The following is a 103,942-nucleotide window of genomic DNA, read 5'->3' as shown; positions in this document are numbered from 1 at the left end:
AAAATATAGGGTCTTGAGGATGAGCGCTGACTGATTCATTGCTTCTACATATTTTGAATATTAATTAATGATAATCGTTAAGTCTAATCAAGTACCATGTTCAAGAAAATCAAAATGAGTTTGTACTAGTTTGTGTGTAATAAGGATATTATGATATTTGAAAGTTTGAGAACTTATAATTCTAGAACTGCTTTACCAGCTTTTATGCTTTTTGATACGTCGTATCAAACATTATTCTGTGAGAAATGTTCGTAGGTTTTATTACTGTCAACGATTTATTATTCATTCTATCGATATGGTAAAATCTTCCCACAAATTAAAAAAATTTCTCAAATAAACATTTCAAACCGGCAAGATATATTATATCAACACATACAAGTTTAATAAGACACTATTTTGTCTTACGCGTTTTTTAGAGCACGACAAGCGTAGCCTCTATTTTCTATTTTAAATTGAAAAGTTGTTTAAACATTACATTGAGACATTTGTGGTAACTATGATTGAGTACTAATCAAAATAGATGAACAATTTGAAATTTCAAATTTTCCTTGAAAATACAATAAATTAGGGGAAGATATGATTGCACACCTCCAGAAATGCGTGACAGAAGAGGTCATAATTAATTTGCTCTCAAAAAAGTGAGGCACCGTTTACAAAAAAGACTATCAGAAATTTTTATTTGGACGCGACGCTAACAATATGCACACAATAACCGAAAATATTATGCTTGCTTATTTTGAAATTCTACGTATTTAAAGTTATAGGTCTGCTTGCGTGTAGGTGAAGATATGGATATAATCACAGCTAAAATTTGAAGGTTATGCTCAGAGATTTTGACTTTCGTTGGTCACTTACTTCTTACCGTTTGCTACCACCATCTACAAAGTATCTATTTCTGTCAAAATCGTTATAATTTTGATAAATTTGGTGACTATTCCACTTTGTTGACAAGATCATTGAAGAAAGCGTTTTTTTTTTGTTTGACACTTAAAACTGTTAAGTCATACTTTAAATAAAAGACAATATTCCAATTATTTACGTCTTCATTTTCATAAATACGCCGTTAGCTAATGAATAATAACAACTATCGAAGCTTACTATTTTTATTGTTTGTTTGGAGGATTTATCCTTTTTTTTTTGTTTGGAAAAAGGAAAAGACCGTCTTCACAGTATAGATTATTTTGTTAAATGCGCTTCTTGGTGTTTTAAATCAGAAAACAAGATGATTATCAGTTATTTGAGAGAAGGTTGTGTGAAAATTTTACACTGCTTAAAGAAGCATCAAAGTTTCAGATAATACTCCGTATTCCACTCGAAAACTTGAAAAAGTATCATCAAGTATTGTCTGAAAAACAGATTTAAAATTGGCTTTTGGGTTTTGGATATGTGAAACACAAGTTGAAATACAATAGGTAAGTTGTTGATTAAGTAGCTAGCGCTCAGAATGAATATGTAATCTTTATATCGTTATAAGTTCAATATAATTGAGCTCGATTTCAAGAATCGACTTCAAAGGTTTCAGTTAAACTGGGAGCGAGAATGAGTGTTTTGATCATGGGCCTCAAGCAACATTCTGCTGGGTTAGCCGAATACTTCTTCGACTGTTGGAAACGAGTTCCACCTTTTATCTTTTATGATTTTTGATAAAAGATAACTTGCAGACTCGACACCCAACCAAAACAGACCCTCCACTCACCATCAGTATTACATCGCTGAATGCTCATATCTCACATTTCATCAAACATTGCCGCACCTAGGTATCTAAGCGTTCATTTATGAGATAACAAGCAATTGCATAGGAATAGATTTATACTATTTCCTTCTACCTCCTGTCGCCAATGAACTAGATTTTCGATGGAATGTACACTCTTTCTGACCCGACACGACACGACTTATTATAATTTTCCGGATCGAGAACGTATTTTTATAAACACATCTATCACTTCAAAATACAATTTCAATTACTATTAACAAAGTGATGCTTTTAAATTATCACTATAACATCCGTATAGAGGATTATGAACTATAACACACGATCTTGTCCAAATACTGGAGAAACTGCACCCAATACTAGGTTAAGCCACTGGGAATAGATAGTTCAACTTTCTGTATTTTTGCATATCCAATATCACTTATTGGTGCGTACTTATTTGTTATTTTTATTATAAGCAGTTTTCGATAAAATATTATTAACGCAGACGTGCGGACGTATCAATAACAAACTTATCGATTAATTGTTCATGAGCTTTAGTCTTCATAAACCCTGTGGTAAGATTTCACACACACACACACAGGTGCAGGGTCGAAGCGGTTGAATTTTCCCGCTTCAGGGCCAGAAACTCTCACAGCAATGGGGGTAGCTGTAGGAGGGATCTCCCCCCCACTTCCGGAGGCATCGCGTTCGGAGACGACCTTTTGCTTTGGAGTCATATCATAGTTTATGGAGAACCTTAATCAACAATCACAAAAGAATGGAGGAAATGTGCCTCATGCTCAGCAAGACGCACTACTACTCAGTGTGAAGAAGAAGAGAACAGATGCGCTAGAACATTTGGAAAAGCTAGTCAATGGACTGCAAGATTTCCTTCAAAATAAGCTAAATGTCCACAAGGAAATCAAAACGACGTCAATGAACCTCTGCAATGCCCTGAGAAGGTTCAAAAATCAGGATCAATAATGGCAGGAAATGCAACAGCGGCATGGCCACGTCACCTTAAAACCAAGCGAGTCACTGCAGACGGCGACGCCAAAACAAGCGAAACTACCACCTGTTGAAGCGATGGACACCGGAGCAGAAGCTGACACTGAGTCAGTTGCTGGTGACCTCAATAAAAATGTCCCCAAAAAGAATAACAAAAGGGTACGGAGTTCACCTGATCCTGTGGACACTCAAGTGACGAAGAAGCTGGTCGCGAAACAAAGTCCGCCGACGAAACTAGCGACGCTCAACGCTGACAAGAATCAGACCAAAACGGCTTGGGAGCTTGTTCAGTCCAAGAAAGACTTGAAGAAGCAGAAGAAAGAACAGCTACGGAAGGAGAAGGCAACGAAGAAGCCCCGGCCGGAGCCTAAGCGCAGAAAACCGCGTCACGGATCAAGCCAGATGCACTAATCATCCGCCCATCTGAGCCGGCGAAGTACGCAGATATTTTGCGTTGAATAAAGAAGGACGTCCCCGAAGAGCAGGTCCGTACCACCGTGGATAAGACAAAACCAGGGCCGGAAATATGCTGATAACGCTCTCTAGGAAAAGTACCGACAAAGGCCAGGCCTTGCAGAAAACTATCGTGGACATCCTACGGGAAGACGCCAAAGTAATTTGTAAAGGCCCACACAACCAGGGAGGAAATCCAAGCCGCCCTGCAGATGGAAATTGGAGAGTACTGCGAGATAACACTGGTGGCAATTAGGATCCGAAAAGCCTACAGAGATACTCAGATTGCTGTTGTGACTCTACCAGCAGCTGCAGCGAAGAAGATCCTGGAAGGAAACGGTAAAATCCGGATCGGCTGGGTAAATTGCCGAATTAGAGCAACGAAGAGACCGATCCAATGCTTCAAGTGCTGGCACTTTGGGCATCATGGATCTCAATGCAAAAGCAAAGTAGATCGTTCTAAGCTTTGCATCAAGTGCGGACAAGAAGGGCACAAGATCGCCGAGTGTAAAAATCCAGCCAAATGTGCATTATGCGCCGAGAATCAAAGCGCAGAGAATGCTGCTCACAATGCCGGCAGTCACAAATGCCCGGTATTCCAAGAGGCGCTTCAGAGGATGACAAGCAAAAGAACATGAAGATACTGCAGCTCAATCTCAATCATTGTGAGGCTGCGCATGACCTGCTCATGCAGACGGTGCGCGAATTAGAGCTTGACTTGATACTGATAGCGGAGTCATATAAACACCTAAGCACCCAACCCTGGGAATCGGACAGCACATCCAAGGCTGTCATCTGGTCATGTGGCAAGCTCCCTTTCCAGAACGCAGTCGACAACAACTTTGTAGCAGCATCAGTAGAGGGCATCCGCTTCTATAGCTGCTATGCACCACCTAGCCTCTCTATTGGTGACTTCACTGATTTCCTGGATCGACTAATCGAAGATGCGAAGCAATACCATCCAGTAGCGATAGCCGGAGACTTCAACTCCTGGGCAGTCGACTGGGGTAACAAACATACCAACGAACGAGGGAAGGCACTGCTGGAGGCTTTTATTACACTAGATGTAGTCTTGCTCAACAGCGGTGACACGCCGACCTACACCAAGGGCGACGCAAGCTCGATTGTAGATCTCACTTTTTTCAGTAGTAGCCTTGCTGAAGGTAACGACAAATGGGAAGTATTGGATACCTACACCGCCAGCGACCATCATGCCATATTCTGGGAAATATCAAGCAACCAGAACTTCAGGAAGCATATCAAGCTATCTAACAACGTTGGTTGGAAAGTAAAGTCTTTTGACCCAGAATTATTGCTAATAGCTCTCGACAGTGATCCGATCAACTTTAGATGTGCGGAAGAACAGACTAAGGACCTGATGAGAAGAGTAACACATGCTTGTGATGCAAGTATGCCTCGTAAACGTGGCATGAACTCAAGATCTTCAGTGCATTGGTGGAACGACCACATCAGCAGCCTTCATAAAGAGTGTCACAGGAAGAGAAGAATCTCTCAGCGCGTCTATCAATGGCCCAACTCAGCGGAGTTAGTCGCAGAGTACAAAAAAGCGCTGAATAAAGCTATCAAAGAGAGCAAAAGAAGATGCTGGAAAGAACTTATATACGAGGTAGACAAAGACGTGTGGGATAGACCTTATAAGGTGGTCATGACCCACTTGAAAAAGCAACAAATGCCATCACCTACGTGTCCTCATCTCCTTCAAAAAATCGTCACTGCGCTGTTTCCACAGCAAAGAAATTTCGATTACCAGTTGGCTCCAAGTGAACTGGACCACATACCATCTGTCACTGAAGAGGAGCTGATGGAGGCCTGTAACCGTGTAGGAAATAATAAAGCGCCGGGATTGGACGGAATCCCTAATATTGCCTTGAAAACCATCTTAAAGGCAGCACCGACATTGTTCCTAGAGGTGTACAACATCTGCCTCAAAGAAAGGACCTTCCCAAAGAAGTGGAAACAGCAACGACTGGTACTGCTTCCGAAAGGAAAAAAGCCTCCGGATGAACCGTCATCTTACCGGCCACTTTGCATGTTAGATACAGCAGGTAAGATTTTAGAGCGTATAATTCATCAACGAATAGAAGAAGTAGTCGATCAACCAGTATGGATTTCGGAAAGGACGATCAACACTGGACGCGATTAATCTGGTTGTTAATATCGCTAAGGAAGCGATCGCAGGAACCAGATGGGAAGGCGGCACAAAGAAGTATTGCCTGGTGGCGACATTAGACATCAAAAACGCCTTCAATTCCGCCAACTGGAACTGCATCATGCAAGCTCTACGAGAGAAAAGCGTTCCAGAATATCTGTGTAGGATAGTAGCCAGCTACTTTACCGATAGAGTTCTCAAATATGACTCGAAGAATGGTCCTAAGGAGTACGATATTACAGGAGGTGTACCTCAGGGCTCTGCTTCTTGTCACATCGGTGCTCACTTATGGAATATCCATTTGGGCAGATGCGCTGGAGCTGCAAGAAAAAGGATGGACCAGTATATCGTCTAAATGATGTAAGAGTAGCCAGCGCCTTCCGCACAATATCGGAGGAAGCAGTCTGTGTCATTTCCGGAACTTTGCCACTCAGAGTTCTAGCTGAGGAAAGAAGGAACCTTTACCAACGAAAGAGGTCAACTACACTAAGTGCCGAGGAACTCAGAGCTGAAGAACGGCAGAACAGCATCACACGATGGCAATCGCAGTGGGATGCCACAACAAAAGGAAGATGGACTCATACCAAAGATCGACGTTAGGCTGAATCGAAGTTATGGCGAGGTCAACTATTATTTGACGCAAATGTTGTCAGGACATGGATGTTTTCGGACATATCTTCACCGCTTCAAGCATGATGATTCACTGGAGTGCCCGTCCTGCCCAGGAATCAATGAAGACGCAGAGCACGTTTTCTTTGACTGCCCACGATTCTATCCACAAGGAGATGAGATGGAGACGATCCTAAAGAAGAGAATCCAGCCAGCGACCATGGTAGAAGAAATGCTGTCCTCAGAAGCTGCCTGGAACGCTATCAATTCGTTTGTCACGGAAGTCCTTACGGAACTGCGTTCCATTGAAAGAAGAAGAGCGAATGACGTCCACTAGAAGACAGAAAATATAAAATCTTAGCTACCAGAAGGAAGAGCAGCAGCTAATTCCTCCCTCTGCGATGTAATGCCCAAAAGGCGGGTCCGAGGGGGATGAGAGGATAGAAGATAAGAGGTTTAGGGTTTAGTGAGTAGGGGCAATAGCGTCGCAGAGTCGAGTCTCACATATCCAGGCGTACCACCTATGCCTGGAATCCGTAAAAAGGATTCCCCCCTCTTTTAAAAAAAACACACACACATCACAATGTATCACAATATGCATACGCATATGTTTTTGAAAAATTCCTAAATGTTGATTCAAATGTTGATGAAACTTTCAAAAATTGTGATCTTTCTGGAGAGATTTGTAAGGTAATTTCCAGTTTTTTATTTTAGTCCATAATACCTGTTCGCTCACTTTTGGTGCTTCACTATCATATTCTTCGAATATGTTGATGATCTTACTAACATTACCTTATGAAATGTGCATTTTATACTTCATTCTGACCATAGCATTATGTTTCCACATCCTAACAATATCAAGACTTCCAATATTTTTTTGACATTACCGATAAATTACTATATTCAATATAAAAATTGAAAACTAGGCAATTTAATTTAATTGCATAAGGAAAGGCTATAAATTGTGTCAAAATATCAAAGTAAGAAACTTGGTATGAAACTTCTACTTCGTAATGTAACTTTCAACAGGAATAAAAAGGTTTCGTAACTTTTTTGTGCTTTAAACATTTTTTCCTCATTTCCCAATCACCACATAGGTAGCCCTTGTCAAAAATCGAAATAAAACAAGTCTCTTAAGCATAGTAATATCAGTAGGTAAACTCACAATGATACTGTCTGATGCAAGCTTAACTTCAGTCGCTGAAGACGATAATTTGGTTATCTTGGTTATACTTTCAGTTGAGATACATCCTTTATCACAGATAATTAGAAACAAAATTAATATATCATAATAAACGCTTTCCATATTACAATAATCATTTATTTTCGCAGTTAACAGTGGATTAAGTAGTTGATATTGCCAATGGTAAAATTGAAGGATATTTAAGAATTACTCCTAATCAAGTTGCTTTTCGAGCTTTCCAAGGAATTCCATATGCTACTCCACCGATAGGCGGCTTAAGATTTCAGGTATATTATCAAAATATTTCAGGACTATAATGTAAATCAATAATTGTATGTGTGAGGAAAATCATAAAGAAGAATATTGACATAAGGAATACTTTTAGCAGAGACAATCAAATTTGGATATTATCTGGGCATGTAGTATTTAAGAATACCATTCGCGACATAATTGAGTCAGTTGTCCACATTACTGATACCATGTTAAATTATCGTGTAAATAGTGATTTGGAATTATCACAACCCACGTTGTGAATCTCTGATTTTTAAATTCTTTTCAGGGCTTTTCCGCTAGAGCTCCTAATTGATTGAACTTGAAAGATTGTCTCTTTGATACATACCGCTACGTTTTTAAGGGTCGTAGATTGTTTGATTGTCACACCACTAAAAGTTTCTCAAATATCCTTGATTAAATGATATCATATTTAATAGAACTAATAATATTTCCGTTTAAGGCTCCAATTGCTGCAGAAAACTGGTCTAGTAATTTTAAGTTATATTGCGTTATGTGCTTCTTATTTAGTTAGGAAACGATATTTGTTAGTTTTTTCAAATTAGCGTATTGATAATGTTGCTAACGTATATCAGTGAAAAGAGAATGTAGTTACCCTGGCATTAATTACAATTTTTGCAAACATCTGAATTGCAGTAATTGATTTTCTGGATATCCCAATTAGGACGTCAAGTAAAGAAAGATGATTCTAGAGAACAAGAAAACACTTAAAGTGCGCTTAGGTGTTTCCCAGTGTTCGGTACTAAACCCAACATTACGGAACATCCTCTACGACAATGTCTTTAGCCTGGAACTCATAAAAGATTCTACAGCCTGACGATTTAGTTCTGATATGAGTGCAAAAATTAAACAAGAGCTTGTAGTGAACGTCAGCGAGAACCTGAAGCGGACCAATATATGAAAGAGAATGGACGCAAACAATCTCCTCACAAAATCCATGCAGCGCTGATAAAAGGAAGCCAAAAAGAGCCAATATTAGCTTCAGGCTGGAAGGAGTTACGATAGTCCCCACATATATCATCAAATACCTAGGAATCCTAGTTAACCGGCTGAACTTCTCAAAACACATTATAAGGATTGTCTTCAACGTGCAGCTGCAAAAGAGTGTTTATTTGTAGTCCTCTCCACAAGATGCTTTTGTACGGGTCACCAGGGTAGAAGAAGTATTTCGGCATTAGAAGAGCCAATACAATACAAGAATCACATCAATAGACCTGATTATTACCGAAAGAAACTACATTCATGAAAACACTGAGAACGAACAAAACATAAGAAAAAGGAGAACCAGAGAAAAACCTCTAAGAACGTAGCAAGAAAGATGGAAAGCGAGACAACGAAAGCACAGTCGACAAAACGCTTAATAGATAATATCAAGTATAGATAGACTGCGAACCCCGTACACAGACTACTTCCTAACCAATTTTTGTCAGGGTAGGTCACAAAAAACTATGTATTGCCAATTAAAAGACACCGTGGAGCACACTATCTTCAATTGTAGGAATTGGAAGCGGAACAGAAATGAACCATGCCAAAAACTAAATCGCCAGACAACACCTGATAATCTTATAGAAAAAATGATTAGGAGCACACGAAATTGCGAAGTAGTCCAAACAATGATAACGAACATCATATCCAGGAAAGAGAAAGACGAATTAAGTCGAGTAAGAGAAAATCACTTACAGGTCCCGAACTCCTAATTGTCACTGATGGAAGGGAGAGATCCACCAATCCACTAAACAAGACATATGACGACATGCCTGGACGGCATTACCAATGCATCATATTAACGGGCGGTTCAAAAGTGCCGATTGACTAGTGCTTGTACTAGCTAGGCCCCATAAAAAAATTAGGACCCTAAGAGAACCTCATTCGAAAATTCCAAGTAAAAAAATTCAATCATGATTAGTTTTTTTCCAATTAGGACGCCAAGTGAAGAAACCCGACCTCAAAATAGTGACTTATTTCCAATTGTGCCCCGTTTGAAGCCTTGAAGGGGAAATCCAATCTTTAAAATTAAAAATTATAGTAATTTACCTCCGATAAGAAAGTTTTTATTTTTCCTTATTGCGATCACAACACTTAAAGTTTTCAATTTATGGATAAATAATTTACAGGATAAACTCAATATACATATCACTGACGTAGGATTTTTATTTATACTTACAGTTTTTATTCAATTACCCAAAGCATAATCATAAGTATTGTAAGTTTACACGCATGCGTGAATTGTATTGGCTTGACCACTTAGAAGGGCATACTTTTGTGATTCATTAAATTTCGAATCGGTATTGCCCAGCTTGGACCAAGATTTCCTAATATACAATCCCAAAGAGGGATTCTAGTTGGTATCACTAAAAAAATTTCTACTCGGGTAGATATATGCTAAAGTTTGACGTAAACGAAACATATTTATAACGATCATTTGGCAGTTAAATTGAGATATTTCATTCATAATTTTCATGAACATTCTACAATAATTGGCTCTCGAAAACGTTGTAGATAATGAAAAAATGCTTTATTTAGGTTAATAAATGAATCTTTATTAAAGTAACAAATTCATCTTAAATTACAATTCTCGATCACTATCTGAACATCAAAAATAATTATTCATATTTTCACTATTAATTATGTCGGTTGAAAAAAATAAAGATAAATCCCTCAGCGCAATAGAATATACAATATTCTTGGTTAGTCCGTCTTTAGCCAACACAAACAAACTGAGTGGTTTTCCCTCGCGAGAACATGCCATACATAGGGAAAAGGCTGATGTTTCCAAATCTAAACCACATACAGACAATGTCTGGCATTGTTCCTTATTGATCGACATAGTGAATGTCAATCTAATTGATGAATTGAGTGCAATTGGCACATCTGTAGGAATCATAGGGATTCGTGGCAGCAACACATTTTCGCCTTGAAGCTTTCCATTCAAAATGATGGCTTCAATAATTCTTCAATGACTAAACGTGTGCCTTCTCATAGCCGTGGTGAGTTTAAGTTACAAAGCAGATTGATCGGAGATCCAACCTTCAATTGTAAATGGTGTGGTGGCATTCCTCATGCCTGGTAAATCCAATGAATTTGAAAACTCAATTGGATAATTTACACTTTCGTTGGTATCGCAAACTGCATCGATAGATTTGTATGACACCAAGTCCCCAACAACAACTGTTGTTATCTTTGAATTCAACCCACTGACGTCCACATTTTTTGCTGCCAAAATCGCTCTTTCTGCCAGCCACTTATGGTTTTGTATTTTGCTAATTGATGATTGTGCAAAAGTCCGTCTTTTATGTATCCAGTATTTTCATGAACAGCAACTTTCCCATCCTCAATATCTAACAGTTGTTTAGAGAAAGCTTCGGCGGATGGATGCGGGAGCTCACAACACGTGTTTATTTATATGAGGTCATATGACAGTTAGAATTGTCTTTATTAATTATTGATGAATTGTGAATAAATAATTATTGCACTGAAAAATTCGTTCATTAGCGATTCATGTCTATCATGAAGGATAAAATATGAATTACGGGTATGAATCTGCCAAAGTTTTGACAACTGAAAAACACTACATTGTTAGAAACAGCATATATTGCCCAAAACCGATTTAAATAACCTTAGTGTAATTTATGCATATCATTTAGTTTTGAAAAAACAAATTCTATACAAATTTAACGCCATTAACAACCAACTAACCTCACCTACCTATAAATTTTAACTTCACTTATAACGACCTAGCCTATAAAATGTATTGTCATTTATATTGGAACTAATAAATATCAGAGAAATTTACGATGAAATTAAAATTAACATGAGAGTTGCGCTGAAAAATTAATACATATAACAGTCACTGCTACGATCGATTCACAAATAAAACCAAAAAAAATGGTTGAAAACTGTATAGTGAGTAAGACAGGAGACCGGCTTCTTTCTCATTCCTACTCCGTGAAGTTTTCTCGATGAGAAGTGAAAACGGTAGACTTCCGGAAAGGAAAACCCTTAGACTACCCTTAACATTTAGGAGGATGAAAAATAGATGTTCGATTTTCAGATCTACCCAATAAGCACACAAAATTTCATGAGAATTGGTCAAGCCGTTTCGGAGGAATTTAATTACAAACACCGCGACACGAGAATTTTATATATTAGATAAATATTAAAACATTAATAATAATTAGTGAATTTATATATCTTGCTGGAGCCTATGAATGCCGAGGTACAATAAATTGTTGTTGTAAACATTTTTATCTTACGAGTTTTTTACATATTTATCGATTTGGGTATCAGTCAACTGGACTAACTTTGATAAATTAATTTAAGCCTGATGGCTAGTTGGTTGCGATGGTCCTTCTAACATATGGGTCCACATAAGCATAAAAATTGACTATATGTATGAGCTTATTGTGACAAAAAATGTAAAATGACAGAAGCAGCCTCTTTCAATAATTTTAAAAATGAGCTATCCAGCATGGAAAAAAAGTCTAATCCTAAAGGGTAGTTTCAATAAAGATGTTTTGGTGAATATAGTCAAGAATCAAATAGCAAGAATTTTACCAAAAAATCAATGAATATCTCTTATCTTTTGAAGACCACCTCAAACAATGATCAAGAATAAAGTTCATGAGCTGCAAGATGTGATAAAAAACTGTGATTCTACCCCTGTCAATATAAGCGGAACTTCTTACTTAGCAGTCTTAAAGAATTCTGGTTCAAATATTATTATGATCAAACCCAAAGATTCAGCGCAGACTAACTCTAAAATTCGATCGGATATGTTGCTACACATGAATCCCCTTGACGAAGGTCTCAACTTAGCAAAAACTAAGAATGTACGAGATGGTGGCGTGGTTGTTGGTGTGCACGACTAATAAAGAAATAAAAGTTTAAACAACTTGCAAATGACAAATTATCTGGCAATTATGATATTAAGGAACTGAGCTCACTGAATTCTCGAATAGATCTCTCTGGACTGACAGAGAAGCACGGATCTGATAGCTTAATTAGTTTTCTCGGAGGATTCTATTATTGATATAATAAACATCTGTCCTCTGAAAAAAAAAATAATAAGATCTTTCAAGCAAAGTTATTTGTAGTTTACTGACCAGCTTATGACGCCATTGACTTAAGGATGTGTTGCAAGTGTTGTGGTTTTGCGCATTTCATTAAAAACTGCAATAAACCGCTAAAATGTCTCGAATGCGTTGATGATCACAAAATTAGCGACTGTAATGTATCAGACTAAATTTCATTTAATTGTTTTAATTCTATTTCCAAGCATCTGTCAAATACGAATAATGTAGTGTGGGACTCACAATACCCATGTTTCATAGATAAACCCGAAAAATTTGAATCTGATAAGTTTGATATCAAATAGCAATTACAACCGGATTTGAATGGACGTGTAGACTCCACCGGAGGTTCTGCTTATGACCGGTCACAACTATTCAACATTTCACCTAAAAAAATGGTTCACCATCAACTATCAATATGTTTGTGGCATGGATACCAAACTTTCTGATATTCGAAATGCTCCTATGTTCCTAGACTGTTCCTTTGTGTTCCTTTGATTTGATCGCTTTCATTGAAATATGGTTGAATCCCCCTGTCCTTGAATCTGAACTTTTTACCGACGATTTCGTAATATTCAGATAGATCGTAAATTTGAATAATCCAATACCAAAAATAGTGTTGATGTGTGGTATGCATTGAGAAAACAATACAGTGCCCGCTCTTTCGACATGTCGGATCTAACTAACGTACTTCCTATTGTCGATTTATTGGAATCAGGACTGTTTCGATGGGAGAGGTTTGGTATGTTGTGTTAATTTATTTTCCTCCAAATTTGAGCTCGATGTACACATTCTATAATACTCTCACAAACTTTATTCACTTGTTGAATGATGATGGTAGGTTGGTGACTTCCTTAAACAACTTCACCAACTTCACCAGTGAATCCGAGGTACAGCTTTCGAAGGTCTAATTTCCCCCAACTCTACAGCGATTTGCTCAAAATCAACTGGAATCACTTATTGATTGAGACCAAAATTGACAGAGCTTGCGAATATTTTTACAATCAAATTCAAAATACAGTCTCTGCTAGCGTTCCCAAAACAATTCTCAGATCTTTCAAAAAATACCCTTAATGGGTTAACAACGACATTATTCGTAACCTTAAGGTGAAACATCGTTTGTAACAAAAAGAGAGAAAAGAGTACCAATAATAATGATGACTATATAAAATTTAGTAATATGTGCAATACGTCGGAGCCAGCTAACAAATGATCCTAAGAAGTTTTGATCCTATTTGAATAATAAAATACTAAATAACTACTAGCCTACCTAATAGCATGTTCTATGAAAACGAAACTCTTAACAAACCAGATGACATTATAAATACTTTTCCTGTTTATTTTCAGTCAGGATATATTACTCTATCCTCACCTTATTTTGACCATAGTGATCCAAGTATAAATTTTTTGCCTTGTGTTGCTCCCTATTTTACTGAGACTGGAGTCTTAACCAGCCTCAAAAAATTAAAACATTTATCTGTTCCGATGGGTTACCAGCCTTTCTACTACTGTTCTTGCAAAACCATTATGTCAACTCTCTCGTTAAAATGTCGTAAATTTCCATTGATATAGAAAACTGGACGAATTTTTCCTATTTTTAGAAAAGTTACATTACAATTATTTCCAGCATTTCTAAGGTATTTGAAACTCTGCTTTACGAATCTCTTTTCCGCCACTTGAAACTATCCATATTTAATGGAGAGCATGGTTATTATCTTCGTAGATCTAAGATCTCGAATTTAATGTGCTAAATGCCATATACAGCACACTTGGTTAGCGGTGGTCAGGTTGATATCATCTATACAAATTTTTCCAAAGTTTTTGATCGCTTGGATCAAGGCATTCTTCTGACTAAGCTACCCAACATTGGTTTGATTGATTCATTTACCATTTTTTTCATGTCATCATGGTTTCAGCTCCATAGGAATTAACGCATCTTCTGGAGTGCCCCAGGGCTCAATACTTGGGCCACTGTTATTTTTAATAATTATAAATGACATTGTCTTAAGATTAAATTCTAATGTTCTCCTTTATGCTGATGACGCCACCCAGTCCCACTCTTTATTCCACTTTCCAGCTCCTAGAACTAATGCTCTCAAATTCTCTTCATAATATCGAATGTATCGATATCGCTGTCAAATGCATTATTCGTATTTGGCAGAGTTATTGTGGAATTCTAGAACTGTTATATTCAATTTTTTGTACTGTTGTGTGTATATTAATTCACACTTCATATAAATGTACCATTGTTTAGTTGTACTTTATGGCTTTAACTATTCAATTGTTTTGTGTTATGTATATTTTTCAACATTAAAGCAAACCGAGACTCCAACTTTACCATCTCCCATCTTCTTTATATGAACGATATCAAGCTATACTCAGCAAATAAGCATCAAATCTATCACCTTCTCGATATAACACATCGATTCTCCACCGATATACATATGGTGTTTGGACTGTCTAAGTGCAAGACTCTACATATCGAGAAAGGCATTGTCACGAACGGAAATGTACAGCTTCCCAAAAGAGATATCGTACAGGCGATGGATATCAGAGAAACGTACAAATACCTAGGATTTCAGCAGGCTAAACTGCTGGCAAAAGCTAGTATAGAGGATCAATACACCAAAAGAGTGAAATCACTTATGAAATCCAAAGTGGACGGGCCAGAGGGTATTCAGAGACTGACACGAACAATGATGACGAAGAACAACAACCACCACACGAAGTTATCCACTATTAGAACAACATTACCCCAAAAAGACGGTGGGAGAGGCTTGATTGGCCTTCTTAACCTACTCTCTCGACAGGTAATGAAACTACGTGAATTCTTTTATACTAAATCAGAAACCTCAACTCTACACCTGATTATATCCGACGCGTATAAGGATTATTCACCCCTCAACCTCGCATCGCCAGAATCTGACTTAAATATAGTATTGGACACTGAGAAGCTGGAACAGTGGTCACGGAAGGCACTACACGGTAGACATCATCACGACCACAACCAACCGCATGTTGACAAAGGAGCTTCAAACAGTTGGCTTACCAGCGGCAATCTCTTCCCAGAGACCGAAGGCTCCATGATTGCTATTCAGGATCAAGTTATAAACACGAATAATTACAAGAAAAATATTATTAAGGATCTGACCACTCAATCTGACAAATGCAGAAAGTATCGACAAACATCAGAGACCATCCAACATATAACATCTGCTTATAGTGTGTTAGCTAATACCGACTATCGACATCTGCATAACCAAGTGTCCAACATCATCCACCAGAAACTGGCCAACAAGTTCGGTCTTTTTAATACGTATATACCGTATTACAAGTACCAGCCGCAGAAGGTGCTCGAAAATGACAATTTTAGACTCTACTACGATAGGTCCATTATCACCGATAGACAGGTGACGAATAACAGACCTGACATCGTGGTGGTTGATAGAAGAGTCAATTCAGTCCTTTTTGTCGATGTAGCTATACCCAACACTCCTAAAGTTCTCAACAAACACCAGTAGAAACTGGACAAATACGCGGATCTCGCAATTGAGATTAAGCAGATGTGGCACAGCGAAAATGTGGAAATTGTCCCAGTTATTATGTCAGCAACTGGCGTCGTGCCTAAGACCCTGCACGACATCATCGCCAAACTGGGATTACCAAAAAACACCTTTGCTGACATCCAGCAGGCTGTAATATTGAATACTTGCCATACAGTGCGTAAGTTTATTATATAAACCGAGTCTAATCCTTTTGATACTTTGTATCCGGGATAGGTAAATGATTCCGGCTCCAAGCTGAGTAATGCATAAGTCTTTCGCATAATAATAATAATGAAAACTATTGAACTGAACGTATTATATTATATTATATTATATTCAATCATCATATTAAATCACATTAAATAAAAAATCCATATATATAAATAATATGAATAACTGTCTCATAAAACTTCTTCGTGTGTGTGAATAATTTTTTAATAATTTTTGAAAGATAAAATTTGACGTTTTGACTTTTCTTCAAAATATGAAATGGAAATGAAAGCTAGTTTTCATACAATATGTCCATAGAATCCATAGAATGACCTTCATAGTGAACAAGTGAGGCAAACTACCATATATAAGTGATTTGCTGTCTGTTTTGAGCGAGGCAATCTATTGGTTGGTGATTTTTTTGTATTTGTTGTATATACAAAATTCTCGCTTCTCCAAACTTCATTTTGTGCCCTGTGTTCATCACGTGTCCTAAGAGAGCGCAATAATGTTTAAAAATTTTACAATCACTTCAGTATTCTGTGATGCGTTTTTTTAGAGTGCGCGAGGTCTGGACTGTGTATTTCTTGTCAAGCAGTACTATTAATGCAATTTTTGTTGCAAAGTTATTTCAAAATCATCTATGTTAATTATCATATCAATATTTTGTAAATTTAAACAAAAATTGCTCCATCTCCTTAAGCGCTATCTTGATATACGAATTTGCTAGTTCCGTTAATGTTTTGGTTACACTTCTGGATTCTTTATTACTATTAGGTCAAATTTTTCCTTCGTTAAAGAGCCGATCCTTCTTGTCGATAATCGTCATTTTTTTTTGTTCTCCCTGATTATCTCCTTCATTAATATTCATCTATTTTCTAGATATGGCTTCATTGAAAACAAGAGCAGCTGGATATGATCAAAACTTCAAAAAATTGGTTCTTCAAAATATGAATATAAGAAATGACTCGAAACTAGAGGAGCTTGGACAAATCATTAAAGGATTTTATCTTAGTTCCAATGAAAGTTTTGAAAATAATCTAGGTCTGGTTGTGGCAGTGAGTATTTCCAAAATATAAATTCTTCTTATAATACTGAAGATAATGGTGAATTCGGCATTGAAAAGACTAAAAAAAAGACAGAGACATATAAACTATACCATAGAAAGAGAAAAAATTTTCTTTATACTTAATTGATCAGAAACGAAGATAAAAAAATTTATCATCGCTGTATACGGAAGAATAATCCAAATATATATATAATGCCAAGCTCATTGATTTTAGAGTATAATCGCGCTACTAGTTGTTTTGGATTTTCTTTGATTTACAAACTTTTCAAATTGATCTTTATTGGAAAGACATATAATTGATCCAACTTTAAATTTGATTAATCAACTACAAAATCCCTCACGTAAATTTTGTTTCTTTTATAAATTTTATAATTAATTTTTTTCAATTGGAAATATTGCTAAGCAAGGATTGATTTCTGGAATAATTTTTTTGTTTGAAAATCTAGAATTTCTTCCATCTCAAATATCTTTTTTTTTTTCATTATAATGTATGTCCTAAATTAATTTATCAAAATTATTTTAATCATTTGGGTGGAACAAAGACCTGCAAGGAAAAAGAATGGTTTAATGGAAGCTGTATAAGCGTAGTAGAAATGAATGTCAGAGTAAGAGTAAGATGGATGAAAACTAACAGAATTTAAGACAGAAAACAATACGAAATTGTTATAAAGGAGAGTAATATGCTGATAAGGAAAAGTAAACCTGAGTGGATGGATAATGTTGTTAGAGAAATAGAATAGAAAAGTTCAAATAGAAATATAGAGAAACTATAAATAATTAAACGATAATAAAACATACAAACGAAATGTGAAAGGAAAAAAAATGAAGAAGGCAGGCAGAAGAAGGCCGCCAATATAAACAAAAGTTAAGAAAATCATAAATAAAATGGAGAAACACATGTAAATATGAAATAAACATAGAGCTGATAAAGAGTAGAGGAACTAAACTATTGCTATACACAAGAAAGGTGATCAACACAAGTGCAGTAACTATAGGGGGATTACCCTGTTAAACGTTGCATGTAAGATCAATGCGGCCTTACATGAAGTAGGTCAACAACAGTAAACACAATAAAACAAATAATGGAGCATCAGAGCATCAAATAGACATAGAGATGCTCTTTATCGAGTAGAAAAGTTCAAGTACCTTGGGGTTATGATCAATTGTAGAGGAGAGAGGAGTACTGAGAGAAAAAGAAAAAATCATTCTTATAGATAGAGCAAAGTACCCACAAAGTGAACGAAGATCAATATATATATATATATATATATATATATATATATATATATATATATATATATATATATATATAACGACGATAAGACCAGTAATGATGTACACAGCTGAAACAAAGACACTAAAAAGAAATGAAGGAATGAAGAAAAATAGAGAAGAACAGAAAGACGTAGCTGCAATCCAAGCTCAGCCGGTTTAAGTGTTTGGAGCATGTATGAAGCGAAGAAACAAAATCTATAGAATATGGTGCAATAGGATCCCGGTGGTAGAAAAAGACGCGTCGGACCTAGTACAAAATGGTTAAGAAAAATGGATGATAAGCCGAGCAGAGTAGGAGTCAAAACTGACAAAAAACAGTTTTGGAGGAAAATAAGCAAAAGGTATTAGACGTGGACTAAAGGGACTGATCCATCCCAAAAAGAGGATCTAGAGAGTATGTTTGCATCGCAACACCATAAGGGCTGTTTATTTTATTATTATTATTATTATTATTATTATTATTATTATTATTATTATTATTATTATTTATTTACAATGATACAGAGCCGGTAGGTTAAACGAAAAGTTAATGTCACATATAAAAACGTTAACGCTGGCTTATATAGTACACGAGATGTAATTTATTATTAATTTGTGGACCTCTATCTCTCTGCCTTGCTCATAAATATGCAAGACTGGTTTTCGGTTCATAATTTCTGCAGCATTTATTTGTTTCTCTCCAAAATGAAATAATTCATTTTTTTTTCAATAAATCACTTAACGGTTTTGCGATTAATGCGTAAAATGAATTTCCTAGGATAAACTATAAGTAGAAAGATATGATGGAATTTGCATTGCCAGAATCTTTTCATTATAGGTTAAACGTACGATCCTCTAAGATGTATCCTAGGAAATCGAAATGCTTTTGTAACGCTCAATACTATTTGAGTTTTATCTCCAGTCCATAGTTTTTTGTAGCTTGTAACACCATCTTTAATCTCTCAACTCCTTGGTCCTCATCTTCATTAAATATTATCAAGTCATCCATATAGTAGATCAAGGTATTATTTGTTGTCAGTTTTAAGAAAAGGACTTTTACATTGTGCAAAAGACCCTTTTAAGAATTTATACTATATAAGTCACAAAGAATGTTTTATTGATTGCAATCTTCTTTTACTTCATCATGAAAAAATCTATTCCGTAATTCTATTTATATTAGATATTTTGCGTTTCGTAGCTTATACAGAAGTTCTCGATCAATGGTAGCAGGGATCTATCTCTAATTATAATATATGTTTATTAAGTCTTTTTTGCCATTCATTCATTTGTTCACCCGCTACTTCTCTTTCTGAAACAGCTAATCTTCAAGGTGTTTGATAGATAGGCTCCCCGCTTTTCACTAGCATTTTCATTCTTATATCCGAAATCCTGCACTTCTCTTGTTCATATTCAACCATTATAGTCTTAACTTTCTCTCTAATATTTGAGCCTACAATACGTAATAAATCCACAAGATCACCTTCGGTCACTTTATCAATTCTCATCTGCATCATAAAGTGAATTGGGCTAATTTCAGGAGAGACGGTAGACATAATGGTCGGACCAAGTGAACGAATGGGCTTCTTAAGTGCTCGGGACGATAAGGTCTAAGGAGGGGACAGTGTTATAAGTTACAGATACTATTGAGGTATCTCGCTCCATCTCTTGACGAGATATGAAACTATTATATATCACCATCTGACGTAATAAGCTCGACAATTCTTCATCCTTCCAGCCATACCTTATTAACATTTAACATTTACTACCGAGGAGAATGTTTGGGATGTTTCCAAGCGAAAATTCTAGATGGAAAGATCATCTATATACAGCTGGGTAGTGACGGCACACAGATTTGACAGCGATACAACTGAAAGTGAAAGATATACAAATAATGAACAATAACCTGTAAGTTATGGACTTAATTGTGGAAGGTAATTTAATTTGTTCTGAGTTTTCTGCATAACGATTTTTCAGAATTTACCATGATCTTATTATTTTTAAATCTTTCCACAAAGCAAAAAACAACTATTAATAAAATCCTAGCTTCAACTATTCATTATCGCTACGGTGAAAGATTCAAGACTTGTTTTTGGTGCTTCAACGGTCATACCCTTATTCTCGTTAATTCTAGAATATCTGTATTTTCGTTGATTAGTACAAATTCACAACCTGTTGGCCATTTTGGAACGATTGCGTTTCAACTAACAACTAACTGGAATTCCACTGGTAATACACAAATTTAGTTTGTTGAATCTTCCATAGGAGTGGAGGTAGTTCATCCGAAAATCTAAAGATAGATTGGTTTTATTGTTTTCCACTTGCTCCGTTGCTGTAGGTGTGAAATGTATTCTGTTGACCACCTGAATCCGAAATGTTGCAATGTTTGAATAATTTGTTGATACTTATTCAAACGATTGGCCTAGGGTAAGCGATTGATAGTCTGATAGAACTGACGAAGAGGGTGAATTTAAGCAGGCTTCTGTTTGATAAGTAAGAGTCAGGAAATTTTCAAAATTAAACACATGATTATTGATTACTCTCCTTCTTAAGATGTGATTCAAAATAATTATTGCCTCCCACAGACCTGCATGGTGGGAGGATCTTGCAGGTATTTTCAAATTATTTTCTCAAAAATGTAAAATTTTGTTATTTTTGTTTGAACTTTTTTTATATAGTTTTTCCCTACGACAAATAGAATGTTTCAAGCAATTTATGAAGCACTCGGTAGTCAAATCAGAGACTGCCTCTAAGTGAGTAGTTTTAGTACTAAGACAAACGAAACTGCAAATATGTATTTTCAATTATTAACGGAGAGTGAATAAGTTGCCTCCATTGTAAATGAATCACACGAATCTATTTCATTACACAGAAATCGTTTCGAAGCAGTGACTTTCCCCGTAGGCAGGTCACCCGTGTGAGTGATTGCGGTTCTGTTTTACAACAAATTAAGCAGCCGTTCATTACTCGCTTCACTGTTATGAAAGCTAAATTCATCCATTAATTACATCGCAATGAAGTTAACAATGCATGTAGCCCAGCTTGTAAATGATTTATATGTATATCCGTGATTAGTAAGATATGTAATAGAGTGTTATAATAACAGTATTGGATGTTGCATGCTGTATCCTTCTCCCATTCTGTCATTAACGGTTCTAAAACTTCATTTTGTTTATCAAGTGTATTATGTTTGATCCGCAATAAGAATGATACAACATTTAGCAATTTTGTGAATGAAGAAAATTTTAGAACAATTGTATATTCTACTCTGTTAGTAGACGGTAGAGTGATTTTTGTATAACGTTCTGTTTCTGGAATGCCTTATAATTTTTTAAATTGATACTTAGGCCAGTTATTTTTCTTTTCTTTTCACTTATATCGTAATGATGATGATTTTTCATGGAATAACATTTATGATGGATATAAGCTAAGTAGTGAATCAGAGTAATTCGAATGATAAAGGAGAACTGATCAATATTAGGAATTCTATAGGGGGACTGAACCAATAATTTGCAAGGTTAGAAGCACGAAGATGTAAGAATGGTATGTTATATATATATATATATATATATATATATATATATATATATATATATATATATATATATATATGAAGAAAAATTCACTGCAGAAAACGAGAGCTTCAAAACAAGCATTGAAGAACACAGAGAAAGAAAAAGTAGATAGAGTAACGAATTAGGTATAACGAAACGATAAATTTAAAAGAATTCAAATGTAGATATACTAGGCCGTTTATTTTTTAAGCACCATATGTTCAATGTTAGTGACAAGCAGCATGTCGTGACGTCATGCGATGGAACGGTATGTTTTCATAAAAATTATAGTTTGAAAGAGGAATCGAACCTCCGATTTCAAGTGGGAAAATTTAGCACTTCGACCAATTACACTTTCAATAGTGCAGTGGCAAAATGCCAAAATGTGGCAAACTGCCAAAATGTGGCAATTAATGATGGAAGCAAATTTGTTTTCCCCGCGCCCCTACAAAGTGGTCAAAAGGATTTCGCTTCAGTATAATACTACACCCCTACAATAAATTATTGTTTTAAGAACAGATTATTATGATGAAAATGTGAAATTGATCCCAATACTGAAGATTCGTCGAATATGCTCTGAAAAAAACAGAAATTGTAGCTCCTTAAATGCTAAACAAAATGTAGTAAAAAGCTCAATAACGAATAGGCTCATTGTTCGAGATCTCTAGTCGCCATATCTACTATTTGTAATGCTTCGAAGCTAGGCAACTTGCGGTACCTCCTGTTTCCCCCCCACCTCGACATATCGAGATCATATATACGTTAAAATATCATATTTGACGGGGTGTGGAACCTCAAAAATCGACCCCCTGTCCCTCCTATGGCGAATTTAGAGGGGCTCTCGATCTCTAAAATTTTCTTTTGGCCTCACTGCCCAACATACCAATTTTCATGCTTCTATCATCAATTGCCACTTTTTCTTTAAAATTCACTATTTGCCACGGCATTATAAGGGTTGATATTGGTTCTATGGCGACGTAGGTATATAAGCCACGAAGCCACTATACTATATTATTATAGTAATTATCAATTTAGTTGATGTTGGATGTTATTATTATCGTTTAGCTCAGCTGATACGGATGATTATTCCAAAGAACGCAATATTAAAAAACCAACTAGATTTCTTGATGATGATACTGATAATTTAGATTTATTTTAAAATCACGAAGCGCACTCCAGGTTTCAACGACCAAATAATATTTTTTTTAAAACTTATGTTCACTAAAATGCCTACTTGCTCACTTAGTCCAGTAATAGACACCTTTGATGTTTTGATAATATTTCATATTTCTTACATGTTTCTTTTCAAATCATACTCTAGGAATTGTAATTTTTTTAATGTATTTTGCAATACTTATGTACATAATTATTATCCTATTTAGTTCTGTATGAGGCAGAATTTTTCCTATGTTTGTAAGTATTTTGTTTTGATAATATTTTATATTCTCTCAAATCTTTTTTTAATCATACTCTAAGAATTGTCAATTTTTTTATGTATTTATATATATATATATATATATATATATATATATATATATATATATATAAAGTTTTTTTGTAATACATTTTTCAACTTACTAATTGTTTCTATTCTATTCTAAGATATAACTGACATCCATTAAACATCTAAACATGACGTCATTTAACCTAACAATATAAATTTAAAAGAACGTCATTTGTATACCAAAAGTTCGTCAAAATGTCACGTAGCTTCAAAAGTAACTTCAAATGTGGCATCTTTCAGACGTTAACGTGTTAGCTGGGTACTTTGATTAAACGTTCCAGGCGCCTAACTTGAACGCATTTCTAAGCTGATTTGTTTTTTTTATAGCGCCGCGTTTCCTCACTAATATTTTTAATTTGATTTCATTAATATCGCCAACGGTTTACTTAGGCGTTTTCAGACATTATGAATTCAAGAAAATCGCACAAAACATAGAAATATGCAAATCATAATATGAACATACGATTTATTGGAAGTGATTGCATTGCCATTTATTCGAAATTTGTTTCAATATATTCATGCATTTAATAGTTTGTCGTGATAAAATAGTAATTATAGCACTTTACTTCTCTCCTTTTTATTTCTAGATGCTGAAAAAGTCACACATGGAGAAGAATTATTCTATTATTTCAAGAGAAATTTAAGCGGTTACGATAATTTCGATTTAAGTCAATTTTCTGAAGATGATGTCGCAACTCATAAAAGGATAGTTAAACTATGGACAAACTTTGCAAAATATTTGTAAATAGTGTTTGATTTTCGAATTATATGCAAATGATAAATCATTATGCTCAAAGATAACGTCAAAGATCACAACAAAACATCATCTGGTTATTCAATCTGTCCAAGTGATATGACAACTTAGATATTGTTAATCAAAATATACCTTTCCGAAATATCGTGTCTCCATTTAATATTTTCTAATATAACATGATTTGTTGTCTTCTAATTTACCAAATGATACTTTTATCGTAACTTTTTCTCCTCCACAAAACACTTAATTGGAATCTTAGGAATCGTCATTACGATTTGCATCAATCTTTTGAGTGAAACATTTTTCTATTCTTTTGAATTTGTATTAATATGTTTCTGAAGTCGCTATGTACGTGTTGAGGACACAAATAGATACCCGGACTCACGTGGGCGTACACATATAGAATCTACTATACACAAGCGTTCGTAGATACACACGCACATACACACACTTATACATTTACATTTCTAGCATCAAATATCAAATAGAAAAATGGTATTAAGGCTATTGAGGACTATTGATACGAGGTTGTTGTGAGGAAACACGAGCATTTTGAGAAATAGACGTTCAATACCAAAAAAGCATTATGATGGTCTCAAATATCAAACTAAAAAATAAGTAAGATTGAAGTGGTTACATTATGGTGAAGTTTTATACAGGGTTATACGCTATCCAATAGAGTCTAATCATGTCCAATTATTATAAAGGGGGGTGAATGAAAAAAAACCTCAATTCGATCTTTTAATAGTCCCAGTGGTATAAAATGAAAATATACCAGTATCCATTTTAACTACTAAGCTAAGTTTGATGAACTGGTCTTTTTAGAATTGGAACAAAAACATAATTACTTAACGGAGGATGATTACTTAGCCATTCACTTCTCTTTTATCGAACCCAACACATTTTTAATCAGTCGGAATATATTGTAAGGCAATTATGTAGACTATTTCCTTCGAAAAATTTAAGCCAACCAAAAAGCTGTAATATTTAATGTTTACCTAGCAACGATCAAATTTCAGCGATAATACTGCACTAGTGCAAATTATCGATAATTTGCACTAGTGCCAAATTTTCGTCTAGGATTAATAAACATCATTTGGTTTTAATTTTATATTTTAAGAAAAGGAACAATTATTGTTTATTTTAAATTAAATTTTTCTCAGGAAATAGTCTGCCAAAATGCCCTCTCGTGCATGTCAAATTGTCTCATTAAATTATCGACAATTTGACATGCACTCGGGACATTAATATTGATAATCTGATGTGTCAAATTTATGAATTTTTATGTAAATTATATCTATTAGGTTATTATATCGATTCCCATGTTCATAGTTGTCAATGAATGTCAGTGCACACATACTGTTATATTTTGATAACGCGGACTACCAATAAGATTTATTGCTCTATAACGCTCTTCAAATGAAAGGTTGGATTTTCAAATTTACATATGAATTTTCAAAACTTTATGTACCTGTCCATGTCCTACTTGAAATCATTGCGGCAATCACCCCTACACCAATACTAGTAAATTCTGCATGTTGATTTTTTTCTCAATTAAAGAAGCTTATAGTGTTGTTAGATACATGTAAATAAAATGTAGGAAAACTTTAAGTCATGTCCCACATTAGTCAAATTAGTAGCGGCAGCTATCAACTTTCGACAAAAATATGATGCTTCTTACTTTACTTATTGAAAGTAAATGAATTTTTCTTATAGCTGCATCATTCCAATTTTTGGCAAAATAGCTGTGATAACTTTTTTTGTTTCCGCACGTGTTTCTATTTTAAAGATAGATGAGGTTTTGAGCAACTTCAGAGCATATTTTCATTTGAAAGTAGACCAGCAGAGCAGTATCATTCAAACTTTTACCACCCATAGAGGCATGAGTAGAATGAACCGATTAAAAGTTTCTGTATAAAAACAGCCCCTTCTGAGTTTAACATAGTACTTTACCAGATATTGCTCTGATTGCCCAAATGCCATGCTTATTTTGATGACATTATTTGTCATGGCACCACAATTGACGGGTGTAAACAGAGACTTCTATAACATGTGACAAAATTTGGTCTGTACCTGAATAAAAACAAATGTGCTTTGCACTTAACTCGTGTTTCATTTCTTGTGCATATCGTTGAGCATATTAAAATGCTGCCTCCTGACAAGACCTAAGCTGTGACTGACTGCCTCGCTCAAGAAATGTTGATGAGGTGAGAACTTTTCTAAGACTGATGACATATTATTATCGTTTTATCCCAGTCTACTCAACCATCCTTTCTAGTGGACCCTGAATGTAAATTTGAATTCCAGAAATTTAAACAGGAAATTTGCAGTGATAGAGTCTTAGTCCCGTACAATCCCAACTTGCCAGCTTCTAGGTCTCTAATCAAAGCAGAGTCCAAATATAACCAGCTCGATCGTGAGGCGTTGGCGATTGTTTTTGGTGTCAGCCGCTTCTACAATTATCTCTATGGAGCTTGTTAGAGATGGCCCTGTCAAGGATGTACAGCCACAATCATGATCTACCTGATTTGATTACTCTGTATTCTCCAAATTAGCAAGGAACGTGGCAAAGTGGATTGTCTGTCCAGGGCACCGATTCCACAGAAAGCTACAACAAAGGACATAGTCTATAGTGTGTGCGTTGTTACATTCCCATCAAAAAAAGCCCAGGCTACCTCAGAGACTATATGGCATGACTAAAGTGAGATATCGCCGAGTTCCAGTGGCAAACAGTCTGTTAATACTGCTAAATTATTATCAAAATTGAAATAATTGGAAAGGTTCAAAACAAAATAGTATAATTCCAATTATTTGAGTACAAGACCCAAAATTATCAGAAACCCCCACCTCTCAAATGAGAATGCCTCACGAGAAAGGGAAACAGGGAGAAAAGGGATCCCCCTCTTCTACGAAAAAAGAGAAGAACTTGCCGGAAGTTCGACAACCAGGAGGCAGAGATGACCATCTGAAGCGTGGACTCAACAAGGCGGGTTGCCGATGGTATCTGCGCTATCTTAACAACGGGCTTGCGCCAGAGGAAACTAGAGCCAAAGCAGTTTCAAAGAGGAAAAAGGTTGAGACTACCCGAACTCAAATCCTGAAAAAAAGAAAAGAAGCGGGCAAATATACCGTCTGAAACATTAAGAAAGGCAATCACGCGGCTGTGCCAGGCTCGTAAGAGTTGCTATACTGCCAAGGGCGGTCCCTGAAACTGTTTTCAGCGCGGACGAGCAAACTTAGGTGAAGGAGGCACTAGTAGATGAGATGGTCTCTGGATGGAGCATAAGATCCAATTCAGGGACATCCACTTTCGGCCGGGACTAATTCTGGTCGACTGTGAAACACCTCAGTAGGCTGAGTGGTTACACACACCGCTACTTTAATCCTCCAGGAGTAAAGAAGTGGAAGAAAAAGGCTTCTTCGGCTAATAGAAGCGCAGAATGACGGACTTTATACCTCCCAATGGAAAGTCCTAAATCAGAAGGACGAAAATAATGGTCATCTCATTAGGGTAGGTATAGATGAACAATCCTACCTGACCATCAAGCCAATGGTTACAACATCCACTAGGGGCCATCCATAAATTACGTCACACAAATTTCAGGACTTTTTAACTCCTCCCCCCTCCTTGTCACAGGTTGTCACAATTTCAAAACCCCCTCCACCCTGATGTGACGTCACATATTTTTCAAATTTATATATTTATTCAAAAATAAGCAAAAGAAAACAGTTATTTTTATTTTTTTCTTACTTTTATTATATAATCTTTGATAAAATTAACATAAAGAAATTAAATATTTTAGACAACAGAAAAACAAACGACTAGTTAGGAAGCAACAAACGACTAATTAAATTTTGCGTGATGAATTTTAACATGTGATGTCACAAAGTTTTTGACCCCCCCCCCTGCCCCTTGTCACACTATGTCACATTCCGATGATACCCTCCCCCCCATTAACATGTGACGTAATTTATGGATGACCCCCGTACATGTTTGGGAAAATACCAATTTACGGTTTAAGATACCAAGGAAGATGTGAAGGGCACAAATCACCTCCTCAACGAAATCCTGGGGCACAGAGAATTAACCTCCGAGGCTCCAATGGAAATAGAAAATAGAAAACGGGTAAAAAACTGGAGGGTATCGAATGAACCGTCTCTCTCTTTCTCTCTCTCTCTCTCTCTCTCTCTCTCTGATCACAGAATAATCATGTTTAGACTAGCGGCAGATTCCACTGAGCAGGTATCCGATATAAACCGATTGGGAAATATACAATACCAATCTACATTGTAACTTGATACGCATCTATACCTGAATGGCTAGACACTAACTGAATCTAGAGTAAGATCTGAAAGAAGTAAACGAGGTCATTCTTGATACGTACGAATCAAGTTGCCACATATAAAAAAGCAAAAAATGTAGCGATTTTCCCTAGTGGAATGTCATCTGTCCAAGTTAAAAACCCAAACACGAAACCTCTTAACAGAGCAAAGTGTTCAGGGGATTGGCAGATTTACACCAGAAAACTCACTGCATACAACAATGAAATAAGAAAAGCAAAGCGAAAAAGCTTCAGTAAATTCTGCAAGGAAATTGACTCTTCATCTGCGGCTTCAAGACTTCATAAAGTCTTCACGAAGGGCACTGAGGAAACCGGATGGCAACTTCATGGAGAGTAAGAAGGCTTCAATACAAAAAAGGACAGAATATAGCAAAACTACAAGAGAAACTGCAGCAATTGCAAAACAGGTATGTAGCAGTGAACGAATACGAAAGAACACCTTTCCACCCAGCCCTGCTCCAATAGGAGCCAGAAGGATATCTTGCCACACTTTATCCGCCTCAGTAGAAGCCGCCTAGAGCTGGGTTACAAACCAGAGCCATGGAGAAGGGCCAAAGAAACCTTCGTACCAAAAGTATTCGTTTTTTTACATAAAAAGCAAGCACAAGAGGGTAAACTCTATTACACTCGAGTAGTTCGAGAGGTGCCTGTCGTGTGGAGATACCTGTGGATATTGATATTGAATTTTTGTAGGTACTAGTGTTCGGTAAAGACGTTCCTTTAGCAGCCGATTCCACAAGCTTGCACTCCTCCAAAGAAAGGAGTCCCGATAAATTGACGTTCTGGACGTCTGCACACGAACTCGGTGTTCATGAGCCACGTCTGCTTGCAGAGTAGATCTTGCAAATACTGTTCTAGGTGGGACTATATATGGGACAGCTAGAAAGATCATCTGCCGTGGTAGTATCCTATGAGCATACCTAAGGGTATGCTTAAAATTCGAGCAATACTCCAAATATGAATAAATCTTGAACTTTTAGAGGATTAGAAGCTGTTACGGAGTAGATAGCTTTTTTGTCTTAAAGAGTGTTCCAAGTTTTTGTAAAACTGCCTTAGCTCCCATAATTATAGGGGATTAGAATACACATGCGGGACTCATAGAGTGATTCTTCCTTAACATGGCAAGTTGATAATGATCTTCATGACATTGACCTTTTCCTATCATAAAGGCTGATAACTCTATAAACTATTGGAGTCAAGTTTATGAAATCTAATTCCTCACAAATCGTCCTATTATCATCAAAACCGTCCCTTGGTAGAATTCTACCTGTGACAACCATACAATTCAAGTTTGCCTGAAAAAAATATCAAAACCAAAACTCCTGAGAAACTGTGACTTCACAAAAAACGTTCAAGCAAAGTACAAAGTCCAACAATATGAGAAACCCTCACGGGAAAAATATAAACAATTCATCTTTGACTTACATTCTTCCAAAACTTGAATAAAACACGTCAAATTGCTGGACACACAAGTGGTGCAAAACATAAAATACATGCATCACACTTCTCTAAAATTACCTGCTCACATTAAATCTCCCATAATACCACAGGACGGATTTCAATCACTTCAGAACGATGCAGTACTCTCTCTTGGATACTCCAACCCAAACTGAGAAACTAAACATTTTTTCTATGAGTAAAATATTAGAAAAATATGGAATATATGCTTTGGAAAAGTACATTTCTTCCTTTATAAAAATAGATGCAGATAAATTTTTCAGGTGTTCGTAAGTAGGTATGTCGATGTAAATAGAAATAATTCCTTCCTAAAGAAAGAAATAAGAGGAAGTATTCAATTATTTTCATAGAATATTTAATTACGAAAAAAACGGTCAAGGAATAACGATTTTACCAACAATGCAGAAAATATAAAATATACACTCACCAATAGAAAATTTTATATTACAACTTTAAAAATATAATATAGATTTGACATTCGAAAAAAATATATCAAAAATACTTTTGATATGTTTGGCCTATGATGATATAAGGATATTCTTAACAAACTTGTACAAGCATCGAATTTATTATTCTTCATAATGTTAACATAAAATTTATCCTGTAACTTTAAATAGTTTCAGTTTTATAAGTTATAAGCTTCCGAGATGTAAGGCAATCAATACAAAGATTTTTATAGGTTTCTGAACAAAACTTGTTTGTTTGTATACAGTTGTTTCAATTGAATATCTGGAACCGATGGTGATATGCATACTCAATATTGCCAAAACTCACAATTACACCTTCTGGTCTTTCGAGCCTTCCATGATTCGTTGATTCATACTAGAGTCGAAGGACAGAGAAATTATCAACGTAAGTTTAGTGGTAGAAAAATACGTGTTCAGACAAATAGATGACAAAATAACAGTGATCATTGGAAACCTATCTCTTTTCTACTTATTTTTGTTCACATCAAAACAATGGATTTTATAAATCAGTAAGACACGGTGTTTTCGAGATTTTTATAGTGATTGTTAAATCACCAGAGGCCATATGGTTAAATTTCTACAAATATATCAGTTATAAGTAAATAAATAAGGTATAACGTTTTATATAGGGTGTGACGAAAGCAGGGTACCCGACCTTTAGAATAGATAGAAAACTGAAAAGTACTTTACTCAGTAAAAGTTTCGTAATGCCATCCGTATTCAAGATAAAAGCCTTTAAAAAAATAATTGACATTTGTTACGATTTTGTAGCAGCATTGTAATGAAACTTTATACGAGTAAGTTTTGGAAGCTGATACATTGTTTTTATATCTGTCTCTCAGGGCTCTAATTACACGGTTCATACCAAGTATTGTAGTATTGAACATAGCATTTTTATATTGAATTTATTCATCAAAATTTCGACCTCATGATAAAACGGATAAAAGTTAAAAAAATGACATTAGGAACTTTTCTTTTGTGTAAATTCATTAATCAGTATAATTGATTTTGCCATAAAAACTGTCAGCATAAGTTATTTCTTCATAATTTGCAAATCAACATATTCCAAAGACAGTACACAGTATCGAATTTTAGCAAAAGTACATTTTTGAAGTAAAATTGAATGATGTTCAAGTTCATTTGAAAGTTTGATTAACAAATCTAACCTGAAAAAAGTTCTTTTCAATACTACTTGTTTCAAACCATGTAACTAGCCCTATGTGAAAGTCAGACATAAAAATAAATTCATGGGATGTGTCAACGTCCAAAACCTATTCATAGAAAATTTCATTACAATGTTGCCAGTAGTTTCGACAATATTGTAAAGAAACTTTTTTCTTCAATACGGATGGTGTTACGATTTTTTTTAGTGAGCAGGTCCCAATTATTATTGTTCATTTTTGTGTCTATCCTAGAGGCGGAGGTAAACTTTTCCTGAATCACCCTTCATTACATAATACAACTCTTTAATTATAATAACACTATCTCCACAATCTTAATAAAACAATAATGAATTTCTTTCTTTTTATCAAAAATTATATAACCACATAATATATTAGCATAAAAAATTAATTTGTTTAATAATGCCACATGTATAAACTCACTTTACCATAGTACAAAATATTGATAATTAATAACTTCATTGTGTGATTTAACAGTTCCTTATTGAATAACATTGTTTCATTAAACAACTTTGAATTTTTCCAAATAAATTTTATGAAGCAAATGTTACTACTACTACAACTAGTAAAATTTATATATTAAATATACACAAAAATAATCTAAGCTAAGATTGATAAAATTAATAAGTGTAACGCAGATAAAATGCAAAGTAATATAAATTAATATAACGCGATAAAAAATGTGCAAATTTCTGGTGTTTTAATCTCCTCAGCCTACTTTGATCACAATATAATCAAATTACTGCTGTCAAATTTAAATATTTTAGAATAGAAGTGTGAAAACAGGCAAAAATTACACTTAAAGAAAAACTAAGATATTTTAACGAAATATTTTTTTGTTGCGGAGTGAAGGAAAACTATTTGATTTTGTATAAATGGAATACAGTTTTGAAATTACTGCTGCTAAAATAATTGTAAATCATTATAAGCTTTTATTGAAAGGATACCAGCTCAATAAGATAACTTATGTGGCAAGCAGCTGTTTATATGGAAGTAAAATATAAGGAACTATAGGGTTATTAACTACCAGATTTAATCTGAATAACAATGCTTGAAGCTTCATAAATATTTGAAAATTTACAAAATGGAGCTATTAGACATATGTTTCAAATGAACTTATAGTTAAATAGCCATAAAAAGCAGAGTGTTAACAATAAAATAAAGTTGGTATACACTTTCGGCATAATCGGAAGTCTAAAAGAAATAATATTTCAACTGCAACGAGTTCCTCGAAAAACTAAAACGAAGAAGAAAATTCAGAAAAATTTATCATTAGTTTGCGTTATACCTGTGAACCATCATAGTATATCCTGTATAAAGAAACTTTTAGGAACCTAAATGTATCAATGATCAACAAAAATCGTTAAAAAACAAATATTTACATTTTCTTACATATTCAAAGAGTAGTAATTATAAATATAGTACAATATGACTAACAAGAATATAGCTCTTTAGGAATAAAAATGCTCACCCATGAATTCGAATTCATCCTTACACCAATCAACCACACATTTCCAAGAAATAACAAAAGATGTATTATTTATAATTTCGATCAGAAATGGTATCGACCAAGACCATTTTTGGATATAATCTGATCCACAATAGTTAGTAAATTTATGTTGAAAATTTTATTTATTATGTCACCAACCCGAATTTCTTTATGTTATTTGTTGAATTTTTACTTCCTTATCTGACAATTTTTGCGTTTCGAAATTGATAAGTTTCTAAGTTTTAGACAAGCTGTTTTACATCAGTTACTGATTTCATTTTTTCAGCCAACTGTGCTTTAAAATATAGATTATTGATCTGAATAATGTCTAGACTTAAACTCACTGCAGATGATTGATGTCAGTAGTCATTTCCCAACTCTCCTGTAGATAGATGAGGTCTGAATAATTGTCGATATTCACAAATGAGCTGTACGATTTTCTCATATTCAGCGTGTTTGTGTATAGACTCTTCATACAGTGTTCAGAAATTCAAGACCTTCACACGAAGTTTATTGCTACAGTGGGACAGTTCCTGTTGGGAGAGGCAAATGTTTTAATGGTCGTACATAATTTTTACTGCTTGTTAGAAAGATGACTGTGCTGCTATTGCATTACCTTTTCTATTTTTAGAAGGTTTATCTCTAGGGATTCGTAGTAGTCGAAGATATGGTATCTCACATTTGGTTCTGCTTTCTCTTTCACATATCAACATATCCACGAATTTAGACATTTTTCATCCTTACTTTGATAAAGATAAATGAAGGGTAGTGGAAAGAATATTGTTACCATTTTTTTAAATTTGATAAAATTAAAATCGTACAAAAATTCAAATTGTTGTTCTGCATACGCATTGCGCATAAGGGCACACAAACGTTTAAATAAAAGAAAAATCATTCAATGTATAATATATAAATACTTGGTGACTAAAAGAGTAATTCGTTCTTCCAAATCTGAATCGGATTGCCTTTTTTAGATGGTATTAATAGTACAATATTTAACAATGTCTGTATCTCGCTTTCGTTTCTAATGGAATAGATTTGATAATATTTTACTGTAAATCAAAGAAAATATTTCGACAAATTAGCTCCCATAAGAGATCTACTCAAAATGTTTATATAGAATTAGGAAAATCAGGAAAAACTATATACCCTCTCAGTATTTGACCGTACATGAGCATCTAGTTGCATTTAGAGACAAATGCTTTTTAGGCAATATCCACCCAGTAAACCTACAAAGTATGGGGTGCACTAGTGCACACCCGCAGATCGACGGACAGTATGTAGAGTGGACTGGTGCGGATGGGATCAAAGGAATTTTGAAATATATTGAAGGCATGGGCAGAAATATTACAACTGACAATTATTTTCCAAGCGTTCCATTAGCCTTGGAAGTACTAGAAAAAAAAGTTTGATATCAATGTTACGATTCGTAAATATAAGGTCCAAATGGCGGTAGAATTTATAGCCGGAAAAAGTAGACAAGTAAGTAGTTGTTTATTTGGTTTTCACCAGAAAAAGTGCACTTTGGTTCACATTGCCAAAAAAAAAGCAAAGCTGTACTGACTTTATCAACAATGCATCACGACATTACTATAGATGAAGATACTGGGGAGTACCGGAAGCAAGAGTTAATTACTGATTACAATAAAACTAAATTTAAAGTTGATTTAGTAGATCAGATATGTACTTAATATGACATGAAAATTTTTGGAGGAGGTAGCATACCATCTGATAAGATCTGTCATGTGAAAATGGTTCCAAAAACCCCACATATCACCTCAAATAAAACAACGCGTCTTTCCTACTAAGTAAATTTCAAGAGAAATAGAAAATCGTAACTCAACCACTGGACGTTGCCATTTGTGTAGAAACAAAACCACAAGAAAATCTTGTAGTAACTGTAATCAATGTACGTGTCCGGCACACCTGAAATTAATTTGCATGAACTGCACAGATGGAGAACAACATTCTATTGTGTCAAATTAAGATTGTTAGAAGAACAACAATCTATACTAGTAATATTTCGATGTAGCAACTATTGAGGAATATGCAAGTAAAATGAACAAATAACATAAAAAAATAATTTATATAAGTTATCTAAATTATATCTTATCAAATCAAAATAGTTTTCATTGATAAGGAGTAGATAAATAAAAACCATGAAAGAATACTGTAGAAACTGCGAAATACTGTGGTAAATGTCAATACAAATTTCAACTAAATATACCAATAACAAGAATAATAATAGCAGTCATAAAGAAGCTACATTGGATAAAAGTAGCAGCGTTCTTTGGTGATTCGCACTGCTCAGAACGTTCCAGTAGACTTTGGAAATTTTCATCAAAAGTTCCTGATCCAGCACTAAATGCCAAACCCATTGTAGATTCCTGTGAATAAGAAGAATAAATTTACAAGGAATGAATATACATATAACATTCGTGTAATTTATGCATACCTTTTTGATTTTGAAATAACAAATTCTATAAAAAATCAAGGGCATAACTTATAAAAATTCAACCTCATTATAGTAAGACAAGCGAATCTAACCTCTAATTGGATGAATCTCAATTTTAATAAAGCAAAAGAATGTCATCAAATTCAAAAATACATTGGTCAGTCAGAAGTCACTCACCAATCGGATAGCCTCTCACAAAAGCGTTAGCAAATTATGTTCCGGATAGGTGTTCTTTAGCCACACATTTTTTATGAAGGATATTCTATGATTATCAATCTGCTAAAGTTTTGGCAACTGAGACAAAGTACAAAAAACGTCTATTTTTAGAAACAACATATATTGCCAAAAATGATCAATGCATTAACAAGAAAACTGATTTAAATAATCTTAGTGTAATTTTTGCACATCTTTTAGATTTTGACAAAACAAATTCTATAACGATCTAACCTAATCCAGCCTCTAAAATTTTAATGTCATTCATAATCCAACCAATGAGAATTAATAACGATTTCTATAGTAACCAGGATCAGTACCCTTAATCTTTCCATCAAGCGTCAATTTGAATACTGAATATTGAAGTTGATGGATCTAATGTTCTTTAAAAGATGTAACAAAATTTATCACACCGCAATTCTCCATTTGATAAATACATAAATACATATGTACTGTTAAAAAAATGATAGTCATTTTTTTAACGATACTGTGAAATATCATTCATTATGATAAAAAAAATTATCGAGAAAGTTTGAGCTCTTGATAATAATATTAAGGGGTGTATCGTCACGACTATTGATTGTTTAACAATAATTGTATTGTTTACTCAAAACTCGTCAATTATCAATCTGAAAAATCCAGAATCAATAATTTGTATATTTCTATTAAGTGTCAATTTAAATATTGATTTTTGAATTCGATAAATTTAGGTAAAAAACAAAATTTGAAACGCCGCACTTCTCAACTAATAAATGTGATCAATTTTTATCATCATCATCATCATCAGATTATAAGTTAGATGCAAATGAAAAGAGAATGAATGTTTATCTTAAGTACAATTACAAAGTGTAAGGTTGGAAGAAGAAAATATGGATATTTTTTTCATTTTAAATAACAACAGAATACAGGTTCATAAAAATTTTTGTGGAATTTCGCTATAAGCTAAAAACCATAATTATGCAACAAATTTTTACACAGTCGAAACAACCACACAGAGAAAGCATAAGAAAAAGTGTATTCCTGAAGAGACCGTAAGTTTAGTAAAAGAGCGTATTATAATGTTTCCCTTAGTTGAGACATTATTGTCGGGCAGAAACAAAAAAGTAATGCAAAGAAAAATGGTAAGAGTATGATAAACCCTATACATAGACCTTTGATGATACGAGAAATCGATTTATCATATCTATTTTATGCGGAAACATTTACTTCCAGAGAACCATCGATAACTTTGTTCGATGGATCTCATCAAGATCTATCTGTGTGTGATAAGTCATGATGATTGACGCATGCGCAAAAGAGTTTCTGTGCAAAAGTATGCAAATGCATCATTTTTATCAAAAAATCTAACCTACCTAACCTAACCTTACAAAAATTACTAAATTTTAATTTTATCTATTGATTTTTCGTGGAAATAATGCAATTGCATACTTTTCCCACAGAAACTCTTCTGCGCGACTATTTTGATAATAATATTACCTATTACTATTTCCTATTACCTATAATTTTATTACGCATTGTGGTTTCCTCTTGTTATTGAAATTTTATTTTATTTGTGTCTTTATTTAGTTATTTTTATATTTGTTTTTTAGTTTTCACAAGCTTCTGTCTACAAATTGTAACAATCTTTTAACAATAAAGCATTTCTCTCTCTCTCAACTTTGTATAAATTATTAAATTCATGTGAATCAAAATACAATATTCGAAATGACACTTGAGATAAATATGGAGTTTGTTGATTCTTATTGCTCTTCAACTGGTTACTATAGGAATCGTTACTAATTTTCATTGGTTATATTATGTATTAAATTTTTATAAGCTAGATTAGGTTAGGTCGTTATGAACGGAGTTGAATTTTATAGATAAGATAAGGTTAATGGATTATAGATGGCGTTGAATCTCTTATAGAATTTGTTTTCTCATCCTGTGAATAGGCTACACTAAGGTTATTCGAATTAATTTCCTTGTTAATGTATTGATCATTTTGGGCAATATATGTTTTTGTAGTTATTTTCGTTTGTTGAAACTTTGGCAGATTTTTAACCATAGAAAACGTGTCTGGCAATCAAGCATCTGTCAGGGTATAATTTGCTGTCTTTTTGGGTTATCCGATTGGAGAGTGACCTATTGGAGTTTTGTAAAGACAGATAGAGGTGTGAGGTGTTCTCTGTAAGATAATTTTATATTATGTTATGTATCATTTTCATCATAAGGAAGATATAAAATTATATCACCTACATACTTTTAAATAAAGAATAATTTGAAGTAGCTATTGAAGAGCCCATTGGTGTTAGGTATTAATTTTTAAAAGAAAAATATATATTATTAAAAATGAGTATTATCAATTCTAGTATAGTTTCTTTACTATATTTGCAAGTATTACTTAGATCACTCCATTTGTGTTGCAGAGGTGTAAGATATATTCAAGTGAACATTACTAAAAAGTGATATTACATCTATACCTAAGATAACATCATTCTGTGTTAATACCATTAAAAGTTTCATTGAATTTAAAGGAGTATTTGATATAAGATGCAATGTTATACTTATAAGATTTTGTCAAAATTTCAACTAACCAAGCAATTTTTATACTGTTTTCATATTTTAAAATATGGAAAATGACACCCCTCAATTCAAATTTATAGTTACACTTTTTTATTATTGAAAGCTTTCTCGTTTTTAGATAAATGTAACATTTCTAATAAATTCTAGAAATACGTGTGAGACTCCTTTATTAACCAAGTTATCATCTTAGAATACTGAAGGTCAACTTTTATTTAGGCCTATTATTTCCATTTTCCTTTTGGTAAACAATTTTTATGATTATATCTTCTTACATTTTTTATTTTTCATTTATTCATATAATGACTTATATTAATTATTTTCCATATTCAAGCAAAGTTAATAAGAAGTTAGGTAAATAACTTCGGTTAAATTGTAAAGTGAATTTTTAATGTGGCAATAGGGTTGGAGAAGAATTTTATAGTATGTATTCAATTTTTAGAATCTGTTTTTCATCAATAACTTTTCTACCTTCTTTTAAACAAAAAGAAAATGTTGTACAACCCGCCTACCCTTGCTTACTTTAATTAAATGACAGGCATTACTTTACCTGTGCTAATGAGAGACATCTAAATATTTGTACTCGATATCTAGCCATTAATGCAATGATTCAAGTTTAAATATTAGGCATTATCATAAATAGTACAAGCTTTCAGAATTCTAAGAGAGATGAAAATTATTAAAAGCTGGAATTTTTTAAAAAAATTATTAGTTTTCTCATTAACTTAGCTAAAGTCCAGATTTTTCCTCCAACTTTTTATAAGCAAACTAGAAATTCTCCTGAATATTCATGCTAATATTATTGGGAGAATACAAAACATACCAATTATGGCTAGTAAAATTTCGAGGCTATATTTGTTTATTTACATTAGTGAATAATTTTGTGCATTATTAGTATAACCATCTTAAAATACTAACGGTCTAGTATGGAAAAGGAATAATCCAGTAGCATTGTGAGTATTGTACAATATAGGATTCACATTAATTTTTTAATACAGAAATAAAATTTCTACTCAATCGATATACTCACAGGAAACAACAAATCCTGGGTTTCATTAAACGTTTCAAACACCTTGAACTGTTTATTGAGACTAACTCCAAAATGTAAGTCAATTGCTTTCAATAGTTGAATGATGTCTTCTTTTTTAGACGTATTATTTTTAACAACTACTTCACCCAAACTAATCACATTTAAAATTGAATCGGGATTAACGAACCAATTAGTGATTGGTAATGCATCACCTTTTTTGGAAAGAGCGAGGAAATTTTCTGAATTATCTCTAAAATCGACGATATCTAAAAATAATTAATATAGTTCATAAATATCATAGTATTCGAATATATGGAATCTGTCGAATTTGGTATAACGGCTGGTCAATGCGAATCAATAAATGTCTTAGAATTGAGAAAGTATTGTGAAATTTGACAATAGTTTCAGAATATGTAATTAGGTGTCAAAAATAAAATTCAATTCTATAAATTTGTACAGTATGGTTATCTAGTGTAAAGCTTGTACATTAATTGAAACGTCAATCAATAATAGAGTTTTCGTAGGTCACGTCAGGCGCTTAATTATATTAATATTAAAAAAGCGTAGTTAAATCAATAATTACAACGGTAAATTGTGTCAGAAGTGGGATTCTTCTTGACGGTTTAATTTCAAGTTTTGGGTTTTCGATTAAGCCAATCTTTATAAAAGCCTAACCCTTTGAAGATATTATCTTTAAAATCACTTTCCTTCAATGATTTTACCCATGCAATAAGTTCTAACTTTTCACAGGTCTCAAGTCCTAGGATCGGTGTAAACTTTTCTTCAACTACCTTGAATATAATTTTGTTTGCTTCATTTTTTACTTTACCATGTAGCTCTGCTTCACCTAGAATTGCCATTTTATCTTCTGTATAGCTAATTAAATGTTTTGTTCGGCTTGGTTTCAGACTTGCCTTCGTTTCGTTCATCAAGTGTTTCAGTATTTCACTTTACCAACTTGTATTTTTTCAGTCCAGTCTTTCTTTTCTCCGTCACTTATAGCTGAATGTATACTTCATCTTCAAAACTATCTGATATTTCTTCTAACGTATACACTCTATATATATATATATATATATATATATATATATATATATATATATATATATATATATATATATATATATATATGTATATTTCTGTTTTTGATGTTTCTTCTTAGTGCAGCACATATTGGCAAAGTGACAATTTCTATTGCACTCTGTACACAGTTTGTTAAATGCTGAACATTCTCTGCATTTATGATTTGTTCCACATCTTTTGTAGTCAAAATATTCATTTTTTTTTTATTTTTGACACCTTTACTTCTCACTTCTAAGACTTTATCTTCTTTATTTATACCTTCTAACTCTTTGGAACCAAGTTGGAATTTCTGGAACCGTTGACGATATTCATATTGAATACACTGCTTACACCGCCACTACACCAACACTCACAATTACACTGTCTGACGCACAGATTGTTATAACTTAAGTCAAGTCTAGTTTTTAGTTAGTTTTTATTCTAGTTAATTCATTGAATCGTTCATCTTCGTTTTGTACAATTTTGAAATATATGTATATATATTTCAAACGATATATTCGTTTTTGGTGTGAAGTGCTCTTTGAACTTGTAAAAACTGTTGTGTATTTCGATTGCGTCAAAGCCTATCACTGCCATAAATGTTGCTGCCTGGACTTCAACTGGCTTTTTATCTAATTGAATAGTGATTGCATATCACTCAAACTGTTGTAACCACTTTTTCTAGCATGTTGATTTGTCGAGTCAGTCGAGTAGGTTATCTGGCGGCTTTATTTTACATAGAATTGTATATTGTATATAACCACTGATGAAACGTTATTATCGATTATAACAATGAAAAGAACACGATAACAGAAAAAAATTCTTATGTACACCCAAGTAACAAAAAATTTTAAATAAATGACTGGACGTTTTGGTCTTCTTTTGTGGCCGACATTGATGTAAGTCGACAAAAGTGAACAAACAAAACTTGACTCAGATATAAATAAGACACGAATTGCTTCATACAACTGCTGCAAAATGATCGGAGGAACATGGGGCTTAAAACCCAAAATGAACTGGATGTACATAATCTATACATGACCTATCATAAGCTATGCAGCTTTTATATGGTTGCCAAGACCAAAAACCAAAATTGGGTTAACCCATTTGAGGACCTTCATAGAAAGTGAGCAATAAAGACATACAAAAAACAGAACATGAAGCCCAGCGACCTGACTGGGCATCTTAGCATTTTATAGGCAAGTAAGGTGCTCATAGATATGATAACAGGCACCATGTCTTCCAAACTATGCTTCACCATAGACTATATAATTATAATAACAAGTCGACATCGATGGACAAATGAGTTCCCTTGAGGTTTATCAGTATTCTACACTGATGGCTCAAAAACAGAAAATTGATAAGTTATGCTCGCTGCGTATAACGGCACTGCCGGAATGCAAAGATGTTCATTCTATCAGATAGCAGAGAAGCCCTGCAAGCCTTTGACTCTTATAAAATTGAGTCAAAGCTAGTATTGAACTGCATCGAATCTTTAAGCTCAATGGGAGCAATAAAGTTATATTTGGCCACACCGAAGTACACAGCAATTAACGAGCCAATCATCTGGCAAAAAAGGCGGGACAATATCTTCCATACGACCACAACCTCTCATAGTTTTCACTAAAATCAATCATGTCATGGCCTAAAGATGCGAGAAAACGGGAAGAAATCAGAAACATGGAATGAGATACATTGAAAAGATTTCTTTCTTATTCCACCAGTTAGTCTGAAAAGACCCTTTCATTGAACAAAGACGAGCTAAGGAGAGTTACTTACTCATATGTTTACTGGACACTGTTCTGTGAACTACCATCTGAAGAGCATCGGAACAGCTCTTGTCGCTTCTGTAAGAAACCAAAGCAAACTGTCGAACACCTCCTTTGTAAGGGCAAAGCAATCCATAAACAAAGACTACTATACTTACATTCAAGCTTTTTAAAGCCAGAAGAGGTAAGCCACATAGCCCCCAGAGAGATAGCCCACTTTGCAAAGTCGTTGCTGCCTGACTGGTGAACAGTCCGAGGTACACAATAGATCAATAAGTCAAATTGTTAGCGAGATAGATATCGAGCTTACGCCCTAGTTCATCTAATCTAATCTAAAGACGATAAAAGTGAACAACCAATACTCAAATTTGACAGTCTCGTTATAATTACAAATGATTGAAGCGAAAGGTCTGTTTCATAAGATAAATCAATTTACCTTTAATAGTTATTACGGCATATTCTCCATACCCGGTAGAGAGACATCTTAGAGCACCATCAGTACCATAGTGTTTATTGTCAGAATCTGCATTACAATACTTCGCAGCTAAAAAACAAAGAATAGACCATTACGTGATCAGAAGGTAAAAACTTACATAATCGTTTAGAATATCATTTGACTTTATGGTCAAGTATAACATCACTTCTTATTAATCATTTACATTTCACATTTACACCAAAAATCTACAATCAAAACATCAAGGTGATCTTACACAACAAACACACACATACTTTAAGAGAACTGTCTAAAAAATAAGTGAGATGAGTCTATATTAGTGTCTAATATAAGACTTTTGTTTTAACCCTTTCATTTGTTAACTGATAAAATAATAATGATGAAAATAAAGGTTGTCGATGATAAGGATTAAATTATATATTTCTCAACAATATCTATACAGTCTAAACAAAATATGCTGAACTGAACTCAACATTAAACGCCTATTCGTGATATTGATTAGTTTCGTAATACCTGTTCCTTTGTTTGATATAGTCTTGTATATAGTTTCTACTATCACCTCGATTTGTATTTCTAATTTAATAATTTCAAAACAGAGTTGTTACTAGGAGGTAACAACATTCCTGGATATATGCAGGAGCAAAGAACGTAACGCTAATCAATTCTTTTGTCAAAATCGATATCTTAAATGACTCGCAATTGCAAGAAGAGGTAAAATCAGTTACTGAGACATTCTGAGAATGGGATGATGTGTAGGTTTCTGATATTAAAAATCTTTACAATCGGCGAGTAGTACAGTAGTTGCTTAACCTAATAGTTATACACGTCCCTAGACTTGAAGAGTGAATATAAACAAATTAACGAAATTATCTACAACAGAGAGGAAAACATCAGGAGTTACACAGTAAGACCCTCTAAGGAAAGCACACAAAAGATCTTGACAAACCTTTCATTGACCACCAAGCTTCGAACTAAGGATTGTGACAGGGAAAGCTTTTATTAGAAATAGCTTCACGTCAGGCGAAGATCTCATATCTAACATCTTGAAAAATAAAATATGGACAATAAAATTTCACCAATGAAACAAAATGTTTACATGCCCTCTAATTTTTACAACAAAAATGAGATCGAAATATTATAATTAGCAAATTAATATATAGTTCAGATGATTATTTTCAACATTTGAAATTTTATTTATTATTAAAAATATAGCTTAGCCTACTCTTAAATAAAATCTTGAATCTTACGTAATGTGTTTCTAACGGGTAAGCACTGGGCACATAACTTCTCGGAGTCTCCAGTATTAAACTCATAATCCTTGGAATTTGCTCCAGAAACACAGCTAGAGCCAACAAAATCACTGAAGATTTGTGCATAGTCACAGGAATCTTGGAGAACTCTCATGGATATTAAGGTGTCAATGAAGGTCAACCATTCTAAATATAAGTCTCATATTTGTATTATTTTTTTTAATTTCTTAATTTTAAAGACAAATATTCTTTTAGATATAATAATGAGATTTCAATCTAATATCAGTCTTTATCAAAATATAATATAATATAATGCCCACTACATGATTATCAAAATAAAATCTATTTTGAATATGTGTAGAAAATTCTTAATTATCACATTTCGAGAACGAGAAAAGTAACCCTCAATTTGAATATTTCAAGGTTACATTGAAATTTATGAAATAGAATTTATATATACTACACAAATTTTTAAGGATTTTTTATAATTTTTTCTATGTATGTGAACTCATTCTAAAAATTCTATTTTTATTGTATTTGATTTCGATCCAAGAATCTTTGTAACTTTTCAATTAGATGTAATTTATTTGATATTATAAATTTTGATTTATGTAAGGACTTTCCTAGCAACTAAGGAATTCATTAAATAGATGAGTATAGATTATGAAGGACATAATACATTATCGTAACATTTCATTAATTTATATAACAATGACAAAAGGTCATAAATGTGATGAAAAAATTTTATCAAGAAAACGTTCCATTATAACAAGTCTTGAAACGGAAAAAAAAACATTTTTAAAAATGATTCACATACCGAGGAATGGAAAAGGTACCAATGATAAAGAAGACCTAAACGATTTGAATAAAATTATCGAATTCAAAAAATTTCAATGCAACTTATTTGATGGCTGCTACTTCTTATTTATTAAGGTTAGAATATATTTAATATTTATATGCAACTTATTAATGTAAAGTCAAATTTAGATAAAGACCGAAACAAGTTGAAACCTTTTACGAAAAAAATAATTGTTAATCAAAAGGAACCTAAAAGTAAGACAATGTATATATAAACTGTTTCAAACAACTATAATGTGATTTGTGCATATCTTTTAGATTTTGTAAAAACAAATACTATAAAAATTCAACAAAATTCGTAAGATATCAAAATTTAAATATTTTTTACCACAATTCTTTAATGAATGTGAGTAATTTTCCATTTTTTCATTATCTTCATATAATTGAACGAAGCTTTGAAAATAAATGACTTTGTTGTTTCATTGCCTCAATTCCACAATTACATTCTTCCTTTCGGTGCTCTTAATACCTCACTTACAGCTAACTATTGGTTCGCTTTGTATAAATGAATGGAATTATATTGATCTGTTCATGTTCTCATAAAATAGGTTTTTGACGAACCAACAAACAAGTGCAAAAAAATTATAAAGTATGTTTGTTTTTTCTGGCTTTATAATTTAATTTTTTTTAATGTATAAACACACAAAGGAATCTAGATATCAACACAATATTTTTATAATGATGTTAATCCACAACTGTTGTATAATTTAGCTATTATACGACTGCTTGCTAGACCTTAATAATACACATTAATCACGTCAGTGATTAATAAATTATTAATCACTGCGGTCAGATCTTTTCTTCATTTATCTATATTATATTATTATGTTACAAAAAATCGGTTTATTAATTTTATCATGTAAAACACTACTAAATATTTTTAATTTAGTTCTGTACACATAAAAATATTAAAAAATAAAATAAGTACCATCATATTGTAAGATTAGATACCCAATATTTGTCAAACTAATAAATAGTTTTTTGTCTTGATTATTATGGAGATATTATTATACGATTATTATAATTTTCAGTACTATGTACTATGTTTAAATTAACAATAATATATTGGATGGAATATTTTTTAAAATCGAGGAATAGTGTTTCTAATAATGTAACAAAATTTCCCAACAAAAATACTCTACTCGCGTATAATGAGTTTTATTCACTCGATGATTTATGCCATTCGCCAGCGCTCGTGGTAGTAAACTTCACCTCGTGAATAATAACCTCCACTATACACTTGTGGATAATATACTATTTCTATGTCTACATCACAACAAATGAGTAGAAGTAACAAAATCGAAAAGGAACTTTTAATTTCTTTAATTGGTAGACGAAAACGACACAAATGATGAGGCTGATCGCCCTGAAAATTTCCAAGTAACCGGCCCATCGAACGCGAAAACATGGAAATAAATATACTTCCCATTAACCTGCTACCGTATATAGAAATTCCAAATCCCAAAATTAAATTGTTAATCGATACTGGTACCTCTAAATCAATAATAAGACCCTCTATTGCCGAAAAATATTTTCCAGATACAATTTACCATTCTGATACTACTATATCTACTAGTTTTGGAAGTAAAAACATTAGGTTTCTAGAGCTTGTTCTCGCATTTCCTTGATTGTATATAATATAGTATTATAACTGTGACCTAGGAACATATCTAGGAACATGGCTCTATGAAGAATGGTCGTCCGACGGTGAAATTACATGCCGAATTGAACAAGCTCGAAGTACATTCATAAAATTTAAAAATGTATTGACATGTACCAACTTTGATCTTGATCTTAGACTGAGACTTGTGCGGTGCTACGTTTGGTCAGTGTTTCTTTACGGGATGGAGGGTTGGACCCTTAAAGTAAAAAACATCAACAAATTAGAGGCATTCGAAATGTGGGTATATCGTAGAATCCTGAAGATACCATGGACTGCCAAAGTGAGGAATGAGGATATTCTCAGGCGTATCAATAAAGACCGTGAACTCTTTAACATCGTGAAGAAACGAAAGATTGCATATCTTGGCCATATAATGCGAGGCCATAAATATCAATTCCTTCAGCTGATAGTCGAGGGCAAGATTGAAGGTAAGAGAGGATTGGGACGGAAGAGGATGTCAAGGTTACGGAACGTGAGGCAGTGGACGGGTATACAAGATATTCAGACATTGATCCATACCGCTAGAGATAGAGAAGCCATGAAAAATGTCGTGAACATCCATTAATGGATAAACATTAAAAGAAGAAGAACTGTAACCACTTCAAACACCATAACGTATCACGCTTTGGCATAAAACATGTTAATAAGAACCGAATATTTGATCAAACATTATATGGAAAAAATTAGAGGCATTATGCCTTGAACCAACCTTCAAATTTCTCTTTATACGAAACTCATTGATCATTACAATAAATCAATTTCTATCTTATATAAAAATCAAGTAAAATTTAATAATAATTTACAACTACTGTATATAACAAAATTGAAACACTAAAAGGTTATCTAACGTTTCAAGGTATGATATATCAGATTAATTTAGACCGTCAGGTAACAATAACGTTTATATGGCCATATAGGACATATAGAATAGAGCTAAATCTAATTTAAATATTATTCAGAAATCCCAATTTAAAATACTCCCGTCAACTAGTAGATGCTCCATGGTATGTAACAAATCACACCATTCACGTGGACCTGGTAGTGCCCACTGTACAAAAAGTTATCCAAGAGATCATTAAACACTACAAAACTATAGAAACCCACCCAAATACACTACTAGAGGAGTTTTAACGCTACAAAACGCAAAAAGATTGGCCAATAAACCTAATATGAGGTATAAGAGGTTGCATCACTGGATGTAATACTCATTAAGACATTATAGATGTTAGATTATCTAACACAGTACACATAGATAATTGAAAGCCTTTTAGGGATAATATTATTTTGATAGCACATGTCTTGTTTAAATTCAAAACATAAACTTGTAATTAATTTCATAAACATATTTTTTAAAAGAGAATTTTTTTTAAGGAAAACAAAATACCCTTTTTCTTTACGATAAAGAAAAGTCTGGTTATATATTATTATTAATTAGTATGATTAGTAGTTAGGTAGAACAATTATACTTAGTCTTAATTAATCGTCCTATCTTAATGTTTAATAATAAATCTATCTCTATATATTTTAGCCAAAAAGTCGGTGTTACTAAATTATATAGTATCAGCAAGATTCATCGCCGTTTTCTTTAGTCACAGCTATATTTATTGGTAAATTTTCTTACCAATTTTCTCACCATTAATTCCCCGAAATCTCCCATACGTCTTTCGTCTTCTACGAATTTTTTTCCACCCTGAATCTTTTTTTCTTACCTCTAATAACTATTTTTTATTATCCAATAATAATGAATATGTTCAACATTCAAATATTTTACAGACATCACCGAGTAGCTCTATTGTTTATGAGAGTTTATTTGAAATCTCTGTCATTTTTCATCAAATGATAAAATTATATACATATTAACATAACAGTTAATTTACAAAGCAGGTATAACCTTAAATTATACAATTTGGAACAAGCATAAATAGTATTAATGATCGATACTAAAGTTTAAGTCCGCTTCCTTCAGAACACTATCACTACTGATATTTTAAATGTCTTGTTGCACATATTTTAGCTTAATTCCTTTCTTAACTAACATTTCACTCGTACAATTAGTTTTCAATTCAATTCGCTTGTGTGTTTTTATAATGTCCATTCAAATATTATAATCATTTATCAAATTTCAAAGCATATATATTCTAATTTCTGATTCTATTTCTGATTGAAAAAACATGTAAAAACTAGATGCTTCGACCTGTATAATTATATTAATCTATTAATTAAATAGTATAAGAAACTGAAGAAATTTATATATATATATATATATATATATATATATATATATATATAAGCGTTTTCTTATTATAATCATTTATCAAATTTCAAAGCATATATATTCTAATCTCTTTACCATATTGGTTGTAATATTGTACTTGAGTATTGTATTTATTTCTGATTGAAAAAACATGTAAAAACTAGATGCTTCGACCTGTATAATTATATTAATCTATTAATTAAATAGTATAAGAAACTGAAGAAATTTATATATATATATATATATATATATATATATATATATATATATATATATATAAGCGTTTTCTTATTAGGAACGTGGCAATGAAACACGATTAACTTTCCGAGCTTTGGAATACTTATGTATTCATCGTCTGAGAGTGTAATTATTGTCAAGTACAATATAAGAAATATGTATAAATGTATAACAATAATAAAGTTTTATTTATAATAATTAATTGAGATTTGTGGTTGATGTAAGTTGTATAAATTTTTGTAAAAATTCATAGGATTCAATATTCAAAGTGACGTTGATAGAAATATGTATTAATTGAATATTGAATTATATATATATATATATATATATATATATATATATATATATATAGGTTTTCAAAAAAACTATAGAATTGTTAAACAATAATGAAAACTGGAAAAAATACCTTTACCGCCGTATTGTGGAATACAGGAGGACTTTCCTTTCAAATCTTTCAAAGTTTTGATATTGGTGGTGTCATTTCGGATGACTATTACAATAGTTGCTAAGTTTTCTGGATTTATTTCAGGGTAAGCAATACCAATTAAGTCTTTTCTGAAACATTAATTCATCAAAAAAATATCGTTAGAAAGTATTATGTAAACATTATCAAAATTCTTAATGTCTAGCTATAGACTGATCAATTAATATGATGTTGATACTGTAATACACTGAAGTGCATTTATTCATTTCGGAAATCATTTACTAATCACTTATTACCGTCCCATCCCCTTTGCTGTACGCTGCTATTATAGTCAACCCGAAGTCATAGAATAAATGTTCTATATAATAGTCCAATGATAGAATATTCGATAGCTGCATAGTCATATAAGCATAAGATGTGTTATAGGAGAAAAACAATAACTTATCTAACATCAATAACTGTGTTATCATATCGGTAAATTTGTTATATAAATAAAGCATAAATAAACCAACAGTTTTTGGTTTGACACTGTGCCATTTCGAGTAATAAATTCAACAATTCGACGCCCACAAGAAGCAGTACTTCCGGAACAGCAAAGCAAAATCTATGTTCAAGTTAATATCGCCGTTAATTATTTGTTTGTTAAGTTGACAGTCATTTGACACCAACCTCTAACTTCTTAATTTTACTTGAATCAAAGCAATTAAACATGTTACACTTTATTACGGCGCTTACATCTTAATATCACCTATCTCTTACATTATACACATAATTGTGTATTCTTAGGTCGATGTAAATTTCTACAAATGAGCAAGATGTCCAATATATCCACAGCTCATAGATCTATAAATTTAGTTATTCAACTAAGCTCCAGCAACTCAGCAAACTTCTTTACTTAGGCAATAGTTACTAAGTTGGAATTTCTGGAACCGTTGATGATATTCATGCTGAATACACTGTTTACACCACCACTAAATAAACACTCACCATTACACTGTCTGACGCGTGTTTCGATAACCAAGTTAACGTCTTCGGAGACTGAGAATTTATTCCTTGACTACTATAGAGTGGGTTGTAAGGAATTGACCCTTTATCCAAATTTAGTATAAAACAGGTAAGTCAAGTCATTAGGTTTTTATTTACCTTTAATCTCTGAAGACTATAGCTTGGTTATCGAAACGCGCGTCAGACAGTGTAATTGTGAGTGTTGGTGGTGAAAACAGTATATTCAGTTTGGGCAATATTTATTGAAGTTAGATCAACCAAACTATAATTTAGAAAACTCAGAATACCCTGCCAAATAAAATGGAAGAGTACTCTAGTAAATACATTTTTACAGTAAAAAACTTGCTAACATTAATCATGGTTATTGCTTGTCTCTGATTTGATCATATAACAAACGTCTATAAGATTATGATATAAATTACTAAACTACAATTTTCACTAATATTGAGTTAATAGGAAAAACGGCCCAAAAATAAATAAATTTTTTATGCAATATCGGTCAAGCCTATTTTGACTATTTAGGAGATGTCACACATAAATTTACTTTTGGGGTCAAAGTAGGTTTATATTTATTAGACCAAAATTAGTCCAATCTACTTTTGAATTGTGTTGTGGTCCATTTTTGCGTAAGTGCAACAAAACAAAGTTGACCGTGTATTTGTTGTTATTTTAATAGTGTACCTACAATCTGTCAAAGTGAAGTTTATTCAGAAAAAATCAGAGGAATATGTCTGGGAGTGACGAAAGTAACTTTTGTAGATGAACTATAACTGTACTGATAGTATATTTATTAAAAAAAATAACCACACGAACTGATGCAATGAAAACTAGAGAAGCAAATTGGCAAAAACAATACGTAAATGAAAACAAAAAATTGCAAAAAAATAGGAGAGAAGATATAAATAGAAATTTAAATGATATATATCGCAAGAAGAATACTATATAAATAGATAATACAAAAAGACAAATAAAAGTAAAAAGAAATTAATTGATGAACTGGATACCAGAAATGTCACTAATGTTGCGACTTGGAATGTGAGAACAGAGTAAAATACATCAAATACAAAAAGAAATGAGAAACTACAAAATAACTATTCTAGAACTAAGTGGAAAAAAGTGGAATGGGGCAGATAAAAACAATCTACAAGACATTTATACCTTACCATACTAAGGAAATGAAGACATAGACTCAGACAAAGATAAAAGAGTAGCTTTCTTACTAAACAAAGAAACAACGTTGATACTTCTAGTATATTCAGTATTAAACAAATTAGAGAAAACATACAAGAAGGATATTAAAATTATGATGGGGGTCTGGAATGCTGAAGTAGAGAAAAATAATTACGAAAAAGAACTGGTGATGGATATCTACTGTATCAGAGAGAAAAAATGACAATGGTCCTAGACTGATAAACTGTTCAGAAATAGTTATAGGTGGCACGCTCTTTCAACATAAATATATAAATAAGACTTCACAAGTAGCAGTAGTATACCGAAATCATGTATTATAGTTAAAAAGGATACCAAGTCGAGTATAATTTGAGCACAAGAAGAAGCGTCAAGAAATCGTTATAGTCTCCTGCTACTTTTATGCGAACGGGACTATATACGGCCCTTAGAATAACGATGACTAATGTAGTACTGTTGAAGAAAAAAGCTTTTAATACTCCTATGATGTAGTGCAAATGCACACAACAATCTTTGAGGAAGTAACGATAGCAACAGTACAGATGAGCAGATTAAAGATATACATGGTGTCCCTAAATTCGATTGCCAAAGCTCTAACGGAAATTTTTTGGATCAAATTATGTCTATCGGGATAGGGAACTTATGTGTGCAAACACAACCTTTCCAAGATACAGGGTGTTGAAGTTTTACAAATAAAACGATTTTTTGTAGATAAATTTCAAATAGTGTAATCGATTATTATTGAAACTTTTTGACGGTTATCAAGTTGATAAACTACCTGTTCTAACAAGAATAGATGATTTCTAATTTTTTCCAGAGGCGTGCAGCAATGACCTTTTTTCTACCCCTGAATTCTCCACTACTGGATAAAATGTAATGTTTTTTTTTAATTTTTGAATTCTACCATCACTCCTTGATGAAGAAGTAATAACATTTGACATATCAGTTTGTAACCGTTCTTGTGATTATTTAGAAAAACACAAAACAATTTCTTCCGAATCCCCTTACATCGATATGTTAATGGTGTCCTACTAAATGATATTTGTTCAAAAGTGTTGTCTTCTACTACTACGCTAATACAGTTTACCAGAAATTCTTAATTAACACTAATGCTATTCAAATAAATAAAGCAGAATAAAAATGTAATATCTAATTAAAAAATCTGGAATACAAAATAGGCGAAACACAATAAATCGAGGCAACTTCTCAAATTGTCCAACTCCTTCGTTTACACAAGCCCTGATTCTTCGCAGCATTGATAACTGTACGTCGCGGAAAACATTAGGCGTTTTAAAAATTTTCGTATATTGTTGCTTGTATACTTCCCTTCCTAACGTTTTACCAAATTCTGATAGACGAGAGACTACATATACCCCCACAGAAACAAATCAAGGGCAGTAAGATCCGGAGACCTAGCCGGTCAACCAATTATCCCATCTCGACCTATACAGTTCTGTCTATACGTGACATTTATATGGAGTCATATATTTGCTGAAAATGTACAGAAGCTCCATCATGCTGAATTATCATATTTTGTCGGGTATGAAGAGGAACTTCTTCCTGTCAATGTCCCTTAATAATGACAAATAAACTTCTCCGTTTAATTTTTGAATGTATGGTCCTATTATATAATCGTCTACTAAACCAGCACATAAATTTACAGAAAATTTTTGCTGATAAACATAGGTAAAGGTAGCGCAAGGTTTTTCATCTGCCCATACATTGCCTCATCGGTAAATAATCTTAATTTAGAAAATTTATCATTATCTTATACTGTTGAAGACACCAATTAGAAAATCCATGCGAAGCGCATTATCTCTTGGTAAAATATCTTGTAGCTTTTTGAATTTATAAGGATCCAATAACTATTCATTCGCAACTTTCCATACAGAGTGTCTATTTGTATTCAATCTGTGACTGAGGGATCTCATACTTGAAAATGGTTGATTCTCTATATTATATATATATATATATATATATATATATATATATATATATATATATAGGTCGTCCGGCGTTATTCCTTCTAATCTTAAATCTTCCTGTTTCTCTTAATATTCTATCAATACTGACAAAAATCGAACGGCTCGGAAGATGTTTATGAGGAAGCCTTTCTCTATAGATTATTTCCGCCAATCTCTAATTTCTCCGTAAATTAAATGTTTATCTTATTATTATATTATCTATATTATATAATTTATCTTGTAATGCACATATTCACATAAATGTCACATACATCAAACTTAAACAATTTCATTTTAACAACAATACAGTTGCTTCCAAAGCCTCCTAATATTCTAAGTCAAAGTTAATTTGAATTTCTGAGACACCCAGTGTTTTCCAAAACGTACGCTTATTAGTGCTGCGAAAGGTCAAGGCGTGTTTAAATGAAAGGGCTAGAAAATTTTAGGTTACTTCTTCATTTTGTATGATTTGTTTGTGTAAAATTTTTATCTGAATGGTAATAATGTAAACTAAAAATTTCCAGAAAATAAGCTTAGCATAGTAGAAGATAACTTTTTTTTATAGAAAACGTGTAGTTTAACGAACAAAAATCATTTTGTAGAACATCATTTGATTAGGAAGAAACTGTTTTGTATTTTTCTTAATAATCACAAAAGTGGTCACAAGTGGAATTCAAAAATTCTGTTGTGAAAAAAGGGTCCTTGACCCCTACTGCACGTCTCTGGAAAAAAACAAGAAATCATCTATTTATGTTAGAACAAGTTGTTTATCAATCTGATAATCGTCAGAAAGTATCAATAACAATCGATCACACCATTTGAAGTTTACCGACAAAAATTCGTTTTATTTTTAAAACTTCAACACCCTGTATATTGGAAAGGATGCGTTTGCGAACATTAATTCCTTATCCCGAGAAGCATAGTTTCAGCCAAGAAATTTCCCCTAGAGCATTGGCAGTCGAATTTAGGGACACACTGTATAAGTAGCAAGTTTTATAAGCTGAATGTAGGCAACATAACAACTTATGTAACAAAGTTGAAAAACTTGGGACTTTGTTTGCTATGAAAACTAACAACATATATTACTTGGTAAATATGTAAAATATTAATCAATACTTACTTTGCAGCAGTGTACCCAAAAGAGAAGTCTATATAAGCGAGATCTGACTTTCCAGTTTGTATATCACTTAAACAAGAAATTGGGTCAATATCCTGACTTTGTACACATTGTATAACAGGTTGCAGTCCATAAATGAGGCTTGCCTGTTGAAGCCAAAGACATTTTTGATGTTCCACATCATTTGATGTACACCAGTTAATTTGTTCGTCGCAGAAAGAATTGTTTGTTATTATCTGACTAGATCTTCTTGCTAAAAATATTTAAAATTATGATGAATATCATTAAACATTTCAATAATCATTTTAATTTTATTTAATATAACATCAACAATTGTTCATGCATCTTATTCAAATTATCTTTTTAGGAACAAGAAGTTATTCCCTTATTTCCAAAATAATTGAAATTTTTATTGTATATGTTAAAACACAGGAGATATTGCAGAATTGGAAATAGTTTTACACACAATACTGGTCAATTTATGCGAACATAGGAATATCAATGTAAAATCGTTAATCAATGAGTTCCCATATACCTCGTAATAAATTATTATTGATATAACTGTTCCACTGGATTCTCACTCCATCAGTATCAAAACCATACCGGGGAGGTTTTCATTGTGACTGTTCAAATGATAATCTCTCAAAATTACACTGTCTTCTTCTTCTTCTTTTTCAACATCGTACGTTAGGACTTAGTCCTGCGTTTGCATCAATGGTTGCCTAGCTGCAGCTGGGATGATGAAGACCAGCTTTCATACCATCTTGTAGGTCGGTTTTTCTTCATTTGCAATCTTTGCCAACATGTCATCTGACATTCTATCCACGTGATCTGTCCATTCCCGATTTCTCGCCCATCTCACTACATCCTAGATGTGACATATCTCCTTTATTTTATCATTTCTCTTTTGGTCAAATAATGTGTGCCGCTATTGATCTCAGCCGAATTTCAATAGTTCTTACAAGCCGCTTAGTTATGGTATTCTCTGCTCAGGTCTTCATCGCGTATGTCATTACTGGTCTCGCACAGGTCTTGTATATTCTTTCTGTGCTCCTAGAAGTCATATATTTATTCCGCCAAATTACATCTCTCAGGTACCCTGATATTAATGACGCCTTTGTTGTTTGTTTGTCCTAGATATTTGTTGTATTGTATTTGTTCTACACTCTGATCGTATATTGCGAGTTTACATCTTCTCGGTTCTCTGGATACTGTAAAAGATTTAATTTTATTCAAGGATATTTGCTTGTTGCTATTTGTTCAAACCTATACAGTAGCCTTTATAAATTATCTGTCTGGCTACTAAACTATAGAGTGGACTGTAAGGGAGTAGTCCTTTGTCCTTAAGGCAAATTTCTTACAGCCCACTCTATAGTTTAATAGTCAAGAAATAAATGTAAATATTCCTGTTGGAATTAATTTTCGCGGGATAAGGTTTATTGGTGGTAATATTTAGTATAAAACAAGTTACTACAGTTATTAACTGTTAGGAGTAGTTTATCTTCAGTCTCTGAAAACGATAACTTGGTTGTCGAAACCGGCGTCAGACAGTGTAATAGTGAGTGTTGGTGTAGTGGTGGTGTAAACATTGTATTGAGTATGAATATCGCCAACGGTTCCAGAAATTCCAACTTAGATAACCTATTGAACTAAACAATATCTAAATATATTATACGGAAGTAATCTCATATCTCTTAGCTGTTCCGCTGTAATTCTACAACAAAGTTGGATTCCCTTTTTCCTTAATTCTAAAGATGTGTAGCTATTTCAAAACTATATCGATAATTGGTTGTGAAGAAATAATAATTCTATTATTAAGAGCCTGCAGGGTTGTGAGTAGCTCAATGACTCTGTTGCCGGTTCCAAGCTCGGAAAAAGGAGGAGGAAGTCTTCAGACCCTATCTGAGGACTTTAAATACATTACCGCTCATAGAACCAAGGTTGTGCCTCGGATAAACAGGACGGATTTAACAATGATGACCAATGCAAGGAACCGGACAACGCACCAACGGAAAACAAAAAATATAAGAATAGCCATTTGGAATATTAAATCCTTAAACACAAGAGAACAGGAACTTACTAAGGAACTCACAGATGCAAAGGTAGACATATGCGCTCTTCAAGAAATGAGGAAAAAAGGCAAAGGTAAGGGTCAAATTATGTTAGATAACTACATCATGATATATAGTGGCGTACCAAAGGAAACAAGAACCAAGGAAGGGGTCGCCATATTAGTTCAGAAAAGATTAACTACCCAGATTGAAGAGTGCAAATACGTAATCAGAGAGAATCGTTGCAATTAGAATGAGATAAGGAAAATAATATAGAAGAAAAACATCAGAGAGAGATTTTTCGATGACCTACAGACAACAACAATTGATATGCCATCAAACGGGTGCATGATTGTTTTGGGTGACTTCCATGCTCGAATTGGAAATGACATCATCCCAGGAATAAAACATCGATTCAACGAAGATGTAAGGAATGAAAATGGGGACCTTTTAATAGATCTATGAAATAAAAATGAATTACGCATAAATAATACATTTTTCCCACATAAAGACCAGTACAAATATACCTTTGAAAACACAAGAGAACATAGAACCATGATCCATTATTTACTAACCAATAGAGAAATACACCCGTCAAAAATTTTAGATATAAGAGCACTAACTTCGGCAGAAGTAGGGAGTGACCACACATTAATCACGGGAAAAATAAGAATGGTAAAATCAATTTACAATAAGAACACACCATCACAATACATCACAAAAATACGTTGAAAGCCTACAAGATGATTCCACAAAGTACCAAAGTACCTATATGAAATTAGACTTAATAAAGCAATCGAGAGCAATCGAATCACGGATTGTGATGGAATAGAGAATAGCTAGCTAAAAATAAAAACTTACATTCTAAAAGCCGCAAAGGAATCTCTCGGCGAAGAAACAGTGGATAAAAATAAACATCTCAAAAAGAAAACGCCATGGTTCTGTACGGAAATAAAAGAAAAATGTAAAGAAAAGAAACAAGCGTACCCGGAATATATGAAAAACAAAATACCACCCTCATCTGAGAACTATAAGAGGATTCGCAAGGAGACGCAGAGGTTCGTCAGAATGACTAAAGACAACCACTGGGAACGCTTCTCAAAAGATCTAAAACATGACTTCTACGGATTACAAAAGGAAATGTGGAGATTTATAAGAGGACAGAGGCAAGAAATGAAAGAAATAGTAGAAGTAAAACATATAGGAATAAAAACCTGGATAGAATACCTAAAAAGATTGTACTCACAAAACCAACTCACAACAGAGGACACTCAGAGAAAACTAAAAATCCGAAAGGCTACAGGCAGTGATGGAGTAGCTAATGAACTTTCAACAAATTGTGGGAAAGCAATGACAGAGCAGTTGGCACTGTTCATTAACAAAATATTAAAATACAAAAAAGTACCTGAAGAATGAAAAACAAGTATACTGGAAAACTATGGAGGAATCTTATCTTTTAAACACTACTCTAAAAATGACAACCAAAATTTTAATCCAACTAATAAATCAAAGAATATCTTTTGAGGACGAACAACAAGGTTTCAGAAGTGGGAGATCATGTACAGACGCAGTATTTGTAACTAGACAAATCACAGAGAAAGCTCTAGCTAGAATATAATCGATCGGCGTTCATTTGCTTAATTGACTTGACAGAGTTAGATTAAAAGACGTGGTTTGCTGTGTATATAATAGACAAATACCATTAGATATCATCAGACATATATAAGGACAACAAAATACAGTTTAGAATAGATGGACAATTTACAGAGGAAATAAACATAGGCACGGGGAGATTCCTTAAGCCCCCTACTTTTTAATCTCATAATGGATGAAATAATAAAGGCAGTGAAAAGGAGGAAAGGCTATGCAGATGTTGCTAACCTCATAGTAGAAAGTGAAGACGACCTACAAAGATTGGTCTAAAAGTTTAACATAGTAGCAAAGAAGCTAAACATGGTGATTTCATTCTAAAAAACTAAAACACTGGTCATTAGCAAAGAAGCGATTAGATGTAAGATAGAAATTGACGGTACCAGCATTGAACAGATTATGGAAACTAACTACTTAGGCAACACACTATCAAGCTATGGAGATGTAGAATCAGAAGTAAAAAAAAAACAAATACAGAAAGCCAATAGAGCAGCAGGATGCCTCAATAATAAAATATGGAGAAGCAAACATATTAGAACGGAAACTAAAACTAGAATTTACAAAGTTGTTGTAAGACCAATAATGACATACACAGCAGAAAGGCGACTGGACATGTCCAAAACACAAAGAATGCTGGAAACAGCTGAGATGAGAATACTGAGGAGAATCAGAATTGCCCATAGAAAAGATAGAAGAAGAAGAATTTAATTTGATGAAAACGTAAATTCATCTGTAAGGTATAGTAGTCGACAAAGAGTGCTAGAATGTTGTCGTGTGATATAAAATGGATACAAATTCGACACTTTTGGCGGCGCTTATATTACTTGAAGAGGAGGTACAAGACGACCGCATATGAAGAAAAATCGGAGCAACAAGGCACCGATTATGTATGAAGAGGAAGAAAGAAGAATGTTTCCAGATTTTGATAATGAAATACTTAACAGACAACAATACTAAATTTATTGAATATTTTCGTGTCCATCAAGAACAGTTCAAACATATCTAACTTGGAATTTCTGGAATCGTTGGATATATTCATACTGAATATACTGTTTACACCAACACTAACAATTACACTGTCTGACGCGCGTTTCGATAACCAAGTTATCGTCTTCAGAGACTGAAGGTAAACTGCACGCTAACGTTAGCTTATCCAGACCACAACGGTACATTTCTATAGTAAGCATCGTGACGCGGCGTACACCGTGACGCTGTACGTGGCAGACGGCGTTTATAAAAGACCATAGCCTAAGCAATAAATTTGATTAAAAACACACATTTCCACTTCACTTTGGTGGAATTGGAATCCAATTGAACAGTTAACATCTTAACACACTTTTTACACTACCACTACACCAACACTCACAATGTGTTAACAGTGTGTTCAGTATGAATATCATCAACCACCAGAAATTCCAACTTGGTAAAAGTTTGCTCAAATTCATTTCGAAATCTACACAAGTAGATTGGAAGTTGGTTTAATAAAGTAGATATCGTCGCTTAAGTTTTAGCATCGCGTTTAGCATGCCTTTTTGATGTTTGAATGTTAATCAGTTGAAAATCGGAAGATACATCTCTAGACAACTGAGTCAAAAATTTTGATATCGACCTGTTTATAAATTTTGAAAAAAATGTATGTATTATTATTGAGATATATAAAAAGCAGTTTTTTTGGTCGTTGACACTTTAACACTTTTTATTAAATCGGTGTTAGAACTTTAGAGACGATATTCGTATGTTTCATAAAACTTTCTCCAATACTGAAAATACTGAATATACCGAAAATTTTAAAATATTCTAATATCCGTAGTCAACTTGACTACGAAATGAGAAAAAATAAGGAAGAATTCTTCCTAGATCTAGAGAAAGCTGATAAAAGATTTGGAATGGATGAATAAGTAACAAAGACTGGAGAAGAATCTACAATAAAGTAAATATGTGATGAAGAATAATTTTAGAATTTCAAAGGGAAATAAATAAAAGAAAAAGGAGTATTAAAGTGTTGGATAAGAAGCGAAAAAAGGTTTTCAATATTTGAAAACAGTAATAGATGAGAAAAACATTAAAATGAAAAGCAAATGTTGAAAACTAAAACCACCATAATAAGCTTACAAGAATATTTAATATGTAGTTATTAACGATTACCATTTATCAGATATAATCAATATTTTTTCGTCGACCATGTATTCATATCCGTTCTCAAAATCATTCATAATTATACATTATTGCCCCCTATTAATGGATGATTTTTTTGTTAATGAACGATTTTGATGTATCCAAGGAAATCAACAAAATAAAACAAAACGCTGTTTACTGTCATTATTAGTGTTTCGTGTTAATAATTGTCAAAGTTGGTGGTGATTAGTATTGAATTCTCCCAATACATAGAGGCGGATAAAAATTTTACATTACTTCCACCGGAACTGACAGAAAGTATTAATTCAGCATCATTAAGTTTACCAACAGAAAAGAGGAGAAGTCTGTATGAAAAATCTTATGCCGAATTTATAGCGAAACAATGTATGGATGTATGGATTTCGGCTCTCGTCTATACTGCGACCCAAAGGATCTATTGTGTCCCCCTTACTTGCTGCAATACTGGAAAACGCTGTGTTTACAGCTGATCCATCAATCCCACTCCTTTTAAAAAGTCTAGAATGTGGGATGGCTTTAATTGCCAGAGATCTTCGTCTTCTATTTCATACGCTTCCAGGTGTAGTGCTCTGGAATTCCTTAGTGTTTCACACTTCGAGAGAATGTGGATAGAGGTTTCATCCTCTAGTTGAGGCGACAGTTCCTCGCTAGAAATCCTATTAGTATTCGTAGATTGTTCTTACTTAGGTTGATACATTCAGCAGATCTTTTCTGGTTAGTTTCCCAGAAGAGTCTTTGCCTGTAGGTTGTCCCAATAATTGGTTTTGCTCCTAGTGAAGCAAGCAAAGCATTATACAGAGACGGGATTGTTGGCATACTTCTCAGATATTGCATTGCTTCAATTGACGTTGAATTAGAGAAATAATAAAGATATTAACAAATCCAATAAATTAGTAATGTTGATCAAAAGGAAAAAAGAAGGATATAACGGAAGAAGTCAAAAGTGCTGGATAAAGAACATGTACAAGCATTTATTTCTGATGCTTCTGACAACTTGTTTTCAGTGATAAAGGTTAATTTCAAAAAGTTAAAATTTCAGTAGTTAAGGAAACAATGATTTTGTAAGTTGCCTTAATTTTCGGAGTATCTGGAGCAATGGTGGTTGGAAATCCAATGCTTCGACAGAAGGATATATTTGAGAATTTGTTCTAAAAACAGGATATTTACCCAAATAGGCAAAGAACAAAAAACCCTTCTCAGTTTAATTAAACGCTATATTTCATTGAGGCAGGTACATACCCAAAACAAATGCTTTTTTATTTTTTATAAAAATGGAAAATGTTCTATCTATCCAATTAGTGAAAATACATTTTTGAAGATGTCGTCTATAATAGCAACAATTTTGAAATCCACTGCTGTGACATAAGGATATATTGAGAATTCGTTACAAAAACAGGATATTTACCCAAATAGGCAACGAACAAAAAAACCCTTCTCAGTTTAATTAAACTCTAATCTCATTGTGTTCAATACATAACCAAAACAAATGCTTTTTTATTTTTTATAAAAATGGAAAATGTTCTAACTATCCAATTGGTGTAAATACATTATCGAAGATGTGTCTATAATAGCAACATTTTGAAATTGGAGTAGTCGCATATCTATACAGACATTGTTACCGGCGTTATTCCGCCTCGAAACTTTCAGACAGAGGTGCAGATTTTTCAACTATTTAGCGACTTGGTGGTTGGAAATCCACTGCTCTGACAGAAGGATATATTGAGAATTCGTTACACAACAAAGTTAATATAACTAAAAAGAGTCTTTATAAAATTGCAACACAGATTTGTCATACTACTCGTTCTGCCGACGCTGAAATAAATTCTGTGACAAAAATCTAAAGTTGCAAAGTAAGCTTACACTCACAAAAATATACAAGTTTTAGTTTTAATAATTCTAATTTTTTGACTATAGACGTATATAAATATAAAAATGATGATTAATAAATAAAATAAAAGTTGTAAACTTTTTTCCTCGACTTTAGGAAAATATACGGTCGACAGAAAAGTATCTCAATCAACTCTTACATGAAAATACGATTCATGATCTCAAAATATCTTTTAAATACCGATTAAAGTACACCTATAACGAAAAATTGAGTATTTAGGTTTATTGTTACCTTTTACATAAGCTGTGAGTGCGACAGGTTCAATAAAAGAGATCTGATCGACTTTACTCATTTTCAGGACTAATTGTATCGAATCTTCTAAATTAGTTCTCATAATTGTTTGATTTGTGAGTGGACTCAAGTGATGTGGCATATTAGTTGTCAGAAAATCCTCCAGCTCTTTGGTAACACTCCTAAAAAATATTGATCTATTTACTATTTTCTTTGTGGATTAATTTAACAAGTTTATTAAGAGAAATATATGACAAAAAATGTGAAACAAAAATTTTACAAAGTGAAAAATGGAATAAATTCCGTAAATATTCATATATCCTGAATCTCACCAATATAAATGACATTCTTCAACCTCTTTGAGCAACAGTCATAATCTCTAACCTTTTGTTCACTACATTTTTACAACATTGGCCTGCTTACAAGTTTTCCGTATTCTTATTGTGTAGACATGTGTAACATGTTTTGTTAAATGAAGTGGCAACGTACGCGGTTATTGCATGGTTTAAATTAGAACTTGAACATAAGCGGTCTCGTTTATATTGATACTTTATTATTGGCAGTTTTTTTCCGATGTTGCCCGATTTCACTCATGAAGTCGGAAAGAGGTAAATATATATTGTATATAATTTACTCGTCCTGTTATTCGGTTTCAATTAGTAGTGCTTTGTAGTTGTTTGTTGTTTATCATTCCTTTAAAAAATTACAGGTAAACACCTAGATTTTTTAAATAAGCAGGCCTTTTTGCATAGAATAATTAAATGTGAGGTTGAAACCCTAAAATACATTACCTATTTTCTATTTTACTTGCTTTCTAAAAAACACTTGGCACTTGCCACTACTACTTGACCAAATTAAATGGCCTTTTAAATCTGGTTTTAGTATATTTTGCGCTTTTTTAATAGCAAAGTTAAGCTGATCAAGAGGTGTTAAGTTTTATATTAGCAAATTTTACATTTTAATTTTGTTACAAAATATGAAATAATATTGCAGAGAAAGGACACGTTCACGTTACGTTGAAAAGTTTCTAAAAATGTGTTTCACAAATTACTAATCCGTTCAAAACTTCCTCAATCTCCCAAAATCGGGTTGATAAGTTGCACTGAATCACATGAGTTTCATTCGATGAAACGAGCGGCAGAAATAATCCATCCAAATTTGCTCTTTTGTAAAATTGCGTTTTGATTTGCTAATTTCACTTTTCCAATGCATATAATATTCCAGAAATGATCAGCGCCTATAAGATTATCAACATCTGGCAAGTAAACATTTGAAAATTTTAATTTAAGATTTGCTGGTATTTGTAATTACTAGACGGGACAGTTTAGTGTTGAAATTGTTTAGACGCGACTGCACGCCTAAAACACTTTTACTTTCAACTGCAGACTCAGTCTAGTTTAAGCCATAAACTTTTATATCGATATTTCATAATTCGAGGTTTAATCTGTTTGCTCAGCCGCACGTCATAAATCTACTTTGGCTTCCTGCATTCAGGAGTGCCATTGTTAAAGAAGATTTCAAGTTATTGCCAAATATGCGAACAGAAACTGTTGACAATAATACTTTATAAAAAGCGCTTCATGAAGAACAAAAAATACTTTTGGGGCTTGGTGATTATCATTTTCTTGTGCAGGTTAGGTCATAGGATCAGAATTATGTAATAGACTATTGTGACTGATGAAAGATATACAATTTATGGTTGTGATATGTCAGAAATAAAATTTTGAATTCAATCAATTATCTTTAAAAATGCGAATGTTTTGTACTCAACAAACACCCTTGTATTGATATTGGTAAATTTTGATGCTAATAAATTTACAGAAGGGAGTACTCAAAGAGTGTAGTGTGAATGCATTATATCATATTATATTATTACTTATACGAGGACGTATTGATATCTAATTATCTTAGACTAGTTCTATGCATAAATGAAATATTGCGTTACCATAGCAACAAACAATAACTTATTTGACTTATTTATAAGTTTGACGTCAAAAAAGTAAACAAGAGTTAAGCAGTACATTAAAAGAAAAAAAGAGGTCCATCGAAATTGTGAAAATCAAAAAATTGGAGTATCGAGCCATCATCAAGAACCTGTCTTATAAGGGTTAAGAGGTAAGCAGATTTACAACTATATGCTTAATACCCTTGGTGATCAATGTCCTTCGTATGGGACCGTGAAAAATTGAACTCCAAGCTTCAAAAGAGGTAAATTTTTCATTTAAGATGATGACCAATCGGGAAGGCCAGTTTCTGTGTCAGTCCCCGAAAATATCGATGCAGTTCATGACATGATTTTATCAGACCGTCGAATTGGGCTAAAATGGATATCTGAAGTACTGAATTTTTCATTGGAGCATTGCAGAACAAGAAGAAACATTTTTTTAAAGGTCTAGAGACGTTGCAGATTCGCTGTAATAAATATATCCAATTAAGAGGAGAATATGTTAAGTATTAAAATATTTTAACATTGAAATTCTGTTTGGTTCTTTTGTAGACTAAGAATCTTTCAATATATACTCGTATATGTTGATAATTTAAAAAAAAATTGACGAATATCTCTAAGGTTAATATTTTATGGTTTCCTCTCGTTCCTGTCATAAATAAATATACTAAAAATGTCCTGGTGTGGAAAAGTGCACTTTCATGATTGTTTCCCAATAATAATTTTATCAAAATGATTTGCCATCATCTTGGAAGTAGATAATATTTCATGGAGACCAATGGTAATTTCATTATCTAATATACATATTAATATAAAATTCTCGTGTAACGGGGTTTGTAGTTAAACTCCTCCGAAACGGCTTGACCGATTCTCATGAAATTTTGTGTGCATATAGGATAGGTCTGAGAATCTATTTTTCATCCCCCTTATATGTTACGACTAGTCCACCCCTAAATTTTTTTATTTTAGATAAAATTATTTATGAAACTGAATTTAAAAATACACAAAACTCTAAATTTTCAACCTCTATTTTTAATTTGTTAATTATAAAAAACTTTTGTCAAGATTTTTTATTTTGTTATGAGTTCAAATGACATAAAAAAAATCATATTACTCTCAATTTTTCACATTTCTACGATCAACCCCTATTTTTTATCGCGATTTTTACTTTTTTTTATTTTATCCACAGATCCGCAATAGGACTGCAAGATGGCAATCGAATATAATAATAATAATAGTACGATAAATTCTTATTTATGATTCCAATTTTAATTAAGAACTGAAAAGACAGTTTTAACTCTGATGTAAATAAACACGTGTTGTGAGCTCCCGCTAACAACGGCATAACCTAACCCAACAAATACTTTTAAATCAAAACAGAAATATGTACGTGTTTAACGAATATGAATGTTTTATTATTGTGAAAGATAAGTCAAATAATAAGCAAACGCTTTCGATTATAAGTACAATTAATCAATATTTCTATCAAACGTCATTTTAAATATTGAGCTTTGAATCCCATGAATTCCAATTTTTGACAAGAATTAATTAGGTGTTTGCCACGTTCCCAATAAGAAAACCCTCATACTTCAGCTGGCAAAGACTTCGTTAGAATTCATATATATAGGTCTCTTCTGATTCAATGTAAGTTTTTTATAATTTTTTAAAAACATGAAAATTTGACGTTTCGACTTATTTTAGCCTTTTCAAAATATATAAAGAGGTCTAAGAAAAAATAGAAAAAAGATGACTGTCTATTCGATGTATAACAAGTTTTTCACACACTCAGTCACACATCTACTTTTGTATCAGCAACTAGTGCATCCAAACGCGATAATGTTCGATAGTATATTACACAACGAGCTTGGAAAGTAATACATTTAGCACTAGTTACAATTTTATACGAGTCGCGTAGCGGCGAGTGATGAATCGTAACGTAATACACTTTCCAACGAATTGTGTACACTATTTTTCCTACGACTACGTAAAAAACGTATTTTTTTAATACGAAAGTCAATTAATTAAACAATATCACATGTGTTGGAAAGTATTTAACACGTGTGCCAAAAAATTAAAAATCCTACAAAATATTTGTTATTTGAAAAGAATGATTATGAAAGATTTTTTTAAGCTTTCAACTTACCTGTTAGGAAAATCAAAATAGTTTTAATGTTTTCCTTCACTATGGAAAATGAATTTTAATTCGACTACATTATATATTTCCCAGTAATAACACTTAATTATCATTAATTAATAAATACCATACATGTTGTAAACCATATATGTAATACTACTAAATGGACAGTTGGTATAGGAAAAAACGTCCCTACGTTATGGTGCCGACAATATTCATTTTCTCTATCGTTCGAGACACTTTATCTGTACTGCACATGCTTGAAAATTCTCTAAAATATCAGTAGTGGGAAAATAATAACTGAAGCGCACGGAGGAGAGAGAGAGAGAACGATACACTATTTGTTTCACTTAGTCGGAACACTAATATAACCTCAAAAAAATCATATTGTCTACTTCTTCAGTCTTCTTAAATTTGGCCTTTTGCCTATCAGCACCCAGCCAGATTCATATTGTAGTCGCGTATTCGCCTCTATCGTTCGAGACCGTATATAACAAAAGAAAAAGAAGCATTTCAATACATGTATGTTTTGTTATTTTTTAGTATATGTGTGAAATAAGCTACTTCCTTAGGAAAATGAGTGAGCAATCTATCATTTCCATAAGTGAGCATAGGAAAATATATTTTCAGTAACGTGATAAGTATTACGTCTCAAGTTATTAATCGAAGCACACACGTTTTTAAGTTTGTTTATTATTTAATTGAAGGTAGTATATATCAACTTACTTTTCTGTTATTATAAGCCTATTCAATTGGTTTGTCCATGTACAAGGAGCTGACGAACTACTAGCAGAACCATTAGGACATAAGTACTGGAAGTTTTCTGCATTGTCCGAGCTATTAAAAAATATTAAGGCATCAGAAAGGCTGGAGATAGCTACATCTCCTCCATTTTGAACAAGACACTTCAAGGTATCGTTGAAAGGTGTTCTATACTCAGTTTCGCATTTCTGAGTGCCACAGAGTTCACATAAGTTAGAATATTTTTCTTCTACAAAAAAAAAATAATTATATAATGTCGCTTTTGCTTTATATAGAAAAACATATTTCTTCTGACATACTTCTTATAGTTACTGATTTGTATTTTAATTCAGATTTAGAGTGAAGCGTCTAAGCATCAAAATATTAATAAATATTTAATAAATGAACTATTGAGAGGGACCATAAATTAAAAAACTAGTGGTTTCTGAAAAATTATACTTGAAAACGGTGGTTGTTGAATAAACCAAAAACAGTTGGGAAGTGATTGAGAACGGGGGAAAATTATTTTTTGAATTTCAAGAAAATTTAGGAAAACTTGAAAAAATATCTGGAATGAAGGTTTTATAAGAATAAATTTGAGTACTGGAATACAAAATTTAGCAGTTTATTCCCTAGGATTGGAGTTATATGAAGTGGTGTAGTATCATGGTAGCCTGGGGAAGAAACTTGGGAATTCTATATGGAGCATCAAATTATAAATTGAAGGTTAGTGAATTCTATTTATCGATACCAATAAACAATGGCAGGGGAGAATCGAGGAATAAGATACAGGATAGAAAAGAATGGAAACTGCTGTGAAAAAGGGAGCCTTATGTAATGACAACTCCAGGTTGGTGTGATGAAGTCATTGAGTAATTGCTAATTACTCAATTCATGTTTTTTCGTGTTATTGTTGTGTGAGGGAGAGAAACAATTTGCCACCTTTGCTCTCTTTTTCATTACCCAAAAAGACGACACTGATACACTTGTATCACGATCCATCTCGTTTACTGACGAAACCAGTCGGCCATCAGAAATCAATTTTTTGGAATAAACATTATTTAGAATGGTTACAACAAATCACAAATCTGTAGGAGCATCCACAAATTTTTATCTTCAAGTCCTCCACCAGCCTCTACTGATTTTGAGAATCATTTGAAGGCATTTTAAATATGTAGAAGACGGAGTTTGCAGAATCTTAAAACCCCTCGATATTCGTACAATCTGCAAACCTAATCAGATTCGCCAAAGGCAAAATATCCAATGAACACCATAGAGTGTATGAAATCCCTTTCTTAGATTGCTAGATTGCCGTCTTTCTTACATTGACCAGACAAATCGAAGTATTTCCCTCAGGGCAAAGGAACCACCATTCACTTCTTGACAATACCCAAGGCGGTTTTAGAATTCTCGTAAAACATTTTGTACGATCTCAGGGGTTATTTTGTTAATTTCTTCCGTTATCCTAACTTTCAAATCCGCAATATTATCTGGTATATTAAAATATACTTTAGATTTTAAATAACCCCATAAGAATTGATCGAGTAGAGTCCAATTGGGGGATCTAGCCGGCCATTACTAAAAGACGTCGGTATAATATTTGTGTGCGTATTAGATTTAATTATGGCTCATTTGTCCGAGACTCAAAGAATAGACATTTTAATTATAATTGTTTGTGGTAATAAAACAAGAACTCAAAATTAGGTTTGTGAAATTTTTAATAAAAAATACCCTGGTCAACAAATTTCGCAGTCCTCAGTTAGCAAAGTTGAAAAAAAGTTTCGTAAAATCGACATGTAAAAAGTAGTGGAAATACTGGTAGAAATGTTCAATCTACTTATGAAAAAAGTAAGATGTACTTCTGGAGATTGAGGAAAATCTGCATAAGATAACTCGAGAATCATCTATTTTGAGAGTTTTGTATAACGAAAAAACTACCCTTACAAAGTTCAGTTGGTTCAGGATTTAAATGAAGATGATCCTGACAGAGGCAAGAATTCTGTGAATTGGTGATGGACAGAATGATTGCAAATTTGCAGTTCATGAACAAAATAGTTTTTTACGATAAAGCGACGTTTCATTTAATCGGAACGATTAACAAATTGTAGATATTGGAGCAGAGAAAATCATCACTGGATATGTGAGGCTCACACTCAATATCTTAAAAAAAAGTGAAAGTTTGGACTGGTATCATTAACAATGAAATTATTGGCCCTTAGTTCTTTGAGGGCACATAGTGCCTACATCACCAAGCCGGAGCTTCACAGCATTTTGCACGTACAGCTAACAAAATCAAAAACTTGCAATAACTCAAAACACCTTTAAATTTTTTTTTCAAATTTTATGACCAATATTTTGACATAAACAAAGTTTGGAAAAACTTTAACCAGTGGCGCGCTGTCAGACCAATGAGGTTTCGTTTTTTTCTCAAAGCTCATCGCTTTTGTAACAGAGCAGTGCGCAATATGGTAATCTATCGGCAATTGTCTGCTAGGAGTGTTAGAACTGAGACAAGAACTCCACACTCACTTCTGAGTGAAGAAAATAATGTTGCTGATAAGTTTATAGATGAAAGTTTTCTCCTTAAACAGGCGTTCCTAGCAGACATTTGTGAACGTTTGAATATTCTTAACAAATCTTTGCAGGGGATCAATACAGATATTTTTCAAATGACTAGTAAAGTTGAAGCATTCAAGAAGAAACTTATGCTTTGAGATAAAAGTTTGAAGAATGGAGATTATTCGTTTTATGTTGTGTGTTTTCATTTTGGTACCAGATTCTACCAGAAAACAATTTAACCCTGAAAGAAGAAATGAAAAAAAGATTGGCTTAAATTGCAGGGAAATACGAGTGTGGTTTCTCTGCTGTTGCAGTGATGAAATCCAAGTATAGAACAAAGCTTAATATTGAAAAAGAAACAAGTGGACTTTCTTAATTTCTATATAATTTTTTGAAAATTGGCACTTCATGTTCAGTTTTAGAATTTTTTTAAAAAAATAGTTGCGTTTTCCTAATGTTTGTTTCAATAAATCATGTATTATTACAACTCTTATATGCTGTTAAATGTTAGTTCTGGACCTCTGTAAGAATAAGGTAAACTTTGTTAGCAATTGAAGAATCTGTGAAAAAACTTTAAAATCCAGAATTGTGTATTGTTATAAACATAGTAACAATATTATTTAATATGTTATGTAAGAATTAAACATATTATGTAAGAATATTTTGACAGTTAATGAGAGAAATTGAAAATAAATGTAATGCAGTGCAAAATAGGTATAGTTCTTCCAATAATCATTATTATACCTCGTTAACTTGTTACAACTGAATATTAAATTATAAAACGTAAATAGACAAGTAAAATGTATCTGCCTATATGGGAGTTTGGTTTAAACAGGATACGTGAACTGAACCCTTTTTATACCCAATCACTTTTTTTTGTGGAAAACGAAATTTCAAGCAAAAACCATAAAGAGAAATAAATTCTTTGCAAATAAAACAAAAGAAAAAAATAACATTTCAATTCCAAAGTATCTTTATAAATAATCTTAATCGTCTGAACTAGAGTCATCCTTTGATTGAATTATGATGGGTTGTAATGTATTCGCACACATAAATAATGAACATAAACTTACTGAGTCGTGCATCCAACCCATCATCACCATCTGTCCATGGACCAGGACGACAACTTTTACCAAAAAAATTACTCAGCACACCCAGTTTTTTTTCCAAAATAGAAGTAGAATCATTACAAAATGTAGTATTTCCATCAATTATTCGATTTTCCAATTCGTTTAAAACAAATTTTGTTACAAGTTCGTCGTGTTTAAAACCAGGATGACATAGACGTTTTCCTCTCAAGTTTTCAAAACTGTTATTATAAAATTTTCGAACCACCACAACTGTTTGATAAGGAGATTTTTCTAAAAAATAAAAAAAATATTTTACACTTTCCCAGTTTATTAATAAGTTGTAAGAGTAACACCAAATACATTCAACGACATCCCAGATTTGAACTTAAGCCTGTTCATATTATAATATATCGATACTTTTATTTGGAACATAACAATATTAGAAAGATATTTTCAAGTTGCACTTTTTAGTTCAGCATCAAAAAGTTAATAACACATATTTTATAAAAACTATAATTGTAAGTTATGAGAAAAAAATTATTCTCCAAATAATCATTTCCAGTATAAAAATATATAAAATAATTCAATGAATAACGTGTTTTATGTCAATATATAGTTAGATTTTCACCTTCATCAAAATTTGATAGATACACGAAAACCAAAAATTTCTTTACAACTTGATATTGACACATTTGACAATTTGCAAAATTAATAACTTCCAAGAGAGAAAACTGTTGAGAATCACTTCAAACTCACAAAAGAAAACAGTATAGTTCTTCCAATATCGATTGCAGATTATAAAAACCCTTGCCGACAATTTTGTTTGATCTAGGATAGGCGTAGATACCTCATTTTATAAATTTATTATTTTTATAAATACTGCACTTAATTGTAGTCCTACACAGAACTTGGAAAAAATCATTATTATACCTCGTTAACTTTTTACAACTGAATATTAAATTATGTAATGTAAATAGGCGAGTAAAATGTACCTGCCTGTAAGAGAGTTTGGCTTAAACAAGGTACCAGACGTGAACTGAGCCCTTTTTGTACCCCATTCGTTTTTTTATGGAAAAACAAATTTCAAAGCAAAAACCATAAAGGAAAATAAATTCTTTGCAAATAAAGCAAAAGAAAAAAAACATTCCAATTCCAAAGTATCTTTGTAAATAATAATGGTAGTCAGAATCGTCTGAACTAGAATCATCATTTGATTGGATTATGACGAGTTGTAAAAAGTGTGATACCACATTCTTATCTTCTTTTGCTGTGTTACTTCTAATTTCGCAATCCTTATATCAACTATAAATTGTCCTACGTATAAAATCTTGAATAGCTTTGTCATCTGATTTCAGTTTTTCTTTACATATTTTTCGGTTCTAGTGGAAAATTTACTCTAATTAATTCAGCAATTCTTATTATGATTGCATTATCAGATTGCTGAATATTTTCCTTTTTTAAACATTTGATTATATTTAAAATAACTTGCTGTTTGTATATCTAAATCTTTATTATTAAATTCATACCTGTCTTTATTCTTACTACACTGTGCAATTTCATTGTCTTCATTCGCTCATGGTCTAAAGAACCCCCTCTTTCTATTTATTTAAAGAAATACAGTGCAACCTCGATATAACAACTCGGAAGGGAACAAGTAAATATTCGTTATATCAAGTAATTCGTTAAACTGAGGTTTGTTATGTTGGATTAGATTGGTCTAAAATTTGTTATAAAGAGGTTGTTCGCAAAAAATGTTCGTAATGTAAAGGTATATTTTACATCGACTCTTATGGACAATTCAATGGGATTACGAAGAATTTGTTAAATCGAGGAAGTCGTTATATTGAGGTACGTTATATTAAGGTTGCACTGTATATGAATTAAATGAATCTCACCAAATGCCCACACTGCTTATCGCAGACTGTCTGGCAGGAATATTTTGAAGAAACTGTGCACATATGCTTTGGCCAACATAAATGCATTTATGTTTACTATTCGATGTTTAAGTAAGTACATGAAAGGTTAGTGAATAACTTCGCGGCCTAAAGGTGTCACATTATGGAACTTTCGTCTGCTGGACCAGATCGGTCCCGTTTGAAAATGCGAGCCACGTGAACTTCGAGGAAATAAAATAATAAGGTACACACAAGATTCTTTTCTCTTAACGTTATTTCAGTCGTATTAGCGGCAAACCATTAGTAGACGTTTTTTCTGTCCTCAAGTCTTCGACAGACGTGAAAAAAGGTGATAGGAAAACTCACTTAAAAAATTAGATAAGATACCCGCGAGATTTATTTTTCTATTTCTTTTTTAGGTCATCAACAGTAGCGGGAAAGCTATGGCAGACGTTTTCTCTGTAGCCGAGTCCTCGACAGACGTGAAAATGGGTCGTCGGAAAACTCGCCAAAAGGAAAAATGCCACAGGCAAAATTCTTTTTCTCATCCCATCTGTAGGTCATAAATAGCAGGTAAAAAGCAGTGGCATACATTTTCCCGCTCCCAAAATCCCTGGTTGTCGAAAATAGCTTTCCTCGCTTTGATTAATAAAAAGGAGATTTTAATGAAGTTAGATAGTGGAGAAAACATGTGCAAACTGGTAAAAGAAAATGGTGTTGGGCGTGTTACTATATACAAACTTAATAAAAAAGGGCAAAAGATAGTAGACCGCGTCAAGACAATGGAATCGGGGCCAGTAAAGCGTAAAACTCTAAAAGTTGGCGGTTGTCCAAAGATAGAAAACGCTCTCTACATATGGTTCATACAACGGTGTTCTAAACACAATCCTATATCTGGAGAAATTCTGAAAGCCAAAGCAATCGAATTTTATAAAAAAAATTATCCACAAAGATTTTCGTGCCAGCGATAGTTGGCTAGATAAATTTAAAAAGCGATTTGGTATCCGTCTATTAACCATATCGGGTGAGAAATTATCAAGCGACGAATCTGCAGTACAGCCAGCCTAACCAGCATTTTATAAACAAAGTAGATGAACTGGGTCTTCTTCCTGACCAAATCTATAGCGCAGACGATAGTGGTCTGTTCTAGAGATTGTTGCCCAATAAAACATTCGTATCTTCTAAAGAAATAAGTGCACCAGGTCGTAAAGTGAGTCAAGATAAAGAATCACATTCATTCCGTGTTCAAATGTTACCGGGACGCACAAATTGAATTTCTTAGTGATTGGTGAAGCAAAAAATCCCAGAGCAAGAACATTTGTCTGCCAGTCTGCTACAAGAATCAAGTTACAAGTTGGGTTACGAGAGAAGTATTCAGCGAATGGTTTCATAAAGACTTTGTCCCAGAAATCAAGAAGTTCATGAAAAGATCTATAAAAGCTTTATTCGTACTTGACAATGCTCCAGGCCACCCAAATGAACTTAAATCAAGTGATGGGAATATCCAAACCATCTACCTATCACCAAACTGCACACCTTTACTTCAGCCGATGGATCAAAATGTTATTCAAAAAGTGAAGTCTTTGTATAAAAATAAATTACTGATTCATATTATATCTCAAGATAGTGATTTAACGCAGAGCCTTAAAGGATTGAATTTGAAGGATATTTTATTCTCTCTTGATCATGCTTGGAAATCTATCTTGTCTAACTTAATCCAATCTTCATTGAAAAAGTTATGGCCTACAATGAATAATTTATCAGGAACAGAAGAAACAGGTAAATGGAAATCCAGATAATCTGCCTATTGCCGATCGGTTACAAAATCTATCAGAAAAAAGATTTGAGAGAAGTGAAGAAAATTTAAATTCTTAGTTTGAAGGAATCGAAGAAGCAGGGCAAATGATGGCAGATGAAGAAAATGTATCTGAAGCAGTACAAGAAGAAGAAAGCTTTGTAGAAATATTGGAGCCACCAACTACTACACTAGTAAGAGTTAAACCAGATAATTCTTTGATTTGTTTCAATACCTGCATAACATGGGCAGAAGAAAACGACATATCTGCCAATGATATTATAATTCTTTGCAATATGCGAGAAAAGGTTTTTAAGGAAAGACTACAAGTTGCACAAAAGCTGACTTCAATTAAGGATTATTTTAAAATTATGTAATTACTTATATATGTATATGTTAATTTAATACATTACATACATTTATTCTCTCTACGAAATGCTTTATTTTTTTCATTATTTACGACTTTTTCTCTATAATCCACATTCCAATAATCCGGCACCCTCCGGTTTTTAATAGTACCCGATTAGTGAGCTTATACTGTAGTTTTATTGCATTTATTTGTAACAATGATTCAACTGATTCAACACTAGTGACACGAGTTAATCAGCTCTTATGTTTTTCGGTGATTTTTTGTTGTAACATGAGTAAACGGAATAAAAAATCATTCAAATCATCATTTGAAGATGTTTATTTCTATATCACGAAGTATAGACATAAGGAGTCTGAACGGTATCGGGTTTTTCATAGTATGCACTAGCTCGCGAATGTTAAAATTATTAAATTAGATATGAAATATTAATTCATTTGTTTAAAATTAATTTAAAAAAACAATGGGAAGGTGTTGTGCTGTACATGGTTATCTTAGTGGCCGAAAAACAAGTGAGAATGTAGGAAAAGTGGCATTATTCATAGTACTAAAAGTGAGTATAACCTCAAAGTAATATTCAACATTTATGTTATTAACAATTAACAAATAATTTTAAAATTTATGTAGTTTTTCAATATTTAAAAAATATATTTTTATTTATCTGGTGGAATATAAAAATACAATTTTTTTAAGGACGTTGAATTACGTAGTAGATGGACCTCTACTCTGGGACAAGTTTTTAAAGCTACCAGTTTTATTTGTGAATTACACTTTAATTCAGAGGATGTAATTAAAACTGAAAGAGATTTTGAAGGATGGCAGTGAATACTGAAAAGAATAGGCAACATTTAGTGATTTTTAAAAATATTTCAACTATTCAGTTTCTTAGAACATTTTTTCCAGAGAGGTGTCAATAGCAACAAGAATTCCTACATATGAATTTAAATGAGTACTTCTTGAAAAATGGCGCACTCTAACGGCACAAAAATCTGTCCCTTATATTGAGGCCATTCGTTTAACATTACGTTAAGATTCCTTACATCTATACTTCGCGTCTATATTCACAATCAGATTGATCAGATCCTTATGCAACTGACAAATAATGAGTACCAAACTTCTAGCAGTAGCTTTTTAACCCATGAACAAACTTTATTTTGTGATATAGAACCAAGCACAAGTAATGACATAACAAGGAACATGAATTCAAAATGTGTAGGCCATAATAAACATATTTCTTTTTTTTTTTTCTACCCCAACTTAATTATGGTTGAAGTAGATTCTGATTGTCAGTTATATAAAACAAAAACAGGGTGATACAGATTATACCACGGTGCTAAAAACTATGAGATAAATACTTTCTAATAACATTATTAGCATAGATAGACGGATTCATAGTAGTTATTCGGGGTCAAATATTACAACAAATAAGTGTAAAAGGTGTAAAATATCCAAAATTTTCTCAAAATCCCTCTGAAATTCTATACTTTTTCAAAATATTGCAAATCTTATTCATTGGCAAAAAAATAACTGCTCCTAAAGAAAAAATTCCGAGAATTGATCATTTATAAATAAAAATCATATATTTGTTAACTCGTTGATTGATTCTCCGAACATGTGTGATTTAGAAGTACTTACTCGAAACAATTTCAGCAAGGACTACAACATTATCAGATACGAGAGTATTTGCTAGAAGTGCCTGTTCTGGATCAATAATAGCAAACTGATGTTTACCCTGGTCAATATTTAGTAAACATTCAACTCTGAAAAAGAAAAAGTTTATTATGTCGAAATTGAAATTATGGAAATAACACAACTAGCATGGTAGTTCAATTAATGACCATTTTCCCGACAATTTCAAAGTCTACCCTGTGCCGAAGGCTGCTTTTTTCCTCGGAGAGAACGCCACCCTTTCTCGAGGGAGAACCATTTTTCATTAAAAATAAGTGTATAAATCGATAAATTGACCAGTCCTAAGCAACTTTTGTTGTGTGAAATTGTCATTTTTCATACAAAAAACTCACATTCTTAGAATGTTTTTCGTGAATAAGTGGAAAAAGATGCACTTAATCGAAAAGCCTGTAAAGGCCAAAATTGTAGCTTATAAAAAAAGAAAAAAATCCGTGTATTTACGATCTGTATTATCAAATGCCAAAATGTCAGGTTTCGAAAATAACCGAAAACCAATGCATTTTTCGTGGAAATCTTATCGAGACTTTTTTAAAGTCCTCCAAAAAAACTTCATTTTTATTCTTTTAAAAAGTTCCTGGCGTTAAAACTAAACGAGTTATGAAGAAAATAATGTCGATTCCTATTTTTTCGTTGCAAAAAATAGTGATAATCTCATCCTCTCTTCCACCCCATTTGAAAAAAATCTTTGCCACATCACAATTCGTTTTATTCGTATTCTAATAATATACTCTGAGCGTTTGATCCGTTTAAAGTACTTATTTTTGAAAAAAATTGAGCTTGAAGTGACAAAATTAATTTCGTTATTTAACGAAAACTCGTCTTTTCTTCAAAGTAACTCAAAAACTATTAATGATACGTAAAATTTTGTAGAATAGGAAATTTTTTTCTGAGAAAATTTCGGCATTTTTTTTGTATGATAAAAATTGAGTAAGATATGGCCATTTAAAGTTTGCGTGCGTTCACGTACCTTTTTTGAGTCTTTTCAGCATCAAGCTGTGTAAAAATAAGATCTGAAAAAAATTTATTTAAATGAGCTTGTAGCTCTCCAAAAAAATACAAACTGCTTTTTTGAGGGACTTGATTGCTTCAAAAGTAAGAGAGTTATGGGGAAAAAACCAAAAACACATTTTTGTAGAAATTATGTACAGGCGCCTAACGTTTTGCTTAATTTGGTTTTTTCTTAAGTAAAACATATTTTATTTTATAATTATATATAATTATATAATATTTCAAATAACAACGTAGTTTTTCCTTTTTTTATGGACAATGTCAATATGCAAAACGTTAAAAGAAATGTATATTTTGAAACAATGTTAAGTTGTAATAACTACAAAGAAAATAAACATCATTGTTTAATCTTCTGCGCCACTGCTATTGTCTTCGTTGTCTATTGCAACTTCAGGTTCAGTACTGCTGGGCTGAGCAGGATTTGATTGCAGATTGACATAATAGTGGACATTCTCGGGAACTTTCAGCAATTTAGTGTAGTATGATTTGAATCTCACCTTGGTACAGGGGTTTTAATGTTAGTTTGGTACCAAGTTTCTTCCGGTTTCTCAGATGTAGTGTTTCCCAGGCACCTGTGTAAGATTGCTTAGTGTGTATATAGTCTACTTCATCAATGATTTTAATCACTCTTACTAGTTTTTTTATATAGGCATAGGCGGCTTTGGATTTGGCATAAAAAATAGCTTCAGAGCTTAAGCCATATTAAAAAAATCCTTTTGCTCTGCTTTCACAATCTTAAAATGAGAAGGCTTCTCTCTTGTTGCTGATATTAATCTATCCCAGTCAGACTATACTTCTGCAGTGTTCTTCCTTTTTTTGACTCAATGAAACTAAAATCTTAATCGTTGGGCAGTAGGGAATGTCAAATAGCTAAATAATATTTAATGGTTTTAAAAATTTTAAAAATGTGATCTAATGCGTAAAAGAGTCTAACCATCAAATAATTTTTATTTTGCCCCGGGCATCCATCACTAAACAACACTAAGTCTTTGTTGCTTATATCTGCCCTGTTAAAAAAATGCAACAACAAAGAAGTAACATCATTTCGGCTATTCTTGCCAACAGTTGCCAAATCATACACTCCAAAAACATATTAGCCAGAGCTGGCTGATAAAAAAAACATCACCAGTTTGAATATGGGGCAATGGCAAATTTTGCTTGTAATAAAACGATAAGCATATATATATATATATATATATATATATATATATATATATATATATATATATATATATATATATATATATATATGATATGATATTGTAAAAACTACTACTTACAAACTCAGTTGTGGGTGGGGAATAAAAATATTATTTTCCTCCACACAGAAGATATGAGATTTTTGTTGCTGTGATTTTTATCACTGGCGTCATAAATCGCACTATTTTCTTTAACTTTTAAAATTAATAACTCCACGTCCATCTCGTATGGTTGTTAATTCAAGACTGACCGGACGAGGAATCTAACAGGTCGAATCAAGTGCGACCTCGAATCAAACCTGATTGAACCAGATTCGTCCGGTCTGAAGGCGGGAAAAGGGTCCCTTCACATTTAAACGGAGCGCTCGAAGCCGAATCTTGGTCAATCAGATTCAACTTGATTCGGATTCGTTTGGTGTGAAAGGACCCTATACTGTTTAATAAGATGTATTATTATTTTTTAATATCTGTCATAAGGGTTGGTTGTTAAGGGCCGAAACTGATTAATGAATGATAAATTTTTATAAAAATTGGTGACGTTTATTTATATGATACAAATATGGTTTAAATTGATTACATACTCCCATCTAAATTAAATATGTTTTATTCGCTTTGGAGTGGTTTTCATCCCTAAAAAAAGCAACCCACGGCTCAGGGTGGATTTTGAAATAGAGTGTAAGTGATGGTATAAATTCGTTAATAAATACATGAGATCGTGTTAAAAAAAACATTTGCATTTTTTTCAAAAAAAATTATACAGTGTGTGTCATATAAAAGTTGCCAATGCCAATGCAACTGCCAGTATATTATTTATTTTTTGGAATCCTTAGAAAATTCTAGACATAATTCATGAACATACAACATGTACATAATACAATACCAATTTTCAACTATTTAGGAAATATTGAGTGTTCTCAAGTTTACTACAAGAATTAACATTAACATTAGTGATCAGTGTCAGTGCTATTGTCAATTAAATTTCGTTAACCTAACTTAATATAAGCAAAATGGTTAATTCTACAAATGATTGGTTATGAAGATGAGAAAACACATGGAGACAAATGGAAGTTACTTGGTAATTTCAATGAACAATTAGCAAAATAGAAAAGCAGTTTCATAAGCTTGAAATTGAATATTAGGCTTAAATTACAAGAAAATCCACATAAGTGATACCAGCTCAGAAGGTCATGGAAGACGACTTCGATAGAATGGATTTTTGTAAACAAATGTTTGCAATGCTAGATAATGAGATCCAATTAGAAGATTTGTTTTCCAAGGAGAGCACATTTACATTTCACAGTCATGTTAACCATCAAAATTTCCTTTATTGTTATAATGACAATCCTCACTGGATGAAAGAAGAACATTTACAATATCTCGAAAAAGTTGATGTTTGGAGAGGAACAGATGGCGATTTGAGATAGATATTTAAAACTACTTCAAAATAATGTCATGCCAACAAAAATTAGATCCTTATCAAGCAATCCCACAAGTTCCTAAGATTATAATATGGTTTTAACAATATGAAGCACCGCCTTATTACTAAATCAATATCCAACAGTACCTGAAGCAAATTATTCCAAATCTGTGGATATGGGGGCGTGAAACTTAAGAAGACATTTCTTTACCAAAATAAATGTTATAAAACTTCTCACTTTCAATGTTAATGTATACTAATCACCGACTTCTACTTTGGTTGTCACAATTGTTTTTATAGCAAATCCCAGTCACTAGGATATTCTCATAGGTTCTCTAAAAGTTCTACTTTAAAGTACTTGATAGCTGCTAGAGAGAAAGAAAAATAATTTCATCATCTGAATAATATATCTATTGTGCAGTAGAGATAAGGAGAACAATCTGTGTGTATGAAAAAGTATCTGTTGAAATTGTTAAATAAAGGTGGCGCCACATTAGCATCAGGGTAAATCCTCTCGAAATCATTTCTAGTAAATGGTTGAAGAGCACTGTTGTTGATCTGGGGCTCCTTGCTTTGAAGCTTTTTGTTTTAAAATTTTCCTTTGACATCTACTCCATTATCGGTGTTATTCAGTGTCATTTCCTTCGGTATTGAATGTTGCTAATGCCTGGAACAAATATTTTTTACTAATTGAATCACACTCTTGCTTTAAAATCCCCAAAGAGAGACTTCAGGTTTAATCCTTGGACATAGCTATAATTCTGGATTGCCTTCAGAATTAAAGTTTGATCACCAGTTGACTTCCTCCGTTTGAAACCTCCCTGGTACTCACCCACTTGTTCAGCCAAGTAATAGCCTAATCTATTTCTTTTTATTCTAGCTAGGATTTCGTTTATGACGTCCAACAAAGTGATACTCCTATAATTCACATAGTGTGTCACACCCCCTACTGGGTAAATAATTGCCTTATCCCATTGTAGCATCTATTCCTGTTTCCATATGTTTCTGATCAAATTGTATATTGGCTCACTCAATCCTTCTCAAATCTCCTAGTTCTGGAAGATTCACATCCTTCATTGTTTTCTCAATCTCTGTCCACTCCATCCCAATATTCTCCGATGTTTGTTTTTTAATTTGTGAGCATTTCAATGCAAAAAAATCCTTTTGAGTTAACCATATAAAAATTGTGAATATGGAAAATATGTTAAGTTAAAATCATAAATAGTTTACATAAGTATTCAAAAATATACTTACTTGGAATAAACTTCTAAGCATTCATAAATTCTATTTCTTTGGATTTCAGTACAAGCATCTCTAATGAAATTATCAGTACATAACTTATCTGAAACAAAAATTATCAATATAATAGCTCAATAATTCTAGAGAATAAAATATGAAAAATTCCGCTATTCGTGATATAACATTAAATTTTGAAATTTTAAAGCTGCCACACAAATACTTAATAATTTCAGCAATACCATTCAGCTCACATAAAAAGAAAACAATATCACTGGCCCTTAAACTCAAATTTATGCATGCATTACCAGTAACAACGCTATACATATAATGTAGCTTTAGATAAATCACACTTCATATTTTAATCAATTCTTTGTTACCGATGAAAAGTTCAACTTATTGTTACACACCAATAATTCATACAAGTTAAAACATCCCAAAAATGTCAAATTTAAAAATCCAATGAAATATTTCACCTTCCTGGGTAGTACATAAATAGTGACTCTTGTATCACCCTAATGTAAAAGAGAAATCAGCTAATAAAACAGCAGAAAGAAGTATCCTCAGATAATTCAACACCTGCAAAAGATTCTATACACTTGGACCAATAAATCACTTTACCAGAAAATTTTTTATTACATAGATGTATTAATAACTTTCAAGAATGGATACAAGGGATAGGAAAAATGAAGACATTAAAATAAATTCAAATTGAACATAATATGTTTATGTTATTGTTATTTAATTTATGTGAATCCACATGAAATATTTTTTAACAAAAAAGTTTTTTGTAATAACAAACAGAAAAATATCAGTATGTAGCACTCCCGAAATCCTATGAAGACATTGTTTCTTAACTGAATGGTTTATTATAGATTACATGAACCACAAAATAAGGCAATGTTGTTGGATACATGGTTAGAGTTCAAAGATAAAATTTGTGTAATTCTTTGTCATTGTTATATAATATTTTTTCAATTCCTAGATAAGTATCATACATTGTTTGCATGATATCAGTCTATCCTCTTCGAAAACAAATTATATTTTTAATGAAACTAAAGAAAACAATATTATTTACCTTCATGAATATAGGAAGAAACACTAACAAATAAGACAGAAAATATAAAAATTTTCATTTTAAATAAAACTTCGGTAATATTTCTATTTCAACTATTAAACAAAAATAGATAAATAACACTATTACACTTATCTGGAATAAAGATAAGACACATGATACGTGCCCCTCAAACCCGATTAGTCAACTAGATCATGATCTGAATATTCGTAAAATAATCCGGATCACGTTCACAGTCGTTCTAAAACTAATGAACGCAATGATCGATTCTTAGTCATATATGGTGATAAGATCCTTTCTAACCTAGTATATCAGTAGAGAGGACTTTTTGGAAACCTTTATTGGGTCGTAGTCATACGATAAGATCTTTTTTCTCCTAGTAAACCAATGAGTAAATACGATCAGCTAATGGGTTGTTTCATTTGTTTATGTTTTTTGATCTTATTATTAATTCCCCTTATACCTTTACATAGTTGTCTATGATTAGTACTCATGAGTAGTGTAATTGATAGGTTATAGGCCTGCAGGTTTTAAACTTTTCATCATTTCAACATAAAAATAGCTTATTAAACTTTAGCGTTAAATACGCGTGGAAGGATAAATTATTGATAACTGCACAATAAGAATTATTAAACATCTAGAATCTATAATACAACTGAATAAATATGGAATAATTAACATAAAAAAGGAATAAAAAATAAAAGTTTTGTAGTTGTTTATAATTTAAAAATTTCCACCAAAAATTAAATGCACACTTCGGAAACTGATCAAAATATTGTTCTAGGTTAGAATCAGCTGATAGGCATTCTATACAATCCAGGGTAATAGTGATCGGAAAGATCGGAAAGCAGAATAATGAATGATTTTGTAATAAAATGCACATGATTATTTTTGCTTTTATATGTACTATCAGAAAAATATTATTAAATAATTTGCACCCGCGCAAAAAGCGACGAAAATGAGAAAATATTGTACACTCACAAAACGTACGCTTTTTGCAGAAAAGTGAATGCTTTTAATTAAATCAAAGAGTAGACAGCTTGATTTTAATTTGTATCATCTAAATAAGTTAAAATTTCTATTTGCATCTCTCTAAAAAAATGGTCCAATGGTCGTACCTTCAACACATGTGCGGTAGAAAATCGTCGTTATAATAGAAAATTAATTAAAAAAAATCACACATGATTCGATTTTCCATTTATACAGCCTCTAAATTATCAATTAATTAGCACCCTCAGGTGAAATGGAGAAAATATGAAAGTAACGTGCGTTCTAAAAAATTAGCTTTATTCAATCAGATTTTTATTTTCTATAGCATCACCGAATAAATATTGGTAATTATCCAAAAACCATCCCCCACCCCCTATCGACTTGGGGTTGAGGGAGGTAATTACAATATATGGAAAGTGGAATTAGTCGTCGGTCATTGTTTTTTAGTTATGTTAAGTTAGGTTAGGTTAAGTTATGCTCTACTGAAGAACACTATTTATACAATATCTTTCCGTACTCTTTTAACAACCACTTCCGCCACACCCCTTGATCCTTTTTTACCATAAAAAAATAGTTATTGAATTTTCAATTTTTCCATATGTATTTTTCCATGATAAAATAATAATTACTTATAGTTACGTTAATTAACAATTATAATTGTTTATAATTCCATTAAATTAATTTCATATATTTTTCATATATTATTTTCACAATTTAGCAGTATTTTTTGTATATATATTTTCAAATAAAATTTATAATTTGTTAACACACGTAATTCCGAAAATGTCAAATTTTTATTCTTTAACCCTCTCTATTTTTTTAACAAGAGATGACCGAGGGCTGGAATAATTTTTTTTGTGTTCAGTACACTTTATTACCACTCACAACCCCAAGTCGATATGGGGTGGGGGATGATTTTTAGATAATTATCAAAATATTTTATTACGATTCTAGTTTGTCCGGACAGTTGGTGCGGATCGAATTCAGGAAAATATTTTGTTACTTCCTGTTATTTTGTTGAAATAAATAGTGTGTTGGAATTTTTGAATTTAAGATGAGTGCACAGGACAACATCTGTCCGTTTCGCTAGTACTCTAAAAAACTTAAATCAAACTGTTTTTTCTGTCTCAAAAGACGAAAATTGTGCTTATAATTAACTCGTTTAACATTGTAGAATATTCTCATATTTTTATGTGTGAAGATCAATTTGTTGTATTAATTATAGACTAGAGAGTAGATAAAAATATCGGTTCGTTGAATGCCAAGCTCTAATATATCATCAAAAGCTCTTCATCTGGTACTTGTCAAAGATTAGTTAAATATATTCTCAAGGATTGGTAAGTTGAACAAATGATGTTACCATAGTAAAAAATTGCACCTTACTACTTAATGGATCGCAACAACTAACTTGTATCTTAGCTAACGGAGGCTTCAAACATCTTAAGGATATACTTTATACTAATAGGAGGATTGAGAGATTTCTATATGTAACATTAAGTAATTAAGGAATTTGCAGGATTCTATCAATAAATAGTTTAGCTAAATAATCAGGCTTGATAAAAATTTTATTTTTATTTTTTTTATTTTCTTGTAAATTTAAAATTTATTTTCATTATCTATTTTCCTATATTTGAACTCTAATAAGTTAACATCTTTTTCAGTATGTGTCACAGATTCAAATTTGAAATATAATGTATGTAAGTGGATTATTTAAAAATGGAATCTTTTTGTCTATTCAATTGGATTGAACTCTGTCACCTGCAACAAAACCGCAACAAAGCCGCGAATGATCATTTGTATTGTAAAATACTGATGAAAGCATTTATTATAACTCATAATAATTTTGCTCTGTGTGTTTTGTTTGATGATTTAAATAAGGTACATGGGTCGAATATAGCCAGCTGATCAATATGGCATTGCCAGTATTGCTTTAGGCAAAGCCCATTTTAAACTACGCAGAGGTATAGATCTTCCAATATCAATTGCACATTATAAAAATCCTTGACGATAATTTTTTTAATCTAACATAGGCGTAGATACCTCATTTTATAAATTAATATCTAAGTATATCTTATGCGAGAAAGTATTCATTAAAAGGCAATTGAATCACTATAAATTGGACGGCATTCTAAGCAGTTATTTAGACAAGGAACAAGGCATGAACTGAGGCCTTTTTGTACCCCATCCATCAGTTTTTTTCTGGAAAACGAAATTTCAAAGGAAAAACCATAAAGGAAAATAAAACAAATAATAAATTTCCTTTAGACCTTTAATAACAGTAAGCAATTCTTTGTTTGTGGGGCCTTTTATACGATTGCTAACAGGAAAGGAATGTTTTTTTCAGACATAATTGCTAACATTTGAGCTTTGTCACCTTAAGGAGTTACTGCGAGTGGTGGGATGAGTTGTCCATAACGAATACTGATTGTGGTGGAATGTTAGGTAAAAGCTGTTCATTAAATCACTTTGCAAATTAATATGCTGTCATATCTTAATGATAATCAGCTGCATAATTTTTAATTTTTTAACAGATATTAATATAACATTAGACAGGAAACCGTCTTTACTTCCAGCGTGTACTATTATTGCCACCATCGAACGATCTTTGACGATATGGTTATTGCCATCCGTTTATTCAGTTTTTTGTGTTTAAAACCACATGCTGACAAAACTTGACGCAATGTTTCTAAACTAGTATAATTGTATTCTGGATAATGTGCTTTCTTTTACTGTATTATTTCTAATGTCGTATAAAATTTTGAGTAACTTTTCCAACTGATTTCAGGTTTTCTTTAGATATTTTTCAATCCTGTGAATAGACCACAGCAACCCTTTTCGTGACTACTCGATAAATGGAAAATTTGTTTACTCTAGTTAATTCAGCAATTCTGATTGCATTATCAGATTGCTGAATATTTTCCTCTTTTAAACATTCAAATATATTTAAAATAACTTGTTGTTTGTGTATTTAAATCTTCATTAAATTCATACTTGTCTTTATTCTCACGACACTGTGCAATTTCATTGTCTTCATTCGCCCACGGTGTAAAGAAAGCCGTAGTTCTATTTATTTAAAGAAATTTATGAATTAAATTAATCTCACCAAGCTACGCCAATATTTATAGCAGACTTTCTAGCAGGAATATTTCGAAAAAATTTTGTACATACGGCTTCTGCCAATAGAAATACGAGTACATTTATGCTTACAGATCGATGATTTCATTGGTAAACAGTGGAGATGATGAGTCCACGTGGACTGACGGTTTGTTGGATGTTTACCGATTTTCATACGGGGAGTAAACATTATTTTTTATTTCTCAATTTGGTATGAGTGTCGTGCGTATTTATAAAATATTTGATTGTTGTGTCATTCGCACATGATTCACGAAACCGAAATACCTACGTGTCGTGGTTATAAAACACGAAGGTAAGTTTTTTCTTGTATTTTTACAGTTTTCAAAGATCCATTCAATTCATTCACGTTATTGTGGTGTACAGCAATTGTACTCTAATTTTAGCTTCAAAAATGTCAAAAGTTCAATGTGATTTGTGAATATCGTAATCAAAACGAAGTGTAGATTGACTGTAAATATGGCCGTCGCACACTGGAGCAGAAAGGTCCTGTACCTGACTATAAATGGAATAAGTAATTAGCAAAGAACACAGTTAAATGTTATCATTAATCCCATCTTCCCATCTCTTTACTAAAATCAGTTTTCTACGGATAATGTAGGTGTAGATTTGAATTTTAATTTTTTTTGGGTGAATTTAAAGCAATATTTTCATAATTTCTGTTTGAAATTCAACATGGAACCTACGACTTCAGGTATGTAACAACATTTTAATAAAATTATATCCACAGAAAAGTTTACGAATATGTATCTAGTTAATATTATTTAAAACAAAATAAAACAATATTATACATTTTCCAAAATATATGTAAGCTTTTAGTTGGGTTCCAATAAAGTCCAAGTTTTCAAATATTTTTTTTCCATAATTGGTATTATTTTGGCTTTTCAAAATTGTTTAGTTTTCTTGCACTTATTTGCACTTTTTTTTAAAAAAAAATTTTTGTCTGTTTACTGATGGACTGAGATAGTGTAAGAATAATGTTTTAATTTTAACATTATTTTATTTCAGGATCAAAATCAAACAAAATGTTTATTTCAAGGAGAGAACTTTTTAATATTCTCAGAATTTCAAATAAAAATGAAATTGATGAAAAATTTGATTATTTAAAAGATGAAATAATAAAGCGAACGAAATGTGAAAGTGAAGAGTTTTTAAAGCGCTTAAATAAAACTTTATAATATTTCAAATCACAGTATAAATCACTTTGGATAAAAGCTTTCAGGATAGAAAAAGGTTACTCAAAAATAATGCTGAGTGGCTTGATACATCGAGTTCATTTACAATAAGAGAATATGTAGAGACTCCTAAAGAGAAAAAATGTCGCCGAAATTCCATTTAAATCTAGTTCCGAGTGAAGGAAACGACTAAAAACAAAACAGTTGAGAGAGTCTACATCAGGGGTGCTCAAACGGTCGATCGCGATCGACCAGTCGATCGCGAGTGCTTTTTGAGTAGATCTCGAGAAGAAAAAAATTTTTAATAAGTAGGTAGAAAACTAAACTACAAAAATGTATTAAGTAATAAAATAACACTGCTTGTGGCAAAAGGCGACTTTATCAAAGGAACGCGCGGCACTTGTCAAAGAAAAGCAGCGTTGTTTCTAGACTAGACTGTACTGTCTAGTTTCGGGCGGCGCGTTTGACGGGAACATTCGAGACTTTCTTTCACGCCGATATAAATGTTGCGCCTGCATGAATTGGAGTCATTCTGAATTGTAACTTGATAGCGATACTACGTCGATACAAAGTTTATTATTAAATAGTGGAAAATGAGTGCAGTGAAGAAATCTAAAACGTATCATTTTAATAAGGATTGGGAGGAAGAATTTTTCTTTTGTATGGTGAAGGATAAGGGCATATGTGTTATTTGTCGTACGTCAGTTGCAATACCTAAGCGTGAAAACTTAGAGAGGCATCATAAAACGGTTCATAAAAACTATCAAAAGGATTTTCCGCCACAGAGTGAATTAAGAAAACGAAAAGTAAGTGATTTTATATCTTGTTTGAAAAAAGAACAAACCATGTTCACAAGACCAGCCAAACAATCAAAAGCTGCTACGATCGCGTCATTTAAAATATCTCATATATTGGCGAAACACAAGAAACCATTCGAAGATGGATCGGTGGTGAAGGAAGCATTTATTGGAGCGGGTGAGACTTTATTTGGAGATTTTAAAAATAAAACAGAAATCATGTCTGCTATTAGAGAACTTCAGTTATCTCGTCCGACTGTCACAAGGCGTATTGAAGTCATGAGTCAGGACATCGCAGATAAACTAAAACATGATATCATGGAATGTACATACTTTTCTTTACAGTTCGACGAATCCACCGATATGACAGACACTGCCCAGCTGTGTATTTTTATTCGGATGGTATTCAATGACATGTCGGCTAAGGAAGAATTTTTGACAATCATTCCTCTGAAGGGGAAGACCCGAGGCGAAGATATATATGAAGTTTTCTTTAATTTTGTAAAAAACTACGAGCTACCAATATATAAATTAGTGTGCATTACAACCGATGGAGCACCAGCAATGACTGGAAACAAAAACGGTTTTGTGGCATTGTGTCGAGCTAATGAAAAATTCCCTTCATTTTTTTCATTCCATTGCATTATACATCAATAAGTTTTGTGTTCCAAAGTTTTAAACACGGAGGAAATTATGGGCATTGCAACAAAAATTGTGAATTCCATCCGTGCACATAGCTTGCAACGGCGGCTCTTTCAGTTGCAGTTGGAAAATAAGGAGTCAGCTGAACACACTGATTTAGTTCTTCACACAGACGTCAGGTGGTTGAGTCGCGGAAAGTTCCTACAAAGGTTTCAAGAATTATTGCCCGAAATAACAGCTTTTCTAGACGAAAGAGGTGATGACACTCAGATTTTGAAAAACGAAAAATGGCTGACTGATTTGGCATTTTTGACTGACATCACAATGCACTTAAACATCGTTAACTTGGAGCTTCAAGGTAAAGGAAAAACTATTATTGAGATGATTAGCGCAGTAAACGCATTCAAAAGTAAATTGCAACTTATGATAGATCAACTGAAAAGAAAGGATCTGAAACATTTTCCGTCTTTGAAAGCAAGGATTCCTCAGTTTAATTATGATACGTATGAGGCTGAATTATCAATTATTTTGGCACAATTCGAAATGCGTTTTTATGATTGCAGTAAATTGGAAAATATAGCATCATTTATGAGTTATCCTTTTTCATGTAAAAACATTGAGGAATTAGCTACTGAAATAGCAAGTCAGTTTAATATGAACTCATGTTTTGTTGAAAATGAGTTGGTGCAGATTATATCAGATATACATCTCAAAGCTACAGCATCTGATACAAATTTCTGGTGTTTTATATCTGAAGATAAATATACGAATCTAAGGTAAATCGCCCTTCAACTGACAGTATTATTTGAGTCAACTTACTTGTGCGAGTCTGCATTTTCTGAAATGAATATAATTACGTCAAAATATCGCAATCGACTAACTGACGATCATATGTCATCATGCTTGTGATTAGCACTCAGTGGTTACGTACCATCTTATGAAAAGTATGCTGAGGACATGCAGTGCCACGCTTCAACATCCAAAGCCACTCTTTAGTTAGGTTTAACACCATATGTAACTCTTTTGTTTTGTAACAACCAATAAACTCGCAATTTTGAATAAATATGAGTTTTTTCATTGATATTGTAGAGAAGAACCTAACTAAACCTAACCCAAACCTTGACCAAAATAATGTACCTATATTGTGCAGAAAGCTAATATCTATATATGCTACGGGGTACACCCTACCTAGGTAGGTAGGGTGTATCGTGTATGTACGACAACCTTGCATCACACATACTTGCAGCCTCTCAGAGTCGATCGTAAGTAGTCTAAAAATATTGAGGTAGATCGCCAGCAGTTCAAGTTTGAGCACCCCTGATCTACATCAATAAATTTTATTAAATTATGCCACTCAAATGAATTTAAGAGCTACTGGACAAACGTAAGCTTCAAAAGTGTTAGATGACAGTACCAGCACATCTCCGAGTCAATACAGAAAAGCATTTGAGAAATCGTTTGAGAAACAAATCATGTGAAGACGCTTTAGCGGTTTTAGTGCTATTGCTATTGCTATTCTATTGCTATTATGTTTTACTGGGCTTATGTTAGATCGGTTGTAGACTATGGATGTTGTTTATATGGATTGAGTAGCTATACAAATTTACATCAAATAGATCGTATGTAATATAAATGCCTTAGAATTTGCCTCGGTGCAATGAAATCAACACCAGTGAATGTATGATTGGCAGAATGTAACGAACTACCGTTGTTTATACGTCGGCAATTATTGTTTCAGAAATATTTAATTAAACTTTATAGACAAACCTAAGCCTGGATTTGGTAATTCAAATGATGGGAATACCACTAGAAGGTTCTTTAAGGAAACAGAACTTTCAGCTGTAATTACTCACATTGACATTAATTTAATAAAAAATATGCATATTATAATGATAGTAGTGTCAAGTAGGCATGAAATTGATGTAGAAAAATACCGAGATTTCACACACGAAACCGCTCGATATTTTGTTGATAAATATCCCTGGTATAATATGCCTCCTACTTTACATAAATATTTTATACATGGCCCTGAAATATTGCCCTTTGCTTTTCTGTCTATATCTAGGACAATTAACAGAAGAAGCTCAAGAACTAGAAACAAAAATTTTAAAAAACATCGAGAGCATTTTTCTAGAAAGTATAGTTGTGAAAAAACAAACGAGGATATTTTTAATTCATTTTTACTGAGTTCCGACCACGTAATAACAAATAAAAGAAAATTTCAAAAGAAAAAAATTGCATGCGGTCCTAAAGAAGCAAGGGACGCATTTTTCCGATCCCTATGTGGTTAGCGCTACACGGAACGCTAATCGTATAGGACTTGTTAAATTATAACAGACGTTGCGTTTTCTTTTAGGTCAGCGCCCAAAAATGAATTAACTGCGTTTATTATGATTATTTTTTACACCAGGGGAGATATTATGAAAACTGCATGACTTTTTATATTGGGTTGGTTTGTAGTACTTAATTAATAAAACGCCTTACAAAGTAAAATAATAAGTTATTGATTATCTCAATGACTTGTCCTTGTTTTTTTCTTGCTACAGCGGAACAAATATCATAAAATCCCCGTTCAAGTTCAATATTATTAATTTTGGCATTCAGTTCTTTTATTTTTCGAAACATATGTTTGGATGGATGGGCTTGTGCAAATTGGTGCAATTTTTTTAAGTTTTCTTCTAATATCTTTAATTCTTCAATATAGTCTGCGATGATATTTTCATTTATACATTTTTCCCCTAATACTTGTGTATGCTCCTGAGACGACTGGACATTGGAGTTAGAATAATTATCACTTAACCTCAAAAAATTACAACGAAAATAATTAAATGGATTTCAGCCAGCCCGCGCAGCATGAACGCATGTCATGTGTGCTGGCCTAATAGGAATTCGCAACGTAATTATAATTTAACAAATCCTATAGAATTAGCGCTCCGTAAAAAAATGCAACCCGGACTTCTGCAACACTGTGGTTTTGACAACATTAATGACGCCAACGATAGTAGTGAAAGCGATGACAAGAATAGATCTTTTGATTCTGAAGATGATGAAATGTAATAGCTGTATCTTTTTTGTATGGATACGTAAATAAATAACTAAAAGAAAATATTTATATCTTACAATAATATGTCTTTTTAATTAAAAAAAAACACACAAAATGTTAACTATGTGTTTTATTTGTAGTAATAACACATCCTATTAATTATAATCAACTTTGGCATATATTTACAGGGCTCCTCATTTATTGCCAGGTATAGGACCTTTCTGCCCCAGTGTGCGTTATTTGGAAATTGAAAACTATTTATTATCTTGAAAAACAAGTTTTTTCCTTTCTATAAACAGTTTCTTTGCCCGTCTTCTCTCAATATTTATATTTAATTTGGTAATTATCTAGATTGAGTTACACCCCTCCAATTTCGTTAAAATTTTAGTATGTTATAGAGAAAATTGTGGTCAAAATTTGATATATATATATATATATATATATATATATATATATATATATGTAGGGCGCGGAAATCATCCCTTCACATAGTTTTTCAACAAAATAATTTATACATCATAGTTTAGCTTCGCGATTTGCGTTTTCAAATTTTACGATTATTTTGATTGTGTATTAAAATTATAGTTTATTTCAGAAAGGTATCGAGTAGTAAAATCTCATTAGGTATGCAAAGGGACCACAGAGTGACCCGACGAATATTTAAGCCACTTTCATAGTTTGGCATTGATTTCATTGTAAAATTCTTCCTTTTTATCAAGTGCAGTACCACTACTACTAGTACTACTATAAATAATAAACATACCCACAACATAGACACTGCAGTTGCTTTATCCGCATTGCTAGCTTCATCAGAAACCAGATAATTGTTTGAAACGTACGCTTACTTTGATAATGGCATGGGTATAATTATGGGTATAATTACCATTTAAACAAACTTGAATTAGAAGCGGATGAAGACGATCTGGCCAGTGGTTCCATAAATCCAAAATATCGTACAGTACGGTATTGGTACGACAAATGGCGAAGTGTTAATTTAGGATCGCGTTTTGGCAAAGGAATGCTAGAGGTAAGTGATATAGTTATATTTTTTACTATATTGAACTATTTTTACGTATTAGTGGGGTACCTGTTTTACTAACTGGAAATTTTGATTTTTTTTTGTCTAAGTGACTACTCTCGATAATTTTTTTGCTAATTTGTCTATAAGATTTTATTATTTTTAGAAACTTCAAGAAAAGCAGCCACAGTATACAGAGAAAGGTGTTACTATAAAGGTTGATGAAGACCGTTTTACAGTTGTCATAGTTACACCAATCATGAGAAGAGCGCATAATTTACACTGTGCTGGGGATATAGTATTTGTAGACAGCATGGCGTCCTGTGACGCGGAAAATCATTCTATAACTTTTATGTCAACAGTATGCTCTGCAGGTGATGTACCACTAACGGTAATTATAAACAATCAAAACACCTACCTACATACCAGGCTTTAAAATGGTAAGAGAAGCTGTTGGCTATTCAGCTTTTAGGGGAAAAGGGTTTCCTGGGTGTTTTATGATAGATGATAGCGAAGTAGAGGGACAAGCCCTCAGGTTTTCCACCATCACGTTTATTACTTTGTTCTTTTCACATCGCGCAATCAGTTTGGAGATGGCTGATTGAAAAAAAAAAAACATAACATACCAAAAGAAAATAGGCAACAGTTGTATTATTCATTTAGAAATATATTAACAGCTTCATCTCCAGAAAACGATGCTTTTCATAATGCATCAAATAACGACCTATCACAAAAATATACTCACTGGGTAGAATATGTTAATAACTATTGGACCCGACGCGAAGACTGGTGTTTAGCTTATCGTGATGGCTATACTCACGGTCATCAAACGAATAACTTTTCGTAAGTATGTGTACGCGTAGTTGCCCTAGTGGACTTTACTTGTACGACTATGGAACAATATCACATTCGACGTCTAAGAAATTTTGCTAATAGACGGTACAGTGAAGGAAACCATCTTTTAAAACCACAACTGAAGAAAGCAAGCTATCTAAAAAAGGATAGCATACAAAAAATAGATGAGTTCATACACAAAGTTCCAAGTGAAAAAAATGATCGAGTGCTATACGATGTGAATATTGAAATTGTTTGCTGCACTTGTTTTGTTGGTCGGCTGGGTAAAACATGTAAACATCAAGCAGGAGTTTATTTATATTATTACGACCTAGAAGCAAATGATTCCGAAATTCGTTACCAAATCGCATGCTTGGCAAAACTTCGGTGTCAAAATATTATTCATGTGAACAACAAACTCACGTAGAACTACATAATGAAAATAGTAAGACAGTTTTTTATGCACCACAGGATCCTTTTAAGGCGTTGTCGTACAGCAATTCGTGTACAACCAACAACCATTGCCAGAAGAAGACCTGGTATTACAAGAGGCAGTAAGAGAATGCCTAGTGGAAGACCAACCGTTTCAAAAAAAAAAAACAAGAATATTAAAGAGAAAGCGGAATTTATATGTAAATGTGGAAAATAACATAGCAAATGCAAAATCGCATGGCAGTGGACACTAGCAACTAATAAATTATACTTAGTCTTTTAGGTTCTACTTTATATGTTTTTTAGTGTGTGTTAATGTGCTTACTTTTCGTAGTTTTTGTATTGCACTATGGTAATAAATCTTTAAATATATACTGACGTGCTTTTAATTTATAACGCATAACGTACAATATGTACTGTTATCTAGCGGACACATGCATTTTATATTCACTTGCAAAAGGTACATTACTCTGACTTTACAATGGCAGAACGTACTGCTACCTGGCCGCAACCAATCAGAAAGCGTAGATACCGACCGTTTACCAAAATCATGCAAGTTGTGCTTATATAGTTCCGGGACGGTCTTTTCGTTACTTGGCTAACAGCAAGTACTGTTTCATGAACCGTGCATAGCCGGAGATTGCGCAGAAAACTATAAACACTTTCGATAACCGTTCCAAGTACGGTCCGAGTGGAACAAACCTATTTTACACTTGTATCAATGGGATGCGCAGAAGTAAACGCACCCACAGCCAGCCAAGTGCCGTGCAGTTGCAAACATTAGGTTAACCTTAAATTTATTTTTCCGCGACACTGCTTTACTGTTTCGTTTAGTATTATACTTATTAGTATTACTATTAGACATTTTCCTCAATTTAACAAACCAAAATTGTATTTTTATGTTGTTTCATTATGAAAGTTTATTATCGTAACCTATACGTACATTACAACGCAATGTTAAAAAGTTTTATTATATAAAAAGACAGTAAAAATATACTTACTCTGATATATTTTTTGTGTTAACACCACTCCAGTAAAAGAAAAAAATAATATTGATTGAAACACGTATCTAACTATGAAATGCATTTTAATAAATAATTTTCATATATGTGTGTCTGTAGAAGCACTATCAACTCTCAAGTGTTATTTAACTGATCAGATCCATGATTTTCTTGGAATAATCTTATCTAATCAACAAAAAAATTATCAAAAACAAATTTGATATTTACTTCCAATTATAGCCACCTATCCATTGTGAAGTGATATATAGAATCTATGACACATTGTCATAAATAAATGATTAGGGTAATTACCGGGTGTGTCATTGGAAAAAAAAACGTTTTTTATTATGTTTATTGCGCAGCTGCTATGAATTCAGCTTCAGTCAAGTTCAATGCTACTATGGGTTGCTTCATGGAACTCCAGCTTATTGGTCCACCAGAATAAAAAAAAAATAAATAGATAAATTTAAAAAACAACTAATTAGTCTGTGATATCAAGCCTAGACCGAGATAAGAGTCAGGTCCTATTCAATTATACTTATATTATGGATTATCAAGAAACGAAAAAAATGCAAAGAGGGTACCCAAACAATAACCAGCTACCTTAAAACAGAAGAAGGGAGAATGGTGCATGAACCACAAGAAGTAATGCAGAAATGGAAAAAACACTTTCAGAAACTACTAAACGGAAATGAAGCAGAACAAGCAAGGGAAATAGAACAAAGTGATCTAGAGGAAGATGACATTAAAGTGGAAGTACCAAGTCAAGAAGAAGTAACATTCATAATAGCAAAACAAAAAAAACAAGTAACCAGGGGAAAGTGAAATTACAGCTGAAATGTTAAAATACGTTGGAGAAAAGTTGCAGAGAGAGTTAATCCAAATAATTTGGGAAAAAAGAGCATGCCCCAAGAATGGAGAAAAGCACTAATATGTCCGATTCCAAAAAAGGGGATAAACTGCTTTACGAAAACTATAGGGGAATTGCATTGTTAGATACCTGTTATAAAATGCCAACGAAAATAATAAACAGAAAATATGCCGAGAAAATACTAAGGGAATATCAAGTAGGCTTTACAGGTCAACAGTGGACCAGATTTTCTCTCTAAAAGAAGTACAAAGCACCTGCTATGAATACAAAATACCACTTAATTCCTTGTTTATAGGTTTGAAGCAGGCATATGACAAAATAAATAGGAACAACATGCACGCAGCACTAAGCAAATTAGGCGTACCAGCAAAAATAATCAGATTAGTTAGACTAACCTTAGATACGAGGATGTATTGATATCTAGTTAGCCTAGACCAGTTCCTTGCATAAACAAAATATTACGTTACCATAGCAACGAATAATTAGAAGTGTCAGTATGACGTTTGACGTCAAAAAAGTAAACCAGAGATACGCAATAAATTAAAAGAAAAAAGATGTCCGCCGAAAGTGTGAAAATTCGTATGCGACCGTGAAAAATTGGACTCCAAGCTTCAAAAGAGGTAAATTTTCCATTGAAGATGATGACCGATCGGGAAGGCTAGTTTCTGTGTTAGTCCCCGAAAATATCAATCCAGTTCTTGATATGATTTTATCAGACCGTCGAATTGGGCTAAAACGGATATCTGAAGCACTGAATATTTCATACGAACGCGTTCATTATATAGTTCAAGATAAGTTGCAAAATGGATCCCCAAATGTTTGAATGTTGACCAAAAGCGTGCAAGGGTAGAAGCATCGCGTTCCATCTGTGCTCGATTTGAAAACGATGTAGACTTCTTAAACCGAATTGTTGGATGAGACTTTGGTACATTTGGTACATTTCTACGATCCAGAAACAAAGTAATAATCAATGGAAAGGCGACACTCTGGTTCTCCAAGAACTAAGAAGTTAAAAAATCTGCTGGAAAAGTTCTTGCTTCAGTTTTTTGGGATTGCCGTGGAGTAATCATGATTGATTTTTGGATAAGGCTAGAACAATAACTGGAGATTACTATTCGACATTACTGATCACATTACGAGAAAAAAATAAAAAGAGAAAAGACGCGGAAAGCTATCCAAAGGTGTGTTGTTTTTGCAGAATTACGTCCCTGCTCATAAATCTCATGTTGCCATGTTGTCAGATTTTTCGAATATACTTCTGATCCAAAAACTTGTAGCCTTTTTAATTTTGCTTTTTGCCTGACCACATTTCATATGGTGTCTCCTTTACAGTTAAAGATTCTGTGATGCTTCTATTTAATACATATTCCCAAATTCTTACTGCTTCACCCCAAAATTTTTTATTTGTGTTTGTTTCAAATAATAGTACTCCCACTTTCTCAATTAGTGTTCTGTTGAGCCGTTCTGCTTTACCGTTTAGCTCGGGAGTGTATGGAATTTTATAGTCCAAAATGATACCACTTTCTCTACAATAGTACTTTAGCCTCGCCGGACTTTTATTTCGGCCCTACTCGTGGGATTTTTATGGATAATCTAAAAAAAAGCAAAAAACGCCGTAGGGGCAAAAACCTATCGTCGTAGACAGACTCATCTCTATCTCACGACAGAAAGAAAAGGGATTATGATGAGGATTGCATGTCATCCGATAGTGATGACAAAAAAACTGATGAGGATTTTAAATCCGACGAGGATGACTTTTTCCTAATTTTCACGGTGGTTTTTAATTAAAAGTAAAATCCTTTCAACGTGTTCCGAGGCTTTGATCACGTCCAAAGCTACAGATTGGAGGATAGTTAACAACGGGTTTTGCTACCAACATAATCCCGAGAATGAAAGAAATTCTGGAAGTTGCCGCATGCAAGGCACTTTTCCGAGTTGCCTATTTCATTCCTGAGATAAGGCTTCCAGAATTACTGGAAATTGTTCTTTCAAAACTCTGATGGTTTTGTGTTTCTCACTCCATATTGTCTCGCGAAGTCTGGAAATATTAGGTATCTATCAACGTCCTCCTCAAAACAAAAGTTTATAATACCTTTGGTGGGTCCCATGGCATTTCTAATTTCAGGAAGTGAATTTAGATCATTGATAACTACATTCAGTTTTTGGGTCGAGCAATGAAAGTAGAGGGCTTTGATGTACTTTTTGCGTAAGATCGCTTGTACCCCTCCGTCTTTTCCTGACATCGTTTAACACCATCAAAACCAAAACCAACGTATTTATTTATATTCAGATCTTCTTTTGTCAAAAACTCATCTATGCTATGTGCAATTGATTTCGCATCCAAATCTTTTAGCTCAATGAATCCAACATTTCTTTGACTTGGATGCGGAATTAATTAATAGGTAAGGAAGTCAATTACTCGCACGTCCTTAGGCCTTTGGTCCAACAAAGTAGCCCTTTCAGTCCTTGGCATACAAATAACTATTGTACTTCTTAGTTCAATTACATATATTCAAAATATATGGGCTAAAGTTGGATTTAATGTTTATGAAGGGAATACGTAACAAAATTTACGAACGTCCCAGATTTGTGTTGCTTTCCTCTTTTATACAAACTGCGAACTTATTGTAACGATTGAGCGAAGAAATCAAGCAAAAACGGCTGCATATGGCTAAGACCAGTCGTTTCATCAAGACAATGCACCAGCTCATACATCCGTTATTGCAATGACCAAAATTAGTTAATTAAATTTTGAATTGCTACCTCAAGCACCCTATTCGCCAGATTTAGCCCTTTCGGATTATTTTCTTTTGACAGACTTGAAAAAAATGGCTCTCCTGTCGCCTCAACAAACACCTGTAGACGCTAGACCTCTATCCACATTCTCTCGAAGTGTGAAACACTACGAAACTCCAGAGCACTACGCCTGGGAGCATATGAAATAGAAGACGAAGATTGCTGGCAACTACAGCCATCTCATATTCTAGACCTTTTAAAAGGGGTGGGATTAACAGATCAGCTGTAAACACTGGGTTCCCCAGTATTGGAACAAGTTAGTGGACCCAATAAATCCTTTGGGTCGCAGTGTACACGATATAAATACATACATGGAGCTAAAAGGAGATTATGCTGAAAATAAAAATATTTTCAGAGTTTTTTTGTTAAGCTATCCTCGTACTACTTGATAGGGTTGTGAAAAAATAGTCGTTTATGGAGATTTTAATACGAGATTTTATTTTTATGAATAATCGATTTTTTTATAATCACTCAATCAATGATTACCTATTTTTCATTTTTTTATGTGTGTAATTAAATGTCTTGTTTTTTAACTATGTATACGACTAAAAGGATGACAAGTAGTTGGCGTCAATATTTTCATGTTGACTATAAATCTGGCAGTGTAATGCTAAATGTAAATATTGCCCTAAAATTTTAACAACGTGCAGATTTTAATAATGAATAATTATAATAAGAACACCATTTGCTATACTACCCATTTTGCACGAACTAAAAAGATAAATGTTTCGTTAGTTCGACAATTAGTGATTCATTTTACAATTGCAATTGCGAGTGAGTAGAATTAAGTACTTTGATAATTGGCGCTTCTAGTTTTTAGAGTCCAGTTCTGTTGTCAATGTGCCACATACTCACTGACCCGTTATTTTCGTTGCTATGAACCAACCAAATGACAACCAAATGACAAATCAGAGCCTTTTAGGACAATATTTAAAATACCCGGGCATTAAGATTAATAACAAGTTTCATTTTGACATTTCTAGTTTAGTGTTGGGTGTTTACAAATCGGATTTACTTACCGATTCAGATAATAAATCAATTTACGATTTAAACAGTGGTTAAGCAAGTCAAAATTGGTGGTCATATGCCTAAAGATATTTTTAACCAATTTTGTTGTAGGATCATACTGTCAAGTCGAGAAACAATTCACAGGAAGAATCAGCAGACTTGTTTGCTAATCCATTGACATCTACACATTTTGAAGACTCTATGATTATAATACTGACTACTTCCGTATCTCAAATTGAAAATCCTGAACGACAAAAAAATGGACACAGAAGCATCATTGCTATCATTCTCAAAAATATTAGAATTTGGATTACAGACGCTATAGCAGAATTGATATACCGCGATAATCTTCCTTTTAGCGAAGTCGATGGGGAAGGGTTTGGAAAATTGATTAAATTTCTTGTACTATTATATCAAATCTGATGTCGCAAAACGATAATCGGTATCAATGATGGAAAATACGAGGAGAAAAAAGCTATTATAATAAAAAAGTTACAATTAACGAAACACGAATGGAAGGGTTTATAAATGAAAAGCTATCTAGAAGTAACTGTTCATTGTATGAAAAATTTTAAGATTGTTTCTTTCAATATAGCTTGTGAGCCGCTTTTTGAGAGTGATACTGCCGAATATTTATCAACCACCATTTAAATATATGTGAAAAATGGAAAATAATCGATGAAACAATTGTGGCAGTCACACTGCCGACAATGATGCAAAGTAAAAGCCATTGAATTAGCAATGCATATTCGTTACATAGCTCACCCTAATGCTCCTCCTATGATTCAAGCTAGTCAAATTACTTTATTGAAAGAGGTCGTAAAAATTCTCAAGCCGTTTGAAAAAGTAAGCGAGGTGTGTAGTGAAAAATATGTCAGCGAAAGCAAAGCTATTCCCATTATAATGTACCTGACATTTTCTGGAAAAAAACAGATCCATCGCATGATTTGTCCATTCAATTAAAAAATTCTAATTCAATTCAAAGACTAAGCACATACAAAATGTTCGTGTATTTAATTACCTAGTGCAACATTTTAAAATCCTCATTTTAAAAAATGATGCATTGATGACGAAGCATCTTTGGCAAGAATTATAAACTACATTAGGCGATCCATCAAAGAAAACCGAGAACCTGAGAATTGCACTCTCTCAATAACGTCGGATGCTGATGATGTTGATGATAATAATGATGATGATAATGATGATATTTAGGAAACTCACTACAATCTGTTGTTTGACACTATGAGAGCCAATAAAAGTCATAGTTTAGACGGGGAGCTGCCTACAAAAAACAAGGTCGATAAGGTGCGCGCCATTTCAGCTTGTAAACTGGCGGCTCCCACTTAATACATCACCGAACGCCACTTCTTAAGGGCAGCACAGGTCGGATATGAAAATGCCAGCCGGTTTTCCCGAACGAAAAAATTGGCTGAAAACCTCATAACGGGCGCGCGTGAAATCTTTAGTAACGTGCGGTTTAAGCCTCAAATAAGAGCGGTGTAGTAGTGCAAGAAATTTTGCAGGCCGGAAAACCCTCGTAAGAAGTGATCGAACTTTATCAAAAAGTATAACCATTCCCAGAAGTTTATAACTATTCCTGTAGTTTATTTTTAATTAATAAATGATTAAAATAATATTTATATATATTGAAATTGTCAAATTAGTAAAAAACGATTAATATAACAAAATCGATTCTTTTCTGAAAAAAAATCGATTATTTATCAATCGATTATTTATCAATCGATTTTTTATTTACAGTGTCACATCACTGCTACTTAAGGCGGCAAAAGAGACTACTCAAGGCTGCAAGGCGACTACTAATCTCTAACAAACTTTCCCTTACATTAGAAATTCATATAACAACTTTTTCAGCTACTTGAAATTTTGCAGTGTCTATAATGTATTTTTTATTTTATGTTTCCTTTTTTTGCGATGAAGAACATGTTTGATTTTAATATGCCGGTATTAAATCAAACAATTATTCGAATGCTTTCCGTTAGCATTTAACTTATTTATCGGAAATTCTAGTTTAGATTTGTATTGCACGAGATAGAAATCTCTTTAGTTAGACTAAACACACTACATATATCAGTACCTCTTAACATTAGGTCTAAAAATTTTGGGTAAGGCACCATTGCCATTACGGCGCATGGTTAAGCTGAATCTGAAATAGGGTTGGAATAGGCAGAGGCACTAAAAGAAGGTTAAACGGTACCTGGTAAACGCAAAACGTAATTGTATAATCTACTACCTAAATAATCCCTACACAATATTTCAAGACCTACATCTATGGCCGACACCGAAATTGAGCCGAACTGGACGGAATTCCCCATTTTATTGCTTTATACCTTTCTGAAATAGACTATAACTTCTATTGTATTGTAATCGTTAAAACTTATTGTAAACTGACCGTCCGTTGACGGGAGCCAATCACGATGTGACGTGAAGACCATAAATATAATTAATTATAGCTTTTGTATACAATAGGATTAGTATTTAAGAGAGCATATATACGCATAGTCTGTTTTTAATAGTCTTGACATTTAACGAGTACAGCAGTCAGTTTATTGAAACCACTTTATTTATTTATATTTTATGTTAATAAATAGTTTTTAGAAAGTTGTTAATTAAATTATTTGACTAGCTTTTTTTATATTAGGTATTGTCTTATATATGCTTATTTATTGCAATGGTAGATCGAGGTTCCCATTTACAAGAAATATAAAATATATATACTATTTTCCAAACTTAAATTACTTCTGACGAGAGTGACAAAGTAAAAGATAAAATTCTATCAGTTTCATTCATTATCTATCTTCCAAATTGAAATCAGTATTATTTTGGTAATACAAATGGGGCAGTTTTAATAAATTTGCACTTACAAAACTACAAGCACTTCATAACTAACACTTAGATATCACTTCTTTGTCGTTCAGATTGCTAGGATTATTCGCCGGCAAAGCAGTTACCTCCTCTACCCAACCATAGATGAAGCCACCATGAAGCCACCCACCATCTTTTATAGTTCCCATTACATTAAGTTATGACCGGTGCTGTTAGATGGTATGCGGCTTTGTACTTGTCACAATACCCTTCTCAATCTAAAAAGGGGATAACCTGTATAAATAACGAACTAAGGGAATCCCATTACGCCTAGTAACAATCGAGTCGCTGTATATTTCTCTATACTGGGTTCCAAATAGAATTTTCCAACTTTCTCAAAAACAAACAAACAAAAAATAACACAATCGAGTCCGCACTTGACAATTTAGTTGGCGTGCGGACACAAAAGCTTT

At 32.9% G+C, this 103,942-nt stretch overlaps 1 protein-coding gene across 2 annotated transcripts; it reads right to left on the bottom strand.

Moving 5' to 3' along the window:
- Nucleotides 1–30,587: 30,587 nt before the first annotated feature.
- LOC130453101 (transferrin-like) lies at nt 30,588–96,115 on the bottom strand. 2 transcript variants are annotated; one of them, XM_056792698.1, is made up of 12 exons: nt 95,972–96,115; nt 81,851–81,938; nt 76,919–77,043; nt 71,230–71,517; nt 67,583–67,847; nt 62,778–62,959; nt 54,807–55,056; nt 49,512–49,660; nt 44,091–44,279; nt 42,826–42,933; nt 39,559–39,824; nt 30,588–35,688 (listed from the first exon to the last, which is right to left on the bottom strand). In XM_056792698.1, exons 1-12 carry the CDS (start codon nt 96,054–96,056, stop codon nt 35,515–35,517), a joined length of 2,169 nt encoding a protein of 722 aa, XP_056648676.1. In that variant the 5' UTR covers nt 96,057–96,115; the 3' UTR covers nt 30,588–35,514. The 2 variants fall into 2 exon arrangements, with proteins under 2 accessions (XP_056648676.1, XP_056648677.1); XM_056792699.1 differs by lacking the exon at nt 95,972–96,115 and adding an exon at nt 82,911–83,156.
- Between the last annotated feature and the right edge of the window lie 7,827 nt (nt 96,116–103,942).

Source organism: Diorhabda sublineata, chromosome 2 (assembly GCF_026230105.1).
Source record: "Diorhabda sublineata isolate icDioSubl1.1 chromosome 2, icDioSubl1.1, whole genome shotgun sequence".
Classification (NCBI taxonomy): domain Eukaryota; kingdom Metazoa; phylum Arthropoda; class Insecta; order Coleoptera; family Chrysomelidae; genus Diorhabda; species Diorhabda sublineata.
Note: the sequence above shows the minus strand (reverse complement) of the source record. Positions and strands in the feature narration are given on the sequence as shown.

What these genes read in the sequence shown, in the direction of transcription:
- LOC130453101 (XM_056792698.1), bottom strand. Translation starts at nt 96,056, where the DNA reads ATGCATTTCATAGTTAGATACGTGTTTCAATCAATATTATTTTTTTCT. An exon ending in AGGCTTATAATAACAGAAAA is followed by an intron (nt 62,960 to 67,582) that starts GTAAGTTGATAT and finishes AATATTTTTTAG; the next exon opens with GAGTGTTACCAAAGAGCTGG. An exon ending in ACTCACAGCTTATGTAAAAG is followed by an intron (nt 55,057 to 62,777) that starts GTAACAATAAAC and finishes AAATATTTTTAG; the next exon opens with CAAGAAGATCTAGTCAGATA.